The sequence below is a fragment of the Pinus tabuliformis genome, chromosome J (assembly GCF_031772625.1).
Source record: "Pinus tabuliformis cultivar Carrire ecotype Pingquan chromosome J, CPIR1, whole genome shotgun sequence".
Lineage (NCBI taxonomy): Eukaryota > Viridiplantae > Streptophyta > Pinopsida > Pinales > Pinaceae > Pinus > Pinus tabuliformis.
This window is the reverse complement of record NC_142295.1, coordinates 605,517,141-605,661,319: the sequence shown is the minus strand read 5'-3', so window position 1 is coordinate 605,661,319 and position 144,179 is coordinate 605,517,141.

The window sequence follows — 144,179 nt, the reverse complement described above, 5'->3', positions numbered from 1 at the left end:
ACATTCGCGTACCGCAAATTACCTTTTGGTTTAAAGAACGTAGGGGCAACCTTTTAGAGGGCTATGAATTATGCCTTCGATGACATCAAGAACATCATTCAACCATATCTTGACGATCTTCCAGCTCATTCGTGAAAGCGGATTGATCATCCGCAACATTTGAGAGCTATATTTCTACATTGCCGACACTACAAGATACGACTCAATCCACACAAGTGTGTGTTTTGTGTCGGTTCTGGTCGTTTACTTGGCTTCGTGGTTTCTAAGGATGGAATTCAACTCGACCCATGTAAGTTTCAGGCAATCATCGATATGCCTCCACCTTCAAATTTTCTTCAGATTCAGAAACTCCAAGGGAAAGCAAACTTTCTAAGGAGGTTCATTCCAAATTACGCCGAACTTGCTAAAGGTTATACGTGTCTATTGAAAAAGGAAGTACCCTTTAACTGGGATCAGGTTGCACAAGCTTCCTTTGATGCTCTAAACAAATCCCTAATAAAAGCATCATTAATGTATGCTCCTGATTATCAAAAAAAATTTAACCTGTATCTAGTTGTAGTAGATACAACCATCGTAATGGTTTTAGTTCAACAAGAAAATGGAATCGAACATCTGGTCTATTATTTAAGCCGAAACTTAATTGATACGGAAAGCAAGTACTCCTATGTTGAAAAGCTGGATCTTGCAGTTGTTCAAGCAGTACAGAGATTTCAACACTATATCCTCTTTCGCAAAACTACCATTTTGTCAGATTGCAACCCTATGACTTACATTCTGTCACGTCAGTTACTTGGGGGAAAATATTTGAAATGGATAGCTATTTTGCAAGAGTTTGATTTGGAATTCATAAAATCCAAATCAAAGAAATCTCTAGTTTTCACGGAGTTACTATGCGACTTCCCATCATCGTCCAACGATTCAACATCCAAAGCATCAATCGTGGATGAATCTTTGTTTCTGATATCGTTGAGCGATCCGTGGTATGGAGATATAATCATCTATCTCCAAACCCAAACATACAGGCCTAATACCTCTCACTCAGAACAACGACGTACTCGATACCAAGCAAAATACTATATGATCGTCGGTGATACGCTTTACCGTCACGATATCGATACAATTCTGCAAAGGTGCCTCACCCATGAGGAGGTCGAAAAAGTCTTGAATGATTTTCATTCAGGTGTGTGTGGGGGGCATTAATCTGGTTACGCTATGGCACAAAAGATTCTACGAGCTGGTTACTTCTGGCCAACAATGTCCAAAGATGGCATAACCACAGTCAGAAGTTGCCATGCTTGTCAAATCTTCAACTATAAAACCATAATACCACCTGCACCTCTGCATCTAGTAGTTGCTGTTGGGCCATTCGCAAAATGGGGCATAGGTTTTATGACATGTAACCCCACCTAGGCCAGGGGGCATGGGTATATCATAGTCGCAGTTGACTATTTTACGAAATGGACCGAGGCAATGCCTACATTAAACAACAGCAACGAAACGACTACTCTTTTCTTTTTCAATCATGTAGTCTCTAGGTTCGGTGTTCCACAGTCTATAGTCACAGATCATGGATCGCATTTCTGCAATCACATGATGGTCGAATTGACTGCCAAATTAGGATTGTCCCACAACAGTTCTACTCTGTATTATCCACAAGCTAACGGACAGGTTGAGGCCATCAACAAAGTCCTAAAGCGAATGCTGCAAAGGATGATTAGAGTCCACAAACAGAGTTGGTGCCTAATCCTGTACTCAGCCTCTGGGCATACAAAACCTCGGTAAGGAATGTGACCGGGTTTACACCTTTTCAGTTGGTGTATGGCCTGGAAGTTGTATTACCAATTCAGTGTGAGATTTCATCTCTCAAGCTCGCAGTCGACCTTCTCCCCGGAACTTCAGAGGAAGAGGCTCGTTTCTTGGAACTAATCCAATTGGATGAAACCCATCGTGACACCACCTTGGCTAACGAAGCTCATAAGAAATGAGTTAAGGCACAATTTGACAAAAATGTCAAACCCTGTGTCTTCTCAGAAGGTGACCTGGTCTTGCTTTACGATCAAGAATCCGATAAATTGGGAGCAGGTAAGTTCCAATCTTTATGGATGGGTCCCTACATTGTTAAATGAGTGTTAGCAAAAGGAGCCTACGAGCTAGTAGATTACGATGGGATTCCACTAGCGCAACCCCGAAACGGGTTGTACCTTAAGTGTTACTATGCTTGACTAAGTATAGTAATCTCTTTATATGCTTTTGTTACATTTTTGTTTTCATCAAGAGTGATCGTTTTGGTTAGGTAATCCACTTTTGCATTTGTTGCAGATGTCGAACCTATTGGAATCATTTGTTGGATATGCCGACGGAGCTAGTCGTAGTACGCGGAACCTATCTTCTGCGGCTTGGGCCATTTTTGATCCAAGCGGCGAGTTAGTGAGTTTCAGAATGGTATGTATTGGTCGATCAACGAACAACATCGCTGAGTAGAGTGCATTGATAGAACTTCTCTCTGATGCCATCGCATGTGGCATACGTCAACTTATTGTTAGGCTAGACTCACAACTCGTCATCTTATAGCGTACTAGCATCTATTCTGTTCGGAATCCAACTATCTATCGTATGTTCCTAAGGGTCAGGATTTTGGAAAGGCATTCTGATTCTATTCAATTTCAACACATTTCCAGAAACTTAAACACATTAACTGATTCATTAGCAAATTATGTGTTAGATAGACATTTTCATAATTTATAAAAGAAAGCATTTTAATCAACATTTGCATCAGGATCATATAACTTAACCAAAATAAAGCTCTAAAAATCAAAAATATATATATAACTATTTATAGTTTGTCAAAATGTTCTGTGTCCAAGACAAAATCGGTCACATGACCCAAAAACTCAAAAATGAAGGAAAAGCACCCTAGACTAATGGTGTTGGTGATAACAAGTCACCACTTGTGCGATCATACGTAAGAGCTTATTCCATCGACTCGGCACGCCAGTAGTATGGCGCTATAATCTCAGAGGTAACTCGTCGGTCCTCACATCCTAAATACCAAGGGTGAGACCCTCAATCTGATCCTGCAATACTGCAAGGGTCTAGGCTACGTCCAGATCATGAAGGACAACCCTCCCTATAGCCTCTCCTCCTAGAACAACAGCTGCTACACTCGGGCGCACTGCTGGTCGCACTGGTCAAATATCTGCACAAATATATGGGTTTGATTAGTCTTGATAACGTTTAAAAGACACAAGAACATTATGAAAACAATAAACAGAGATATGATCAGATCTTTTTACCTATAACACCCCACTGCTCGCCAGCCAGCAGCACCAAATCTGGGTCACCCCGGAAATCCATCCCAGCATATGGATACTCGGCAAAGACCATTTGTTGACAGTTGAACCACTCAAAGAAAGCATCAGAGAATGAAATCTGCGATTGACCAACATGTCTGGACATAAGATCAACCCATCTCTGCATCCGTGGTTTTGTCGGTGCTGGCACTCTGAGTGAAATGTATTGTGGCTGCATCAGTGGAATCTTCTCCAAGGCGAAAGCAGTCAGAATAGAACCATAACCAAAGTTTTTAGATCTTCCATTCTTCACCTTGGTAAGTTGTTCTTTTATAACCGGAAGTACCGCATCACACCAATTGAATATTGTTATAGACATATTTGGGCACTGCAACCCCAATCACATATGTCCATAAACCAAGGGCTTCTAAACCCCTAAAAGTGTTGTTTCATACCCTAAAGGAACAAGGTCAGCTGATTACATCATTTCCCAGAAGTTCTCCCTAAAAAACTACTCAGAACTGGTCAAAACTGGACCATACAGACTACTCCATGCATAGGGTGCGATGCATCTCAACTATTACACATGGGGGGGTGCGATGCATATTGGAAATCCCTTCTGTAGGGTGTGATGAGCGAGAGCAGACAAATGGCAGAAGCAGTTTGCTAGGTGGAAACCCAAAGAATATTCTAGAAACTGCTCATATAACACTTGCCTCTCTGAATTCGCCTAGGGATGAGTAAGTGATCATGAAATCTCCGAGTGGAACTAAGAACTATCAATGAAATGACACTAATCAAAATCCTAGAAATTGACTCACTCTCCTGTAAACATCTATATATGGATCCCTCATCCTAGAGATCTAGAGGCTGGAATTTGTAATTTGCTAGGAAGTGCTGTTGGTTTCTCTTTGAAGACATTGTTGGGTGATCTTGCTTTGTATGAGGTGAAGAGGGCTTTCATGCTGAGAGGATGATGCTGGATCAGACAGCTTGGTTGTAATCCTCTCTTCTACTACTTCTATCAATAAATCTATTTGAGTTTTCCCCCATATGCTTTTATATCTCTGAATCTTGTATTTGTATATGCATTTATATGGTTAATGTACATCTGATCCTACATTGTTTATGGTTATAGAATCTCTATGCTTTGATGGTATTTTGCTACCTTGACTCTGCAGGTGTTCTTTGAAGCAGGACGAGTGAGAAAGGAGTGGCGAAAGCTCTATCAAGGGAGAGAGGAAACGAGCAAGGAGACTAGCAAAAGATTGAGGTTGGTACTCTTTGCTTCTCTCTCATTTATCTCTCATAAAGGAAAACACAAGTAACTTTAGTTTGTTTGTTTCTAAGATAGCTACTCGTCTTAGTGGGACTACCAGCTCTTAATGGACACTAGTTTTCCCGATAACAAAATGGAGACTTCACTGGGGAGCGAATAGTTTGTTTGTTTTGTTACTGTTTTTGCTTTATAAACCACAGACGGAGCCTAAAGTTAAGCTAGCTAGCCTTCGAACTGCTTTTTCTATGCAACTGCAAAGTAGATCAACGCTGCTTCAGTCAATCTCTAGGTTAGTTTATGAATTGAACATCTAGCTTGCAAACATCCTAAGTGCCCTAGTGGTAGCTCAAATAATCTCATTAGATCAGGCGCTATACTTTGTTTTTACTGAGAATCATTAGCTCAGCCTAAATCCCTGAACTTAGCTACAAACTGTGAGTAAAAACCAAGCTCAGTCTCGTCCCTAGACCATCACACTGTCTCTTCTTGGAAATCTAGATGCATCACACCTCCTGTGTGTTGCAGATGAGATGCATCCCTGTTTCCCTATGTTACAAGTGCGATGATTGACTAAGACTGTTTTTGCCTCCATATTTTGGTTTTTTCTTCATTGTCTTCAGCTTTATTTAGTAGTTTTGTTGTCTATGATCAGTATATCTTTGTTGAAACCATATTCCTTTGCATTATTCAGCCTCCATCAGAAGGAATTGTGAATGTTTTTTATGTATTTTTCATCATTTACAGTTCTCCTTTGCAAATAGTAGCTTAATTGAATTGTCATCCTTTGATTTGAAAGTGTCATAAGTGTCGTTTTCAGTCAAGAAAAAGAGTGTCGCAAAGGATTCCTCTTTTAGATAGTCGATTACACTTTTGCCATTGTATTTGATTTGAATTAATAATATTTCAAGTGTCAAAAGAAATTTTAAATTCGAAATCGTAAAGTGTCGTCTTGGCCTTACTTTCATTTTTTGAAAAGAAAATTATTAATACTATCGCTTTGAAAGAAGGTAGTTCAGATTTATACTTAGTTTTCTTTTTGTCATTCTCACATTAAGGAAACTAAAAAACAATACATGCATGTGCATTTGCATTAAGACTGCATGCTGAAGTTGATATAGGAAAATTGCATCTAGTGTGTTCTCTCTGCTCTATGTTGAAATAATTTCATCTCTCTTTCCTCAGTAGCTAGGATTTTCATTGCAAAAAGAAAGTAAACGACTGCTTATCATCTTAGATTGCATATTTAGGAATTGTATATCTACATCACGCGGTGAACCTTAAGGGAAATTTTTTTAAGAAAGATCAACTGTAAAATAAACCTCAATGAACATAAAAATGCTTTGGAACCTAATGCACAACATTTAGAGATGTATTCCGGCGTCGTAAATCTTGGTAACTATCGCTTTCATCGTAGGTTGGGTGATTCCTCCTCTTTGAGACGACAAGTGCCAGTACGGACTTGTGCTCCCACATATCGTCGAGTATATATTTTGAGACCACAATAGGCTACATCCTTTATCCTTAGGAAGCCGTGTCTACCACCCTATTGATCGCAATGCACTGAACGCAACATTTGGGAAGATTGATTGCCGTACCGTAAAAAGTATTCTACAATTTTGCGATTGGTTTGGTAATCCCTCTGTCTAGATTTCTAGAGAAGTCACTTTTGTTCCTTTTCAGACTCCTAAAAAGAAAAGGTCCATCTGAGCACTTATCACTTCAGGCTCATTAAGAAACAAAGGCGACTAGAGTCATCTTTAGCTTTTTCTCAACTCTTAAAAATTGAAAAAGCAAGTTGTGTCAAAGTGTCATAAAATTTATTTTAAGTGGAATAACATCATTGTTCCCTCGTTGGTCTTTGGGTGGAGAAAATGGACTCTACCAATCAAGGATTTCCCCTTGGGGGAAATCCCAGTCCCTTCTCCTCTTGGGGGGATGTTGGTGCTCCACACATGGCCACATTGTCCCTTCCAGGACCCACAATTGGCCTTCTAGTATGGCTTTTCTCGACCTCTGTCGTTCAAAACACCGCAACTCCTCAAAAATCAAATAAGAAACCAGATGATACTGAAGTTGCCCCCCTACCTTCTACTTCGTTTGTTTCTCCCTCTCCTTCCTCTTCACTTAGTGAAGCTATTAACGCTAAAAACCAAGTAACTAAGAAGAGGAAGAAAGGGAAGGAGAAGAAGAAGAAGAATCCAATAGCAGAAGGGGGCAACCATGCATCGTCTGGCGAAAATCCACACACTACACCTTCCAAACCTAAATCTCCATGTGTCATTTGCAAGGGAGACCACTATCATCAAGATTGTCCCTGCATCCCATGGATCCTGAGGGACTGGTCTCCCCGCTTGCATAATCCGATGTCTTCAACCTTTGACGATCATGTTGAGAGCACACCATCAACTAGTGAAAATGAAGCCAACGGGAAGAAAGGAAGATCTAAATTTCCTTGTAGACTGTGTGAAGGCAAGCATGTCCTCCACCATTGTCCTTTCCTAGACGAAGCTAAAAGAGACTTGGATAACCATCCTGCGTCACCGCAACGACTTCCTCTTGGATACAAGAAACTCTTGCCAAGTCCATCGCTAGTTGAAAATCTGACTGACACATCGTTGTTGTCGGTCAAAGCAACTATCATTGAAGATAAACCCTCTGAGTCTGCACCAGACCAAAGTCAACAGGTCGAGACGGCAATCGACCCAATCTTGTCTTCAGAGGGTACACCTTTAGATGATACTGTCACCAAAGAGAATGAGAACGACACCGTTCAAATTCTTTTCGTAAACACAAAGTCCGATGAACATGGGGGCAATCTACCCATTCCTTTACTGTAGGAATTAAGTTTGTCAGAGGTTTATTCAGCCGTTTATTCGGTCCCACCTCCAAGCAATCTAGTCGTTTCCTTCGATTGGAATATACTAGGCAGACCTCGCCTACCATCTAATGTACCATTCCGAATCATAGTACAATCTTACAAAATGATCATGGTTGGTACTATCATAAATGAAGGGGCTTCTGTGAGTATCCTTTCCTCAACTTCTTAGAAAGTGCTTGGTTCGCCATCGCTCCTGCCTGAGATTCGAAATTTGACAGGCTTCAACAAAGGAACCAGTCGACTGTTAGGGATCCTTCCAAATTTGCCTATAACTTTGAGAAGGAAAAATGTTCATGTAAACGTGAAAGACCTCTAGATTACAATCTACTCCTTGGGCATGACTACATTTATAGCATGGGAGCTATCGTTTCCTCACTCTTCCAAGTGATGTGTTGTCCACATGAAGGCAGAGTGGTCCACCTAGTTGACCAGCTTTCATTCCCTAGTTCAAACACAACTATTAGTCAAATGCCATCCCTAGCTAGTCTTTTTGCACAAGGAATGTCTCATCAATCTCCAGTCCGTCTACCTAATGAGCGCGAGTGATTCTGTGAATGGGACTAAACCCAGGGGGCATGCGCCTAGTCTACTTCGGTAGGAAAAACCCCAGCTATAAGGTAGGTTTCCTCGTAGAATATATGACTAGTTTGACACACACGTTTGTTTAGGAAAGTCAGATCAGTTTAGAATAAGATTCCCTCATCGAAGGTTATGTGATTAGAAGCTGACAAGAATCACCTTTGTCCATTTCGATGGACATCGCCAAGGAAGTGTTTTGTCTGCGACGCGGATGGAACAATCTTGCTAATGTAAGAACTTCCATATGGTGACTTGGAAACTCTACTTTATACCTGGGGGCATGCAAACCTTTTTGCACGCAAGTGAAAAGTGACCATTTATTTTCTTATTTTGTAGCATCTTAACCCTTTAAACTTGTAGGTTGGTTGTTCCTAGCTTGCATAACGAAAGGCTCAAGAGCAAAGTTTCGAATGGGGCAAGCTCCATAAAAAATGAACCTATCGATGATACATCCTTATTATATGACTGGCATGAGCAGTTTTACGCGAAGTTCAAGCTTGTTAAAAAATAAACCTAGCCACGAGTAGTTTTATGCGAAGTTCAAGCTCGTTAAAAGATAAACCTAGCAATGAGCAAGTGTTCCCCCAAAGTTTAATCTCATTAGAAAATGAACCCACCTTCAGTAAATAATCTTTGCGATCGCATAATTATTAGCTTTTGAGCCTTGGTCATGTTCTTACCATCACCTCCACTCTTTTTTAGCCGATCATACGCCTCCATTTGATGTTTACCCTTTTGAGGAACAGCTGCGACGAGTGATTCTATTAGCCACCTTATTTACACTGCCATGATTGAAAAGTTCCAAACCTTACCTGGAACCAGTTGCTATCCAAAAGCATCACTCGTTCCTCAAGAAATGAGTCTCCTTTAAGCTCTTTTCATCTGACTCGTAAAATATGAAAAGATTTCCGAGCAATTGACATCTCCAACTCGTTAAAGTGATCGAAAGTGCCATCCCTCCTCTAGATTTTAATCTTTTTGGACCCGAGGGATTATTACACAAAACGATCGAGCCCTTGTCTTGTTCGGCTCGTTTAAACTATCGAAAAAGTCATCCCTTTCATATTATTTTATACTTTTTCGAACTTAAGGGATTACATTACGAAAAAGGACTACTAGAGTTTCTGTTCCGTCCCTTTTTAGACTCTCTAAAATTGAAAAGGACCGAGTTATCTTTGTCATTAAACTTGTTAAAACAATAGCGACAAACTTGTCCATGCAGACAAGAGCGAGTTTCACTGTAGCTAGGCTCATTAAAATATAGCGACAGGTTTTCCTGAAGGGAAAATTATAGAACAAGCATATGTTATCCTCCTCAAGCTTGACAAAAATAAAGAGGTACTGGTCGACAATGACTGGGGAAAAAGTGAAGAAAACTTGAATAGCTTCATTTGTAGTAGGTCGCTCTTGAACATGACACTTTCACTCTGTCACCATGATTGAGTCGAGTTGGGTTATTTCGTTCATCGGTCATATCACCATTGGTCCGCTTTACCATCCATTTTTTGGGTTAACGCTACCAATCCATTTCAGTGTCACTGCTATGTTCAAGAGAAGTCGCTCAAAGAATTCACCAACCTGACTAACGCCTCATCCGCTGCATTACCTTCACTCTCCATTTTTCATGACCGCCACCCTGAACCTTATATCATCAGATCGTTTTCACCTCCACAAAATCATTTTCTCCATTCCGTGTCGTAGATGTGGGATTCATTAAGGCCCTCCTATGACAGGTCACTTCTTGTCGACATTAGCTCATTATCCAAGAAGTTGAATTAGGAACAACCCTTTCAGTACTTTGAAGCTTGCATGCCTCAATGGCAAGTTTCTCACTTCCGGCGACAGGTTTACATCAATGGCCTTCGACCGAAAGATTTTGCGTGGTGTTCAACATCAACTCATGTATTCACACCACGTGAATTGTACTGCAATACCTTGAGGGTCATTATCATTATCAGTGATTCCTCTCGCACCTGTTAATAGCTTACATCATTGGCTGGTAATCAGGCAATGTCTTTCCATGTTCGACATCAGGACATCTTCTCACATGGATCGACTTGTACTTAGGGCGAAGATTGAACGAGTTTGAAGACCCCGGATCTAGTTTCATCCATCCGGGCTGTGATATATTCAGGAAAATAAAGACATCAAATGTACATCACTGCTGCACAGATAATCATCCAAGCCAAGGTATGATGGCTCTACCAGAATCATCAGTCTGCCACACAGACGATTGTCTGTCTTATGTATATGAAAATGAATTTATAAAGCTGAGCATGGGAATGCTTGCCTAAGCTAGATCATGAAAATATTATGAAGATAATTTATTGTATTGTATCTTATTACAGGTCACCTTCCAGTTCGAAAACCTCAGATCCTCATTATAAAGCATTTCACCTGACATTAAAATATTTACGACCTCATGCTTTAGGGGGAAACTGTTATAGACATATTTGGGCACTGCAACCCCAATCACATATGTCCATAAACCAATGGCTTATAAACCCCTAAAAGTGTTGTTTCATACCCTAAAGGAACAAGGTCAGCTGATTACATCATTTCCCAGAAGTTCTCCCTGAAAAACTACTCAGAATTGGTCAAAACTGGACCATACAAACTGTTCCATGCATAGGGTGCAATGCATCTCAGCTATTACACATGGAGGGTGCAATGCATACTGGAAATCCCTTCTGTAGGGTGCGATGAGTGAGAGCAGACAAATGGCAGAAGCATTTTTCTAGGTGGAAACCCAGAGAATCTTCTAGAAACTGCTCATATGACACTTGCCTCTCTAAATTCGCCCAGGGATGAGTAAGAGATCATGAAATCTCCAAGTCGAATCAAGAACTATCAGTGAAATTACACTAATCAAAATCCCAGAAGCTGACTCACTCTCCTGTAAACACCTATATATGGATCCCTCATCCTAGAGATCTAGAGGCTGGAATTTTGTAATTTGCAAGGAAGTGTTGTTGGTTTCTCTTTGAAGACATTGTTGGGTGATCTTGTTTTGTATGAGGTGAAGAGGGATTTCATTCTGGGAGGATGATGCTGGATCAGACAGCTTGGTTGTAATCCTCTCTACTTCTATCAATAAAGCTATTTGAGTTTTCCTCCATATGCTTGTATATCTTTGAATCTTGTATTTGTATATGCATTTATATGGTTAATGTACATATGATCCTACATTGTTTGTGGTTATATATCTCTATGCTTTGAAGGAATTTTTCTACCTTGACTCTACAGGTGTTCTTTGAAGTGGGACGAGTGAGAAAGGAGTGGCAAAAGCTCTATCAAGGGAGAGAGAAAACAAGCAAGGAGACTAGTGAAAGACTGAGGTTGGTACTCTGTGCTTCTCTCTCATCTATCTCTCATAAAGGAAAACACAAGTAAATTTAGTTTGTTTGTTTCTAAGATAGCTACCCGTCTTAGGGGGACTAGCATCTCTGAATGGACACTAGTTTTTCTTATAACAAATACCTTTGGTTCAAGGCATTCCAGAGCATACTTCATATTGGACCTATTGGGAAAATGAAGAGCCGCACTACCAACCAATCTAGCAAAGGCGAATAAGATAGTCCTCAAGGACCGGTTAGTGACATCTCGAATACTGATCTTGCCATCCCTGCTCGGCTGAGATCCATCTCTACAGAATCGGCAAATATAATCCCTCACGGATTCACCTCCACGGGCGGATCCCGATAGTGAGAGAGGGGCACCACGCCTCGATAAACCTGTCAAGAAGTAGATATCCTCAACTGTCAAAGGGATGGATTTACCTTGAATCTGGAACACTTGGTTGGTAGGATCCCATGCATCGAGAAAATATTGCAACAAATGGATTTGTTGCCTCATGTTGGATATACAGAAGAATTTAAGCAAGCCACAGTTTCGCAATGCAGTCACCGTACCCGGATCATGTAAAGCAACCATGTCCTCTTCTTCATCCTCACGTTCATGCCATGTAACGACCATCTTTATCCGATGAATCTCTAAAAAACAAACAAGAGAAGAATTATGATCCTGATTAAGGCAAAAACAGGCAAAATTTCCATGAAAAACAGTACATAAACTTTCTTTTTTGTGCCCATCGCACCCCAGCGATATACTAGGTGGGATGCATCCTGACTGGCCAATGGCTAGCTCAGTATGCATCGCACCTTTCAATGTATACTAGGTGCGATGGGGAGAGAACGAATTGTTCAAACCCCAGAGGCCCAGAAGAATAGGAAAACATGTGTAGAATCAGAAAAGGAAAGAATGCAATTGAAGAGCTTAGGGTTAGCTCCTACCTGGTCCAAACGACACTGAAAATGGTCCATAGAATCTCCCAGAATCAGCTAGTGAAAATCAAGGGGGAAAACACTTCCAGAGCTCCAAAAATCCCAAATTTGAATGAAATGGTAAAAATGAGAGGTAAAAAATACTTTTATGTTACTATTCACGTAATTCGAGTAAAATATTTGTGTTTAGCTCATTTTTCAAGCATGTATTTACATTTCTAATCAATTTGATGGAGTAATTGAATAGGCAGTACAACCGTCAGAAGAACATAGTGTTAATGGTGAAATCAACATCTCTGACTATCATCACGAGAAGTTTTATGCAAAGTTCAAGCTCGTTAAAAATAAACCTAGCAACGAGCAGTTTTACGTGAAGTTCAAGCTCATTAAAAAATAAACCTAGCAATGAGAAAATGTTCCCCCAGAGTTTAAGCTCATTAAAAAATGAACCCATCTTCGGTAAAAAATCTTTGTGCTCACATAATTATCAGCTTTTGAACCTTGGTCATGTTCTTACCATCACCTCCACTCTTTTTTAGCCGATCATACGCCTCCATTTGATTGTTTACCCTTTTGAGGAACAACTATGATGATTGATTCTATTAGCCATCTTCTTTACACTGTCGTGATTGAAAAGTTCCAAACCTTACCTGGAACTAGTTGCTATCCAAAAACATCACTCATTCCTCAAAAAACGAATCTCCTTTAAGATTTTTTCATCTGACTCATAAAATATGAAAAGATTGCTGAGCAATTGGCCTCTCCAACTCGTTAAAGCAATCGGAAGTGCCGTCCCTCCTCTATATTTTAATCTTTTCGGACCTGAGGGATCATTACACAAAAATATTGAGCGCTTGTCTTGTTCGGCTCGTTAAAACTATCAAAAAGTCATCCCTTTCGTATTGTTTTATACTTTTTCGGACTTAAGATATTATATTACGAAAAAGGACTACTGGAGTTGCCTTTCCGTCTCTTTTTCGACTCTCTAAAATTGAAAAGGACCGAGTTATCTTTGTCGTTAAACTCATTAAAACAATAGTGACAAACTTGTCCATGCAGACAAGAGCGAGTTTCACTATCGCTAGGCTCGTTAAAACATAGTGACAGGTTTTCCCGAAGGGAAAATTATAGAACAAGAATATGTTATCCTCCTCAAGATTGAAAAAAATAAAGAGGTACTGGTCAGCAATGACTGGGGAAAAAAGGGAAGAAAACTTGAATAACTTCATTGGTAGCAGGTCGCTCTTGAACATGACACTTTCACTCCATCACCATGATTGAGTCGGGTTGGGTTATTCCATTCACCGGTCATATCACCATTGGTCCGCCATACCATCCATCTTGGGTTTAACGCTACCAATCCACTTCAGTGTCGCCGATATGTTCAAGAGAAGTCGCTCAGAGAATTCGCCAACCTAGCTAATGCCTCATCTATTGCAATACCTTCACTCTCCATTTTTCATGACCACCACCCTGAACCTTATATCATCAGATCGTTTTCACCTCCAAAATATCATTTTCTTCGTTCCATGTTGTATATGTGGGATTCATTAAGGCCCTCCTACGACGGGTCACTTCTTGTTTACAACAGCTCATTATCCAAGAAGTTGACTTAGGAACAACCCTTTCAGTACTTTGAAGCTTGCATGCCTCAATGGAAAGTTTCTCACTTCCGGCGACAGGTTTACATCAATGGCCTTCGACCGAAAGATTTTGCATGGTGTTCGACATCAACTCATGTATTCACACCACGTGAATTGTACTGCAATACCTTGAGGGTCATCATCATTATCAGTGATTCCTCTCGCGCTTGTTAACAACTTACATCATTGGCTGGTAATCAGGTGATGTCTTTCCATGTTCGACATCAGAACATCTTTTCACATGGATCGACTTGTACTTCAGGCGAAGATTGAACGAGTTTGAAGACCCCAGATCTAGTTTCATCCATCCGGGCTACGATATATTCAGGAAAATAAAGACATCAAATGTACATCATAGTTGCACAGATAATCATCCAAACTAAGGGATGATGGCTCTACCAGAATCATCAGTCTGCCACACAGACGATTCTCTGTCTTATGTACATGAAAATGAATTTATAAAGCTGATCATGGGAATGCTTGCCTCAGCTAGATCATGAAAATATTGTGAAGATAATGTATTGTATTGTATCTTATCACAGGTCACCTTCCAGTTCGAAAAACCTCGGATCCTCATTATAAAGCAGTTCACCCGACATCAGAAGATTTATGCCCTCATGCTTTAGGGGGCAACTGTTATAGACATATTTGGGCACTGTAATCCCAATCACATATGTCCATAAACCAAGGGATTCTAAGCCCCTAAAAGTGTTGTTTCATACCCTAAAGGAACAAGGTCAGTTGATTGCACCATTTCCCAGAATTTCTCCCTTAAAAACTGCTCAGAACTGGACCATACAGACTGCTCCATGCATAGGGTGCGATGCATCTAACCTGTTACACATGGGGCGTGTGATGTATACTGAAAATCCCTTCTGTAGGGTGTGGTGAGCGAGAACAGACAAATGGCAGAAGCAATTTGCGAGGTGGAAACCTAAAGAATCTTCTAGAAACTGCTCACTTGACACTTGCCTCTCTGAATTCACCTAGGGATGAGTAAGAGATCATGAAATCTCCAAGTGGAACCAAGAACTATCAGTGAAATGACACTAATCAAAATCCCAGAAGCTAACTCACTCTCCTACAAACATCTATATATGGATCCCTCATCCTAGAGATCCAAAGGCTGGAATTTTGTAATTTGCAAGGAAGTGTTGTTGGTTTCTCTTTGAAGACATTGTTGGGTGATCTTGCTTTGTATAAGGTGAAGAGGGATTTCATGCTGGGGGGATGATGCTGGATCAGATAGCTTGGTTGTAATCCTCTTTTCTACTACTTTTATCAATAAAGCTATTTGAGTTTTCCTCCATATGTTTGTATATCTTTGAATCTTGTATTTGTATATGAATTTATATGGTTAATGTACATCTGCTCCTACATTGTTTATGGTTATAGATCTCTATGCTTTGATGGTATTTTGCTGCCTTGACTCTACAGGTGTTCTTTGAAGCAGGACAAGTGAGAAAGGAGTGGCGAAAGCTCTATCAAAGGAGAGAGGAAACAAGCAAGGAGACTAGCGAAAGACTGAGGTTGGTACTCTCTGCTTCTCTCTCATCTATCTCTCATAAAGGAAAACACAAGTAACTTTAGTTTGTTTGTTTCTAAGATAGCTACCCGTCTTAGTGGGACTAGCAGCTCTGAATGGACACTAGTTTTCCCGATAACAATGCCTTCTAGGTCTGTTCTAGGTTTGTTCTTCGGTAATGAGGCTGAAGTTAGATATAAATATAGGGTGTTGTTTGGTAGAGGGTGCATGCATGTGTCACCTTTAGTGAACTAGAGTGTTGCTTTTGTAGGTCTTCAGATTAGCCTCCCATTCAGTTAAACATCTAGTTAAGTTCTAAGTTCAATTCAGTTCTAGTTCCTCCCACTACAACCTATCCCTCTTAACATTCATTATCTATTTTTTATTTTTTTTCTTGTCCTGTAAGGATGCACTTCTCCAGAAATGGATCTCTGGCTATCAAGGAGTTATCACTGGCCAAGCCAAGCGTGATATTTAATTTGACCAAGGCTCCAACTTGAGACCCCCTGAAGCACTCTTGATCACAACTTGGCACCACAACAAATTTTTTCCTCATGTCACTTACAGTTGAAGTTTCTAGTCATGTAAACATTCATTTCAACTACAACTCTTATTTGTATCTTGTCTACATATACAAGAGGCCATGTCTTTTTCTTAAATCAGGAAAGCATATTATCAATTTGTAAAGTTTTGAGTAATTATTGACCTCATATATCAAATTAGATAAAGTGAATAGGAGTAATGAGGGTGCACTTGGATAGAAATATAGGCCGCTGTTTGGTAGAGGGTGCATGCATGTGTCACCTTCAGTGAACTAGAGTGTTGCTTTTGTAGGTCTTCAGATTAGCCTCGCATTTAGTTAAACATCTAGTTAAGTTCTAAGTTCAATTCAGTTCTAGTTCCTCCCACTAGTTCTAGTTCTAGTTTATCAGAAATCGCATCATAAGATCCTTGTTAAATAACATGTAAAATATGGACATGTATTCAACCCATTTGATCTAGTTGATAAATTTTCATTACATGGATAACAAGCCTCATTTCCTGTTTCCATTTCTTCTTTTCAATGTTGATCATCCTTTTCTTGTTTAAGAACACATTTAGACTTTAGCATAATAGGAAAGAAATCTATCTATAGCAGGTGGTTTTGGGGTATAGAAAGTGATTGGTCAATGAGTTTACTAAGCATCAACTTTTTTGGTTCTATGTTTTCTTTTCTTCAATTCTTCAAAAATCTTCCTTGCCACATGTAGCTTTTGCCACATTTGCAATAGTTTGAGGCTAGTTGTGCCTTCTTTGTGGTCCTTCATTCTGATAGGTTTCCCCTTGTGTACAACAACCTTCCAATAGGGCCCTTCCACTGCTTCTTGTTCATTTGTTTATGTTATTTTCTTGCTTTTACATTGTTTTGTTTGCTTTCTGATCATATTTCAAGAATTATCTAAACCCCCATTTCCTTTTCTCCTTTCAACTTTTTCTTCACTTTATTTTGCAGGTCTTGTTTATGCTACCATTAGTCTTGATGATGTTTATTGGTGGCCTCATACAAGGTTTTCGGTTCCAACACCCAAAGTTGTATTGCAATAGTTGACCAATAATTAAGAAACTCACCTGAAGCTTTTGATCTATTTTACAACCAACACAAGGACAATAAATCTATGCTTATCTTCCAATTGGGCCATAGTTTGTGTTTCTTATTATAAAATTTCATTAAGCTTTTGTTAAAAATGATTCTCAGAAATAAATTGCCTTGTGAAATTATGGGTAAACAGATTTCAATTGAGTTGATCATCATGTTCCTACATATTTTTTCATGCTGTCTTATGATAAGTGCTATTTTAGCCTTCATGTCACTAGAGAAATGTCCAAGCAACCAAACTTCTGCTGCAATACCTAAGGTGCTACCATTAAAAGTTTGGGCCTTTTCAAGTTATGGTGATTTTCAACTTCCTCTCTATATGTAAATGAGGTGAACCCCATGCTCATCTTTTCTTAATGGATCTTGCATGTACATTTTTGTGCTTACATTGACTCCGGGAAGGATGATAGCTCTTAGTCCAATCTCCACGTTGATGTCGGTGAATATTTTTCCGGCATACTTAGATTTTGCTACGTTTTGTTTGAATCCCTATGATCATTCGTTGTCAAACTCTCATTTTGTCTTAATCCCTTCAATATGTTATGTTACCTATGTGGTTCTTTAGGGTTTCTTTGTCCAAATCCCCATTTAACATGTTCCTCTTTTTTCACTCAACTTTTTATTGTTGCATGTTGCTTCTGTAATTTAAACACGAGATTCTTGATGTGCTCAAGGCATCAAGCGACACCCTGTTTCTCTTCATCTACTGACTAGAGTTGTTCCCTTTATTAATGGGTCTCATCTACCAGTTATTTTTTCTTATCTACCAACTTTAAACTATTAATATAGTCCCATTAGCTTTCTATAGTGTTAGTCTTTAATATTTATCTATCCTTTAACATAAGCATTATGGACCTAAGAGAGAACTCAGAATAATCTAGTCTGGTGTGTTAATTCATAAATCATATAAAAAATGCTAAATTTCGAATGTTAATTTCACAGAGATGCATGGCATTTCTAACCTCATTTATGCTATGTACTATGATATTTGGAGTGGTATCCTATAAACACATTTTTTACATTCAGTAGAGATAGAAATGTATTTGAAACTTTTTCTCTAGGTTTGTTTGTTCAATGTGGATAGGATATCTAAATTATTCAGATATGAATGAGAAACCTTTACCTGGGTAATGGGTCCAAATGTCTCAACGACATTAAAGGCTTTCTTTGTCCAAATCCCCATTCAACATGTTCCTCTCTTTTCACTCAACTTTTTATTGTTGCATGTTGCTTCTGTATTTAAACATGAGATTCTTGATGTGCTAAAGGCACCAAGCGACACCTTGTTTCTCTTCATGTACTGACTAGAGTCATTTTCTTCATTAATTTGTCTCATCTACCATTTTTTTTTAATTTACCAACTTGATACTATTAATATCGTCCCATTAGCTTTCTATATTGTTAGTCTTTATCCATCCCTTAAAATAAGCATTATGGACCTAAGAGAGAATACCCTAGGCTGTGTGTTGATTTTCATGAAACTGAAACTGTAAGAACTGAAACTGTGATTGAAACTGAATCTGTAAGAACTATGAGAAATGAAAATAGAACTATAAGAAAAAAATGTTGTAATTGATATAACTAACCTGGATATAGTGGCCACTATTCTATGATGTTTTGTCTTCAAGGTTGGTGAATAGTTTGAAATCATAACATGCAACTTCAACAGTGGTTGAACTTCTTTTATAGTTTTTGGCACTTGAATTTAATTGGTGGTAAGGATGGACATGGATTGCAATGGCTTCATTTTGAATGTGTGATCTAGATTTAATTTGATGTGATCCAATGGTTGGGAATTTGTTATTTGTTGATCCATGTGCTTTGATTTGTTTTAATGAGAAATAGAATGGGTTGGGTGTCATTTATTGAAGTTATTGGGTTGAGTGTCAATTATTGAACAAAGTGGGTTTAAATTTTATTGGGTTGGGTGTCATTTATTGAACATAGGGGGTCTAAATGTTGAGCAACACAACAATTATCGTTGACATACATTCACTTTTATTATGTGCAGGTATGGATATTTATTTGGGATACAAAGCTTCAGTTCTGAAGAGTGGGGGTTGAAGTGTCTGCTACTTTGTACTTCTGGAATAGACCATTTTGGAAGCATTTATGGTTTTATCTGTTTTCTAGTTGGGTCAATATGGTTTGCACTCTTAAATATTAAGATACTATTTATGGGCAGTTGTGGGCCAAGTCAATGTTTTGGGAAATTTTAGACATAAATTAATACGTATTTGCACTTAATGTATTTATCTTTGTTTAAATATTGGTTACAAAATCCTCAAATTTTGGTGGTTTAGTGGGACCAATATTATATCAATTACTGGTCCCTGCACAATATTATACATCTCTCCCATATATATATATATATATACATATAATTTCGAAATGTTGCATTTTAATTTTAAATTCATAACATATTTAATAACTTAATGCACATTTTTTACACATACTGAAAAGAACACATATAACATGGGAAACACAATAATATTTAATTATAACATATATATATATATAAATACATGACATATTGTTCTCATAAGTGAATGCCACATATTAAAAAGCAAAAAGGAATGCCACTTATGCTATTCATGCATTGGATAATGGGAAATGGTTTATTGGCGTATCAATTATGTGGAGAGACCTCTAGATATGCTTTTGTTAATGGATTCATGTGCTTGGCTTGACTCGTTCCTTTATGTTTCATAAAATTTATAAAATATCAGGTGAGATGGGGTTAAGGTTTATGGTATATTTTTATTTATTAGATTATAGATAGATTTATGGTGGAATATAATTTTTATAATTTTAATTTAATTATTAATAATTATTTGATAAAGAGTAAGATTTGATTTTTTCTAAATATTTGGGAGTATTTTTAATAATATATATAAATTAAAGATTGGATTTATATTTAAAGTAGTTATTTTTTTTTTGTCATTTTAATTAGATTCGTTAATTATAAATAGTCATAGGAACAAGTGCCATATAAAGTAAGTTATAGTTTTTTGGTCATGTGGTATTGACAAATCATAGTATTGACCCATGATATTGTATCAAAATCTATTTAAAAAATAATAATCTCCATAATAAAATAGAAATAAATATCTCTAATTTTATGGATTGAAGCATATTGCCCATTACCAACTATTTATTTTATATAACAAAAGTAATATATATTTGACTTGAAATTACAAAAAAAAAAAAAAAATTATCATTATATTTTATTTTTTTAAAATTAAATATATTTTATAAATAATCCAAACAAATATAGTTATCATCTATTACTCCACTAATAAGTTCTAATAAAAAATGATTTCCACTATATAAAATTGCAACCAAACATCACACAAACTGATCCTCAAATGACATTATAGAATTCGCAATATTTTTTTTAAATAAAATAATTTTCTAATAACTGGTTTAATATAAAATTGAAACGAGCATGACACAAACCTCGGTGAATCTCCGGTGGATGACACAACAAAACAAAATTTCACTAACAATTATTTAATGGTTTCTCTGTTTACCCTCTCCTCTTTCATACTTCACTCCAAGCCTTCACGTCAAATAATATAATATTTAGTGGTATGAGAGAGGCTAACTTACGAGTGAGCTTGATGAAGCTTGAATGATAGCAGAAAGGCGAGCGAGTGGAATCCTAATTCTAATTCGATAAATAATGATGATGAGAACCACGGTCTACAATACCCAATCAACCATTATTTTCTTCTTAAAATGCAATAAACTGAGGAAAACATGGTCGGTTGGTGTTCCACATTACTACCCTCTTCATTTTCGAAGATTCGGTTTCGTTTTATTATTTGTCGGTTGGTTTTGTTGAGCGGAAAAGTGTTTCATAATGGGAAAGATGTTGTCAAATAATATTACATTAAAATAATAATTAAATTTAAAAATGCTAATAAGAAAATAAAATAATAATTAAATTTAAAAAGTTAATAAAAAATTTAATATAAATATTATTAATAAATTTTAATGTCTATTATAAATAACATAATTGTATCAACTTTAATGAGAGAGAAAGTAATTCACGATAAAAAAAATTTAATTTTAAAAATATTACTTTTTATTTTTCAGTGCCAGGGAGAGGTGTAATTCCATTACTAGTCAATATGGAAATTACACGACATCTAAATAATATTGATATCACAATCTACTATGAAGGAGATATCAATTTTCTTCCATGATCAACGTAAAGTAAGTTGACAGATGGTATTTAAAAATTAAATATTAATAACCAAAAAAATCAAAGTGTCAATCATAAATAAAATATTTAATTTTTTATAATAACTAACATAATTTTATATCAATTTTATATATAGATATAAAGAAATTGAACACACAAAAAAAATATTTTACTTTTAACATAATTTTATATGAACTATATAGAAATAAGAAATTGAATGCTAAACAAATTCTTATATTTTTATTTTTGCATTATTAACTAGCCGTAATTCCTCCATATTTCAATGTGTATTTTGAATAAAATATTTGAACATCCCTGTTAACTAATATTTCAATATCAATTTCTAGTTACATATAGAGAGAAAGAAAAAGATATATTTTAATATTCACCATAAATAAAAAATTTCCAATGCTTACCCTATGTAAAATAATTTTATATCAACTTGATAAAAGAAAAAATATGAGAGAGAAACAGATTTTTTATTCTATTGATAAGTGATCCAGGTTATGAGGGAGATGTATAATTCTTTCCATACTTAATATGGAATTGAGATGTAGTATTTTACAATAATATTAATAACAAAAAATTCAATTTGTGTGTATATATACACACAAAGAGAGAGTATACATGATTTTTAATTCCGAATATGAACTCCGTTTAAAGATATTTCAATGTCATATATATATATATATATATATATATATATATATATATATATAATTAAAGTTTTTTTTATAGATGTGTTGTTCAAAATAAAACAAACATGAAATTCTTTTTATGGTGACCAAAGAGTTGACACATGGCATATATATATATAAAATCGAAAAAGATCAAAATTTAAAAATAATTTTTTTTTCCAAATTCTAAATTTAAAAAAAAAATTACACATTAACAAATTTAATCCCTCTCAAAATTCAATAAATCTAAACTTAAAATAAATCTATAATTCATACATAAATTTAAAAAACAAAATCTATTATATATATATAATTCTTCAATAACCTAAAAATGAGTATAAGGACGAGCACTCATTTCATTGTACTCCCCATTTACTTATGAAACGAAAAAGTTTATGATCTTAAAATTTGAATTAAAATTAAAATTTTCCATTTCAAAGGCTTTCCCTCACTTCCTAGGCATGTTGCAGGGACTCATAGCCACTCTTATTTTTCTTAGATTTCACTTCATTTTATTTATTTATATAACTTCGGGTGGACATTGAAGTATTTTATTCATATTTGATATTGAAATATTTTTCTAAAATGCTACATGTCAACTCTACTGAAGGAATTACACATCTCCCCCATCGTTAAATGTAGAAAGTACCTATAGATATGATAACTATTTTTTACTTTCAATTACTTTCCATGAGAAAATATATTTATATTCCATCTAAGGAATATACATGTTTAGGTCTTTGAGGGATTTCTCACATGAGAAGGCTCATAGCCATTACAAGAAATACCCATTATAAACTCAACAAGTATGCAATAATTCTAGCTAAACCCAATTGTTATATATATATATATATATATATATATATATATATATATATATATATATATATATATATATATATATATATATATATATATCTATATATCTATATATATATATATATATATATATATATATATATATTGAGAGAGAGAGAGTGTGTGTGTGTGTGTTTGGATATACAAATACTTTACTTAAGGTGGACATATCAACTCCATGTTGAGAATGGAAGGAATTGCATATATTCTCCATTAGGTTAGAGAAAGTTCCCATTGGTGTGATCATAGTTCCTTTTTCTAGTTAGACCATCACTCTACTCATTCTTACATGGTTTCATTGTCTTGTGAGTTGTAAGCAAGGTTTCATATAAAATGCAGAGGGCGTCTTCACCACTATGTTCTTTTTTCAGCAAACAATATTTTGACATCAGTTTTAGCTTAGATCCAAAAAATTTCAAGTGCCTAACCTTACAACATAGGCCCCTTTTATGTTTACTACATGACAAGGTTGGGGGGGAGGGGGAGGGGAGTAGTTCAAGATATGTTGTGACCATAAGGAAGCCATGAATTATGCCTTAGACCATGGCCATCAAAACATGGTGTATCGGCCTTAGAAAATGGTCATAGTGGACAATGGCCTATCCACCAAGGCTATTAACAACCAACATGGCGTGGTTTGGTTACATGGATCTGCATTGTGTCTTTGGTATGAATATGTGTAGCCTACTTTTTTTTTCAAGAAACATTTACGTGGGAGATGATTTCAACATAGCTTATACTTAGATAGGAGTCACGACTTGACTATAGTGATATTGTGGCCCACTTACGAGTTGAGCTTGATCTAACTTGGCAATGGTTTAGTTTCATTGCATGGAGTTTTGAATGTAGTTGGTAGTCAATTATGGTGATAGGGTTGAGACTTAGGGTTAGGGGAAATTGAAAAATAATCATCCATATATATGGTCTTGGAGTAAGACCTAAAAATTACTTTCATTATATGAGAGATAATATTTCTTGAACATAGTGAAATAAGTTAATGACGAAATACTTAGAGACATTTGGTAAGAGTGGAAGTTTCCCCCCTTACAAACCACTAGAAAGTCACTTCATGTGGTATGATCTTCCTTAAATAATGGAAATGAGTCAACCTACATTCATAGATAATAACCAATAATGGTTGTCCTCACTATTGGTTGACAACATAATTATGATAGGTTTTACCATCTTTAGAAAAAAAAAGAAAAAGAAATTCATATATATTATTCTCTAATTATATAGGTGTATACATATATATTTAATTTACCTTTTTCTTCAGAGGATAGTATTTGGGATTTTAGTTTAGTTTATATTTTTAATCTTACAATTATTCTTCAAATATATTTGAAGTACTAGCTATCTCAATGCTAGTGGACCTACATAGTTGTGTGTTCTCTATTTACCTCTAGGCATGCGACACCACAACCATTCCAAATAGGTGGTATGTCCACACCATATGTACTAAGCCTAGACTACACCTACACTTATTTAGTTCTTTGTCATTTTAAGTCTTATTACACAATATTTCGACACTTAATCATTTGTCCATCCCAAATACAAAGTATGCAAAACAAATATGGAACACAAGTATCTTTTATGTGTGTGGGTGGCCCAACTCGCTGAACACCAAATTAATAGATATAAAGTGTTACAAGCACCCATGGGTGCATCATCCCTCCACACATCATTACAACAATCTATCCATTATTGTTCCAATAAATAGAGTTATGCCAAGAACCCAACATGCACACACACACACACCTAACTCTCCCGAATCGAGTAGTGTACACCAAAACACAAAGATACTATACCTTGACTTCCACCTATTCTCACCAAACCATGTGCTCTACCATGCACCTCACTCATTTGTTTAAGTCATGTGAGTAATTGTTTCTCACTGTTTAGTTTGTACACTTGTTTGTGACATGTGGTAACACTTGGATTCACCATCTCCTCTTGACTTACTATGTAGCTATTTATATGTGTGCTCCCCCTCCCACACAAATGATCATGTCACTTCACTCGGGACATTCCAACCATCATTTCATCATGCATGATCCTTTGGAAACTCAATTTTCATGTGGTATTTCTAGATGACATATCACCTAATGTGAACACCCATCCTTCTACAATTATGGGTTAAGATGACCCCTCACCATGAACACTCACCCATTTGGTTGATAAAACTAAGTTGTGCTAACCCCTTGTCATGTGCTCATACTTGCCTAGCCAACCCAACTGAATTTTGGTTAAATGTGTCGATGTTGTGTGACTCTTGACCAGCCAACATGTGATGGGTGTTTCATGCTCATTTTCATGCATGCCATCCCCAATTTCCCCCAAATCTCATTTATGTGAAATATTCATATCCTATGCACTAACTAAACTCATCCACTTTACCAATCACATGGTCACAACAAATGGAGTGTTGATTCCATGCTAGGGAAAGTCCCTTAGCACACCTACATTCCCAAGATGATTTCCTTACTTGATAGAGGTCTAAAGCACCATTAAATATAGTTAATTTTTCAACATCATGGGTATCATGACAACCCCTATTTCTATCTCATCACAATGTCAGCCATGCTCATAAAGTTGAGGGTCTTACATCCTTCCCCACTCCAAGATATTTCCATCACCATCAAGCTAAATAACTGGGGTATCACCACGGAAACCTATCACCATCTCTCCAAACCTAAGAATTCACTCCATCAAATCTTTTGACATAATCTTGCATCTATACTTCAACTACTTTAGACATGCCTCTGCATATTGATTTCCCCCATGCTTTGGACTAGTTGGGTAGCTAGTTTGCACCTAACTCATGAGAACATACTTCATCATGCCAAAGCGAAGTCTTTTCTATCTATTTTTTAATCTTGTAGACTATTGAACTCTTCATCATGCCAACATGAAGTTTCTCCTCCTCCTAGTCTACTCGAAACTACAACGATGGCTCCCAACTTAAGGAATCAATGATGCATTTCCTTGCATGGAAATGCATCCATTTCCAACCTATCTCAATAAATGTAAGTTGAGAAATATTAATTGAGACTCCAAGCGATCCATAAATGGATATGGATATTCCACTAGACAATTTGTCACAATAGATTTGATAACATTGTATTTAAAAAAAATTGAAATCTACACTATTATGGTTTTTCTCTTTAGATTTCCGGATATTTATATTATTGTTAATTACATATGCATATGAAATAAAATTACGCATAAAATAGATAACAATGAATTAAAAACTCAAAAACTACAATATGGCACAAGATATAACCTAGGAAACCCTTTTAGGAGAAAACCCAGCTAGAAGGTGAGGCCACTCTGCTCTTTCTCTGAATAGAAAATGGCTATGAATACAAAGAAATATGGCTTGGGGCCCGTGGGCTACTACAATGCACAAATATGTGCTCTATCTCCTATCCCTCTTGGCTATTTTTTCTCATCTATGGAACAAATGCAGTCAAAAAGAAATGGAACTCCTTTTCCTCCTAGTGGTCTGGTTATAACACAACCCGATAACCTACTAGTGGTTAGCTTTGACTACCTAAAATATTAACCAGAGCTGCAATATGGACTATTCTAGAGTCTTATTCATCATAATCACATGGCTAGCCCCTTTTCCATGAATAATGGGGCTAAAATGGCATCCTCTCAAACTATAGTGGTGAAAAGAGGAAGGTCAACTTTTGGGTAGCATAACTTTTGCATACATACTCCTATAAACATGATTCTTGCACCATTAGAAAGGTCTCTATGTGTAGAATATGTAAAAGGGGTGTGGAGCAAAAGGAATAAAGTTTTACCCCAAGAAATGTTTTTTTGATGCCTCAAAATGCTCCCATAAGGTTTTAGACCCCAATTTGCCAAACTAGGTCTCATCGGTAAAAATGGTCTTGTGAAATGATTCCTCCACTTTTTCCACTCTAAAAACATAGATATGGGTTAAAAAAAATATAATTATCTAATATAGATCACCATTAAGTGATTATCATATCTGAGTGATTATTTGTTTTCAAATATCACATTATAAGTCGAACATCCTTCAAAAAATAACCCAACTTTGCAAGTCAATCTACTGTCTATTGAACGTCATATATTCCCATGGTTTTCCTATAATAGTTCATAATATATACAAGATTTATTTCCTCCTCTTCTGCCTCATAGTTTCTATCCAAGTAAGGTTGAGTGAAATATTCATATTCTTCTCAACTGCTTCACTCGATCCAATCCTCTCGTGTAGGATGCTAGCTGAATTCCCATGACTTTGTTTCCTTTCTTGTTATTTCATGGTCACAAGTATGAAGTTATTCTTGTATCCTCCCTATGACTATTGATAAACCTTTAAGTGACTCAATCTATTTGCAATATATTTTGTTGATGTCTCTACATCTCTTAACATCTACTTCTCCCGATGAATGGAAACAATGGCTTGAATTCTTTCTTGCTACAAAGTCTTGATTCAAGGACCATTCATCATCCTATGAACCCATCCATACATCCCAATCATAGAATCCATGGCCCTTTTCCATGCTTACTCTTCCTCACCGTCAATACACTTGATGATACAACCTAATCTAGGAACATCAAATGATCTATTGTTATCAATGGAATTTCCTTCACAAGATTGAAGAAATGTTGTCCCAACACCACCACATTGCCATATAATGGGAAAATCATCAAGTACATACTACCAAACCAATCACCTATCTGAATGGATGCTGAGTCAACTACACATGTGGTCAGTTTCACTTTTGAATTCACCATCTTGTACAAACTTTTGTCCATCCACAGAGCACAATGAAGATACTTTAATGTATTCTCATTTATGAAACTATGGGTTCCTTTGATGTCTACCAATGTGTTGATCTTATTCCCCATTACCATCGTATGTTTGAACCAAATATCCAAATCATCCTCACTTTGTAATGAGACCTAATTTTTTCTCCTTCCTTCTTGCATGAAAGTTGAAATTGCACCTATTGTCTCAAGAATCTCCCTTGAAATTGGCTTAGGTGGGAATTCTTCTAGAATGGGTGATGTATCCCTCATTAATGTCTATGGGATCTCCTCATCCAATATCAACAGAGAAAACCTCCCCTTAATGAATAAACCTATATATAATGTGGCATTTAGCATGAATAACATTCTTGTGTTTTTTATTATTTAACTGTGCAAGCTTGTGGGCATTCTACCCCATGTGGAGTAGGATCCAACACAACCATATCCTCCCTTGACTCGACTAGTCTACCCAACCCTAGAAACCTACTTACACAATGATTTTTAGAATACAAATAGCTCATAGGAAACTCACCTTCCTTCACACGATGGTGGGGGTTTCCCATTATAGCAACAACTCCACCTTTATCCTCTTATTCATAATTTAACTATAAACTGTGTGTCCCTTCCAACATGTGCAGACATGAATTGACCCACTGTTCTTAGAAAATATCCAATTTATCAAGTCATTCCCACCCATTTAGAAAAAACTCTGTAAATTTTTATTCTGAGTGCATGCAACACTTGATCTCATCTTCAATTTGGGAAAATTATTCCATGCTGACAATGCATTAGTGAGAACATTCTCTATCTTAGCTTCCTTCACCTCCAACACTTGACAATCATCAATATCGATTAGAAAATTTGTCACACTTTCACTCCATGGTTCCCATAATGTGGTGATATCCGTCATCTAGGTTAGACTTTGATATACTACCTCAAAATCTACTCATCAACTCGCATCATCACATATCATTCCATTCTTCATTGCGTTATTCCCATCGCTCATATTTTATATCAACCTTGGATGATCGAATGAAAAGGAACACTTGTATCACCTATTACACCATCTTATTCAGTGATGTCAATTGGATACCATATATCTCAATATCACTCTTGTTAATCAACTTTTTCATAACTAGTGAAAAAAAAACCTACTTTGATACCATTTACATCTTGCAATATTTAATCTCTTATACCACCTATTATGATGCTAGAGGGACCCCATAGATATGGGTGATTTTTCGACCTATGGGCATTCAACACCATCATTTTTCCAAGTCAATGGTATTCCCACACTAAATGTGTTAAGCCTACACTATGCCTACACTTGCTCCTTTCTTTATTAGATTAAGTCTTATTATACAACAGTTCAACACAATCATTTATCCATGCCAAATACAAAGCACACGAAATAAATATGGAACATAATTAGCTTTCATGTGTGGGTGTCCCAACTAGCCTAATGCCCAAATAATATTTACATAATGTTACAATAACCCCTAGGTTCAACAACCCTCCATAAGGGAAATACAATAATACGAAAATTCGGCACAACCATGCCAATACACCAAGTGATTCCATGACCCCATCATGCACACACACCTAGTCCTCCCAACTTGGGTGGTGCACACCACAAAATTGAGTTACTATACCATGTGTTTCACCCATTCACTTGCGCACTTTGTCATGCACCTCACCCACTTATCCAAGTTATGTTAAACATTCTCTCTCTTTGTTCGATTCACACACTTCTTTGCAATATATAGTAAGAATTATATTTAATTGCATTGTCTTGTCTCGTGACCTCTACTTGCACCTTTCCACGTGGAAAATTCAACCATTTAAATGCATGCACCCCCTCCATGCAAACAATCATGTTATTTTTCTTGGGATGAGCTGAACATTGTTCCATCATGTAAACTTGGTTGGAAACCCAAAATTTCATGTGGTCTATTCCTAGTTGATGTTTTGCCTAATGTGCATAGCCATCCTTTGGTGATTATGATTTTATATGACCCCTCTCCATGTTCTCTCACCTATCTAGCTAACCCAAATGAGTTTTTCCAACCCATTGTTGGGAACTGACACTTGTCTAGTTAACCCCACCAAATTTTGGTGCAGTGTATTGATTTTGTGTGACTCTCCCCAAACTAAAATTAGATGGGTGTTTTGTGCTTGTAATCACGCACATCATCCGCAAATTTTCCCCACATATTATATATGTGATCTATGGGCTTGAATCAATATCCTCTGCACTAATGAAACTTGTCCACTCAACTAATTGTGCCATCACAACTAATGAAATGTCACTTAGTCCACCTCATGCCTTTTTTGTGCAATGCATGCTTGTGAAAGTCCCTTTGCATGCCCACATGCCCAATATGACCTCCTTTCCCAATATAGGTGTGAAGCATCTTGAATCATTTAGTTTTCTCCCCTGTGGGCATTGCAATTATCCCAACTTCCATCTCATTGTGAGGTCGCTTATGCTCATCAAGATAGCAGTCTTACACTCTCTCTCTCTCTCTCTCTCTCTCTCTCTATGCTCATCAAGATAGCAGTCTTACACACTCTCTCTCTCTCTCTCTCTCTCACATGCATGCACACAAACACACATAATTTCACTTGTGTATCTTTATTTACTTCCATCTATGTAATGTCTATATTTTCACTAATATATTTAACAAATATTATGAATCTAAATATTATGGCATGTCAAACTTAACACACATGCTTAAGCTAAATTCCAAGTTAAATCGTAATTTCTCTTCGTAATGACAAAGCAAGGGATGTTGTCTGTAGGTGGTAGCACAATTGGCAAAAATCATGTTGGCAACCCCTTGTGTATCCAAGTAATCAGAAGTTTAACCCCCCTGGACATGTCTCACGATTCGAACTTAAAAAAAAATAAACAAAGCAAGAGATCTAAGTCTTAAAGAAATATAAGAGTAGTAGATTTAGACATTTATACTTCTTCTATTATAGTATTTTTTTCTCTTAAACTTTGTTCTTCTCAAAAAGTCTCTATTATTTAATCTTTGCTCTAATATTGTGTGTAAAGACTAACTTTCCTTAGTGTGATTTATCTATCATTTATTAAGAAGATAGATACATTTAATATACACATATATTCAAATTGCATAACCCTAAGTTTTATATTTTTGCAATTAAATAAATAATTAAAATAGTTATATATAAAATTTCATAAGTTAAATCTTGTAAATTTTATTAATTAAATGGCTTAAAATCATAAGATTCAAGTTCTATATGAATTTCATTAAGTATAAATAATTATAATAAAATTAAACAAAAATGAACTTTCATGAATTTAATCAATTTAATCAAGTTTATAGAATTATGTTAGTAATAAATAAAACTAAAATAATAAGATGATATCTCATACAAGTTTTCTAGTGAGGCATATCTACTTGCATATCTACTTGCAGAAACTAGTGAAAAATAATACCCAACCAAATCCTCGAAATCCCCCAACCTACTTCCATGAAAACCATACCACCCTATCAAATTTTTAAAAAACATGATTTAATCTACCTCTTTCTAATAAGAGACTCTTCTTAAACACACACATTTATGCAAACAATAAACCAATAATGTTACCCTTAGTCTCCCAAACAACTTCTTTTTTCTACCCCACACCTATGAAAGCTTAATGCTAACCATCTCCCCTACTCCCTTTGAAGAGATCTTAGATTTCTCCAATTAATTATCCCTTAGACACAACGATGTCATGCTTTATCCTTAATCTGAAATTAATTCTTAATTTAATCCATTTACATTAACCAAATTGCATCCCTTGTTTCATAGTATTGTTCATGTCTTTTATATGATATACATACTTTACTCTTTCGTATAATTATTTTATTTTTTAATTTATACTATATTTATTACATTCTTTTAATACATGTTTTGCTTTATTTTCCGCATTAATGATGAAAATATAAAATATAATTCATACCAATCATTAACTAGTGCATAACAATTATAGTTAATTTTTTTTAGTGAGGGATTTACATGTATTGCAAGGCGATTATGCAATAATGTTTAATAATGCACACAAATTATGTGAATAACCATTTCCTCCCTCATAGCCTATTTCCCTTCCCTTTCTTGAGTGTTTGAATACTCAATTAATTCTTAATCACTCGTAGCTCTAGTATGCCCCTCTTTTTGCATGAGTGGCCTCACTTGCCATTGCATGTGTCTCTTAGCTGAGAATAGTCTTTATGTCTCATAGGATAGTATATAAACTCATCACATGGGTGATTAAAACAATAATAAAAAAATCAAAAGTTATAATATTTTTTTGAAGTTGACATTTGACATTTATAAGACTCAGTCTTTTCTTATCTAGATGATTTTCTAGGCTCAAGTGGTACACATAAGTCTCATTTATAAAAAGTTTGGTAGGGATACTTTTGTAATATTAATCCATATTTATAAGATATTATGAACATTCCTCTTGTGTATGATCTCCAATAAGGTACTCATATCATTTTATTATCATCTTAACTAGTATCAAAACTCTCATGCTCATAGCACAACACTAATGTATTAGTAACTATTAAGATTTATACAAAAATAATAAACTTCATCTGATATCATTCATTTGATTAGTACACTAGGTTAAATGATTTATAGTTATATTTCTACGCATTCTTATTGATTCAACATCCTATACCCAATTCTCTAATTCTGTAATTACCACTTGTGTAAATGATATTCATAAGTAATCAACTATACATGACAAGTTAGACTTATCAAAGTAAATTGCATGTGTTTTCACAAGATCAACTTGATTCATTAGTCATCATCATAAATGAAAAAATTCATATCATATATAGGGAACCAAACCATAAAAATTCATATATTGTAAGAGTCTAAAAAAATCATAGGGTATCCAAGAGAACACATGTCTGAGCACAAACATACTAATATAGGAAAAACAACATGTTTGAGTACAATACACATCCTGGTCTAGGAAAAAATGGTCACTATAATTGGGGCAAGCTATCAAGAAAGCCAAGATTGATGCATCCACCAATCCTCCAAAATTTTGTGTGTCCTCCTATCAATTGGATGTGGTGTGTTCCTTTAATTGATTCTTACACATAGGTTGGACTTGGATACCTAACTAACTTCTAGTTCATGTATAGTTTGAATATCTTTGGGAGCATAATTATGTAAAGAACTATCCTCACATTTATGCTCACTTTTTTGTACCATTTTATGAACTATTTTTTTTAAGCCATGCCCAAAAATATATCAATAATATATAGAAATATTGCAAAAGTTTGGAGATTAGTACCTAGATGAGTGTTCTACTTGTATAAGGAGCTATGCGGAAACAAGATCTCCTTACACATTTCCATCATGTGTACCCAATAGGTTGGTAATATGAGAGTTTCATATCAAAAATATCTACACAATTTCAATACCCATCTCTTAAAGAATTAAAAGAATGTTTATTCCCCATGTGCTTTGTTCATAGACTAATATGGGGTTGATTGATTCATCATGGGAAAGAATATGCAAGGATAAAATGGAAAGGTACCTTACCAAATGCATGATCCATTAATTTTGTAAAAGATAGGTTTGAGGTCAAAATATCTTTTACCTATTTTCATGAAATAATGAATTTGAAGTGCTAAAGAGACATGCTCTTACATAGGATGAGGTGTATATCAAGTTGTAAATACTATCACAAGAAAAGGAAAAGAATAAATTGGAGGAAGTAGCTAGGGTTACTTTATATTTTTAGATTGGAAGCTTAGGAAAATTACAAAGAAAACTAAGGCTAAGAAAAAGGTAGATACATAGGATAAAACAACATACAAAGAAGAAGTATTAAGGAATAAAGTCGAAAAAAAATAGAAAGTAAAAGCATGGGATAAGAATAAGGTATCTACACAGGGTAAAGCAAAAAAGAAGATAGGTAGCTCCATTGTCTCAAAGGATTGTAAAAGAAAATATTGGAAGCTTATGAAATGTCCAACGTAGAAGTTGAGGCCAAGAAAAAGGTAGATACATAGGCTAAAACATAAATGAGAGAAGAAATATTTAGGGAATATAAGGTAAAGCTAAAGAAGAAGTTGATATAGAGAAGAAAGTAGATGTTGTTGGAAACAATGTTAATACTGAGAGGGGGGTGAATTAGTATTAATGCTAATTTTTAACTTTTTATGCCAATTTTCTTTTCTTATTCAAAATTTGCAACCATCCATATAAAAACAAAAACATATCATGTAGCAGAAATATGAAATCAACATACAAGAACACACCATGAGCATTATACACATGAGACACAAGGTTTTACTTGGAAACCCTTTTAGGAAAAAACCATCAAAGATTGTTGTTGTTATTTATATAAAATAAGATAACCTACTCTATTACATCAATATTTTTTGTGAGTCAACACTCATAGGAAGCACCAACTCCCGATGATTGATTGCTATCACACACTAGTAGGAAGCACCAAGTCCCTCCATTTGTAGACACATGTTTAACTTACCAGAAGCACCATGTGAAGCACCAACTTCACAGATTTTTTGCAAGCATCAACTTGTAGCTCCTTGGATTTATGCAAGCAACAACTTGCAAGAGGCACCAACCCCCAAGCCTTCTCAAGCACCCACTAGAGATGGAAGCACCAACTTCCTGTATGTAGGCTCCAATACACACTAAAATAGGAACTCAATGTTCATTTTTAATGGTAGCCACTCTGTCTGATATCAACTCTGTTCTCTTCATATCCCTTGGCCCACACAACACTTTGTTCTCTCCACTCTTTGTTGCAGATCACTTCTCTTCTCAACAACAATCACTCATCATAGCCTCTTGCTGCACTTTCCTCTGTTCTTCAAAAGAATGCACTTCATATATCTTCCCCTTATACTCCACAAGCTCTCTCGACCTTCTTCACACAACACATGCACCTTCGGCCTTTCTCACAGCAACACTGACTCACTCAGGGTCTCTTTTTTCTACATAGGAACGCTCCAACCTTTCTCTGTAGATCTGGCTTAGTCTGCCTAACACAATAGTGAAACAACCTATAGTTCTCTCCTCATAGTTCACTCATTTACCATGCTACTTTCCCCCCTTTTTTTTCTAAATTTTGCTCCTTTGTTTTCTTCCTCTGTTGCACACTGGTCGATGTTGCCTCTACTATCCTATATCCATACTGCTTGATTGTACCTCAAAATGGCCTTCCATTTTGTTGTTGCATTTGATTAGGTCACTACTTCCTCATTAAACTCGGAGTATGGGCTCCTGAGAATTTCACCATACTGATAATTAATTCTCAGTCCACCTAAACACTTCAACCAGGCACTGTTCTCTTTGTGAACAAATCTCTTGTCCCCAAGGCTCTCCATGCTTATTCATGGCTTCATAGAGCTTGACTATACTTCGACAAAACTTCTCTGTTCTTCATTTAATTTTTAAGACATGCATAGGAAGATCAAAGGTAGATTTCTTTAGCTTAAGGAATGCCCAACACTCTTCCCTGCAAAATCGTGGTCCTTTCTTATCTTGACAAAATGATCTCTATAGTCATCATTACTTCTGCGACCAACTCTCCCACACTCGTTTATTCAGATTCCAACCCATCCATCTCCATACGCTCTATTTTGTATTAGAGGTCCACTCATCATAACTTTTATTAAAATGATGTTACGAGGTAATGAGGTTACGAGCTCCTTTCGCTTGGCTCTTTCCAGTTTTTCCTCCACGGGACTGGGTGTTGTAACTAGTGGCCTAACTTTCAGGTGCTAAGGCCTTATGTTCCTTCTAGGGACTAATCTTCCTTTGTATTTTATCTTCCACCCTTGGTTCTTTTGGGTTTCCTTGACCAAGTCCCAACACTTCGGAGTTCCTGCATATCAGAGCTTTCTCAAAATTCAATTAGTGTGGTCTCGGGAATCTCTAACCTTTGAAATGTATACCACGTGGCATCTTCACAACAATTTAGGTTCTAAGGTATTCCTTGTGCCATTGGTTCTATCAGTTTCCTTGTGAACACATGCCAATTACCATCAGAGCTCCTTTCATCATAACGTTTTTCAAAAACATTTATAAAGGAGTTATGATGTTTCCTTCGAAATACTCCATAACACTTGGGTGTTAAGTCTCACTCTACACCCTTGGTTCTCTAGGCTTCATGACCAAGTGTAAATAATATCGAAGCCCCTGGCATCATAACTTCTACTAATTTTGATTACAATGGAGTTACGAAAACTCTGACCTTCGAAATTATGACCTACTAGATGACATCATGCTGTTGTCATCATCTCCACGTGGTGCCTCCATACTGGTGACATGTGTCACTTGGATTTTCCTCATTAGGCCACCCGATTTTGTTGAGTTTGGTTGCCACATGTCCTCTGTATAGGCACATTATGATGACGTCATCTGCCACTATCAGCTCCTTAGGACCACTTAATTGCCACCATGTGTCCTATCGGAGGAGAGAGAAAAGGGTTCCTTGGTCCTTTGGTTTTGCGATGAATTTGTTCGTTAATTTCCTGCAACTCGCAACCTTGATGCCTCTAAAGAATTCAAATCATAAGGACTTATGAAACTCCGAGGTTCCAAAATCCTGATATACCAGGGTTCCAAGTGTTCCTTCTTACTTCCAATATTCAACCTTTTTGATGTCCTGATATGCTTTCGATCTTCTGAAACTAGGTCCCAATGTTCTACGGTCCCGAGATTCTAAACCTACGAGGTTATGACGGTATGAATGCTCCTTGATATTATTCCTGCTCTGATTTTAGCTGCTCCAAGGTCCGACATCCCAAAGTTTCGTGTTTCGATATTTCGACCTTCCAAAATTAGCCTACTTTTGATATTCCATTTCTGATATCGTGTTCCGAAATTCAGCCTTCCTTGGACTTTAAGATCCTAACTTTGGTAGTCAATAATTTTTGATCTAGGAGGGTTTTTTTGGATTTCCACATATTGTTGGAAATCTATTTTAGAGAACTAACCAACTATCCTAATTCCGAGAGTATCTGAGCTAGTCTCTTAAGGCAGAATATCCTCCAAATTTTGGGACTCCTAACCATCGTATTCATCATTTTATGGCTACTCCCATAAGCCTACTACTATGATGATTGTCTATAGGGCACTTCATAAACCATGGGACTCCCCTTGAGCTTGAAACATGAAGCACATCAAACTAGCCCAATTACCATCACAGCTAGGCTAGGGAACATCAAAGCCAACATCTGCTTCCACAAACATCCATGCTATCTTGTTGACATCAATTCCAACACTCTTGCCAACTGTTAGACAATGCTAACTACCTAATACATCTCCAAACATGATTGTTGACATCAACGAAAACATACTTCCAGCCACTAGCCATCCAAATAATCTAAACTATCCAAGAAGCTCCTCCTTTGGCATTGATGGAAACACCTCAACCTTATCACCATTTTTATGGCCAATCCTCATTTTGCTTCCACACTTCTCCTAGCATGAGACACCAATGGATTTCTCTCCTCTGCATGGGACATCACATCTTCTCCAATACCTCTTCCCCCCTTTGACATCAATGGCAAAGGGATACAGTCAACCTCTTTCTTCCCCATGAAATCATTGAAGTTGTAGTTGCTGCTCTATAAACTGGACATATGTAATATGCACCCTCTAAAAAAATATTGCCTCTGATTTCAATGGCTCCAGTTCTAAATCCCTTAGGCTGCTAGCTACATACTCTCTAGCCAATGCATCTTTTGTATTAGTTAAAATGAATAATGATACCAATTAACCTACTCATGGTATTTCTACTGCTGAAAATACCAATTAGTGATGCATTCTAGCTTGTTGCTCATTGTTGTCGTTGCTTCATCCTCTATGCTCACTTCTCCTAAGCTTCTCAATCACTTATTCTCCTGAGATCATAACTCAAAATATGGACCATTGCTTAACAAATACCAAATGTACTAAGAAATAGATAGAAATTGGAAAATGAACTAGGAAAAATCTAATACTTCCTCTTAGAAATAAATGCTCATTTAGATACAAGGTTACTCCATATGAGCCCAAGCTATCAACTTTCATTTGCTCATCAATCTTCCTTTCTGAGGCTAACAATTGTTTCCTTCCATAACTATCAAAGCAACTCCCCCTGGGCCAATGCTCTATAATCTCCTACAACTTCTTCCTTGCTTCTACATGGGGACTGAACACGTGGACCTGATTTGACTATGAGCTTCCTGTCATTCCACACTTCTGCTGCATCTTATCTTTTTCTTTCCATAGCATAAGATATTGTTGTGTAAACCCCTGAAACCAAACTGGTTGCACTCTCTTCTTCTCTTGCAATGATTATATATTCAAAATAAACATTTTTATCACTATAATCATCAAGGGGACTCAACCATACCTATAACAATCTAATGCACCTCTCTGGACCTTTTCCTTCTAGCTTCCAGAATCTAACTCATTCGGCCTTCCTTGAGGCCATTCTCTTCATTTACAAAAGAGAAATATAGAATCTACTCCCCCTGAGCAGATCATACTCCTTCTTCTTCCATACCTTCATTGGCCGAGTCTTGATAGAAGAATTACCATATATTTTCTTCTTTTCCCATGTTTGGGCCTTTTCTTGACTACGCAATGCTAGAGGAATTTTTCCCTTCAACCCCTATTTCTTCACCCAAGTCTTCTTACTACCTTTTCACCTTATAATTGGGTCTACTACAATATTAGGAGGATCATTCTTTTGATTTCTTCCTCCTCTTTTAAACTTGATCTTTTGACACAGAGAATTGAAGACACTCCTGTATTTCTCAACTCCATTGTTTCTTCTTGTCTGCAAATCCCGAGCTGCTAAATTTCATGCATACACTGTAAAGCATGCCATTTGATCTCATATCTGTAACTTGCTCTCTTGTGCCCAATATTTTCACAACTGAATAATTTGATTTGGCTTAAGGATGGGATATATGAGTTACTATTCTTGACAACACTCTTTTAAAAACTCCTATCACTACCAAAATGCCTTATCCTAACCTCTTTACACATTCTTTGGTTGTTGCTACCCAAAACCTCTCATTTTCTTGCATGCCATATAAATATCATGACTTTATGTTCAAAATTATTGCAAGAAAAAAAATATCCATAAAAGAGATTTTCAGAACTAAAGGTACCTCTTCTGTGAGGGATTTGTCCTTGAGGATGAAAGGACCTATGCATGTTCTTCATGTGCCTTCCATGACTGTATGGAATGCTACCTTTCATTCTTTCTTGTAACTGCCTAGATCTCTTTTGCTGCTCCTTATCCTTCTACTGTTGCCTTTTCTTATTTTGTTGTTGTTTCTTTCCTTGTTGCTGTTGCTATCCAATAACCTCCTTTCCTCTGTTGTTGTTATAACCTCAAGCTTCCTTTACCTAGGCAGTTGAACCTTCAGCCTTCATAATATTGGAGCTTGGTATTTCTTTGAAACCCAAACCAACCTTGATGAGATGGGATATTTTCTTGCCAAGCATATCATCCAAGACTTTCTTTCTCTTCTTAAGCTTCTGATATTGAGACAACTATTTATTTGACTTTTCTAAGTCATGTCTCAATGAGACTATCTTAACTTGTAGTCTCTTACAGTAAGCTTCCTTCTCACTCAGTTGATTGGAAAACATGCCACTCAACATGCTAACCTATTCTTGTTTAGCATTAAGATTTTCTAATGTTTTTCTCAAATTTTCATTCTAAATCTCATAATTTTCAGTTTCTCCTCTTGCTTGAGATTTTCCTCTGATAGGTCCTTAAACTCCTTTAGAGCAGAGATCAACTTCTTTCAAAATTAGATCATTTCATTCAGATCCTTATCTTCACTATCAAAGGTGCTAGATGAGTCATCACAGAGATCTAAACCCATATCTATGTCCATGGAGTCTTCCATTTGTTTAAGGGGTATCCCTTTTTCATCATTGCTAGGAGTACTCTTATTTTCTCCCACGAATGAGCACACTCGGGATCTCTCTCCTTCCCCTGAGTTACTTTCATTTGCTACTGCTACAAATGTAGGTCCCTCTTCACAACAAATAGATCTATGAATATAGTTATCTTCAAAAGAAGAAAATGTACATATAGTGGCTAAATGTCCTATCTCTTTACAATTATCACAAAGCAATAGTTTACCTTCAGAGTCACATGACCTCTCATCCAAGTCTTCTTCTTCACCATCCTTGGAGTGAAGATTAGTAATCTACTCACAGGAAGAAATATCTTCAATACTTTTAGCATCTTTCCTTTTATACACCTTCTCCATTTTATTCCTCCTCTTCTTATCTCCAACAACTACATGTTCTAGTTCACTGCTTGAGCAGCAGGGTTCCTCAGCCTCTTCTTGAGCTACATGCCTATCTCCTTCATACAAACATTGCAGCTTATCCAACATTTCCCTTGTTGTCTTGTGATGCCTTACTTTCTCAGCATCTGGCTTAGATAACCCTTTCATGATAATATCCTTGGCTTATATATTGAACTCATTCATCTCTCCATTCATCACATACAACCAAATGTCTTAATTGACTACCATTAAATAGGCCCCCATTCTTATCTTCCAGAGCTCATAGTGTTATAGACATTTTTGGGCATTGCAACCCCAATCATAAATGTCCATAAACCAAGGGCTCCTAAGTCCCTAAAGGCGTTGTTCCAACCCCTAAAAGAACAAGGTCAACTAATTATAACATCTCCCAGAAGTTCTCCATGAAAAACTACTCAGAACTGGTCAAAACTGAACCATTTCACCTGCTCCATGGTCAAAGTGCGTTGCATCCCACCTGAATACACACAGTAGGTGCGATGCATGTTGAAAAACCATTCTATGGGGTGCGATGGGCGAGAGTGGACAAATGGCAGGGTCAATCCGCAAGGTGGAGGAGCATGGAATCTTCCAGAAACTTCTCCTGTGACACTTGCCTCTCTGCATTCGACCAGGGATGAGTAAGAGATCATCAATCTCCAAGTGGAATCAAGAACTATCAGAGAGAGGAAACTAATCAAATCTCAAAAGCTGACTCATTCCCCTTGCAAACATCTATATATGGATCCCTCATCCCAGAGATCCAGAGGCTGGAATTTTGTATCTTGTAAGGAAGCGTTGTTGGTTTCTTCGTGCAATATCATAGTGTTGGGTGATCTAAGCTTTTCATGAGGTGAAGAAGGGCTTTCTTGCTGAGAGGATGATGCTGGGTCAGAACAATTGGTTGTAATCCTCTTTGCTCTTTCTTGATTATCAATAAAGCTATTCAATTTTTCCTCCACATTATTGTATGATTGATGTTATATGCATTTGTGTGGTCAATATATATCTGGTCCTATATTGTTTATGATAATAGATCTATGTTCTCAGATAGTGTTATGCTGCTTTGATTCTACAGGTTCTCTTTGAAGCTGGGTAGACGAGGAAGCGAGTGGCGAAGACCTATCAGAAGGGAGAGGAATCGAGCAAGGAACCAAGCGCAAGACGGAGGTTGGTCTCCTTATTCCCCTCTTATCTATTTCTCATAAAGGAAAACAAAAGTAGTTTTTAGTTTGTTTGTTTCTAAGGTAGCTACCAGCCTTAGTGGGACTAGTAGCTCTGCATAGACACTAGTTTTCCCGATAACAAAATGGCGACTCCACTGGGAGCGAATAGATTGTTTGTTTATCTACATTTGTTTACTTTATAAACTTACAGACGGAGCCTGAAGTCAAGCCAGCTAGCCTTCGAACTGCATTCACTATGCAAGTGCAAAGTAGATCAATGCTGCTTCAGTCTATCTCCAGGTTTTGTTTATGAATTAAACAATTGATTTACAAGCTCTCTAATTGCCCTTGTGGTGGCTTTAGTAACCTCCTTAAATCTACCCCTGTGATTGATTTACTGATTACCACTTACTCGGCCTAAAGCCTTGAACTGAGCTGCAAACTGTGACCCGGAACCCAGCTAAAGTCTCGTCCCTGGTCCATCACACTGTGTCTTCTTTGAAACCTGAATGCATCGCACTTCTCGAGTGTAGTAGGTGCGTTGCATTTCAGTTTCCTTGTGCTACAGGTGCGTTGATCAAACCTCTTCTGCTCTTAGATTTTAGCTTCTGTGTTCATACTTTTCCGCTCTATTCAGGAGTTTTGCTACCTGTAGTCAGTACACCTCTGTTGAAACCCCCTTCCTTGCCGTTATTCCACCTCCATTGTGCAAAGAACTGTAAATGTTTTTATGTATTTTTTAGTCATTTTCAGTTCTCCTTTACAAAGAAGTAGTGTAATCGTATTGTCGTTTCTTGACTTGAAAGTGTCGCAAGTGTCATTTTCAATCGTAGAAGTGAATCCAATTGTTATTGATAGTCGATTACACTATTAATCTTGTATTTGATTTGAATTAGTATTTTTTCAAGTGTCGAAAGCAAGTTTTCAATTCTGAATAGCAAAGTGTCGTCGTTGTCCTCATTTTGTTTTGAAAAGAAGGTTGTTAGTAATTGTCGCTTTGAAAAATAATTCAGATTTGCACTTAGCTTTCTTTTTATCATTCACACATTAAGAAGGATGAAAACAAATACATGCATGTGCATTTGCATTTAGAATATTTGTTGGTTTGATTTAGGAAAAGTGCATATAGTGTGTGCTCTCTGCTCTTTGTTGAAAGAAAATCATCTCTCTTTCCTTAGTAGCTAGGATTTTCATTGCAAAAAGAAGATTAAACGACTATTTATCATCTTAGATTGCATTTTAGGAATTGTACATCTACATCACATGGCGAACCTGAAAGGAAAATTTCTTAAGCAAGATCAACTATAAAATAAATTTAATGAATCTAAAAACGCTTTGGAACCTAACGCACAACATCTAGAAGTCTAGGCTAGAGACGTATTCCGGCGTCGTAAAACCTGGTAACTGTTTTTTTCACCGTTGGTTGGGTGATTCCTCCACTTTGAGATGACAAGTGCCAGTACGGACTTGTGCTCCCATGTACCGTCGAGTATATTTTGGAAGACCACAATAGGCTTTATCCTTTATCCATAGGAAGCTGTGTCTGCCGCCCTATCGATCGCAATGCACTGAACACAACATTTGGGAAGATTGACTGCCGTACTGTAAAAAGTATTCTGCAGTTTTGCGATTGGTTTGGTAATCCCTCTATCTAGATTTCCAGAGTAGTCCCTTTCGTTCCTTTTTAGACTCCTTAACGGAAAAGGTCCATCTGAGCACTTGTCACTTCAGGCTCATTAAAAATCGAAGGCGACTAGGGTCATCTTTTGTTTTTTCTTGACTCTTAAAATTTGAAAAAACAACTTGTGTCAAAGTGTCTAAAATTTATTTTAAACGGAATAAACATCACCTTTCCTACATTGGTCTTAGGTTGAGAAAAATGGAGTCCACCAACCAAGGAGTTCCCCTTGTAGGAAATCCTAGTCCCTTCTCCTCTTGGGGAGATGTTGGTGCACCCCATATGGCCACATTGTCTCTCCCAGGATTAACAATCGGCTTGCCCGTATGGCTCTTCTCAACTTCTGTCGTTCAGAAAACCGTGATTCCTGAACAATCAAGTCAGAAACTAAATGATACCAGAGTTACCCCCCAGCCCTCTACTTCGTCCAATTCTTCCTCTCCTCCTTCCTCTTCGCTTGATGAAGCTGGTAAAGCCCAAAATCAAGTAACTGAGAAGAAGAAGGAGAAGAAGAAGAAAGAGAAGAAGAAGAAGGAGCCAAAGGCGAAAAGGGGCAACCAAGCATCGTCTAGCGAAAATCCACACACTACACCAACCAGGCCTAAATCGCCATGTGTCATTTGCAAAGGATACCACTATCATCGAGATTGTCCTTGTATCCCTCGAATCTTAAGGGACTGGTCTCCTCGTTTGTACAATCCGGTGTCATCAACCTCTGACGATCATGTTGAGCATACACCGTCAACTAGTGAAAGTGAAGCCCCTGGACAAACAGGAAAATATAAATTTCCTTGTAAATTATGTGAAGGCGATCACACCGTCCACCGTTGTCCCTTCTTAGACGAAGCTAAAAGAGTTTTGGACGACCGTCTAGTTTCACCGTTACGGCTTCCTCCTGGATATAAGAAACTCTTGCCGAGTCCGTCACTAGTTGAATATCCGGCTGACATGCTCTTGTGGTCGGCCGAAGCACCTATCATTGAAGATAAACCATCTGAATCCACACCAGACGAAAGTCAAAAGGTCGAGGCGGTAGTTGACCCGGTCTTGCCTTCAGAGGATCAATCTTCAGATGATACAGTCACTGAAGAGAACAAGAACGACACCGTTCAAATTCTCTTCGTAAGCACAGACTCCGATGAACATGAGGGCAGTTTACCCGTTCCTTTACCATAGGAAGGAAGTTCGTCAGAGTCATATCCGGCCGTCTATTTGGTCCCACCTCCAAGCAACCTGGTTGTTTCCTTTGACTAGAATCTACTAGGCAGACCCCGTTTACCGGCTAGTGTACCATTCCAAATCATTGCTCAAATATATAGAATGGTCATGGCCAGTACCATCATAGATGAAGGGGATTCTGTGAGTATCCTTTCCTCAACTGCTTGGGAAGCGCTTGGTTCACCATCGCTTTTGCCTAAGATGAGAAATCTAACAGGCTTTGACAAAGGAACCAGTCGACCGTTAGGGATCCTTCCCGATGTGCCGATAACGTTGAGAAGGAAAACCATTCACATGAACGTAATGGTAGTCCAAGGACCCCTGGATTATAATCTACTCCTTGGACGGGACTATATTTATTTCATGGGAGCCGTCGTCTCCTCACTCTTTAGAGTAATGTGTTTTCCGCACGAAGGAAGAGTGGTCAAGCTCGTAGACGAGCTTTCATTTCCCGGTTCACACAAAACAAATAGTCATATACCAACCCTGAATGGTCGTTTCACGCAAGGAATGTCTCATCAATCCCCAGTCCGTCCTCCTGATGGGTGTGAGTGATTCAGAGGACATGACTGAAACCCAAGGGGCATGCACCCTGGTCTACTTCAGCAGGAAAACCTTGGGTATAGGGTAGGTTTCGTGGAGGATATATGACTAGTATGACACACCCGTCCGTTTAGGAAAATGGGATTAGGCTGGAATAAGATTCCCTCGTCAAAGTTATGTGAGTGGAGGTGTCTGCGCCACTCACCTTTGTCTATTTTGGTAGACATCGTCGAGGAAGTGTTTTGTTTGTGACACAGATGGAACAATATTTGGTAACCTGGAAATTTTTCACTATACCTGGGGGCATGCAAGCGAAGAACGATCATTTATTTTTTAAATTTATAGGTCCTCTAACCCTTTAAACTCGTAGGATTGGTTGTTTCCTAACTTGCATAAAGAAAGGATCTGGAGCAAAGCTTTGTAAGGTGCAAGCTCCATAAAAATGGCATCTTAGATGAGACATCCTTATTATACGACTGGATCGAGCAGTTTTAATGTGGAATTCAAGCTCGTTAAAAAATAAACATAAGCAATGAGAAAATGTTCCTCCAGAGTTTAAGCTCATTAAAAAATGAACGAATTTCCGGTAAATAACCATCGTGAATGTATTATCATCATCCTTTGAAGCCTTGGTCATGTTCTCATCATCACCTCCACTCTGTATTGGCCTGTCATTCACCTCCACTTGATTGTTTACCCCTTTTGAGGAACAGCTGCGAAGAGTGATCCTGTTAGCCATCCTTGTGACACTGCCATGATTGGAAAATTCCAAACCTTACCTGGAATTAGCTGCTACCCGAATCTATCACTCGTTCCTCAAAAAACGAGTCTCCTTTAAGCTCTTTTCAACTGACTCGTAAAATATGAAAAGATTGCCAAGCCATTGGCCTCTCCAGCTCATTAAAGTGACCGGAAGTGCTATCCCTCCTTTAGATTTTAATCTTTTTGGACCTGAGGGATTATTACACAAAAAGATCGAGCGCTTGTTTTGTTCGGCTCGTTAAAATTACCGAAAATTCATCCCTTTTGTATTATTTTATACTTTTTCGGACTTAAGGGATTAGATGACGAAAAAGGATTTTTGGAGTTTCCTTTACGTCCCTTTTCGGACTCTCTAAAATTGAAAAGGACCGAGTTATATTTGTCATTAAACTCGTTAAAACCAAGTAGCGTCAAACTTGTCCATAACAGACAAGAACGAGTTTCACTATCGCTAGGCTCATTAAAACATAGCGATGGGTTTGCCCGAAGGGCAAATTATAGAACAAGCATATGTTATCCTCCTCAAGCTTGAAAAAAATAAAGAGGTACTGGTCAGCAATGACTGGGGAAAAATTGGGAAGAAAACTTGAAGAAACTTTGTTGGTAGCAAGTCGCTCTTGAACGTGACACTTTCACTCCGCATCCGAGTCGGGTTGGGTTGTTCCAATCACTGGTCACATCGCCATGGTTCCGTCACACCATCCATATTTGGGGTTAATGCTACTGATCCATCATGTTAGTTTCGTCGATATGTTCAAGAGAAGTCGCTCAGAGAATTCACCTGTGTCTCACCCACTGCAATACATTTACACTCCATTCTTTCATGACCGCCACCCTGAACCTTATATCACCAGATCGTTTTCACCTCCATTAAAATCATTTGCTCTGTTCCGTGTCATTGATGTGGGATTCACTAAGGCCCTCCTATGACGGATCGCTTCTTGTCAACATCAGCTCATTATCCAAGAAGTTGGTTTAGGAACAACCCTTTCAATACTTTGAAGCTTGCATGCCTCAATGGCAAGTTTCTCACTTCCGGCGACAGGTTTACATCAATGGCCTTCGACTGAAAGATTTTGCGTGGTGTTCGACGCCAAGTCCATTATTCACACCACGTAAATTGTACTGTAGTACCTTGAGGGTATCATCATTATCGGTGATCCCTCTCGTGCATGTTAACAGCTTACATCATTGGCTGGTAATCAGGCGATGTCTTTCCATGTTCGACTCCAGAACATCTCTCACATGGATCGACTTGTACTTTGAGTGAAGATAGAACGAGATTGAAGACCCTGGATCTAGTTTCATACATCTGGGCTACAATATATATTTAGGAAAATAAAGACATCAAATGTACATCACTGCTGCACAGATAATCATCCAATCTAAGGGATGATGGCTCTACCAGAATCATCAGTCTACACTCAGACGATTGTCTGTCTCATGTACATGAAAATGAATTTATAAAGTTGAGCATGGGAACGATCGCCTCAGCTAGATCATGAGAATATTATGAAGATAATGTATTGTATTGTATCTTATTACAGGTCGCCTTCCAGCTTGAAAAAACTTCGGATCCTCATGATAAAGCATTTCACCCAACATCAAAAGATTAACGATCTCATGCTTTACGGGGCAACTGTTATAGGCATTTTTGGGCACTGCAACCCCAATCATAAATGTCCATAAACCAAGGGCTCCTAAGTCCCTAAAGGTGTTGTTCCAACCCCTAAAAGAACAAGGTCAACTGATTACAACATCTCCCAGAAGTTCTCCATGAAAAACTAATCAGAACTGGTCAAAACTGAACCATTTCACCTACTCCATGGTCAAAGTGCATTGCATCCCACATGAATACACACAGTAGGTGTGATGCATGTTGAAAAACCATTCTATGGGGTGCGATGGGCGAGAGTGGACAAATGGTAGGGTCAATCCGCAAGGTGGAGGAGCATGGAATCTTCCAGAAACTTCTCCTGTGACACTTGCCTCTCTGCATTCGACCAGGGATGAGTAAGAGATCATCAATCTCCAAGTGGAATCAAGAACTATCAGAGAGAGGACACTAATCAAATCTCAAACGCTGACTCATTCCCCTTGCAAACATCTATATATGGATCCCTCATCCCAGAGATCCAGAGGCTGGAATTTTGTATCTTGTAAGGAAGTGTTGTTGGTTTCTTCGTGCAATATCATAGTGTTGGGTGATCTAAGCTTTTCATGAGGTGAAGTAGGGCTTTCTTGCTGAGAGGATGATGCTGGGTCAGAACAATTGGTTGTAATCCTCTTTCCTCTTTCTTAATTATCAATAAAGCTATTCAAGTTTTCCTCCACATTATTGTAGGATTGATATTATATGCATTTGTGTGGTCAATATATATCTGGTCCTATATTGTTTATGATAATAGATCTATGTTCTCGGATAGTGTTATGCTGCTTTGATTCTACAGGTGCTCTTTGAAGCTGGGTAGACGAGGAAGCATGTGGTGAAGACCTATCAGAAGGGAGAGGAATCGAGCAAGGAACCAAGAGCAAGACGGAGATTGGTCTCCTTATTCCCCTCTTATCTATTTCTCATAAAGGAAAACAAAAGTAGTTTTAGTTTGTTTGTTTCTAAGGTAGCTACCAGCCTTAGTGGGACTAGCAGCTCTGCATAGACACTAGTTTTCCTGATAACACATAGTCTAATCCATTTTAAAATGGAACTCCTTCTTTTCTTAGCCAAACTTGATTAGCCATTATTTCCCTTTGATCTACCTTCTAGCGATTAAGCTATTCCTGAAGGAACCTGACTTTGATACCAATTGTTGGAAACAATGTTAATACTAAGAGAGGTGTGAATCAATATTAACACTAATTTTTATTTTTTTATCCCAATTTGATTTTCTTATTCAAACTTAGAAACCATCCATATAACAAACAAAAACATATCATGTGGAAGCAATATGAAATCAACATACAAGCACACACCATGAGAATTATACACGAGACATAAGGTTTAACGTGGAAACCCTTTCAAGAAAAAAACCATCAAAGCTTGTTGTTGTTATTGATGTAAGAAAAGAGCAGTGACTCTATTACATCAATATTTTTTGGGAGCCACCACTCACACCAAATCCCTTTGATTTTTTTTTAGCACCCGCTAACATGAATCACTAACTCCTTCCATTTGTAGACACCTATTCAACTTACGAGAAGCACCATGTGAAGCACCAAATTCATGTATTTGTTTCAAGCACCAACTTGCATCTCCTTGGATTTATGCAAGCACCAACTTGCAAGAGGCACCAACCCCCAAGCCTTCTCAAGAACCCACTAGAGATGGCAGCACCAACTTCCTATATGAAGGCTCCAACCCACACTCAAATAGGAACTCATTGTTCACTATTACTGGAAGCCACTCTACCCAATATCAATTTTATTCTCTTCACATCCCTTGGCCCATGCAACATCTGTTCTCTGCACTCTCTACTATAGCTCACTACTCTTCTTAACAACAATCACTTATCACATGCTCTCGCTACAATCTATCTTTTTTTCTTTAACAACATGCACTTAATCTCTCTGTCCCTTCTACTCCACGCGCTCTCTCGGCCTTCTTCACACAACACATACACCTTCGGCCTTTCTCACACTAGAACTGACTCTCTTGGGGTAATTTTTCTCTGCATAGGAACTCTCCAACCTTTCTTTAAAACTGGCTCACTTGGCCTCACACAATAGCGCACCATCCGATAGAGATCTCCTCACAACTCACTCATATACCATGCTGCTTTTGACCCCTTTTTTTTGCACAACTGTGCTCCCTTTTTTTTGCACAACTGTGCTCCCTTTTTTTATTCCTCTATTGCACATTGGTTGATGTAGCCTCTATTATCTTGGTCCACACTACCTGAGTGTAACTCGACGTGGATCTACATTTTTTTGTTGCGTTTGACTAGGCTAGTTCTCCCTCATTAAAATCAGAGTATAGGGTCTTAAGAGTTTCTCCATACTAATAATTCATTCTTAGTCCACCTGCACACTTCAACCAAGAACTATCCTCTTTATGAACAAATCTCTTGTCACCGAAGCTCTCCATGCTTATTCATGGCTTTACATAGCTTGAATGTACTTTAGCATGAATTCTCTATTCTTCATTTAATTTCTGAGACGTGCACAGGAAGATCAGAGGTAGCTTCCTTCAGCTTAAGGAAAGTCCAACACTCTTCCTTGCAAAATTGTGGTCCTTTCTTATATTGACCAAATGATCTCTGCAGTCGCCACTACTTCTATGACCAACTCTCCCACACTTGTTTATTTAGCTTCCCACTCATCCATTCACATACACTCAGTGTTGTATTGAAGCTCCAATCATCATAACTTTTATTATAATTATGTTACGAGGTCGTGAGGTTTTGAGCTCCTTTTGCTTGGCTCTTTCCTACTTTTCCTCCATGGGACCGGGTGGTTTAACCAGTGCCTTAGTTTTTAGGTGTTAAGACCTTCTGTCCCTATTGGGGGCCAATATCCCTTTGTATTTTCTCTTCCACACTTGGTTCGTTTGGGTTTCCTTGACCAAGCCCCAACACTTCGTAGCTCTTGCATATCAGACCTTTCTCATATTTCCATTATAGGGGTCCCTAAAATCTCTAAAATCCGAAATGTATCCCACATGGAATATTAAGAACACTTTAGGTTCTAAGGTCTTTCATGTACCCTTGGTTCTATCAGCTTCCTCATTACCACATGCCAATTACCATTGATGCTCCTTTCATCATAACATTTTTCAAAAACATTTATAAAGGAGTTTCGACGTTTCCTTCCAAAAAATAGTCCATAGCACTTGGGTCTTATGTATCACTCTACACCCTTGGTTATCTGGGCTTCAAGACCAAGTGCAAATAATATCAGAGCCCATGGTATCAGAACTTCTACCAAATCTAATTACAATGGAGTTATGAGAACTCTGAGCTCCGAAATTCTGACCTGTTGGATGACATCATGCTCTCATGATCATCTCCATGTGGCGCCTCCATAGTGGTGACAAGTGTCACTTGGATTTGCCCCATTAGGCGACTCGATTTTTTCCAAATATGACTACCATGTGTCCTTCATATAGGCACATTATAGCGATGTCATCTGCCACTGTCAGCTCTTCAGGACCAGTCAATTGTCTCTATGTGTCTTATCGAAGGAGAGAGAAAAGGGTCCCTAAGTCCTTTAGTTTTGTGATGAATTTCTTTGTTAATTCCCTGCACCTCACAACCTCGATGCTTCTAAAGAATTAAAATCATAAGGACTAATGAAACTTAGAGGTTCTGAAATCCCGATATACCAGGGTTCGAAGTGTTCGTCCCTGCTTTCGATATTTGACCTTTCCAATGTCTTGATATGCTTCCAATATTTTAAAACTAGGTCTTGATGCTCTATGGTCTCGAGGTTCTAAATCTCCAAGGTTTTGATGGTCTACTTTCTCCCTGATATTTTGTTTGCTCTGACCTCGGCTGCTTTAAGGTATGACATCTCGAAGTTCTGGGTTCCAATATTTCAACCTTTCGAAATTAGCCTCCTTTCGATATTTCCTTTTGTTGGCATTATTGTCATTGATGGAAAAGGAGAAACAAGATCAGTGAGGTATGCAGGAGAAACAACAAGGCAAAGAAGGAAAAAGTGAATTGAAGAGGCATCAAAGAAGAAAATATGTGATGGAAAAGGAGCAGCAAAGAGGTAGCAAAGTAAGGAGCATCAAGCAACAAAATAAGACAAAGGAGAAGGAAGAAGCAAAATATGAGATGCAAAGGAGTAGGAGCAAGGAACATAGGAGTAGCAAGGAAAAAGTGCATCATAAGACCAAAAAATGCATAGGAAAATCAAAAGACTAGCAAAGACAAAGAAGAAGTAGCATGTCAAAGGAGTAGCAAATTAGCAGCAAGGAAAATATACAGCAAGGCAAGGAGCAACAAGTAGCAAAAGAAGGCAAGGTATATAGGAGCAAGGATAAAGAAGCAGTAGATACATTGATGGTTTGATAGAACATTGATTCTCATGTTGATGACATGTTCATGAATTGATGCGTGGATAATGTTGCAAAAATTGTTTGATGAAGAATTTATGGTGACACTAATTTGTTGTGAAGCTGAATTGTTGTGGTGCTAAGGCAAGACTCCAAGGCAAAGGAAAAGATTGTTGTGATGCATTAATGATAAATATTTGTATTTGATGTTGGCATTAGGTTGATGCATTTAATGATTGCATGTGGCTGAAATTAATATTGCATGGATTATTATTTTTGTGTTCTAATATTCAAGATATGAAGAGTTTGGAAATGAATGAATGGAAGGAAAAGAGTCAAGCCTATTCACTTCATATTTCTATGTGGGATACAAATATCCAACAAAATATCTTTAAAAAAGATATGATTTTGGAAGGCATTGAAGACGTTAAAGAATGGAAGAATGTGAGAGAGTTGATTGAACTATTATGCATTAGTTACCTAGCACTTATGAAGCTGATGTGAAGTATATTTGAAGGGAAGAAGGTGTAGGAATGAAGATGGAGATATGCAGAATTTATGACCAGGTAAACCAGCACATTTTTATTTCGTGTTTGCATCGGGGGATGGTAGTATCCTTTCAAATTGAGGCTTGATAAATATCTAGTTGGAGCTGGTTGAGATAGGAGCCTCATGTGGGTTGTAGCCTATAGAAAAAATATGGGAGTTGGAGCTTCCCTTCATGTTGCAGCTTGCAGAAAATTAAGGTAGAATACTCCTGTAGGTTGGGGCATACAGAAAATCATATGTAATAAGGGGTAGGAGCTTGCCTTTGCATCACAAGAATAATAAAATCCTGGTTTTCTCCCTTTATGGGTTTCCACATATATTTGGTGTCAATATGTGTTGTTATTATGTGTTTATGTGATGGTTTGGTTTGCTTATTACTTGTTGTTCACATATTCAAACATGTTGGTCATTATTTGTTAAGTTGGTCATGTAATGTTTCAATTAACGAGTTTTAAGAAAAGAATATTAATGTCAATGAGTATGCTAAACTGATTCACCCCCCCCTCTCAGTTTAGTCAAGTTTTAATCAACTGGTATCAGAGCAGGTTCTTAGGTGTAATCTTAACAACTTGAAGGTAGACTTGGTTAAGTCATGGACCATCAAAGTGTGCCTATGCTTAGTACATCAAACTTTCATGAATGGAGAGATAAGGTTAAAAACGAACTGATAGCTTATGGATCTCATGTATGGAATCTTGTATGTGAAAGTTACTATAAAGACTCTCCCTTTGTGCAAGAAACACAGTGGAATGATAAGGAAAAATGTGTTATATATAAAAATCTTCATAATAAGGATCTTGATACAATAATAAACCTAAATTTTGCAAAATAAATTTTGGAAAGATTGGAGCTCATGCATGAAGGAAAGATTAGTAGCAACAGTGCAAAAAATGAAAAGAGAAAGAGGAAGAAGAAAAGTACCTATCAAAAGGAAGGTGTTCAGATAAATGAAACCTCTACCTGTGTGACTGTACCTAACTCTAATATGAACATCAAGTTAGGCTTGACTTAAAATTGGAAAGAATAGATAGATTGAAGAATGAGAGTAGAGATTATAAGAAATTGTTTCAAATATGCGATGAAAGAGAACATAAATTCAAGGAGGAAATTATTAGCCTAAGGACACATATTGAAGAGGCAAGGAGAGTGGAAGAGGTGATGAGAAATTGATTGAAGGAGAGAGGCCTTTAGTGTGAAATATTAGAGGATGATATTGTTTCAGTTAGAAGTGAATTTTATGAAAAGAGAAAATTGTGTAAAGAGCTAGAAGTGAAGATATTCTCCAAGAAGAATTCAAAAGAAAGGTGTAGTAGATCAAATGAAGCCCTGGAAATTTCAATAAGAGAAGAAGATAGCAACAACGATATTGGTAAGGAAACAAAAAAAGGCATGCAACATAATCAAAATGAAGAGAACGATGTGAAGAAAGGATTCTTTACAAAAATGTCAATTGCACGTGAAAATGAGTTAAACAAGTTCGGAAGATCTCAAAGGAGATTCTTTGCTCCTGGGAAAAACATCACATGTTTTTCTTGCCATGAACATGGACATGGGGCAACAGATTGTATGTTATGCAAACGGCTCACAAAATAGAAGAAAAGATAGATCAATTCCTTCAAATCAGTATCTTCGAGGGGGCAACCTCCTTTACATTACACAAATGAATAATTCTTGGATGATACAAATGAGTAAAACTCCTTTTTATATATAGGAGTCTAAGGGGTCACAATATAATCCAAGCCAACATAGCAATAATAATATAAGGACACAACAATAACAATAGTGGGTTTCTATGGGGCACACTAATAACAATATGGGGACAATAGGGGCACAATAATAACAATAAGGGCTACAATGACAATAGTAATGGGGGAATCACTAGTAGTATAGGGACCTAACATGCCCCTCTCCTTCAAAAAAGTATTATCCTCAACTCTTGAGTAGTTCTAGATGCTTCTATATAAAATTATCATCCTCCCATGTGGAATCTTCAGCGGGTAAGTTCTTCCAAATGATGAGATACTCAGAAATTGATCGATTTCGTGGCTGTCGAGTTCCTGTTTCTGTGACTGCTTCAGGTTCCAATATGATTTTCCTTCCTCGTCATGTTCTAGAAATATTATTTGAACTTGGATCTTGTCACAAATAACCTCCTTTAAACATGAAACATGGAAAAATGGGTGCACTTGGGAAGTTGCAGGAAGCTCCAATTTGTATGCCATATTACAATTTTTTTGCAACACCTTGTATGAACAATAATACTTTGGTGATAATTTATTATCCTTCTTAGCTTGCTTGAGGGACATTTGTTTATATGGTTGTAGCTGTAGGAATACCCAGTCACCTACATCAAAACTTATTTCACTGCGATGTTGATCTGCCTATTGTTTCATTCTATTTTGCATCAACGTGAGGTTATCCTTTAAGAGTTGGAGAACTTGTTGTTGATGCTCGATGTGATTATTCATTGCTTGAACCTTATAATTTTCTATTAAATATTATGTGATGGATGGTGGATGATATCGATAAAGTGCCATAAATGGCGTCATTTTTGCAACAGTATGGAAGGAAGTGTTATACCACCATTAAGCTAGAGGCAACCATTTGATCCATTGTGTCTGTTTATCAAAGACAAAACAATGAATACCCTTCCAAACATTTGTTTACTATCTCAGTTTTCCCATCAGATTGAGGATGATAAGATGAGCTATGAGCTAACTCAGTACCAAGATAAGAAAATAAATCTATCCAAAAATTTCTAGTGAAAATGGGATCTCTATCGCTTACAATAATCTTTGGGTTTCCATGTAGCCTTTGAATTATTTCCATAAATGCAGTAGAAACTATACTAGATTTAAATCAATGAGATAAAGCACAAAAGTGTGCATACTTGGTAAGTTTGTCAACTACCACCATGATGACACTCTTTCCTTATGACTTGGGTAAACCTGTGATAAAATCCATTGAAACCTTCTCCCAACGTTGGCTTGGAATGGATAAAGGTTGTAATAGACCTGGGGTCTTAATTGTTTCAACTTTATTTTGTTGGTAAACCAAACATTCCACCACAAACTTTTGAATATCCAATTTAAGGCCATCCCAAAAAAATTCCTTCTTAACCCTATGGTAAGTTTTTAAAAATCCCGAGTGCCCTCCTAAGGGAAAAGTGTGTAATTCCATATGATTATTTTGTTTGACTTGGGAATACTTACGTAGGTATAAGTGATCTTTGTACCATAACGAATCATTTTTCCAGCTAAATGTATCAGATGTATTGGGATCTTGTTGTAACTTTTGAATGAGTGCCCACACTTCTTCATCATTCTTCCATTCATCCCTTGCTTCATTTATCCAATCTGGTTGGATAATATAAATGACGCAAAGAGATGCTTCCACATCCTGATCCTTTCTTGAGAGTGCATCTGCCACAACATTTTTCTTCCCTTTTTTGTATATGATTTCAAAGTCATAACCCAACATCTTTGTGACCCATTTTTTCTACTCTTCTGAAGATAATATTTGTTCTAAAAAGTATTTAAGACTATCATGATCCATTTTTAACTTGAAGTGTCTTCCCATTAGGTAGGGTCGCCATTTCTTAAGTGCATGTAGTATTGCCAACATTTCCTTCTCATAAATAGCTTTGTGTAAATACTTTACTTTGATTGGACGACTTTTAAAATCAATGGGTCTTGCTTCTTACATTAAAACAACACCAATTCCATTTCCTGAAGCATCACATTCCACAATAAAGGTTTTTGTGAAGTCTTGCATAGCTAAGACTGGTGCTTGGAACATTTCCTCTTTAAGATGTTCAAAGGACTTTGTTGCTTCTAGAGTCTATGAAAATGCATCTTTCTTCAATAATGTTGTTAGAGATGCTTCCCTTCTCCCATAATTCTTAACAAATTTGCAATAATACCCTCTCAACCCGAGAAATCCTCGTAGATTATTTATGGATGTGGGGATTTTCCATTCCTTAATGGCTTTAATTTTCTAGGGTATACCTTAACACCTTCATGAGATACAATATGATCCAGATATTTCATCTCTTGTACTCCAAAGAAACATTTGGAGCTTTTTGCATATAATTGTTTCTCCTCCAATAGTTTGAACACCCTGTCAACATGTTGAACATGATCCTTCCAAGACTTGTTGTAGATTAGTATATCATCAAAAAATACTAACACAATTTTTCTAAGGAAGGGTTTAAAAATGGAAGTCATCAAACCTTGAAATGTAGAAGGTGCATTGGTAAGGCCAAAATGCATGACCAAAAATTCATAAAAGCCCTCATGAGTTCTAAATGGTGTTTTTGGAATGTATTCAGTCTTCATTCTAATTTGATGATATCTTGAATGAAGATCCAACTTGGTGAAGTAAATTGATCCATGCAATTCATCCAATAATTCATCAATGACAGGATTGGGAAATTTATCTTTAATAGTGATCTTGTTAAGCTCCTTATAATTTGGAAACATGTGCCATGATCCATCCTTCTTGTGCACCAATCCTACTGGAGCAGAGAAATAAATTTAACTAGGTTGAATTATACCAGCCTCTAGCATTTTTGTAACCATACATTCAATTTCACTCTTTTGGGAATAGGGATATTTGTAAGGCCTAATGCTTGGAGGAACACTTCCTGGAATCAAATGAATAGCATGATCATGATCACGAATAGGTGGGAGGCCTTTGGGAGTCTCAAATACCTTGGAATGATTGTCCAAGACTTTTTGGATATCTCAAGAAATAGATGATTTCGATGTGCGAATCTCTAGCAAACATAATTGTGAAATTACGCCTCGTTGTTCTTTCTTTAAAAGCTTTGTCATTCCGTTAGAGCTAATTATCTTTCTTGGTTTCCCTGCAATACCCCTTAATTCAAGTTCCTTTCCTTTGGAACAAAATTTCATGAAAATTTATTGAAAATTAAAAGCTATTGTACCCAAGGATTGTAGCCATTAGACTCCTATTACAACATCAAGACCACCCATTGGAATGGAAATCATTAGGCTATTCAATACATATTCTCCCATTGATAGCTTGATATTATGTCACTTTCTAGAGAAATTTATGGTTCCTCTACTTGCAACCATCACTTGACACTTTGGTGTTGGATATAGGAAATAATTAAATTCCTTGGATATCTTATAATGAATACAATTATGGGTACCGCCCGAATAAATCAACACTATTACCTTTTTCAGTTAGGAAATTATATATTACAGAGAAATGGAACACATAAAATATATTGTAGAAATATAAACATAGAAAACACATAAAACAAGAGAGACACAAATATATGTGGTTCACCCAATTTGGGCTACGTCCACAGAGAAACAACCAGTCTTTCCTTTTATATTATCCAAAAAAATTAAGAGATACAAGGTACAATAGATCCATTGTAATTCCTTCTTCGCTCTCATTCTCCTCTCTCTTCCTCACTCAGAATATAGATCTACATAGATGCAATACAATTTCCTCATATATAGCGAGGGGTTTCCTTCTAGGGAAAAAAACCCTAAATTAAACATAACTTCTACCGTCAGATCTCTGCCTAATGAACAACCCAGGTTGACTACGAAATTACAACATTTTACAAGGAAATTTTACATCTATTTTTAGCTTCGGTGGCACTGCCCCCAATCCCTCGCTAGGGGGACTCCCAAAGATCGTAGCCACCCCCTTGCAGCATACATTCTACGGGTGGCGTTTCTGCCATATTACGATCTGGGGTCCAATGTGGTGATACCTCTAAGTAAAGAAGATAATTAGGCTCCACACCCAACAATCTCCCACTTGGATACTAATTATAGTAACTCCACTGCTGGTTCATTTGCTAGAAAATGACTCCACTTTGGACACAGGTGTTTCTCATCTTCTTCATAATACTTGAAGACTAATTGAAATTGAGCAGAATCTCAGTTTCTCCCTAGTTACAACTTTTGTTAACATATCGGCATGATTCTAGTTAGTGTGTATCTTTTCCATCTTCAAATGTCCATCTTCCAATGCTGACTGTATGAAATGGTACTTGAGATATATATGTTTAGTCTTGGAATGAAATGTAGAGTTTTTTGCAAGATGTATGGCAATCTAGTTGTCATTGTATAACCTTCCCAACTCCCGCTCCTTACCCAATTCATCTAGAAGCCTTTGTAACCAAATCATTTCTTTACTAGCCTCTGTAGCAACAACATACTCTGCTTTCGTTGTTTAGAGTGCAACAACACTTTGCAGTTTTGAGACCCAACTGACAGTTGTTCCACCTACAGTAAACACATACCCTGTGGTTGTCCTCCTGTTATCTTTATCAACCACCATATCTGCATCAATATATCCCTGTACAACAATGTTTGTACCACCAAATCATAATGCTTGATTTGTGATTCCTCTCAAATACCTGAGAATCCACTTCACTGCCATCTAATTTTTTTTCTTGGATTGTTCATGTACTTGCTTACAACTCCCATTGCATGTGCAATATCAGGCCTTGTGCAGACCATTGCATACATTAAGCTTCCAACTGTTGATGCATATGGAACTTTAGACATATAATCCATTTCTTCCTTAGTCTTGAGACACATTTCCTTACTTAGTTTGAAATGGCTAGCCAAAGGTATACGAACTGGTTTTGCATTTTGCATATTAAACCTTTTCAACACCTTTTATATGTACTCATTATGAGACAATGTTAATTTGTGATTCTTCCTGTCTCTAGTTATTCTCATACCAAGGATTTGTTTTGCAGCACCCAAATCCTTCATTGCAAATGAGTTTTCTAATTCTATTTTGAGCACATTTATTTCATGCATGTTAGAACCTGCAACAAGCATGTCATCTACATACAATAACAATATAATAAAGTTGCCCTCATTTTTCCTTTTGAGATAAACACAATGATCATAGTGACATCTAGTATAACCTTGTTCAGACATAAACCTATCAAATTTTAGGTACCACTACCTTGGAGCCTGTTTTAAGCCATCCAAGCTCTTCTTCAACCTGCACACTGGTTTATCCTTCCCTTTTACCTCATATCCTTGTGGCTGCTACATATATATCTCTTCCTCCAAATCCCCATGGAGAAAGGTTTTCTTTACATTTAACTATTCAAGATGCAAATCTTCAGTTGCTACTAGACTTAAAATAGTTCTGATTGAAGTCATTTTAACAACAGGAGAAAATATATGATCAAATTCTATACCCTTTTTTTGTGCAAACCCCTTCACCACAAGTCTGGCTTTATACCTTTTTCTACCTCCATCTTCTTCCATCAATTTGTAAACCCATTTATTTTGCAATGTCTTTTTACCTGCAAGCAACCTGACTAAGTCCCAAGTCTGGTTATGTGCTAAGGAGTCCATCTCTTCTTTCATGGTTTGCTCCCACTTCTTCTTGGTTTCTATCTGCACTGCTTCTTCATAACATTCTGGTTCACCAGAATTAGTCAAGAATACATAATATAATGAAGGAGAGTATCATTCAGGGGGTCTACTTATCCTAGTAGATCTTCTAACACCACTTTCAGGTGCTTGTTGTTGTTCTTGTTTTTCTCGCTGTTGATCATTATGATTTTTAGGCACCTTCACTTTTTCTGTAATCTTATCGAGCACCGTCTATTCTCTGTTTTATTTTTCTTGCTTCTTTTCCTGCATTTGGTCCTTATACAAAACCTTTTCATTGAATATTAAATCTTCGCTCATGATTTTGTGTTTTTCATAATCATAAAAACGATAACCAAAATCATTAACACCATATCCAATAAAGGTAAATTTCTTTGATTTTGCCTCAAGATTTGTTCTATTTTCTTTATTAATGTGGACAAAGGCTTCACAACCAAAAGTCTTTAAAAATGAGTACTTTACCTTTTACCCTGTCCATGCCTCCTCTGGAATACCACCATCCAAGGAACATGAAGGCCCTCAGTTTATTAGATAAACAAAAACATCTACAACATCTGCCCAAAATTGTAAAGGAAATCATGCATGCAATCTCATGCACCTTGCACGATCCATGATTGTCCTGTTCATCCTTTTTGACACACCATTTTCTTGTGGTGTTCCTGGAACTGTCTTCTCTATGCGAATTCCATTCTCTGAACAATACCTATCAAACTCTTTGCTGCAATATTCACCTCAATTGTCTAATCTGAGACACTTAAACCTTTTTCCTATCTCATTTTCAACCAAAGCTTTCCATTTCTTGAAAGTATCAAATACATCAGATTTATTTCGAATACAATAAATCCAGGTTTTTCTAGTTGCATCATCAATACAAGTAACATAATAACGAGAGCCATAGAGAGATGATACCTAAACATGTCCCCATACATTTGTATGCACACACTCTAATTTTTCGCTCTTCTTTTCTTTCCCAACTTTGAGGAATCAGACTCTCTTCTATTTTCCATAAATGCAGTTCTCACAGAATTAAAAATCAACATGCTTCAAACCGGGAAACAAATTTCTTGAGTGAAGAATCTGCATCCCCTTCTCACTCATGTGCTCAAGCCTATGATGCCACAATGTCGTATATTCTCCTATAGAGGTTAAAGAATTAACAAAATTAGAAATACCATTGCATAAATAAAATGTACCAACCTTTTCTCCTTTTTCTATTACTAGGGCTCCTTTAGTGACCTTCCAGGTTTTATCTGTAAAAGTAGTTACACAACCTTCACCTCTCAACTGCCCTGTTGAAATTATATTTTTCTTCAGATATGGAACATGCCTTACCTCCTTCAATAGCCATTTATTTCCATTCTATTGTTTTATGAAAACTGTACCCATTCCAATGATTTTACAGGGTTTATCATCACCCAATCGAACCTGTCCAAAATCTCCTTGAACATAATCATGAAAATGTTTCCTATTAGCTGTGGCATGGAATGAGGCCCCTAAATCTACCACCTAGGCATCAATAATATTTTCTAATGAAATAATTAAAGCATCTTGCAACACATCACCTGTCACATTCGCTTCATGATTATTTTCTTGCTACGTGTCTCCTTATTTTCCCTTCCGAGACTTGTTGTATTTCTTCAAGTGTCCTTTATTCCTACATTTCCAACACACTATCCCCGATATGGACTTGGATCTGCCTTTCCTTGACTTACTGTGATATCCTGGGCTCTTTCCCTTTTCCATTTTTCTTCCCCTAGTCTCTCCAGTCAAAGCATTACTTGATATCTCACCAGAGCTTTTCCGTCGCATTTCCTCGCTAAGGATTGCACCGACAACATCATCAAACTTTAAAGTACTAGATCTAGAGACAAGCGATAACTAAACCAATCCAACTTTATGGCAATGAGCACAGAAATAACAAAGCCCTAACTTCATCATCAAAAGTTACCCCTACATAACTTAATCACTTAGAATACAGATCTACATAGACGCAATACAATTCCCTAATATATAGTGAGGGGTTGCCTTCTAGGGAAAAAAACCCTAAATTAAACATAACTTCTACCATCAGATCTCCGCCTAATGAACGGCCTAGATAGACTACGAAATTACAACATTTTACAAGGCAATTTTACAACTATTTTTAGTTTCGGGGGTGCTGCCCCCGATCCCTGCTAGGGGGGCCGGGGGCTCTAAAGAATCGTCATCACCCCCCAAGATCTGAAATTTTAGCTTCTGAAATGTCACAGAAAAAAAAAAATAAATAAATAAATAAATAAATAAATTATGGCAAACATTCCACAGTGGATTGCTTGGAGCAGCGAAACCCTAGAATCCAAGCTCTGATACCAAATGTTATGCAACCAGCTCACAAAATAGAAGAAAAGATAGATCAACGCCTTCAAAATAGCCTCTTCGAGGGAGAAAACTCATTTACATTATAGAAATGAACAATTCTTGGATGATGCAATTGACTAAAACTCCTTTCTATATATAGGAGTCTAAGGGGTCACAATATAATCCAAGCCGACATAACAATAATAATATAAGGGCACAACAATAACAATAGTGGGCTTCTATGGGGCATACTAATAACAATATGGGGATAATATGGGCACAATAATAATAATAAGGGCTACAATGACAATAGTAATGGGGGAATCACTAGTATTTTAGGGACCTAAAATTGTAAGAACAAACAAACCAAGAATAATTAGCAAAATACGTAGTAAATGAGAAGGTTCCCTCAAGAAATCAAAAAGAGAAGACATTCATTCTCTAGGTACACTAATAATTTTCATGGTTTTTGTTATCTATGCAATGAATATGGACATAAAGTTTTTGAATGTAAAATTTTTGCAAATAAGAGCACAAGAAGACACACACCATTTACACCATGTCTTGGTCAAATAAGGTACTATTTATGTAGCAACCTTGCACACGAAGCTAATGACTGCAGGCCGCCATATGCGCTAAAGAACTCTAGAAAGATGATGAAAGGCAATCAAAGCAGACCAAACTCTAAATTAAAAGAAAATAAAGATAGTAGAAGGAATCCTACTAAATTATGGAAAAGAAAATAGGAGCGACATGAAAAAATGAAGCCAACATGACCTCAGGGGGAGCTGAAAAACAAATTGCAGAAGACTTAGAGTTTGGGCAGGTTGCTTCAAACATTTGCAAATTCTATTGAAACTGATACATTTACTGATGATGTTGCAAACTCTATTTGTTTGGTTAGAGAAGAACTAGTTCAAGAGTGGAACGGCAGCCATGTTCATCTGAGTTCACCATACTCAAGGAAAAGATTCTAAAAGAAAATTATATCTAAAATGCCTTCAAAGGAGAGTTGTATTGGGATGAAAATAACCATTCAATATCTTCACCTAATGAACGGCCTAGATTGACTATGAAATTACAACATTTTACAAGGTAATTTTACATCTATTTTTAGCTTCTGGGGTGTTGCCCCCGATCCTCACTGGGGGGGGGGGCTCTAAAGAATCGTCATCATCCCCCTAGACCCCCTATTTCGGATGTAATTCGGGAGCCTATAAAAATCCTAACTTCCATAGATCATATCTCCGAAAATGTAGCGAGACAAGATCTGAAATTTGGACCCAAGGATCATTGTCATTTAAGCTCAAATGGGTTTCATTTTTAGCTTCTGAAATATCACAGAAGAAGAATTATGGAAAACATTCCACAGTGGTCTGTTTGGAACAGCGAAACCCTAGAATCCAAGCTCTGATACCAAATGTTATGCAATCAGCTCAGAAAATAGAAGAAAATATAGATCAATGCCTTCAAAATCAACCTCTTCGAGGGGGAAACCTCATTTACATTACAGAAATGAACAATTCTTGGATGATGCAATTGACTAAACCTCCTTTCTATATATAGGAGTCTAAGGGGTCACAATATAATCCAAGCCGACATAACAATAATAATATAAGACACAACAATAACAATAGTGGGCTTCTATGGGGCATACTAATAACAATATGGGGACAATATGGGGACAATAAGAACAATAAGGGCTACAATGAAAATAGTAATGGGGGAATCACTAGTATTTTAGGGACCTAAAATTGTAAGAACAAACAAACCAAGAATAATCAGCAAAATATGTAGTAAATGAGAAGGCTCCCTCAAGAAATCAAACAGAGAAGACATTCATTCTCTAGGTACACAAATAATTTTCATGGTTATTGTTATCTATGCAATGAATATGGACATAAAGTTGTTGAATGTAATTTTTTTGCAAATAAGAGCACAAGAAGACACACACCATTTACACCATGTCTTGGTCAAATAAGGTACTATTTATGTAGCAACCTTGGACAGAAAGCGAATGACTGCAGGCTGTTGAAAAATGGCAACAAGAAATTGCTAAAAATAGAAGTGCTAAAAATAACACTGCTAAAAGTAGCAGTTTGGGCATCAGTGTTGGATTGGGCAATAGGGAATGAAAAATGTAAGTGCTAAAAATAGAAGTTCTATTTTTAGCAGTTCAATTTGGATTCCTATTTTTAGACAGTCCCTGGTCTAAAATAGGAAGTAAAGTTCGAATTTGATCTTACGAGCAGTTTGAATATTAATTAATTAATTCTCCATGAGTTAATTAGTTAAATAAAATCAAACTTGAAGTCTTTGTGAGAACATGCAATAATTTCTCCACTGATTGGGGAATGTGTCCTTGATTTTCTCCACTGATTGAGGAATTAAGGATGAGATCTATATTGAGAGGATTAGTTGACTTAGTTTAACCTAGTCAAGTTCAGTTAGATTAATTTAACAAGTTGTTAAATTAATGAGATATAGTTTGTTGATGCTTGCATGCATGTGACAACTATTATTTTCAGATAACTGAGTATTCCCTCATGGATAACTGATGCATGTCAGTTCAGACAGAGACCCAGTTGAGATCAGAGAAGGGACAGTGTACTATCAGTTGGATGAATATTTTTCCTATAAAGGAAGCTCATCCATGATGAGGATTTATCTCCTTCAGGTTTGTGCAGTTATTTCAGAGGTCAGTGTTGTGTGTGAGGTGAGAATCACATAGGTTGCAGCTGGAGGACCCAGGAAAAACTGTGCATAGAAATAAGAGGCTTGGAGGGTAGAGGAGAAGGTTTTTGAGAAGCCTTTGACTGTCTATGAGCAACAGAGGGATTGTACTGAGTGCTGGATAGATTCTGAGCTAAGGCTTTGTGTAATCCAGACATATTTTCACTTGTATGATAATACAAAGATGGGGTTTTAGGCTGGTGCTTTCTCAAGGTAAATTTTTCTGTGTTATGTGTGATTGATTCCTTCTTATCAGTTATATGCGTTCTTATTGATGTTGCTCATGGTTGATTAAGCTTCCGCTAAATTGTTTGTAGAAGTAGATCAAGTGTTTTTCTTTAGTACATTGCATTACCAGGTGATCTACAGGTGGGAAATTTCTACATGGTATCAGAGCTAGTTGATGTGTAGAAAAATTCTACAAAATTCTACATGGTATTACATCTAGTTGATTTCTAGAAAAATTCTACAAAATTATACACTGGCCACAATATGCCCTAAAGAACTCCAGAAAGATGATGAAATCCAATCAAACTAGACCAAACTCTAAATTAAAAGGAAATAAAGATAGTAGAAGGAATCCTACTAAAGTATGGAAAAGAAAAAACGAGCAACATGACAAAATGAAGCCAACATGACCTCAGGGGGAGCTAAAAAAAATTGCAGAAGACTTAGAGTTTGGGTAGGTTTCTTATGACATTTGCAAACTCTATTGAAACTGATAAATTTACTGATGATGTTGCAAATTCTATCTGTTTGGTTAGAGAAGAACTAGTTCAAGAGTGGAATGGCAGCCATGTTCATTTGAGTTCACCATACTCAAGGCAAAGAATCTGAAAGAAAGTTACATCTAAAATGACATCAAAGGAGTGTTGTATTGCGATGAAAATAACCATTCAATATCCCTACTGGGGGGTGGGGGGCTCTAAAGAATCGTCATCACCCCCCCTGGAACCCCTCGGTGGCACACATAAATGGGTGGCTTTGCTGCCACATTATGAAATGGGGTCCAATGTGGCAATACCTCTGAATAAAGAATATAATCAGGCTCCACACCCAACATGTTATTCTTGATATGTCCTTCTATCTTGATAGTTTGAGGAGTGGTAATTCTAGCCAATGAATTACAAGATATGGTCGAATTCATTTCTTGTTCCTCTAATGTTTGTTCCTGGTGTATATGCTCTTGTTTTGATGTTTCTTGTTCCTTTTATTTCTCCTCTTCACAATCCATGTAAAATAATTTCTTCTCAGCACACGTATGACCTTTAGTGTATTTGCTATCACAACTGTAACAAAGCCCTTTTGCTCTTTTTTCTTCTAATTTTTGTGGTGTCAACCTTGTAGGTTGTGGAAGGCTAGGGGCAACAACACTTCCATATTTATAGTTGTGAGTGGTAGGCTTCCTAGTTTCCATAATTTTACTTTCCATTTTTCTTGCCAACCTAAATGCCTTCTCCAATGAATTAGGTTCCTAAAGACGAATCTCATGTTGGATGTTATCCTTTAAGGTTCCTATGAACAGATCAATCCTATGCTCCTCTGGAATATCTTTTACCCTTACATTCACTTTTTGGATGTCCTCAATGTGCTCCATCATTGAACCCTTTTGTTTGAGATTTATCAATTGGCTAAAAAAGGTGTTTCTTTTTGTATCCTCATAATATGTTATCATTTCTTCTGTAAAAATTTCCCTAGATACAATTTTTTTACGAGAGAAAATCCATTGATACCATACAAACTGATTTGGTTCCAAATATAAAGTTGCAATGCATAACTTTTGTGTGTTTTTCACATTATGGAGATCGAAATATTTCTCCATCTGTAGTATCCATGTTACGGGATCCTTGCCATCAAATTTTCTCATATCGATCTTTGGAACATGGTGGGTCTTCAATCGAATGTTAGAGTCTATGAAATCATGACTAACATTTATTTTGTTCTCATCATGAGTTTACTTTACTAACCTTTCACCATTAGTAAACATTTCTTGTAGCAACTTTGTCAAATATATCTTCAAATCTTCCATTTTGCCTTTCATCGTAGCTTCCACTTCATTCATCTTAGATTCCACACCTTTCTTTAAAACATCCCTCTTAGGTTCCACGCCTTTCTTTAAACCATCCATATTAGCTTCCACGTTGTTCATATTAGCTTCCATGCCTTTCTTTAAACCATCCATCGTATCTTTAACACCATCCATCTTAGCTTCCCTTCCATTCTTTAAACCATCCATCTTAGCTTTTGTTACTTTTTGTGAGAGTGAATTTTGTTGCACTTGGTCTTGTAATTTTGATATATCATGTTTCGTTTCTTCCTCTTCTTCATGAGTCATGCTAGATATTTTAGGTTCCTTACTAGGTGTCTCCATTTTCTTTCTTCGGAGCATCAATTAATGATAATTATACTTCACTATGCCCTTTGAATTCATTCAAACTAATTTTTAAACCAAACTTCTGCAAAATTTTTAAAAAAATACACACATTTTTTCACTTTGTAGGATCTCAATATTGAATCTAATGTATCTATGAAATTTCGGATCTCCAAGGTCTAGAATTTCATACTGTGGTAGCATTTTGAGTCCTTTATCCAACACCACCAGTCTAATCGAAATTGGATTCTCCAAGAAAGAGTTATGCCCAATCTCCCAAGATCACATGATTATACACTTTTTCAGTAGAGAAAATTTGTACGAAGTGCCACATGTCACAGTTTCAACCTTCGGACATGACAATTATGCACAAGAAAATACAAATCGTCCTATTTCTATAACTTCCCATGCAATTTCAAACTGATACTCAGATAGAAATTTATGGCGATTTTTCCCAAGATAACCTGTTTGGGATGTAATCCGGGGGCCTGTAAAAATCCTAAATGTCGTGGATCATATCTCCAAAAATATAGTGAGACAAGATCTAAAATTTGGACCCAAGGATCATTGTGATTTCAGTGCAGATGGGTTTTGTTTTTAGCTTCTAAAATGTTGCAGAAAAATTATGGAAAACATTCCACGTTGGTCTGTTTGGAGCAGCGAAACCCTAGAATCCAAGCTCTGATACCAAATGTTATGCAACCAGCTCACAAAATAGAAGAAAAGATAGATCAACGCCTTCAAAATAGCCTCTTCGAGGGGGAAACCTCATTTACATTACAGAAATGAACAATTCTTGGATGATGCAATTGACTAAACCTCCTGTCTATATAGGAGTCTAAGGGGTCACAATATAATCCAAGCCGACATAACAATAATAATATAAGGGCTACAATGACAATAGTAATGGGGTAATCACTAGTATTTTAGGGACCTAACATTGTAAGAACAAACAAACCAAGAATAATCAACAAAATATGTAGTAAATGAGAAGGATCCCTCAAGAAATCAAACAGAGAAGACATTCATTCTCTAGGTACGCAAATAATTTTCACGGTTATTGTTATCTATGCAAAGAATATGGACATAAAGTTGTTGAATGTAAAATTTTTGTAAATAAGAGCACAAGAAGACACACACCATTTACAGCATGCCTTGGTCAAATAAGGTACTATTTATGTAGCAACCTTGGACACCAAGCCAATGACTGCAGGCCGTCATATGCCCTAAAGAACTCCAGAAAGATGATGAAATCCAAACAAAGCAGACCAAACTCTAAGTTAAAAGGAAATAAAGATAGTAGAAAAAATCCTACTAAAGTATGGGAAACAAAAAAAGGAGCAACATGACATAATGAAGCCAACATGACCTCAGGGGGAGCTGATTTTTTTTTTTACAGAAGACTTAGAGTTTGGGAAAGTTGCTCTAGACATTTGCAAATTCTATTGAAACTGATATATTTACTGATGATGTTTCAAACTATATTTATTTGGTTAGAGAAGAACTAGTTCAAGAGTGGAATGGCAGCCATGTTCATCTGAGTTCACCATACTCAATGCAAAGAATCTGAAAGAAAATTCCATCTAAAATTCCATCAAAGGAGTGTTGTATTGCGATGAAAATAACCATTCAATATCTTTGCCTAATGAACAGCCTAGAGTGACTACGAAATTACAACATTTTACAAGGCAGATTTACATCTATTCTTAGCTTCGAGGGAGCTGCCCCTGATCCCCATTAGAGGGAGGGGGGCTCTAAAGAATCGTCATCGCCCCCCCTGGACCCCCCTTGGCAGCGCACATAAATGTGCGACTTTGCTGCCACATTATGAAATGGGGTCTAATGCGATGATACCTCTAAATAAATAATATAATCAGGCTTCACACCCAACATGTTTTTCTTGATATGTCCTTCTATCTTGATAGTTTGAGGAGTGTTAATTCTAGCCAATGAATTACAAGATATGGTCTTCTTTCTCTAATTTTTGTTCCTGGTGTATATTCTCTTGTTTTGATGTTTCTTGTTCCTTTTTTTCCTCCTCTTCAGAATCTATGTAAAATAATTTCTAGTCAGCATACTTATGACCTTTAGTGTATTTGCTATCACAACTGTAACAAAGACCTTTTGCTCCTTTTTATTCTAATTTTTGTGGTGTCAACCTTGTATGTTGTGGAAGGTAGGGGAAACAACACTTCCATCTTTATAGTTGTGAGTGGTAGGCTTCCTGGTTTCCATAATTTTACTTTCCATTTTTCTTCCCAACCTAAATGCCTTTTCCAATGAATTAGGTTCCCAGAGACGAATCTCATGTTGGATGTTATCCTTTAAGGTCCCTATGAACACATCAATCCTATGCTCCTCTAGAATATCTTTTACCCTTATATTCACTTTTTGGAAGTCCTTAATGTGCTCCATCATTGAACGCTTTTGTTTGAGATTTATCAATTGGCTAAAAAAGGTGTTTCTTTTTGTATCCTCATAATGTGCTATCATTTCTTCTGTAAAAATTGCCCAACTGACAATTTTTTTATGAGAGAAAAGCCATCGATACCATACAAACTGATTTGGTTCCAAACATAAAGTTACAATGTGTACCTTTTGTGTGTTTTGCACATTATGGAGATCTAAATATTTCTCCATCTATAGTATCCATGTTGTGGGATCCTTGCCATCAAACTTCCTCATATCGATCTTTGGAATTGGTGGGTCTTCAATCCAACGTTATAGTCTATGAAATCATGACTAACATTTATTTTGTTCTCATCATGAGTTTACTTTACTACCCTTTCACCATTAGTAAACATTTTTTGTAGAAACTTTGTCAAATCTATCTTCAAATTTTCCATTTTGCCTTCCATCATAGCTTCCACGTCATTCATCTTAACTTTCACGCCTTTCTTTAAACCATCCATCTTAGCTTCCACGCCTTTCTTTAAACCATCCATATTAGCTTCCATGTCAATCATATTAGCTTCCATGTCTTTCTTTAAAACATCCATATTATCTTCCACACCATCCATCTTAGCTTCCATTCATTTATTTAAACCATCCATCTTATCTTCCACACCATCCATCTTAGCTTCCATGCCTTCCTTTAAACCATCCATCTTAGCTTCCATGCCTTTCTTTAAACCATCCATATTAGCTTCCACGTCATTCATATTTGCTTCCATGCCTTCTTTAAACCATTCATCTTATCATCCACACCATGCATCTTAGCTTCCATTTCTTTCTTTAAACCATCTATCTTAGCTTCTATTACTTTTTGTAAGAGTGAATTTGGTTGCACTTGGTCTCATAATTTTGATATATCTTGTTGCATTTCTTCCTCTTCTTCATGAGTCATGCTAGATATTTCAGGTTCCTTACTAGGTGTTTCCATTTACTTTCTTCAGGGCATTAATTAATGATAATTATGCTTCACTATGCCCTTTGAATTCATTCAAACTAATTTTTGAACCCAAACTTCTGCAATTTTTTAAAAAACTACACAAATTTTTTCACTTTGTAGGAGCTCAATATTGAATTTGATGTATCTTTGAAATTTTGGATCTCCAAGGTCTGAAATTTCAAGTTGTGGTAGCCTTTCGAGTCCTCTTTGCAATGTCACAAGTCTGATCGAAATTGGATTCTCCAAGAAAGAATTATGCCCAATCTCCCAAGATCACCTGATTATACACATTTTCAGTATAGCAACTTTGTGCGAAGTGCCACATGTCACTGTTTCAACCTTCGGACCTGAAAGCTATGCACAAGAAACTACATGCCATCCTCTCTCTATAACTTCTTATGAAATATCAATCTAATACTTAGAGAGAATGTTATGGCAATTTTCCCAAGATCACCTGTTTGGGATGTAATTCGGGAGCTTGCAAAAATCCTAACTTCTGTAGATCATATCTCCGAAAATATAGCGAGACAAGATCTAAAATTTGGACCCAATGATCACCTTGATTTCAGCTCAAATGGGTTCTATTTTTAGCTTCTAAAATGTCGCAGAATTTTTTTTGGAAAACATTCCACGGTGGACTGTTTCGAGCAGCGAAACCCTAGAATCCAAGCTCTGGTACCAAATGTTATGCAACCAGCTCACAAAATAGAAGAAAAGATAGATCAACGCATTCAAAATCAGCCTCTTCGAGGGGGAAACCTCATTTACATTACAGAAATGAACAATTCTTGGATGATGCAATTGACTAAACCTCCTTTCTATATATAGGAGTCTAAGCGGTCATAATATAATCCAAGCTGACATAACAATAATAATATAAGGGCACAACAATAACAATAGTGGGCTTCTATGGGGCATACTAATAACAATATGGGGACAATATGGGCACAATAATAACAATAAGGGCTACAATGACAATAGTAATGGCAGAATCACTAGTATTTTAGGGAGCTAAAATTGTAAGAACAAACAAACCAAGAATAATCAGCAAAATATCTAGTAAATGAGAAGGTCCCTCAAGAAATCAAATAGCGAAGACATTCATTCACTAGGTACACAAATAATTTTCATGGTTATTATTATCTATGCAATGAATATGGACATAAAGTTGTTGAATGTAAAATTTTTGTAAATAAGAGCACAAGAAGACACACACCATTTACACCATGCCTTGGTCAAATAAGATACTATTTATGTAGCAGCCTTGGACAAGAAGCCAATGACTACAGGTCGCCATATGAGCTAAAGAGCTCCAGAAAGATGATGAAATCCAATCAAAGCAGACCAAACTCTAAATTAAAAGGAAATAAAGATAGTAGAAGGAATCCTACTAAAGTATGGAAAATTAAAAAGGAGCAACATGACAAAATGAAGCCAACATGACCTCAGGGGGAGCTGAAAAAAAAATTGCAGAAGACTTAGAGTTTGGGCAGGTTGCTCTAGACACTTGAAAATTCTATTGAAACTGATACATTTACTGATGATGTTGCAAACTCTATTTGTTTGGTTAGAGAAGAACTAGTTCAAGAGTGGAATGGCAGCCATGTTCATCTGAGTTCACCATACTCAAGGCAAAGAATCTGAAAGAAATTATATCTAAAATGCCATCAAAGGAGTGTTGTATTGCGATGAAAATAACCATTCAATATCTCCACCTAATGAACGGACGAGATTGACTACGAAATTACAACATTTTACTAGGCAATTTTACATCTATTTTTAGCTTCGGGGGCGCTACCCCCAATCCTCGCTTGGGGGGGGCGGGGGTGTGGAGGGGCTAAAGAACCATCATCTCCCCCTTGGACCCCCATGGTGGTGCACATAAACGGGCGGCTTTTACGCCACATTACGAAATGGGGTCCAATGCGGTGATACCTTTGAATAAAGAATATAATTAGGCTCCACACCCAACATGTTCTTCTTGATATGTCCTTCTATCTTGATAGTCCGAGGAGTGGTAATTCCAGCCAATGAATTACAAGATATGGTCGGATTCATTTCTTCTTTCTCTAGTGTTTGTTCCTGGTGTATATGCTCTTGTTTTTATGTTTCTTGTTCCTTTTCTTCCTCCTCTTCACAATCTATGTAAAATAATTTCTTCTCAGCACACTTATGACCTTTAGTGTATTTGCTATCACAACTGTAACAAAGCCCTTTTGCTCTTTTTTCTTCTAATTTTTGCGGTGTCAACCTTGTAGGTTGTGGAAGGCTATGGCCAATAACACTTCCATCTTTATAGTTGTGAGCGGTAGGCTTCCTGGTTTCCATAATTTTACTTTCCATTTTTCTTGCCAACCTAAATGCCTTCTCCAATGAATCAGGTCCCCAAAGATTAACCTCATGATGGATGTTATCCTCTAAGGTCCCTATGAACACATCAATCCTATGCTCCTCTAGAATATATTTTACCCTTATATTCACTTTTTGGAAGTCCTCAATGTGCTCCATCATTGAACCCTTTTGTTTGAGATTTATCAATTGGCTAAAAAAGGAGTTCTTTTTGTATCCTCATAATGTGCTATCATTTCTTCTGTAAAAATTGCCCAAGTGACAATTTTTTTATGATAGAAAAGCCATCGATACCATACAAACTGATTTGGTTCCAAATATAAAGTTGGAACGCATACCTTTTGTGTGTTTTGCACATTATGGAGATCAAAATATTTCTCCATTTGTAGTATCCATGTTGCGGGATCCTTGCCATCAAAATTCCTCATATCAATCTTTGGGACATGGTGGGTCTTCAATCCAACGTTAGAGTCTATGAAATCATGACTAACATTTGTTTTGTTCCCATCATGAGTTTACTTTACTACCCTTTCACCATTAGTAAACATTTCTTGTAGCAAATTTTTCAAATGTATCTTCGAATCTTCCATTTTTCCTTCCAGCGTAGCTTCCATGTCATTTATCTTAGCTTCCACGCCTTTCTTTAAACCATCCATCTTAGGTTCCATGCCTTTCTTTAAACCACCCATATTAGCTTCCACGTCATTCATATTAGCTTCCATGCATTCCTTTAAACCATCCATCTTATCTTCCACACCATCCATCTTAGCTTCCATTCCTTTCTTTAAACCATCCATCTTAGCGTCTGTTACTTTTTGTGAGAGTGAATTTTGTTGCACTTGGTCTTGTAATTTTGATATATCATGTTGCATTTCTTCCTCTTCTTCATGAGTCATGCTAGATATTTCAGGTTCCTTACTAGGTGTTTCCGTTTTCTTTCTTTGGGGCATCAATTAATGATAATTATGCTTCACTATGCCTTTTGAATTCATTCAAACTAATTTTTCAAACCAAACTTCTGCAAAATTTTTAAAAAACTGCACACACTTTTCACTTTGTAGGAGCTCAATATTGCATCTGATGTATCTTTGAAATTTCGGATCTCCAAGGCCTAAAATTTCAAACTGTGGTAGCCTTCTGAATCCTATTTCCAACACCACCAGTTTGATCAAAATTGAATTCTCCAAGAAATAGTTATGCACAATCTCCCATGATCACCTGATTATACACTTTTTCAGTAGAGAAAATTTGTACGAAGTGCCACATGTCATTGTTTCAACCTTCGGAGCTGAAAATTATGCACAAGAAACTACAGGTTGTCCTTTTTCTATAAATTCTTATTCAATTTCAATCTGATACTCAGAGAGAAATTTATGTTGATTTTCCCAAGATCACCTATTTGGGATGCAATTCGGGAAACTAAAATAATCCTAACTTATATAGATCATATCTCCGAAAATGTAGTGGGACAAGATCTGAAATTTGGATCCAAGGATCATTGTGATTTCGGCTCAAATGGGTTTTGTTTTTAGCTTCTTAAATGGCGTAGAAAGAAATTTATGGTAAACATTCGACGGTGGACTGTTTGGAGCAGCAAAACCCTAGAATCCAAGCTCTGATACCAAATGTTATGCAACCAGTGGACAAAATAGAAGAAAAGATAGATCAACACCTTCAAAATCAGCTTCTTTGAGGGGGAAACCTCATTTACATTACAAAAATGAACAGTTCTTGGATGTTGCAATTGACTAAACCTCCTTTCTATATATAGGAGTCTAAGGGGTCACAATATAATCCAAGTCGACATAACAATAATAATATAAGGGCACTACAATAACAATAGTGGGCTTCTATGGGGCATACTTATAACAATATGGGGACAATAGGGGCATAATAATAACAATAAGGGCTACAATAACAATAGTAATGGGAGAATCACTAGTATTTTAGGGACCTAACATTGTAAGAACAAACAAACCAAGAATAATCAGAAAAATATGCAGGAAATGAGAAGGCTCCCTCAAGAAATAAAACAGAGAAGACATTCATTCTCTAGGTACACAAATAATTTTCATGGTTATTGTTATCTATGCAATGAATATGGAAATAAAGTTGTTCAATGTAATTTTTTTTAAATAAGAGCACAAGAAGACACACACCATTTACACCATGCCTTGGTCAAATAAGGTACTATTTATGTAGAAACCTTGGACACGAAGCCAATGACTGCAAGCCACCATATGCACAAAAGAACTCCAGAAAGATGATGAAATCCAATCAAAGCAGATCAAACACTAAATTAGAAGGAGATAAAAATAGTATAAGGAATCCTACTAAAGTATGGAAAAGAAAAAATGAGCGACATGGCAAAATGAAGCCAACATGACCTTAGGGGGAGCTGAAAAAAAAATTGCAGAAGACTTAGAGTTTGGACAGGTTGCTCTAGACATTTGCAAATTCTATTGAAACTGATATATTTACTGATGATGTTCCAAACTCTATTTGTTTGGTTAGAGAAGAACTAGTTCAAGAGTGGAATGGCAGCCATGTTCATCTGAGTTCACCATACTCAATGCAAAGAATCTGAAAGAAAATTATATCTAAAATGCCATCAAAGGAGTGTTGTATTGCGATGAAAATAACCGTTCAATATCTCCGCCTAATGAATGGCCTATATTGACTATGAAATTACAACATTTTACAAGGCAATTTTACATCTATTTTTAGCTTTGGGGGTCATCAGCCCCCCTTGACCCCCTTGGCAGTGCACATAAACGGGCAGCGAACGAAATGGGGTCCAATGCGGCGATACCTCTAAATAAAGAATATAATCAGGCTCCACACCCTACATGTTCTTCTTGATATGTTCTTCTATCTTGATAGTTTGAGGAGTGGTAATTCTAGCCAATGAATTACAAGATATGGTCGGATTCGTTTCTTCTTTCTCTAATGTTTGTTCCTAGTGTATATGCTCTTATTTCGACGTTTCTTGTTTCTTTTCTTCCTCCTCTTCGTAATCTATCTAAAATAATTTCTTCTCAGCACGCTTATGACCTTTAGTGTATTTGCTATCACAAATGTAACAAAGCCCATTTTTCTCTTTTTTCTTCTAATTTTTGTGGTGTCAACCTTGTAGGTTGTGGAAGGCTAGGGGCAGCAACAATTCCATCTTTATAGTTGTGAGTGGTAGGCTTCCTAGTTTCCATAATTTTACTTTCTATTTTTCTTGCCAACCTAAATGCTTTCTCCAATGAATCAGGTTCCCAAAGACGAACCTCATGTTGGATCTTATCCTTTAAGGTCCCTATGAACACATCAATCCTATGCTCCTCTAGAATATCTTTTACTCTTATATTCACTTTTTGGAAGTCCTCAATGTGCTCCATCATTGAACCCTTTTATTTGATATTTATAAATTGTCTAAAAAAGGTGTTTCTTTTTGTATCCTCATAGTGTGCTATGTTTTCTTCTGTAAAAATTGCCCAACTGACAATTTTTTTATGAGAGAAAAGCCATCGATACTATACAAACTGATCTGGTTCCAAATATAAAGTTGCAATGCATACCTTTTATGTGTTTTGCACATTTTTGAGATCAAAATATTTCTCCATCTGTAGTATCCATGTTATGGCATCCTTGCTATCAAACTTCCTCATATCGATATTTGGAACATGGTGGGTCTTCAATCCAACCTTGGAGTCTATGAAATCATGACTAACACTTATTTTGTTCTCATCATGACTTTATTTTACTTCCCATTCACCATTAGTAAACATTTATTGTAGAAACTTTTTCAAATCTATCTTCAAATCTTCCATATTGCCTTCCATCATAGCTTCCACGTCATTCATCTTAGCTTCCACAATTTTCTTTAAACAATCCATCTTAGCTTCCACACCTTTCTTTAAACCATCCATATTAGCTTCCACATCATTCATATTAGCTTCCATGCCTTTCTTTAAACCATCCATCTTACCTTCCATACCATCCATCTTAGCTTCCATCCCTTTCCTTAAACCATCCATCTTAGCTTCTATTACCTTTTGTGAGAGTGAATTTTTTTGCACTTGGTCTCGTAATTTTGATATATCATGTTGCATTTCTTCCTCTTCTTCGTGAGTCATGCTAGATATTTTAGGTTCCTTACTGTGCGTTTCCATTTTCTTTCTTGGGGGTATCAATTAATGATAATTATGCTTCACTATGCCCTTTGAATTCATTCAAACTAATTTTTCAAACCAAACTTCTGCAAATTTTTTAAAAAACTACACACATTTTTTCACTTTTTAGGAGCTCAATATTGAATTTGATGTATCTCTGAAATTTCGGATCAACAAGGTCTAAAATTTTAAACTGTGGTAGCCTTCTAAGTCCTCTTTCCAATTCCACCAGTTTGATCGAAATTGGATTCTCCAAGAAAGAGTTATGCCCAATCTCCCAAGATCGCTGGATTATACACCTTTTCAGTAGAGGAAATTTTTACAAAGTGCCAAATGTCACTGTTTCAACCTTCGGACCTAAAAATTATGCACAAGAAACTACAAGCCATCCTCTTTCTATAAATTGTTATGAAATTTCAATCTGATACTCAGAGAGAAAGTTATGGTGAATTTCCCAAGATCACCTGTTTGGGATGTAATTCGGGAGCCTACAAAAATCCTAACTTCCGTAGATCATATCTCCGAAAATATAGCGAGACAAGATTTGAAATTTGGACCCAAGGATCATCTTGATTTCGGCTCAAATGAGTTGTTTTGTTAGCTTCTAAAATGTCGCAGAATTTTTTTTTGGAAAACATTCCACGGTGGACTGTTTGGAGCAACGAAACCCTAGAATCCAAGGTCTGATACCAAATGTTATGCAACCAACTCACAAAATAGAAGAAAAGATAGATCAACACCTTCAAAATCAGCTTATTCAAGGGGAAACCTCATTTACATTATAGAAATGAACAATTATTGGATGAAGCAATTGACTAAACCTCCTTTCTATATATAGGAGTCTAAGGGGTCACAATATAGTCCAAGATGACATAACAATAATAATATAAGGGCACAACAATAACAATAGTGGGCTTCTATGGGGCATACTAATAACAATATGGGGACAATAGGGGCACAATAATAACAAAAAGGGCTACAATGACAATATTAATGGGGGAATAACTAGTATTTTAGGGACCTAACATTGTAAGAACAAACAAACCTAGAATGATCAACAAAATATGCAGTAAGTGAGAAGGCTTCCTCAAGAAATCAAATAGAGAAGACATTCATTCTCTAGGTACACAAATAATTTTCATGGCTATTGTTATCTATGCAATGAATATGGACATAAAGTTGTTGAATGTAAAATTTTTGTAAATAAGAGCACAAGAAGACACACACCATTTACACCATGTCTTGGTCAAATAAGGTACTATTTATGTAGCAACCTTGGACATGAACCCAATGACTGCAAGCCGCCATATGCCCTAAAGAACTCCAGAAAGACGATGAAAGCCAATCAAAGCAGACCAAACTCTAAATTAAAAGGAAATCAAGATAGTAGAAGGAATCCTACTAAGTATGGAAAACAAAAAAGGAGTGGCATGACAAAATGAAGCCAACATGACCTCATGGGGAGCTGAAAAAAATTGCCGAAGACTTAGAGTTTGTGCAGGTTGCTCTAGACATTTGCAAATTCTATTGAAACTTATACATTTACTGACGACGTTGCAAACTCTATTTGTTTGGTTAGAGAAGAAATAGTTCAAGAGTGGAATGGTAGCCATGTTTATCTGAGTTCACCATACTCAAGGAAAAGAATCTGAAAGAAAATTAAATCTAAAATGCCATCAAAGAAGTGTTGTATTGCGGTGAAAATAACCATTCAATATCTCCGCCTAATGAATGACCTAGATTGACTATGAAATTAAAGCATTTTACAAGGCAATTTTACATCTATTTTTAGCTTTGGGGGTGCTGCCCCTGATCCCTATTGGGGTGGCTCTAAAAAATCGTCATCGCCCCCACTGGAACCCCTTGGCGGCACACATAAACAAGAAGCTTTGCCACCACATTACTAAATGGGGTCCAATGTGGTGATACCTCTGAATAAAGAATATAATCAGGCTCCACACCCAACATGTTCTTCTTGATATGTCCTTCTATCTTGATAGTTTGAGAAGTGGTAATTCCAACCAATGAATTACAAGATATGGTCGGATTCATTTCTTCTTTCTCTAATGTTTGTTCCTGGTGTATATGCTCTTGTTTTGATGTTTCTTATTCCTTTTCTTCTTTCTCTTCACAATCTATGTAAAATAATTTATTCTCAACACACTTATGACCTTTAGTCTATTGCTATCACAACTGTAACAAAGCCATTTTACTCTTTTTCCTTCTAATTTTTGTGGTGTCAATATTGTAGGTTGTGGAAGGCTAGGGGAAATAACACTTCCATCTTTATAGTTGTGAGTGGTAGGCTTCCTGGTTTCCATAATTTTACTTTCCATTTTTCTTGCCAACCTAAATGCCTTCTCCAATGAATCATGTTCCCAAAGACGAATCTCATGTTGGATGTTATCCTTTAAGGTCCCTATGAACACATCAATTCTATGCTCCTCTGGAATATCTTTTACCCTTATATTCACTTTTTGGAAGTCCTCAATGTGCTCCATCATTGAACCCTTTTGTTTGAGATTTATCAATTGGCTAAAAAAGGTGTTTCTTTTTGTATCCTCATAATGTGCTATCATTTCTTCTGTAAAAATTTCCCAACTGACAATTTTTTTATGAGAGCAAAGCCATCGATACCATACAAACTGATTTGGTTCCAAATATAAAGTTGCAATGAGTACCTTTTGTGTGTTTTGCATATTATGGAGATTGAAATATTTCTCCATTTCTAGTATCCAAGTTACGGGATCCTTGCCATCAAACTTTTTCATATCGATCTTTGGAACATGGTGGGTCTTCAATCCAACGTTAGAGTCTACGAAATCATGACTAACATTTATTTTGTTCTCATGATGAGTTTACTTTACTACCCTTTCACCATTAGTAAACATTTCTTGTAGCAACTTTGTCAAATATATCTTCAAATATTTCATTTTGCCTTCCTTCATAGCTTCCACGTCATTCATCTTAGCTTCCACGCCTTTCTTTAAACCATCCATCTTAGCTTTCACGCCTTTCTTTAAACCATCCATATTAGCTTCCACGTCATTCATATTAGCTTTTGTGCCTTTCTTTAAACCATCCATCTTAGCTTCTATTCCTTTCTTTAAACCACCCATCTTTGCTTTTGTTACTTTTTGTGAGAGTGAATTTTGTTGCACTTGGTCTCATAAATTTGATACATTGTGTTGAGTATCTTCCTCTTCTTCATGAGTCATGCTAGATATTTCAAGTTCTTTACTAGGTGTTTCAATTTTCTTTTTTTGGGGCATCAACTAATGATAATTATGGTTCACTATGTCCTTTGAATTCATTCAAACTAAATTTTCAATCCAAACTTCTGCAAATTTTTTAAAAAACTACACACATTCTTTCACTTTGTAGGAGCTCAATATTGAATTTGATGCATCTCTGAAATTTCAGATCTCCAACGTTTGAAATTTCAAAATGTGGTAGCCCTCTGAGTCCTCTTTCCAACGCCACCAGTCTGATTGAAATTGGATTCTCCAAGAAAGAGTTATGCCCAATCTCCCAAGATCACCTGATTATACACTTTTTAAGTAGAGAAAATTTGTACGAAGTGCCACATGTCACTCTTTCAACCTTCGGACCTATAAATTATGCACAGGAAACTATAGGCCATCCTATTTCTATAATGTCTTATGCAATTTTAGTCTGATACTTAGAGAAAAAGTTATGGCGATTTTCCCAAGATCACCTGTTTGGGATGTAATTCGGGAGCCTGCAAAAATCCTTATTTTTGTAAATCATATCGCCAAAAATATAGTGTGACAAGATTTGAAATTTGGACCCAAGGATCATCGTGATTTCAGCTCAAATGGGTGTTTTTTTAGCTTTTGAAATGTCGCAAAAAAAAATTATGGCAAACATTTCATGGTGGACTGTTTGGAGGAGCAAAACCCTAGAATCCAAGCTCTGATACCAAATGTTATGCAACCAGCTCACAAAATAGAAGAAAAGATATATTAATGCCTCAAAATCAGCCTCTTCGAGGGGGAAACGTCTTTTACATTACAGAAATGAACAATTCTTGGATGATGCAATTGACTAAACCTCCTTTCTATATATAGGAGTCTAAGGGGTCACAATATGATCCAAGCTGACTTAACAATAATAATACAAGGGCACAACAATAACTATAGTGGGCTTATATGGGGCATACTGATAACAATATGGGGACAATAGGGGTACAACAATAACAATAAGGGCTACAATGACAATACTAATGGGGAAATCACTAGTATTTTAGGGACCCAACATTGTAAGAACAAACAAACCAAGAATAATCAGCAAAATATGTGGTAAATGAGAAGGCTCCCTCAAGAAATCAAACAGAGAAGACATTTATTCTCTAGGTACACAAATAATTTTCATGGATATTGTTATCTATGCAATGAATATGGACATAAAGTCATTGAATGTAAAATTTTTGTAAATAAAAGCATAAGAAGACACACACCATTTACACCATGGCTTGGTCAAATAAGGTACTATTTATGTAGCAACCTTGGACATGACATCGATGACTACAGGCCACCATATGCCCTAAAGAACTCCATAAAGATGATGAAAGCCAATCAAAGTAGACAAAACTCTAAATTAAAAGGAATTAAAGATAGGAGAAGGAATCCTACTAAAGTATGGAAAAGAAAAAATGAGTGACATGACAAAATGAAGCCAACATGACCTCAGCGGGAGCTGAAAAAAAATGCAAAAGACTTAGAGTTTGGGTAGGTTGCTCCAGACATTTGCAAATTCTATTGAAACTGATACATTTACTGATGATGTTGCAAACTCTATTTGTTTGGTTAGAGAAGAACTAGTTCAAGAGTGGAATGGCAGCCATGTTCATCTGAGTTCACCATACTCAAGGAAAAGAACCTGAAAGAAAAATATATCGAAATTGCCATCAAAGAAGTGTTGTATTGTGATGAAAATAACCATTCAATATGGTCTGATAGAGATCAAAGAAAAAAAAATAGCTAAACCATCATTATCATTGATCAGGATGGTGTTCTGAAACTTCATCCATGAGAGACAAAAAAAAATGGACAATGAGATCATTAATGTTTGAGAGGGCATATTAATAGCATAAAAAGAAATAAATTTGAAGAACAAAACTCCAACTAGCACAATCATTTAAAGAATGAGAAAGAGACATAAAGCATTAGAATCAACAAGAGGAATGGGAAAAAAATGGCTCCACAAGCTCTTGTTATTTCAGATGTCCTTTTGTAAATAACCTTTAGTTTATCCTTGTGCCTTCTCTGTAAAACAAAGAGAGTAAAAGCTAATGAACATTTTTTTTACTTGGTTGAATGCATTTTTGTTCAATGGGGAGCTCTGAATGCGTTGATAACATTCAGATTATGCGTTACAAATATTGGACATGTCTACAAAAGCAACAAATATTTTGGGAATGCTATAATATTGGCAGCAATGATGCATTGGTGGTTGGGTTAATTCAATGGAAGTAAGCGCTACACAGTTCAAAGGAGTGGCAATATTCAACATAGCTAATTGAATAGACAGAGGCACAGTTCGAAGGAGTGGCAACATTCGACATAGCTAATTGAATAGACAGAAAGGACATTCATAAGAGGCAGTTGTGGCATTAACACAACGGCACCAATACCGACAGACATGTGGCACGAATGTTAATCTTAGACGAGGCATTACATTAGTGTTATTGAAGTGACCGAGTTGCAGTGGAATAATTTGAGGGATTAACACCAAAAATAGTTTTTGGATACAATGCTACTTTGTGGAATGTTAATTAGGATGTCAGAGGTATGGTGAACTAGGAGTATGTTATGGTAGTTGGTCGAAGCAGACTGAGTCAGGATATCTCATTGTGAAGAATATGTTTGCATATTACTAGTTGAGAAGGATCATTATTCCAAACAATGTTCAATGTTCTAAGAAGGAAGACATTGTATCTTTTCATTTATCTCATCAGAAATTAGATGGACAAAATATGGCACGTGGACTGGTTGCATTATGTTGGAAATAATTACGCCTCGACACCGCCTCACCGAACACTGCCTCCCCATCACCGCCATGACCTGCTCAGGTTTGAAAGGGAACCACCGCCATGACCTTTCAACTCCTAATGGGTGTCACCGCCATAACCCTTTCGAATTGAAGGGGCAATAACCGACTCAATTTTTGTATAAATGTAAATGAGTGATAGAAGCATGATGCAGAGTTAGGAAGCACAGTCCGAATTGTAACGCAGTTGTAGCTGCATAGTTTGCTGTTTGACTCGTATAAATTCATGTTTGGTTTTTATGGTTTATTTCAATAGCCATAGTTGTGTTTTCATTGTTTGCTCTGTATCTTTTCAATTGGTATTAGAAAATTGTGTGTTCTTCCAATTCTTTCAATTGGTATCAGAGCTAGAAGTAGTTGAAGTCACCGCTGCCTGGTGTCCAGTTCTTTCATCTCGTATCAAACCCAGACTAGCAGAGAATCATTGAAGGAACCATTTGCATATCAAAGCCAGACTAGCATAGAATTGTTGAAGGAACCATTTGCATTTGCAGAGAGAGATGGTGATTTCTATGTGAACAACCACCACCCACACGAAGTTCGCAGCCAGTCCTTATTGTTGAGAGAAGATTGCATGAAGATAAAGCCGCCCTACTCAGTCGCAGTAGAGTTGTAGTGAATTCGTGGTATGGTGCACTGTGCTGTAAGTTTGTTTGCTACCGTAACCAGAGGGAGATACCGCAACCCTCACGGCCAGTTGTTTTGAGTGTCCTTGGTCAAGAAAGTATTATTCAGTAAGGTGTCGTAGCCACCGCCGTGAACCTATAGAGTTATAGACATATGGTGACAGAAGCAACTTTATTGTTTGGAGTCGGTTTTTTGTGAGCTGCAGCCTGGATGGTGTTGCTGGCCAATCCAGAGTGCAGAAGTGTCATGTAAAGCCGAGAACCAGCCATGAAGCATGTGAAAAACATCTGAAAGCGTGAAAAACATCTTAGAGCGTGAAGTAGAGTAGCCATCGTAGCATGGCGAGTTGCAGCCTGTTCGTGGAATAGTGCAGAGAAAGTTTCAAATTCCATGCAGTACTAGTCCCAATCAACATGGTGAATGATCTCCCTTGCATGGATTTCCATCTTTTCTATACAAGTCGCCCTGAGATTTAACAGTCACAGTTACAGTGAACAACCCTCGGCTAGTTTGAGAAGTGGCTCGTTTCGAAAGAGAGGAGTCAAAGCCTCATTTCAAAAAGAAGAAGAGGTTTCTTCATAGTCTTTTCGAAGGAGCACGAGAAATCCAAGGCAACAAATACCAACGCAAAGTTAAAAATTGTGTAAGTTTATTCGTGGACAAAGTTAAAGAGTTTAAAGATTTTAATTGGATGGAATTTTTTTTTATAATGCTTTATGTATTTGAAAGGGATACATTTAACCATAAAGTCATAAATCAAAAAGGGATTTAAACAAAAGGTTTTTATATGAGGTTAAAGCCCATGACACACATATACTTATTGGTAGACATATTTGGTCTTTCGATAAAAGTTTTTCAAAATTGTTTTGTTTTAAAAGGAAAGCACTTGCATGAAGTTGAAGGAAGTTGAAGTATGTGGGCAAGCTTCAAAAGATTTGAAAAATATTTATTTGAAAGGTTTCTTAGTGTTTAAGTCAATTATCATTGGAGTTTTGGATTAAAAGTTTTGGAAAAAGAAAAGGTTTATTAAATGGTGTATTTGAAGAAAGTTTTGTGCTTTATAAAAATGTATTAGTTTTCAAAATATTTTGGTGTTTTGTCAAGCATGACACTGTTTATGAAGATTGTGCCTTATGGGGGTGCATATTAAACATCATATTTTTTCAGGAGCTATATGGAAGATATATTCATGCAATCACGAAAGCAGCTATAAGACAAAGGAAAGGAAATGTTCATGGGTGGCAAAGCACGATCGAAGAAGATTAAGAAAATGAATTGAAAAGAAAAGGAAAAGATCGTTGCCATGTTTAGAGAAGTTCAGGCGGAAGTCGAAGAACTGAGAAGTCTAGTCGAAGACAAAGAAGAAATCGAAGGTGATTGGTGTAGCTTTGATATGATATCACCACCTATTTTTACTGGTAAATATTTGATTTATGGGTTATTAGAATGCTAACCTTTCTTCGAGCTAGAGACTTAATTGCACATTGGTCTAATAACACATATGATGAAGTATGTGATAATTTAGCATTAAATTTTATAAAACAAGGATTGAATGAGAAGTTTTTGTGCAAGGTAGCAGAAGCTACAAATTTCAAGGAAGCATCGAAGATCCTCGAAGCAGAATTTGGTGCAAGCGGGAGTAATCAAGTCGAACACAATAGTGTTGTTTAACTTGTTGTAGTAGTGCTTGAAGATGAGAATGAAGATGGATCTGTAGTAGTGAATCTAGAGAGAGATGAAGGATTTTGTGAATCTCACTTGAAAGTAGATCACAATGTTGATGATGTGTTATCAGCAGATTTTAGCATAGATGATGTTGCCAATGGAGAAGCATCTGGTTTAGTGGATCAAACAATTGAAATTTATGATGTTAAATTTGATGAAGAACAATTAACTCTTGACGAGTGGTTGTAAATGATGCAACATAAACATTATTTGGTGAGAGAAACCCACTTGTGTCTTAAAAGCAAGTGGAAGAAAACCTATTTGCAGAAGTAAAGGTGGAGACTCAGATACATCCACAAAGTTAAAGAAGTAAGAAGAGGAGAAAGCTCGCAGTCCAGAATGAACAAAAGCAATACGGTTCTCAAAATGTTTTTTTATATAAACTTAAAAATGATTTTGTGTGTGCAACAAAAGCATGAAGAAGAATTAAAGTTACTTGAAGCATGGTTTGAAAAACTGTGTGTTGATGATGACTGCATAGAAATTGTAGCTATGAATATTGAAAACAACATAGATGACATTGAAAATGAAAATGAAATTTTTATGTATTGGAGCCGCGAAGAGATAAAATTATATTATGAACTTATGTTGCAGCAAATTGATAATCAGAAGATTGATGATGTAGAGAAAGCTATAGAGATGACATGTGGCAGCAGTCCACATACAAACAAATTTTTGAAGACATAGAAGACATCCATGGACACCCTGAAATGATTTTCTATGTTTTGGTAGAGCTGCAACAACAAATGAAGAAACTGAAATTTGGAACCCATGCCAAAAAGACAAAGATGAAGCAATTCAAAGGATACAAGATCTGGAAGAAAAGGAAAAAGAAATTCAGCACAAGAGTTGATGTCAAATTTTTTGAATCATAGACAAAGATGAAGCAGTTCAGAGAATACAAGATCTAGAAGAAAAGGAAAAAGAAATTCAGCACAAGAGTTGATGTCAAAGTTTTTGAATCATTGTAAGCCTAGCTGAGACTTAGACCAGCAGGCATGTTTAAGTTTTGTTAAGTCATGGTTAAGTTGTCAGTCGTAATTAAGGGGAGTGTTGGAAATAATTACGCCTCGACACCACCTCACCGACTCCCCATCACTGCCATGACCTGCTCAGGTTTGAAAGGGCACCACCGCCATGACCTTTCAACTCCTAATGGGCGTCACCACCATAACCCTTTCGAATTGAAGGGGCAATAACCGACTCAATTTTTGTATAAATGTAAATGAGTGATAGAAGCAAGATGCAGAGTCCAGACGCACAGTCCAAGTACTGGTATGCAGCTGTAGCTGCTGGTTTACTGTTTCAATGTTATGAGTAGTTGTTGTTAGCAACCGAAGTTGCGTCTTTGAGTTATGTATGCTGTGTTATACTCTTATCAATCTTTCAATTAGTATCAGAGTGTTGTGTGCTCTGCACATTCTTTCACATTAGTCTTTCATACAATGGAGATCATTTCAAAAAGAGAACCCTAGACATCCACTTCGTCTACACATGCACATTAGCATACATTAAGAATCGATTGCCTTGGTATATAGTGGCAAGGTTCACATTTATATAAATTGGCAGTGTTCATTATTATGCAACGTTTGTTTTTGTGCAATTTTTGTTACAATGACCATTTGAATATATTATAGAGGTGTCATAACATAAATATATTAAAATTCCAGTCGAGATCAAAGACCATGGAGATGGCCTTGGATATTAGTTTTTTGAGTTGAGAAGAATAATAAATAAATCAGTTGCTTGCTAAATAAGCTTACGATGGATCGTAATAAGGCCTCTGATAGTTCTCTTAATCCCTCTGGTGCAATTTATTTCCACATCAACACATTACGTCTGTTATGGTTCAACTTCCCATCAAAGCATATGAAGTGGTGAAAAAAAATAATTCTACATACGACTGTGGAATATTATATATTATTCATGAATGGAACAGGTTGTTCATTTAATACGTTGGAGAGAGTGTTTCATTGTTTTAAATATGCCAATGCTAAAGAAATTATTAGACTATGTTGAGACGAGTTAAAGAAGCTTAGGACTCTAAAAAGGGGCCTGCTTCTTGACAGAGGGAATAATGTTATCCAAAAACTTTCAGATGCGTTGTCTACTTCAGAAACTTCTCAAGAATTGAGAGAGGGTTTAGCTCAACAGGCTATGCAACTTTGTGCTAGCCAACTGGTGAAAGGATTTGAATCAAAACATGGAGAATTTGGATTAGTTCCAAAATTTCCTAGACCAGTAAAAATCCAGGTGATGTTATGCCGACATAAATGATTGGACCAAGCTGGAAATGGGACCCCAACCAGCAAGACTTTGGAGATGGATTTATTCAACTTACGATGCATGGTTCAAGGAGGGATGCATGATCACATAGGAGGGGGTTTCTTAGGTACCGTGTAGATGAATACTAGCATGCTCCACATTTTGAGAAAATGTTGTATGACCAAGGCCAGATTGTTAATGTATATTTGGATACATTTATTATCTGGAAAGATACCATGTACTCGTTTGTTTCGATATGATAGACAGGTATGTTGGAATATATTCTGCAGAAGATGCTGATAGTGCAGAATTCAACATGCACCAAGGAAAATAGAAGGAGCCTTTTATGTTTGAGGTTGAAGAAGTTCTTGGCAATGAGAATGTAAATTTTTTTATAAACCATTATTATGTAAAACCTGGTGGGAATTCTGATCTTTCTAGAATGAGTGATCCTGACAATGAATTTGAAGGCAAAATGTAGTGATAGAATGCGAAAGGATTCCAGAAATGACATCAAAGTTGGGTTTAGCACTTCTTGAAGAGACCTTATCATCCTCGTCGGCATCTAGATGATAAGGTCATTTTTGCGTGGAATGGACTACGCGATTATTATAGGAGTCGTCTAAAGAGGCGGAGGAATTGCCGCCAAAAAGGGCCGGAATCCAGGCAAAAAAATTTCAAAAAATCTTATAGAAGCAGTGCTTGAATTGTGTTTTTGATGGTGGAAATAGATTCAGCACCATCAAAAACATCCAGGACACCTAAAATTTTGAAGTTTAACAAGAGTCACACGGAGGTCATGCTAGAGTCACCATTGCCATTACACCAAAACCCGCACGTGTTAGTAAACACAGACATCGCTAGATTTAAGCACATACGGGAAGCCATCATTAACAGGGAGCCAACAATCGCCCCCCAACGCGAGCCAAGCGTGTTTCGAACTCGAGACCTCTGGCTCTAATACCACTTGTTAGAGTCACGATTGCCGTTACATCAAAACCCGCAGGTGTAGTAAACAAACACTAACCCGAAGGTGTAGTAAACAAACACATTGCTAGATTTAAGCACATGCCACGAAACACATGAGAAATGTTAACCTTCTACACTGCCATTAATGAAAAGCCAACACCTCAAATATTATGATGATTGTTGATATGGCTAGAAAAATTATACAACACAAAAGAACGTCAACCTTTCTTCGTCTTATATATTGGAATATCCCTGGACAATGGAGTTTACTATAACAACGCTCACAAATGCTAGAAGCTCATTCCTCGTCATCAAATTTAAAGATATCTAGTGAATCACTCACTTAATAGACGTGTTATATTTAAAGGAGTTTAGAAATCAAACTGGCCAACACCACACAATTAGAACACTGATTGATGTAGGCTCTTATACATCAACATTTGGGCACAACTATGGACTAGCGTATGGTACCAGCTGGAAATAAACATTTTTAGGTCTCTGGACTGCATCTCTTTAGCTTGTGCAAAGGGAAAGAGATCTTGTTGAGGGCCCTGTTCCCCACCTTGACTCACGGTTATGCATTTTACTTTCCGTTACGCCATTGGTGGTTGTTTCTGTTACTGAGGAGAGGAGCCTTCAAGATACAGATGATAATTCACTGGGAAATACTGGAAACACAGACAATCATGACCAACAAAAGAAATTGTGAGGGCAAGTATATGGTGTGTTACAACGATTCATACACTGGAGAGCATTTATTATGAAACTGCATCATGACGGAGATGTTTATGCCAGAAGAAAAATACTTCAACTTGAGAAGCTAAAAATGACTTAACTCAAACAACACAAGGAGTTTGTGTGATATTGGGATTTGCACAGACTCATGTGCTGGTCATCTTTGGTTGACTCTGTCGAAATATTGTTGCTGGCTTGGAAACAGGTGCTGCAACTTTGTATATCAGTTTACAGGAAATGGCATGGGCAACGCTCAGATCTGAAATGAGGCCAGGTAGAGTAAATATTTTATAATTCTTGTGAACATGCCATCAATAAATTTCTGCGTTCAGCTCACATTAATACCTCTGTTAGGTGTTCGAATCTTCTTGTACGCACGAAACAACAGATTGGCCACCATTTGTGTTGGGGCAATTCAAATTTTGTAGGGAAATCCTCATGTACGCACGTTTGCGTAATTTCAATTTTGCAATTCAATCGTCTTGTATGCATGAAAGAACAGATTGGAAGCCATTTGTGTTGGTGACAATGCAGTTGTTGTATTACTAAAAAAAAAAAAAAACAGAAAATTTTGTGGAGGGCATTTGCACCCACAGTGAATAGCGATGAACGTTTTATATCTCATCCCATCTCTTACTTGTGAGCCTGACCACAATCAATGCAGATTCTATTGGGATAATGGATGGCTTCCTTGACAAGTAATTTTTTACAAAACATTCATGATGATATATATGCCATACTCAGTACAGTCACGTTAATGTTTCAGCTTATGGGTAGAGATTATATATTACTCGTGGTGATTTGATGTTGATCGTTGGGTGAACATACATTGATTGTGCATATATAATGATGAGTGCTTTTTTAAAGATGTTGTCGACGTGTTCGAAATTGCAAACTAATTTAGTTCTTGGAAGCATGCAATGACTTCATATTATTCCACAATGTGTAGGACGACATTTCGTTGTGGAAATGTTTTCTAATCTCTCTATCGTTTTTATCTTGGCATATTAACCGTATTTTACTAATATCAGAGATGCCCCCAAGGTCGATAGTTCACAGGGAAAACGATTGAAAAAATTAAATGAGAAGTAGTACGAGAAGGTTTTAATTCATTCCCCTAAAAACCAAAATATTTTGATGCAAGCCATTTTTCTTCTTCGTCCATGCATCATGTTTCCACTCTAGGGATGCTCTTATATATGGCACCTTTTCAATAGAGTGGAGCCAGTTTAGCGGACGATAAGAAGAATTCAAAGGTTACTTACTGCTGGGTACATTTTATCCCACATTCCAGTGTGTTGTGTATTCAATACTATATCTTTTACAATGAAGGTTAGCCCTTTGGATACTTTGGACTGGAGCGTTGCCGGGTTACATTAGAAAAGGATTTAGATTTATATATATAGTGAGTAAACTCGCCATCAAGGCCATATTCAATGGACCACGAAAGTATTGAATTAAACAAGCCTCTATGAACCAAAGGAGCATCAATGAGTCTGTAGTGCAGTGAACAATCCTTTGTTGACTTCAATTTTGATAGTTACCCAATCTGATGGTGAGGGACCTGAGAGAGGAATTTGTCTCTCTTGTTAGCCAAATAGTATCATTTAGACGTGCAATCAGCCTAAACTCAACTTGCGTAGAGGTTGACATTCCAAACTATATGATTTCTGAATTCAAAGAGAAGATGAACTTACCCTTTAACCATGCATAAGAGTCTGTACACCACCTTGCCATTGATGTCAAAGGGGGAGGTAAGCAGAGGTAAAGAATATACTTCTCAGAACTAAAGGGGAGGGTCATGTTGTCATCAATCTCAAAAGGGGAGATTGTTGGCATTATTGTCATTGACGGTAAAGGAGCAACAAGAGTAGTGAGGTATGTAGGAGAAGCAGCAAGGCAAAAGTGCAGTGAAGAGGCAACAAAAAAGCATTGATGTGATGGAAAAGGAGCAGCAAATAGGTAGCAAAGCAAGGAGCATCAAGCATCAAAAGAAAAAAAAGGAGCAGGAAGTAGCAAAAGATGAGATGCACAAGAGTAGGAGCAAGGAACATAGGTGCAGCACAAGACCAACAAAGGCATAGGAAAAGCACAAGACTAGCAATGACAAAGAAGCACTAGCATGGAAAAGGAGCAGAAAATTACCAGCAAGGAAAGGAGAAACAAGAAACAAAAGAAGGCAAGGTATGCAAGAGCAAGGACAAAGGAGCAGTGGATACATTGATGCTCATGTTGATGGCATGTTCATGAATTGATATTTGGATAATGTTGCAGAAATTGTTTGATGAAGAGTTTGTAGTGACACTAATTTGTTGTTAAGCTGAATTGTTGTGATGCAAAGGCAAAACTCCAAGGCAAAGGAAAAGATTTTTGTGATGCATTAATGATAAAAATTGGTATTTGATGTTGGCATTAGGTTGATGCATTTAATGATTGCATGTGGTTGAAACTAATATTGGATTGATTATTTATTTTTGTGTTCTAATATTCAAGATGTTATCACCTGGATTGAACCTTAGGCTGAAGGAAGGCAATGCCAGGGTGACCACAAACCATGCTTAGCCAAGTAGCTAGCCCTACTAGGCCAGGGGAGGGCTCTCTCCGTAAGGATCTTAGCCAAGATGACTGGATCAAGAAAATGATATTAGGCTAGGTATAGTAGCACAAGGTTTGATTTGATTTTGAATGGTTTTGCTAGATGAGGAGGAGGAGCCAAATAGTTAGGGCAGGGAAATTAGGTCAAAATTGCAGGGCTTCCGGGGCAAGGTAGGCACAAGGGTCATCACTGTAGGGTTTGATGAGTGAGGTGATTCAAGATAGGTGAGGAGCTAGAAAGAGCATGCAAGTAAACATGGATTCTTCCTAAACTGAAGAAAAAATAGACTGTGAATATTTTCCCAAAACAGAGCATAAATATTATGGGTTCTGCCTATCAACTTGAAAAATCCACTTAAAGGGTATGAAATGATGAAATGGAGTCAACAATACATTTTAACACATGAAAACATAAGAAAAACTGAACTGAACATCATACCACATGGATCCCAAAGAAATAGTTGTAACTTTTCATTAATCTCCTGTTGAGTCCAACCCTTTACAATGAGAAAGAAAAAGAAGATATAGGCATTGATTCAACCTCCTCCCATCCTCAGGGGTCGAATTCCTAATATGAGGAACTAATCCATTAAAAACTGAACAAGAAACTGGAATATAGGCAACCTAACATCTTGCCTCTAAAAGTGAGGAAATTGATTCATTTGTCCTTAGATAACTTTTAATCTAATGAATTTACCTTCTAGTACTTATTATCCCTCCTATTTACATTCCTAGTCACCAATTACATCTTTAAATCACCATCCATGAGAGGAAACCCAAAATTACAGTCAAGGCACAGTGAAGTGGAAACCCAACACAATTTTTGTCCTATGTGCAACGCCCAAGATCTATGTCCAGTGTGTTTTGCAGGGCCATTTTGGAGGTCTTCCCGGCATCCAAATTGAGCTCATGATAGCTCATTGGAAATTTCTTCAAGTCTAATTTCCATAACATCTGAAATTTTTTCATTTGGAGTTCATTGGACCCCTCAAAAACTAGTTCTCCCAAGACTACTTCTGTGTGTCTAATAGAGGGCAAAAAGGTCATTTTTTGGGTGTTTTTTGACCTTTTGATTGACCAGTTCTGCTCTAAAAGATTAGAAAATGCACACGGTGCATGTACTCATCATTGTGAAATAAAAAATTCTGACCTTCTATAGCTAGACCAAAAATAAGTTCAGGATGATCATCCTCAACATTTACCATATCAGACAAAGGATCAATTTGTAGTATTCTAGACACATAGTGTTTGTAATGGCTATTCTTAACAAGCTCAGTCAAAGAAATGGACACTTTCAATTTAGCAATTCCACTTTCTAAATTAAAAGATGAGACTTTTTCTACCCCTTTGACACCGATGTCCCTCTTATTTGTTTTCTCTTTCGTTGCACTATCCTTTTGCTGATTGCCTTTCTCTTTTGTAGCTTTACTTGTTGATGGCTAATTTACCTTCCTAGAATTCTCATCGGCAAGCTCCTTTCCCTTTTACTAATTGTTTGAGGGATCATTCTTCGATTGAACATCCTTCCTCTTCTGAATAGGATTGACCGGTACATATCTTCTCCTCAAAGGATATTGTCTCTGCTGTGCTCTCAAAGCATTCATGTAACCACGCTGATAATCATCAGATTCAACCTCCAACATGACATCATTTGCCAAGATGTAGTCCTCATACTTTAGAGTGTCGAAACTTTCTGCATACTCCTCATCTTCGGCAAGAAATATATGCATACCATCAGCAGTGAAAAAGTGATTTGTTTTAATTACTGGATCTTCCTCCTCTTCTTCTTCCATTCCTTGAACATAATTCAGCTGTAAGGGAGTTCTGATCTGTTGTTGTTGCGCTGGTTGTTTTGGTGCTTTTTCCTCTCTTTGCTTGATTCAAAATTGGGGCTGCTACTACCCTCTAAAGTTTGGGTTTTGGATTTTTGGTTCAGGTCTATCTATGATGGACAACCGATCAACCATCCTTTCCATTGTTCGAATCAATGTATCCATTTTTACATCTGAAGTAGATGCTTCTTCCTTCATGGTCACTCTTTTCTCTGATCTCATTCTTTCTCTTTTGGCCAGCAAGTTCACTTCTACACTCACAGAATTCTTTTGCATGTCTTCTAGAGTTGTATGATCATGTTCACGCAACTGATATGCCATATCGACATCAAATCCATTTGGAAACTTAAGCAAATCCAATCCCTCTGGCGGTTTGATATTGGCGGGGATAACATTGTACACTGCATTAAATCTCACATAATAGTCTTTCACACTCTTGCCAACATTTCTTTTGATGTTCTCATATTCAGACAAAATCTGAAGGGGATTCTTCTTCACCTCCCACCGATCTAGAAACTACCTTTGAAGGACGGGTAGGGTAGTGATAGAAGCTGCTGGTAGGGCTTTGAACCATTTCTGAACTTCTCCTCCAAACTTTTGTACAAACAACCTCATCATCACATCTTTAATTTCAACTTCATGGAGGTCAAAGAAATCATTTATCTTGTCTATGTGCTATTGAGCTGTAATGGTTTGGGTGCCATTAAAGAAAGGTATTTTAGTTTGATAATCAGGGGGCATGGCACCAAGATTTTGAGGAAAAAAAAGGGGTGCATATCGGGTAGCCATAATTGGAGGTGGGAGAGGTGGTGGATTTAAAACAAGGATTGGGATATTCGATATACTTAAAGGGGAATTAACGATAACTTGAGTGGTGTGAACAATCTGTGAAGAAGAAGGTAGGGGGTGAGAGATAGTTTGAGTGGTAGTAGATGCAAAGGAGATATTTATAAAATTCAAAGATGCCCTATGAGTCTTATTTTTCACCCAAGTGTTTAAGTTTGAAGAGAGGTTCTGCAAATGATCAAGAGTATGAATAAGTTGTGACCCTGATTTGTTGTGTGAAAACAAGTCTTCAACAGGGTTATAAAGAGGTATAGAAGAATCAACATTTATCTGATCAATCCAACTTAAAGATTTACTATGAAATAAACTCTGCTCAAAATTGATGTCAAACTCAATGTCTTGCAGAGTGTCTAACCTTCCTGGGAGTGAATTAACTCTAGGAATGAAACCCTCACTTGATTGTTCTCCAGCTAAACTAGATTTCTCTGCAACTTTCTTAGATTTTCGCCCAATTTTATGAGGATCACTAACAATCGTTGGAGGGTTCGGATCCAGATTGGATTTGGTGTACCTTCGGGAAGCCAGTATGTCTAATTTGGAAATTTTATATATTGCTTTACAACTTTTCAATTCAGCCTATTAAATTCTAAAACTCATCATCCACAAGCTTAAGAATTCAATTGAAACATCTTACTCGGGTGGTTAACTTATGATCTTTTGTTCCCCAGTATGGTTGCCACTATGTTATCACTTGGGTTGAACCTCAGGCTGAAGGAAGGCAATGCCAAGGTAGCCACAAACCACACTTAGCCAAGTAGCTAGCCCTACTAGGCCAGGAGAGGGCTCTCTCCTTAAGGATCTCAGCCAAGATGACTGGATCAAGAAAATGATATTAGGCTAGGTATAGTAACACAAGGTTTGATTTTATTTTTGAAGGGTTTTGCTGGATCAGGAGGAGCCAAATAGTTAGGGCAAGGAAATTAGGTCAAATTTGCATGGGTTCGATGGGGCAAGGTAGGCACAAGGGTCAACACTTTAGGGTTTGATGGGTGAGGTGATTAAAGACAGGTGAGGATCTAGAAAGAGCATGCAAGAAAACATGGATTCTTCCTAAACTAAAGAAAACATAGAGTGTGAATATTTTCCCAAAACAGAGCATAAATATTATGGGTTCTGCCTATCAACTTGAAAACATTCACTTAAAGAGTATGAAATGATGAAATGGAGTCAACAATACATTTAACACATGAAAACATAAGAAAAAACTATGCTGAACATCATACCACGTGGATCCCAAAGAAATAGCTGCAACTTTTCATTAATCTCTTGCTAAAACTGATACAAAATGATGTCTACTCAAAGCATAAGCATCCTGCTGAGTCCAACCCTTTACAATGAGAAAGAAGAAGAAGATATAGACATTGATTCAACCTCCTCCCATCCTCAGGGGTCGAATTCCTAATATGAGGAACTAATCCATCAAAAACTGAACAAGAAACTGGAATCTAGGCAACCTAACAACTTGCCTCTAAAAGTGAGGAAACTGATTCATTTGTCCTCAAGATAACTTTTAATCTAATGAATCTACCTTCTAGTACTTATTATCCATCCTATTTACATGCCTAGTCACCATTTACATCAGTAAAACACCATCCATGAGAGGAAACCCAAAATTATAGTCAAGGCACAGTGAAGTGGAAACCCAACACAATTTTTGTCCTATGTGCAGCGCCCAAGCTCTATGCGCAACGCTTTTTGCAGGACCATTTTGGAGGTCTTCCCAGTGTCCAAATTGAGCTCATGATAGCTCATTAGAAAGCTCTTCAAGTATAATTTCTAGAACATCTTGAATGTTTTCATTTGGAGTTCATTTGACCCCTCAAAAACTGATTCTCCCAAGACTACTTCTGTGTGTCCAAAAGAGGGCAGAAAGGTCATTTTTTGGGTGTTTTTTGACCTTTTGGTTGACCATTTCTGCTCTAAAAGCTTAGCAAATGCACAAGGTGCATGTACTCATCATTGTGAATCCAAAAATTCTGACCATTTCCTCATTGGATGCCCCTAGGAAAAGTGCAGCGCCAATGGTGCTCCGCATAGAGCCAAAATTTTTGTGTCAAAAATTGCCAAATTCTTCAAAAGGAAACAATTCTTCAAAACTTGCTCAAAATTTGTGGAAAAAACCAGCATTAAGTATCTTGGTTAGCCAAGGAAACTTCAGCAAGCAACCTAAGCCTATAATCCTCCTTTTTTCCTTTGAGTTCTTGTTTTAGCCTTGTTTTCATTTGCTTGACCCTTACGTTGCAAATCTTATTCCAGGTCTTGTAATGGTGAGCCAAATGCCTAATGATTCGATTGTCCCTGTTGGCCTTTTGTATTAGTTTCTCCAGATGCAAATTGACTTTGTCAAGCCAAGTTTCTCTATCCTCCTCAATTTCCTTCTCAATTCTTTGCTTTGCAATCAAGGTAATTGGTGTTTCTTCCCCTTAAATTACTGATTTCACCTTGTCAATTTGTCTCTTTGCTTTGAGAAGTTCTAGCTCTATGAGGACTTGTTTTTCACTTAGCTGCTTATTCTCTTGCTCAAGGTATGAAATGACATACTTAGCTCTCACCAAGTTGTGCATCAGTGCTTGGATCTGTGCATCTTTTCCCCTTATGGTTATGCTTTCATTTGTTGCCTCAGCTTGAGCCTCCATGTCAATTGTCTCAATGTCATGATGGATGTGTGGTTGTTCTGGTTCATCATCTTCCATAAAATTAAATTCCCTTTCCTCCTCATCATTAAGGCTTTCCTCCAACATATTTTCCTTCCCTTTATGCAGCTGCTGCACCTATTGTACCTGTTGTGTCGGTGAATAAGGCAAAACCCCTTCCACATTTTGTGGAGCAAGCATTTCCTTATGGGATGATGAAGAAGGCAAGGCCCCTTCTACATCAAGTGGAGTAAACACTTTCCTATCCACTGCAAACAACTTTCTAGCCCCTCTCTGATATGTCTTGTAGGCTTCTGGCTCCTCAATAGCTTTAGTCTCTTTAACCTTCTCATATTTCTCTACTTTGGCATTGCTAGAAGGCCTTTCTGCTTCTTGAGGCACTAGTGGAGGAATCTGAGGACCATTGAAGATGTCATTGGCAATAAATGTATCCTAGGAGATATTGAGGAGGTTGAGATGATGTAGTACAATCATCTTAATCAGGGAATAGTGATAGATACTACTCATCTGCTGGGGGTAAGGCTTTTTTTGCACAATGTAGGCCATCTTCTCAATGTTCCTGAATAAGAAATACGGGATGTTCAACATTTTCACTCTTGTGAAATGCATAAGAAGCCTAATGTGATAGGTGTACAATCTAGAAAATCTGCCCTCACATGTAAAATACTTCATAATGATCCTCATCATAGGGGAAAACTTGTCTTCAAGGAACCTGAAAGGAAAGGTCCTCTTCTTTTCATTTCTATACCTGGATTTGATGTATGGTTCATAGTAGTGCTCATCCAAATCTTGTGCCTTATACCATTTCCCCCCCACATTTGGAATTGTAGCATCAGCACTGATGGTGGATGAAACTGTAAATGTCACCCTGACAAGAGTCACCTTATTCTCACGGAGATTGGCTACAAAAATCCTGGTCAAATCAGGATGATTTTGAACTCTTTCCACCTACTCACAAAACTCATAACACCCTAGATGCCTGAAACAAGAGGCAGTCATATGAGAAGCCTGTAACTCTCTGATGTTTGATGGTTCCTCTCTGATGATTCTGCCTCCCTTATGTGGTTTTCTCTGATGTTGAGGTTCATCTCCCAAGCTTTCATTGCCACTATTTTCCTCCTCCTCATAATCTCTATCCTCTTTGTCCATGTTTGTTGAATTTTGAAGCTTTGTAACCCTAGAGAAGGTAATCAAGGAGTGAGTTATGGTGAACAGGGATAGGGGAAGGGGAGATGAGCTTATGTGGTGTAGGATGGAATATATATGATATGAGAGTGAGAAGGAGGGTATTTTTCTTTAGTAGGGACTATTTAGTAAATAAGGTTTTAGGATTTTGTTTTGAGGATTAGGGTATAAGGGATAAGTGGAGGAATGTGTTTGAGGGAATTGTAGGAATTTACAGGGTAAGTTCCTCAGACAGAACACCAAAAGACACCGCTCACAACCAGATCGCAGATCAATACACCAGTATTTTGACATGGTTAAAACCCTCAAAGAGGGAAACAGTCCACGGCCTGAGCCAACGCGGCCACTTCAGGCAATTTATTAATAAAAGAATGAAAATTTACATAAGCTTCTCTCATGCACGGATTACCCTACAAATGACCCTCCATGCGCTTTAAATAGAAATCATGGACCAATCGGGTGTCAAGCCACGGATCAAGTGTCGGTAATACCGAGGAGAGAATGAACCGTCAGATCACTACATATCGTGACCGTCGGATTGTAAGTTACAAAATGTACAACGGTAAAGAAACACACTTTACCTAACTCTATACCTATCTCTATACTAGACCAAGTTGTACTTAACTATTTCCTATGTGTCGGAATATCGTAACATCCCCCCTTAAGAACAACTTAGGATAGGATTGAAGGATTTACAAATATGACACAATAGGAGAAGGAAGGAGGCACTAGAGCCTATCCCCCCTTAGTGACAACTTCCTGAACTCCAACCATAAATCGAAGTTTAGTGAACTTCGCCTCTGTGAGAGCCTTTGTGAAGATATCTGCAACTTGATCATTTGTTGAACAATATTGCACTTCAAGAACGTGGTCGTGAATGATCTTTCTGATGAAATGCATGTGAAGTTCAATGTGTTTGTTGCGCTGATGTTGGATTGGATCTTTGCATAGCTGAATGGCACTTTGATTATCACACCAAAGTGTAGTCGGATGCTGCTGCTCAAAGCCAAACTCTGACAGGATCTGATGAAGCCACAAGGCTTCCTTACTAGCCTCTACGGCACCACGATACTCTGCTTCTGTTGATGAAAGAGAAATGGAACCTTGTTTCTTGCAAGCCCATGTAATAGGTCCTGAACCAAGAGTGAACACATAACTGGCAGTAGACTTCTGATCATCAGGGTCACCAGCCCAATCGGAATCAGTGAAACCAACCAATAGAGGAGATGCTTCGGCACTGTAATGAATCCCAAACTGAACTGTACCTCGAACATAATGAAGTATTCTTTTAGCTGCTTTCCAATGACTTTCACGGGGGTTTTGCATGAACCGAGCAACAAGGCCAACAACAAAGGAAAGGTCAGGATGAGTATGGGTTAGATACAAAAGTTTTCCTACAAGTTGAGGTATAAGGTAGCATCAACTTCAGGAGAAGTACAAGTGACTAAAAGTTTGACTCCAGACTGAAAGGGAGAAGGGGCTGGCTTACAGTCTTCCATGTGAAAGTGGCGTAGAATATCACATGCATACTTGGACTGAGAAAGGGAAATACCTTCCTTGGATTGCAAGACTTGAATACCGAGAAAATAATGTAAGTGTCCTAAGTCTGTCATTTCAAACTTCCTTTTAAGGCTAGACTTCACATGGTTGATAAGGTTGGGATCACTACCAGTCTAGATAAGATCATCAACATAAAGAACAAGAATGATAAGGGACTTGACCACTTTCTTGGTGTAGACAGTATTCTCAGAATGACACCTAGAAAAGCCAGATTCTAAAAGAAAGCTATCCATTTTGGCATACCAAGCTCAAGGAGCTTGCTTGAGACCATAAAGGGATTTCTTAAGTCGACATACAAGGTTGGAGTCTGTTTTTATGAAGCCAATGGGTTGTTCCATGTAGATTTCTTCATGCAAGTCCCCATGCAAGAAGGCAGATTTAACATCCATCTGTGAACGAGGCAGCAAGGGAAAGAACAAGGCGGATAGAGTTCATTTTGGCAATAGGGGAGAAGGTTTCAGTGTAGTCAATGCCTTCAACCTGTGAAAAACCTTTAGCAACAAGACGAGCTTTATGTTTATCAACTTTCCCATCTGGTCCATACTTGGTTCTGTAAACCCATTTGCATCTAACAAGTTTTCGTCCCTTTGGTAGAGGAACAAGATCCCATGTATCATTTGCCAATAATGAATGATATTCTTCATTCATAGCTGCTTCCCAATCTGGATGGCCTGAAGCTTCTGCAAAAGTGTCAGGATCATAATTTACTGGAGCTTGAGCCAATAAAGAAGAGGCTCTCTCAAACTGAGAACGTGTGCGTCGTTGATCTGTAGGATCACCGGCAAGATCACTTGCTGCATCTCGAGTAGCACAAACCCATTTTGGAAGCTGAGGAGCTGAAGGAGGATCCTGAGATGGTGGGGGAGGATTGTCATCCTCACTTTCATCATCTGAAGAAGAAATGTTTTCAAAAGTAGAAGAGATAGGGAGAGGTGGCACATTCGCCGGACTAGGCTCGCAGGCCGATATATTTTCATCAAATTTTACATCTCTTCTAATGACAACATTTTTGGACTTAAATGGAATAAGTCTATAGCCTTTGACATCTTCAGAATATCCAACAAAAGTACATTTTTCACTCTTAGGTTCTAAAGCTTTATGCTTTTCATCTGGAATATGGGCCCACACTTCACTTCCAAAAACACAAAAGTGACTTACATCTGGTTTGATTGAGCTCCATGCTTCTTCTGGAGTGATATTCTTTAAAGCCTTAGTAGGAGTGTGATTTATTATGTAATTTGCACAGTTAATTGCTTCTGCCCAAAAACTAAGACCAAGTCCTTTAGATTGTAGCATACAATTAGCCATTTCCTTTAAGGTGCGATTCTTCCCTTCAGCTACACCATTTTGTTGTGGAGTATATGGAACAGTATGTTGCATTTGAATTTCATTCTCAGTGCAAAAGTTGATGAATGTGTTTTTAACATATTCTCCGCCATTATCAGATCTTAGCTTAAGAATTTGATGTCTAGATTGTTTTTCAACAAAGGCTTTGAAGGCCAAAAATGTGTTAAATACTTCACTCTTGAGTTTTAAGAAGTATACCCAAGTGCATCTGGAGAAATCATCAATGAAAGTTAAGAAATACTTGCAGCCAGAGAATGAAGCAACAGGAAGTGGACTACATAAATCACTATGCACAAGCCGTAAAGGGGCTGAGGCGTGCCAAGAGGCACGTTTTTCAAAACTGTCTCGATGATGTTTTCCGAGTACACATCCGGAACAAACACTATCTCTGCAAGATACCATAGGAAGACCTGTCACCATATTTTCTTTACATAGATGCTGAAGGGAGCGATAGTTTAAGTGACCAAATCGCTCATGCCAAAGTTTGCTCACTTCATCGTTATGAGCAACAAATACTGAGGGAAGATTTGATGACCCAAAGTTGTGAAACTTATACAACCTTGTAGGATCATCAGCAATTCCAGTAGCCAAAATATGTTTAAGATCTTTTAAGTCCTTGATTACAACATCATGAAGTGAAAATTCAACGATTTTACCTTCACCTGAATGAGTTATTTGATATACAGATAGAAGGTTGCAGGATAAGGTTGGAACACATAATACATCATTAAACTGACCATTGTCTAGATGAATAGTTCCAGTCCCTACAACACTAAGAGATCTATCATCACCAACATATATATTTTTGGTGTTACAATCATTTAAAGAAGAAAACATGGCTTTTTTTTGGCCATGTGATAAGAAGCTCCAGAATCAATGAGCCACTCATGAGAATGAGAAGAAGAAGATACATTTAATGCATAGCCAGACCGAGATGCTTGACAACCACATGCAGAAAGTGCCATTCCTGAAGATGAAGTTGAAGTTGAAGATTGCCCCAAATGGATGTTATGCTTCTTCATTGTTGCTTCCAAGGCTTCCATCTTCTTAAAGCATTTTGATTCTAAGTGGCCATCTCGATTACAAAAATTGCAATGTCTATCAGTCTTCTTCCCTTTGTTTTTATTTGTCTTATCATTTTGTTGAAATGATTTTTCATTTTGGGGCTGAAATTGCTTAGGACCCTTGTTTGGTTTAGGACCATTCTTTTTAGGATATGACTTCTTAGGATTCTTTGAATTTGGTTGCTGCTGGGCGGCTAATGCTTTCTTGGAAGAGTTTCCAAGATTAAGAAGACCAAGGTTAAGAGTTTTTCTTGTTCTCTTATTAAAGAATCACAAAAAGAGTCAAAGGAAGGGGACTTGTAGTCTGTTCCTTGAGAAATGAAGGCTTCTCTTGTAGAATGGAAGGTGGAAACAAAAACAGAGTAGGCTAGTCCCAACTTAGTAAGAATGGAATAGATAAGGTTACTATCTTCTTTCTTAACTTTAACACCTTCCAAGAGATATCTAAGGGTCTTGAACTTGGACAAGAAATCTTCAATGCAAGAAAAATTATTTGGGTCCAATGTGAGCAACTCATTTTCAAGTTGATGGGCTCTAAGTTCATTTTTAATCCCAAAAACTTTATTGATTTGTTTCATTGCTTCATCAGGAGTATCAAGTTCTGCAATATGGAATCTAAGATCTGGAGAAATAGACATCCCTATCAATCCTCGTGCTTGATCTTGCCTATTTTCCCATTTAGCAGCCTTATCTTCATCCTTCGGTTTCTTTTCTTGGCCTGAGGCTATTCTGTAGAGACCTTTACTTCTAAGTAAATCCTCAATGTAGGACAACCATTGGAAGTAGTTGGTGCTGTCAAGGGTAACTTGGTATTGACTTTCCATTTCAATGGAAACTGAAGCTAAAGATGCTGAAACTAAGTGATCCAATGGATATATCTCGAAAAATTAGGCTGGTTTAAAAAAAACGGCTCTGAAAACGGCTTCCGGATGAAGAAGTTATGGCTTTTTGAAAAAAAGTTGTTGAAGTTGCCAACGAAGTGCGGAAATGAAAAAGTCCGCCTCCACAAAATGGAGATTTGAACCCAAGACCTCTACTCTCTTAAAATAGCTTTGAACCAATTGAGCTATACAAAAAATTTGAGAGAGAGAGAGAGAGGGGGGGGGGGGGGGGTGCTTTGGGTTGCGTGCTTGCTTTGAGAAAGCTCTTTTTCCCTACAAAACAAAAAACACAAAACCCAACACGGACATGCAAAGAAAACGAACCTTACGGCTCGAAGTTAGCTTTAGCCGAAAAACTAAATATTTTCAAAAATGAACCTTGCGGCTCAAAGTTAGCTTTAGCTGAAAACTAAATATTTTTCTCAATGTTTCTGATTTTCCGAGATCACACTAAGGCGTAGGGAAAAGAGCATACGCATGAGAAAAATCCTTCCTTTCTGTTTCTGATTTGCCCAGATCGCACAGAGTCGCAGGGCAAAGAGCATACGCAGAAATGAAAGGTATAAATCTGGTAATAAAAAAGGCTAAATAAACCGAAACCGAAATAAACAGAGAGAAAATAACTGTAAACTGCAAGTAAACACTGTATACCTCCAGATCTTAAAAATGACACAACTAGGGCTACCAGAAACCTTTTCGCGTGAAACGAAAGGGATTCCTCACTGGAACAGATGCTCCCAACACAACAGAGCAGTCCTCTCGGCTCGAAAGCAGTCAGAAACAGCAGATCTAGGAAACGACAGTCGAATGCAATTCTACCGGCTTCAGATTTGGATCACCAACAGACGCGGCCCTCAAACAGCTCTGATACCATGTAGGAATTTACAGGGTAAGTTCCTCAGACAGAACACCAAAGGAAACCGCTCACAACCAGATCGCAGATCAATACACCAGTATTTTGACGTGGTTAAAACCCTCAAAGAGGGAAACAATCCACGGCCTGAGCCAACGCGGCCACTTCAGGCAATTTATTAATAAAAGAATGAAAATTTACATAAGCTTCTCTCGTGCACGGATTACCCTATAAATGACCCTCCATGCGCTTTAAATAGAAATCATGGACCAATCGGGTGTCAAGCCATGGATCAAGTGTCGGTAATACCGAGGAGAGAATGAATCGTCAGATCACTACATATCGTGACCGTCGGATTGTAAGTTACAAAATGTACAATGGTAAAGAAACACACTTTACCTAACTCTATACCTAACTCTATACTAGACCAAGTTGTACTTAACTATTTCCTATGTGTCGAAATATCCTAACAGGAATTAGGGTATAAGGAATAGGTGGAGGGATGTGTTTGAGGGAATTAGGGTATAGGGAATAGGTGGAGGGATTTATTTGAGGGAATTAGGGTATAAGGGGTAGGTGGAGGGATTTATAGGCAATCTAGGGTTTGAAATTTGAAATAGAAAACCAACTTCAAAATGATGAACTGAATGCCGGGAGGATAGCTCAAGGATTGAACTTACTTGTTTAGAAGTCCTAGATGGCAAAAAACATGATTTGGATGGTTGATAGGGTGTTTTGGTGCTTGCTGGTCCTATGCGCATCGCCCTCAATGGGTGCACAACGCTCCAGCTCTATGCACAACGCCATGCAAAATTGCAATGGCAAAACTACCCTATGCGCAATGCTCCATCCCTATGCGTAGCGCTCTAGCCTCTGTGCGCAATGCTCCATCCCTATGTGCAGCGCTCCATCTCCTATGCGCAGCGCCTCCTGCTCTATGTGCAACACCTCCTTTTTTGCTTAGCCACCAATTGGCCTCAATTCCCCTCTCTCCTTCAATGCTCTTCTTTCTCTTTGTCAAATGAAAGTGATGAATTTGGAAAAGGAATTTGACATCTTATATAGAGGTTGATTTTGATTTTTCTTTAGAAAAACCCACTTTCTAATGTTTTGGAACTTTTTCTTTGTCTTCAAATCTCTGTTTAATGTTTTTCCTTCTTTGTCTCTTTTTAGGTGGATGGATGCTTTGATTGACTTGATTTCTTCAATGGTTTCATTTTCTTGTAGCAAGGAGAAATGTTTGGGGTAGCTGGGAACACTTATTACATAAAATGAATTGAATTACATCAAAAAAAAAAAATATAAATCAACTAATGTCTCTGTACAATAACCATGACTTACTAGTAATCACTCTTTGTTTATTGGTCATCCTCATACTTTTGCTGCCCTTTATTTACACTTGAAACCATGCTTTTGACCTTGGAAATGAACCCTAAGACCTAATGGAAAGACAACTATCTTGACACTAAAAATAACATATTTGAAACCACAACTGAATACAACATGGAGATGGGTCAGCAAATGTACCTCATGAGGGAAGATTTTGATTTTCTGAGAAGAAGACAACCATCAGTGGACCATTTTGACATGACCTAATGGAATGATCCAAAAATTCAGTATGAGACACCTAAAATGAAAATGTAAAGAGCAGATTTGATCCCTGATGGAAGTATGCATATACTAACACTAACACAAGATATGAAAATTTTAGAAACGAATGAGTGGAGGCAAAGAGTCAAGCCTATTCACTTCATATTCTTATGTGGGATACAAACAATCAACAAACTATCTTTATAAAAGATGTGATTTTGGAAGGAATTGAAGAGGTTAGAGAATAGAAGAATGTGAAAGAGTTGATTGAACTATTATGAATTAGTTACCTGGCACTTATGAAGCTGATGTGAAGCAGATTTGAAGGGAAGAAGATGCAGAAATGAAGATGGAGATATGTATAATTTATGACCAGGTAAACCAACACATTGTTATTTCGTGTTTACATAAGAGGATGGTAGTTTCCTTTCAAGTTGAGGCTTGATAAATATCCAGTTGGAGTTGGTTGAGGAGCCTAGTTGAGGTAGGAGGCTCCTGTCGGTTGTAGCCTATAAAAAACATATGGGAGTTGGAGCTTCCCTGCATGTTGCAACTTCCAGAAAATTGAGGTAGCAGCCTCCTATAGGTTGGGGCCTACATAAAACTAGATGTAATAAGGCGTAGGAGGTTTCCTTTGCATCACAAAAATAATAAAATCATGGTTTTCCATATATATTTGGTGTCAATATATTATGTTATTATGTGTTCATGTGGTGGTTTGGCTTGCTTATTACTTTCTATTAACATATTCAATATGTTGGTCATTATTTGTTAAGATTCCCATGTAATGTTTCAATTAATGAGTTTTAAGAAAAGAATATTAATGTCCATGAGTATGCCAAACTGATTCGTCCCCCCACCTCTCTCAGCTTAGTCAATTTTTCATCATCTTTCTGATATCATGTTCTGAAATTCAGCCTTCCTTGGACTTTAAGATCCTAACTTTGGTAGTCAATAGCTTTTGATCCATTAGGCCATTTCTGTACTTCAATATACCATTAGAAATATCTTTCAGAGAACTAACCAACTATCCTAATTCCAAGAGTATCTGAGCTAATATCTTAAGGCATAATCTCCTCCAAATTCTGGGATTCCCAACAATCGTAGTCATCATTTTATGGCTACTCCAATAAGCCTGCTACTATGATGATTCTCTACAGAGCACTGCAACAACCATGGGACTCCCCTTGAGCTTGACACATCAAGAACATCAAACTAGCCCAATTATGATCACAACTAGGCTAGGGAACATCAAAGCCAACATATGCTGCTACAAACATCCATGCTATCTGGTTGACATGAATTCCAACACTCTTGCCAATTGTTAGACAATTCCAATTTCCCAACACATCTCCTAACATGATGTTGACATCAATTCCAACATACTTGCAGCCACTAGCCATTAAGACAATGCCAACTTTCCAACAAATGCATGGAATGCACAAAATAAAATGATAATGTATATTTAGAGGATCAAATGCTTGTAAATGAGAAATTTTAAGAAAGAAAGCTCAAGTTGAGGCATCAATATAAAAAAAGATAAACAAGAATAAGAGTTGAAAATTTGAAGTTAAAAAGAGAAGGAAAGAGGAAATAGAGAGTAAACAAGGAGGGAAGGATAAATACATTGAAAAAACAATAAGGATAGACCTAATGGAAGAAGCATTTACTAGCCAAATATTTACTAGAATGATTAACCTAGGAATTGATATTGTAGGAGAAATTCCATTATCTACACCCATGAAGGAAGTAGCTAATTTAGATATGTTTACTTTTGGTGGAAAGAAGATGCAAATTGTGAGGCAGATTCACAAGAGAAGAAAGATAAATGTTGATCAATGACTTTTCATCACCACTGAGTCACAAAGGCTTCACTCAATGAACCTATAACATAACACGTTCCTTCATGGCATACTAAACAATACCCTTAAATTGACTACATATTGGAAAATAACTTTAAAAATAACATTATTTAACCCCCCACCAATACTAATCCAATACACCTTCCCAATTTAAAAGACCCCTACTTTCACTAGATGTTGTAGGTATCAATTTTTCATTAGCATTTTTTATACCCCTTTATATATTTTCATTAAATTTGAGCTCCATCATTTATACCTGCCAGTATAAAGACCCTTTACCCCCTATTATATGATCATGTCATTTTTTCCTCAATATATATCCCCCAATATGAATTCAATTTAGGCTTACATTAGCTTCTCAACAAGACTTGCATTTGTTGAGGCTGCTATTAACAAGGAAATAAATGTCTACAAGTGATTGAAGAAGTATGAAGAAAATCTAAAATTGTTGAAGAATCAAGTATATTATTGCAACTATAATCATATGATGTTTACAGTTCAATTATTATTTTGGAATTCAAACCGAATAGGATAAATTACAAAGAGAATTATACTTGATAGTTTAACCCCTACAAGGGTAAAGTTGAGAGATATCTGTTGGCCAAAATTACATATCAGTTTGGAAGATAACTTATGAGAAATAACAACTATAGTATGATTCTATCAGAAGATGAAAACTCTACCTTGGGGACATTCGTCTAGAAATCCCCTCATTTAACTAGAATAATATGTTTGGAATTGACTATAGCCTCATATATTCGAGGGATTTTTCCTATAGTTCAATAAAAAAAATTCAACATAAGTTGGAAAATTGTTCCATGATGTGGCAAGTAACAAAGAAACTTGTAGAAAACTACCACTTCCCTTCATTTGGTCCAAAATGCAGTTTTTTTTCTCCTCAAGAGGATGTTCTAAATGATTTTGAGGATGAAATTCAAAATAAAATACAATACATTTTCTCACCTCTAAGAATTAACAGGCATAAATGAAAACTTACATTAAATATCAAATCAATGATATTACATTAATTAAGACCTAGTTGCCAAAATTGGATAAATTTCAAAAATGAATAGATCAAAGTGGATATTCTTCAAGGATCCTTTCAATATCATTGTTTTCCTTGAGAATATTTTTAGGCATAGAAAGCTTATATTGAAAAATAGAAAATAAAAGGAGAAAGGATCCATTAGCCAAGTAGAGGATATCGATAGCTAGGGAGATGAAGTTTTTCAACACTACTTTTGTATAAGTAAAGTAAATGCTAAAGATGATATGGTTTTTTCTCCACACCATTTTATATTGATTGAGATGAAAAAATGGGAAATTATTTAAAAAATGTTTTTGGGTTTGTTATTGTATGAGACTAACCCTTTACTTTCTCATATTGAAATGTTTATAAGAATGTTAGCTTATGTTGTATACTTTTCTTGCGCATTTTAAATTTATTCTTACTATTGTTTTTCCAATAGCTTCTAGGCCATGAATGTGATACCATAATTACTAATTCAAATACAAGCTTACCTTATTTCATTACTAATTATTTAGATATTCTATTATTACTAGATAGTAAACTATTTTATGTTTTAATAGTAGATATAATTGTTGGTTTCATATTCATTCTTTTCTTTCACAATCATATCTAAATGTTTTAATCTTCGGATTGTATTATAATTTAGTATTAGAATTGCATTTATATATTATAATTTAGTAACTCAATACAAAATTTGGTCGTGCTAGATGGGGCATTGAATATGAGGAGTTTACTATCTCATACATAGATATGGCTAATTTGACCTTAGATTTTAGGTGAGCTCCATAGTTTGATGACATAAATTTGTTTTATTCAACATTACTAGAGATTAAGATCCCACATGGAAATCAATTCCCTTTAAAAACTTTCTTTATTTTTTTGGTTAGGGAAAAATTATATCGAATATTGTTTATCATTACATTACTAGATCTAGGTCCCAAGGTTGATCTTGTGATGATTGTTTCAAGTCCTCTTCTACATTTTTTCTAGGAATAAGTTTCTAAACTATTGTGACACTAGAAATATGAGCTACTAAATAACAAAAAAACACATATTTTTTCATTCTTATGCTTTGAGTTCTACTCATTTCCTAATTGGTTATCTTGGGTTAAACAATTATTTATTTTCATCCTTGTATATTTTCTATATAACTTTGTAATTTTATAGGCTTATGTGATATTCTTCTTATATTTATTTGTTTTTCAACCTTGGATGAGTGATTTTCACTATGAATCAAACATTACAAATTTTAATGGATTCAACTACCCTCTCTTATATATTTTGTTAGAAGTAAATTTCCTATCTATGTCATTTCCATACAAATATCAATATTTTGGTCCAGTAATACAAGTTTGATACTATTATTCAAAAAAAGGGGTCTTGATTAAGTTCATGGTTCATGCTCAATAATTAGTTAAAATCCCATTTTACTAAGAAAAAATTGATTTATGTTTACCTCATGTTAGCACATTTAGTCCTTCTTGGGAGCTATTTTCCCTACTACAACACCCTCCAAATTTTGGCCTATATTCAAATTCTCTTGTTTATCATGTGAACTATATTTTTGAGTTATTAGAGTGATATAATACTTGTTCTCAAAGTTTTAAAGTCCCTTTCTAAAGGAATCCAATGTGTTGTCTTTTGGTAGGGGTCGTGTCACTCTTTGTGAAAGGTGGTTTTGGCACATGTTTTTGAGGCAACTCCAGTGCATTCTCTAGCATGAGTGGATCCTATCTATCATAGGTATATGCATTGGACACATTCCCAAGGTATTATAAACTTTCTCTTTGCAGTCAAAACTTATGTCGTAAAGATATATCTTAAGTGTCGCACTTGGAGGTAAGTGTCAATGTGTTGTCGTTTCAATAAATAGATGTTGATTTTGGGTACTGAGTATATTATTGTCACATGGTTGATATTTTATGAGTGTGTGATCATGTTCAAGACTAGTTATATGGTTTTTCCCTCACCTTCTTGTCTCACTGACCTCACACTTAGTATTTTTTGGAGTTTTCACTATCTTCGTAATTTGCTGAGTTAATGAACAACCCTTCAGTGTCTAGCAATTGCACATTGTGCATTCAAAATACACAATGATGATGCCTCTACCTCCTAGAAATATACATTGTGCAATCCTAGAGGACATTCTCCCTCAACTGCACATTTAGCAACTGCAATGATCATTCACTCAGTCTTGTTGATTGTACTTGCACATTGCACAATTCTAATCAACCTTGCCTTGCCTTATGCATTGTGAAATCATAGTGGAGAGTGGAGCCACTTCTAGACCCTTGTATTTCTTAACTACCTAATCCCTTTAGCCTCTCCCTTATCCATTTCACACTGCGTAGTCACAGTGCCCAATCATGCCTCCTTGCCTCCTAAAATTTCCCACTGTGCAATCCTTGGGCTACCTCTCCCTCAGTCACTGCACACTATGAAATCACAATGCCTAGTCCCTCACTCCTTACCTCCTGCTCCTGTGTACTATACCCAAGAAGGCCTCTCTCCTCAATCTTGCACACTATCCCATCACATTTAGCATGTTGCATGAGAAATAAAGTAGTCTAGCTGATTCCGGGACTGATATCATCTTGTCATGAGTGGAATTCATTTGTAGGTGTTATTATATGAACATGATAGGATGATGCTCAAGGAGTACATCAAGGAGATGCTACAAAGACACTTATGGAGGCGAGACACAAATAGATCATCAAACAAAGAGATAAAGGGACACTAGACTATGACAGATGGATACAGATCAAGATGGCATTGAAGACTCCAATACTATAACTATCCCCTTTGGAGGTTGAAGATCAAGTAGAATTAATACCTATAATGAAGATGTGAATACATAGAAAAACCCAAAAGATCTTGGCATTGATACATTACAATGGAGTCTTATGTCAATGTTTGCAAGTCATGGAATCTCAAAGTGTTACCACAAAATTCATTTGTTGTTAATGTATTTTGCCGCAAATGGTGGAATGTAATATTGTATTTAAAAAAAAATGAGAAAATTGTAAAATGTGTGGAATCCCAAGGGTCACACATGGAATGTGAGAAGTCACTATAAAGTCTTAGAGTCATGTAGAATATCAAAGGACACATAGAAGTTCGAAAAGTTACATGGAATCTCAAGAGTCACGAGGGAGGTCAAGATTCACAAGGGAGGTGGAGAGTCACCTCATTTATTATATATACACCCTCATAGCTCAATAAAAATACTTTTCACCTTGGCTTCTCAAGCTAGGCATAGGAGAGAAGATCATCCTTTTGAGGAGCAAGTGGTGGCTTAACATTCCACTATTGGAGCTAGTGTTGTATCATTGTAATGGTGTATCTTGGGACTTTCACTTAATGATTTGAAGCTCTTGGAGCCAACACACTTTCATGCATATATCATGAATGTTGTAAGAATATTCTTTCATTTTTTAAAGTGTATGCTTATGTCTACACATACTAATTAAAATAAACTATTTCGTTGGATTTAGTATGCATATTTGAATTGTGTGTCTCTTGTTTTCACGATCGTTGTTTCTTTGTGAAATGTTTCACAAGATAATTAATGATTCTTTTGGATATATTCATGTGTCCTTATTAGGATAGTACTATTACTTTTCTCTTAAAGACTCACTTTCTCTCCCTTTTTGTGAAAGAACCTTTATACATTCTTTAATTTAATACTTCGCAAGTCTAACATACTTCCTCATCTCAAAAGTATATGCATCATCTCTTATGTTGTTTATTGCAGACAAGGCAAATCATTAACAATATGGCATCCATGCCTATTTCTCGGATGGGGCTCCTACTCCAAACAATGTGAGATATAATTGGAACTTCATATCAGAGATACCCCCTATATGTTCATGGTTTCTAGCACTATCAACATTCTGGTGCTAGAAGGAGGGAAACCTCTTGTTAAAGGTTGAAATTATTCGAGTCCAACTCAAACTCATATGTCTGAGAAAGGAGATTCATCTCACAAAGTTCCAGAGCAAGCTTATGAAGTAACTTACGAGAAACTCTAGAGAATTCAACCTATCACTCATCAGTTTTCTAGAGCTCTTGGACTACTTCCTGTTACATCCATTCTTCCTCATAAGCAATCAAAGAAAGGAACAACCCATTGTGGTGTGTTGGTATCTTTGGTGGAATGTTTGGTTACCGCAACCCTTGAATATTTAGCTAACACATTTGAGGAATATATTCATCAAGGGTACCTTCCACCACATATTGGAGATAATCTGGAGGGATGCGAGGAGGAATTTCACTTTTCTGATGACGAACAACTGAGAGATAATGGACAGTCAAACAATAACAAAAATATAAATAGTGAAGGAGAAGAGTCTTCAGAATCATAGAGTGAAGAGGAGTAGGAGAATGAAAAGATGGTTGATGACCAATTAAATCGAATGGCCCAAGGGCCTCTTTCTCTTCTGGGAAACCTACATCACTTACCAAAGCACCTAAAGAAGCTTCTCACAATGTATGATCCAGACAAGAAATTGAAGGTTGAAGATCACATTGATGAATTCTACTTACATATAAGGATGTTAGAGGTATGTTTTGATGATGTTTCTTATATATTATTTTTGTACACTCTTGAGGGTAGAAAATTAGTTTGGTACCATAGCCTTCCACCAAATTCAATCCATAATTGGAGGGAGTTTAAATAATTATTATTAGAAAAATTTGTTGATGATAAAACTCTTGCTATGTTACTTAAAGAACTTGGAAATATTAATATGGGGGATAAATAAAAGGTTAAGGATTTTAATCAAAGATTCACACATATTTTGAATAAATTCCCCATTGATGTGCAACCTCATGATTCAATCACCTAGGATTATTATATTAATACATTTCCCACTAACATTTCCATTTTTTTAAAATGAGTTGCGAAGGAAACTTTGGCTCTTAACTTTGTGGAAGAAATTTCTGTTGAGAAGGACTTAAGGTCCATTGGAGTCATCATTGATCAAGAATATTCAAAGGACTACAATGACACTGGAAAAATTCCCAAGCCTCTTCTACTAAGACTAAAGAGAAAGATCCTTTTGACATGGAAATCTTGACTAAGTCCTTGAAGTTGTTAAATAGCGAAGTATCTAAACTCAAAATGAAGACAAGTGAGGCTTCTACCAATAATAAGTCCTTTAAGCCATACCTTAAGAAGAACATCAATCAACTAAGCAAGTATTCACAAATCTCTAATGTTGTATTTAACATTGAAAAATTGGGCATGGGCAATTATTGCAATTTTCATCAAGAAGCACATTTTGAAAAAACATGCCCGTAATGGAAACATAGCGTGAATATTTTGGTTGCCAATTTCACAGAAAGTTTTTCAACAGAAGAGCATTCGGAGAAAACACAAGATATTGGTGAACCAACCTTGATAGAGGAAAATACAAGTGTTGGTGATTCAATTTTCATATTTCATCTTATTTTGAATAACGATCGATAAGGTGCTAGTGAGCCCTCCAGTGACTGAAGCTCCTCTTCAAAAGCCAACTACAAAATATAATTTGAGGAGAAAAGGATCAATGCCTGAGAAAGATGTGAGGAAGAAATTGTTAACAAAAAATCTACCTCCTAGTAATCTTGTTCAGATCACCGATACCAAGTCTAGAAGCAATCAACCTCAGACGAATGCTCCCGGGAATAATAAGAACAAGTTTGTCACTCCTGAGGTATCGAAAAAAGTTATAACACCTACCACATTAGCACACTCTACCAAAGATGAAGACATTGATTAAAACGTTATTGTAGACATGAAGAAATCTTGAGAAAATAGATCTATCAATGAGCTAGCAAAGTTGGTAGGCCAACATCAGTCGATCATCCATGAATTTTCATCTTAGCTTCCATTAGGTAAGACAATTTATGCTTCCCAAGCCTCATTTGGTAAGTCTCCCACTATTCTCGAATTGGTAGTTAATGTTGCTAATGTGAATTATATATTCACTTGCATCCCTTTTATTTTGACTTCTGAAATTTTCAATTATAATGTCCATAATTTCCTTGTTGATTCTGGTGTGTCTGTGAATGTTCTGACTTTATATATTGCAAATAAAATCAATGTTAAATGGGAAAATATTGACGTCATAATCATACAATTAGATACATCTCTAGTGCAGGATATTGGTAAACTAAACAATGTTACAATTCACTTATAGTTTGATCATAAAGTTCGCCGATGTATCGATGTTGTTATTGTGGACATTCTAGAAGCTTATGGATTTCTTTTAAGTAGAGATTGGTATAGCAAGTTGCAAGGATACTTTGCTACTAACTGATTGCATTTGTGGCTTCCTTATAAGGGAAAGAATAACCATATTCAAGTGAAAGTGAACCTTTTATGAAGCATACCATTGTGAAAGTTAACACATAATAATCTGATTATCGTTTTGCAAGTAATATTTGGAAATTGTTTCTTAGAAGTTTATCATGGATGTTATCTTGTGCAACCATCCCTTGTACCACCAAATACATATTTGGAACTCCTTTCTTGCAATCAAAGTAGCACAAATGACTTTTCTAATATAGATGTAGATAGTACTAGTGTAGATACTAACCCGGTTTCTACTAATGTTTGGACTTTTTATTTTGATGGTTCAAAAGCACAGGAGGTTTCTGGAGCATATTTAATTCTCATTAACCCTCGTAATAACAAGTATCTAATTTCATTGTGATTGGAGTTGGAGTGCATGAATAACACTGTGGAATACAAATCTCTTATACTTGGACAAAAGTAATCCATAGACTTCAAAGTGGAAGTGTTAAAGGTAATAGGTGACTCAGATTTTGTTACATGGCAAGCACATAATACTATTCATTGCATGTCACCTAATCTTAAAAACTATGAGTAAGAGTTGTGACATCTTATTTCTTTCTTTTAAGAATTTAATATTAATTTTGTTCCTAAGATTCACAATGTAGCTGCATACATATTAGCTAATGTTGCTGCTAGGTTATCACCACTTAGAGATGGTTTTACTACTGAGATCATTTATAAGTCATCCATACATGACAATGGCACTAATTTTCGTGTGTTCAATGATGACCAAAAGATATTGGATTTTATGGCTAATTTTGACGTGTTTAAAGATGTGGCAATACATGAAGATGAGCATGAAAGTGATTTGTAGGAATAAACTCAAGCACTTAAGGGAAACCCATGCATAAGGGTGTGGTATCTTTAGAGAAGATTTATGACCTCAAAAACTGCATTAAGGGACCAATCAATGCAAAGACCCACAATTCCACATTGTTGCATGAACAAGTTAACTTTGGCACCAAGGAAGATCCAAAGTATGTGAACCTTAGTACATGTTGTTCATCCCAAGAATGAAAATGCTTTTTTCCATATTTTCAAAAAGTATCGAGATGTGTTCACATGGAAATATGATCATTTGAAAACCTATGATACACAAATTATCCAACACATAATACCTGTAAAGGAAGGGGTATAACAATTTTAGAAAAAGTTAAGAAACATTAATCCTACAATGGAACCCATGATTCAGAAAGAACTAAGGAAGTTACTAGATGCTTGGATCATCTTTAATGTTTTTCATTCTAGCTAGGTTTCTAATTTGGTCCCTGTCAGAAATAATTATGGGGAGATAAGTTTATGTGTTGATTTTCACACCCTGAACTGAGTTTCAGATAAAGATAATTATCCCATGCCATCTATGGAGCATATACACTAGGATATATCTGGGTCAGAGATGCTCTCTCTTTTAGATTAATTTTCTAGATACAACCAAGTTCTAGTAGCAGAACCTGAAAAATTAAATATAACATTCAGAACTACATGGGGTACATTCACATTTTGGTGGATTCCTTTCAGACTTATAAAAGCTGGTATTACCTTATGGACATCATGTTATGTGGACTGATCGGATAGAGTGTGGTCATTTACTTGGATGATGCTATGGTGTTTTCAAAGAAAATATCTGATCACTTTTGTCAACTAAGGAAAAAATTTTAGTAGTGTAAAAAATATGGTATATCTTTAATCCAAAGAAGAGCATCTTCGATGTGTCCGAGGGAAACCCCTTAGGAAACATTATATCTAAGAGTGGAATTAAAGTAGACCCGAAGCAATTCAAGACTATTGCTAAGATTCCCGTTCGAGTGAAAAAAAAATCCATGCAATCCTTCTAATGGAAAATTAATTTTCTTTGGAAGTTTATCTTTGATTACACACAAATTATTAAGCCTTTGCAAGAGATGATTAAGAAGGATGTGATATGCAAATGGGACCAGAGGGAGAAATATGTTGTTGTAATCTAGAGAAAAACATACATTGTTACCAGTAGACATACATCAAGCAATCATATGACAAGCATAAATAAAGATAAGAGGGACACAACAATGGAGAACCCACAAACAAACACAACTATATTATTTCTTATTAGTCGAATTGGAACTAATACATTGGTCTAACTATCCAACCAGACACTACTCTGAAATTAGTTATCAGTTACTACAATATGTATTTGTCAACTTAACTTAGGCTAGTTGGCTAGGCTGACTGAGCCCCTCCAACATCTCCCCCACTCTCAAAGCCTTCTTTGTTTCGAAGAAGGGGATATTTTTCTAGGTCCTTATAATACTAGTGTATTTCCCTTATTTTTATTGTTAGTGTAGCCCCTATTGTTATTGTTGTTCTCTTACATTATTATTGTTATGTAGGGTCTGGTTATATTGTGACCCCTTAGGCTCCTATATATACAAAGGAGGTCTTATCATTTGGATCATTCAAGAACTGTTCATTTATGTGATTTAAAGGAGGTTCCCCCCTCGGAGAGGCTGTTTCTCAGTTCGTTGATCTATATTTTCTTATATTTTGTGAGATGGTTTCATAACATAGTTGAATTGATATAAAAGACAAAATGCAAATTAACAGTGCAAAAAGGCTATACAATAGATGTCACTGGCTCCTTAAGATCAAAATTATTAATACAAAACAAATTACAATAAGAATAATTTAAGGTAAGACAACTGGAATATCATTAGCGACTGCTTCTATTGCTGTGGTCGAAGCCCCTTGGGATGGATCTATCAACTGATTGACTTCCTGGTTGAATTCAAATTTGTTGGATTGTTGTTCCAATGTTGCAACATATGTTGAAACACTTGGTACAAAGAACTAGTGGGTAGGCTGTGGTGGTTGCAGTGATGCAGAACAAGTTAGCGATGGTGGAGGCATGTTCATAAATGAATTATGATAAATCACTAGAGAAAATATCTGCATATTCTCATCGAAAATAGACCATTCACATACTGCCAATCTAAATTTAGCACTAGATTATTGAAGGTCTGAAGGTACTAAATTTTTTCTTCCACGGGTGTGTCTTATACTAGCCTTTGGCTAAAAGGTTTTGTCATTTCAATAATCAAGGCTTGATTAAGTACTCCCTACAGATGTTTAGACACATTACTAGTTTCGTGTTGTGATTTATTTCCTTCCTTTAGCCACTGATGCTCTTGTCACAACAACTGCACATAAAAAGTTTTCATTCCTATTCTAAAGTGTTTTTAAGTGATTGTTATGCTTTGGAGTCTACAGTTGGTCAGTTACAAACAATTTTCTAATGAGCATACCTAGAGCCTCGATCTTAGAATGATTAGATGCCAAATAGATAGGCCAGTTATTCGATGTGGTCATAAGGGCAGCTCCCCTATTGAGTGTGTGCTCCAAATATTGTTTGGAAGCCAGAAATTCATCATGAGCCTTTTGAAGAATCTCTGTAAACTTCATATTTCCGACAAATGGAGGTAAAGCCTTCAAGTATTCTACCTGTGCAGTGAGCTGTTCATTCTGGTAGATTAACTGTCACACCAACTATTGTATGGTAATATGATGATCATCAACTTTGGCTTGGGAGGGAATTTTAAGTTTTTCTACTACCTGGTTTTGACATGCCAACAAAATCTCCCTTTCTTGTTCCTGTTGACTTTGAATATTGTTGGTGTCCTCCTGTCTCTTCCACAACCTCTTCTTAGAAGCTTTAATAAATTGTTCCAAAACCTAAAAAAATTATGTCACTGGTCAGTTTTATGTTAGCATACTTGCTAGAGATATCACTGTGCTCCTTTTTATCCTTGAATCTCGACATGGTTGTTGAATTCGGTTTTATAGAAGTCATGCTGGTCAAAATAGGGTTGGTCATTGATGGATTGTTCATAACTGGTGGGTTGGTTACTTGTACTTCAATCATTCTTTCTTGGTGATGGTTAGTCGACACCTCAGTCTTTTGTGAATTACGATCTTTGATGGTTTAATTAGAGTGAGTGCACTCGAATGAATTATCTTGCGAGTTCACTTTAGAATTATCTTATTGGGTCAACAGGTTTTGGTATGACTAGTTTTGTTCCAATTGAGTCTGCTTCAATTTATTTTTCTTCGACTTCTTCTATTTCGATTGAGTTTGGTCAGACTATTTTTTCTACGACTGATTCTTCTCATTTACAATGCATGTCAGAGGGTTGACAGGTGTATCATCAATTATATCAATTATATTTATCAGTATATGTGTTGGTGGCCTATTTAGTTTGATCTGAAGTACCATTATGAATGTTTCCATTTTTCCTAGTGGAAGAAGTCCCATTCTATTTACGAGAAGAAGTGTTATTCTGCTCATGGCATCACTTTTATGAGTATGTGAAAGATCTCATCTATTTTTGTTGAAGATTATCTACCAAGATGTCTTTGGCACTTTCCATTAAATTCTTTATTTTTGCATGAATTGATGGGGTTTTGGGCTTCTGCATCTTCTTGATTACTTTTTCCTCGATTTTCATTTGTTGAATAAATTTGTCCAATTGTTTCTGCTACTTAGGATCTTTCAAACAGATTTAATTAAGTACATTCTTCCATTAGGTCGATTTAGACATGGTCGGTGAGGTCTTCAGGTTATGGGATTCTTTTTGGGAAGACCTTTGAGATGTTTAAGGTAAAGGAACTAAGAATTCAATTTTGAAAGGTTGTAGGTACAAAGTCTCTTCTACCTCTTCCTCTAATTCCACATCAGCCAAAGGGGTAATGGTATCATGATATAGGTCAAAAACTGGGGGGGAATCATGCAGTTGGTATTAGATTGTCGGTGGAGTTTGTTAAATATTTGGTTGAATGAAGGTTGGTATGGGAGTTCGGGGGCTCGACTTCTGTAGAATTAGTATACCATTGGTGTAGTCTAAACACAACTAAATATGGGAAAAAGGGGGTAAGGCTCGACGGACATGTTGATGAACTCTCCATTTGTTGGAGATATTCTTAATGTTTAATAACCAATTTCTAAAGAGTTCATTAAGGCCTAGGGACTGAGGTTTTCCTGACCAACTGTGTGAAAATTTTATTAAAATTGTTCATAGTAGGCTTATCCTTCTTTCTAAAGTCTGCCTCCTCGACTAGTGGGCTAGACTTCATGGCTAACCATATTAACAAAGAGGGGAAGCGAATGGCTTTACTCAAACTTTGGAAATCCTGAAAATTGGATTTAATGAGGTCAGATACATGCTCCACCCATGTAACATACCTGACCCCTGATTTCACATTCAAGGAATGAAGCAATAGAAATAATTATATATTATTATTAGTTATTTATTTATTTTTATTATTTTATTATTTTATTATTTTATTATTTTTGTTTCTGCTTATGGACCCCAAAAGACCTTAAATCTACAATTCAAATTTATCCCTCCAAAATCCCTATCTTTCGGCTAGTGCACCACAACTCCGAGACCCTCACAATGCCTTAACTCTCAACCTGAGACAACCCCCCAGAATCCGATTGTCTGATTGACATGTCACAAATCTAGGACCCAAGACCTCTCGCTCTGTCAGGTAAGCCCCCCAAAATTAGACCTTATGATATTACTTTTTGCAATAGCTACAGGCTTTCGGTACTTCGGGGTGCCACGTGATCTTCCATGTTGCATCCACCAATGTCCTAGTGGGATCCCCAATCGCGACACATGTATTTGACTACTTCTGAGTTAACGACCCAAGTGACAGGGAAGTTATCTGCCAACCAATGTGTTGTCAACTAATGATCCCCAATTCCTAGGATTCACCAGGACATTCAACCATTCACGTTTACAGGATTCCAACTTCTGGGGTCTGACCATTTCCTAGGTGACATCATGCTAACATCATCCACACCACGTGTCGACCTGTGAGAGGTCCACATGTCACCCATATGTGGCTCTTTTGGGTACCCAAAGATTCCCAAAATACTTGCCCAATGTACCCTAAGACGTCATGTAGATGTCATCTCTACCTGATGATGCATCATCATATGCCTGGTTGAATTAGGAGAGTGAAGGATTCCTCAAAGACTAGATTTGTGCTTGGTTTTACTTAGTAAACGTGATCCTTTGAAATAAAATTATTTAAGAATCATTAGCACAACGCTATGGAGTTTCGACCTTTCAGGCTCCCAGGATGGCCACCTTTGGCATCTTCCTTGCCTGATGGATCCGGGTGATGGAAGAAGGCTCCATTGTCATCCATCGACAGAGCCCCGATGCCCCTTGTTGTTGAGTCCCAAACTCATATTGAAATGAACTTCCAAGCTCTAGGCTCTACGGTCTTTTTTCCCCATCATTCTAAGGAATCACGTGAAGGGAATATGGTTCCACCAATTAGATGTCTCCCTTGACTAGGGTTTTAACCCTCCAAAGGATAATATTAGCCAAACTTTTCCTATAAGTTCTGGGATTCACTCCTTTACACTGCATCAAGGGCCTTCCTCCTCACTTCCATCGTGAATCGGTCAAGGTATCCTGACTCTACATTGCAAAGTGTCTTAGATGGAGAGTTCTGCAACCTCCCCCACTACAAGCTCTATTGCCACACAGGCTCCTTCGAGCTAGTCTTGCCAACTATGGCTCTTTCTCAAGAGTCTGGTAGACTACTAGATGTGCTTCACGATTTCGTAATTATGCCCTTTGTTTCTTAAGGTGATCTACGACATTATCCCTCATGAGCTTGAGTGATAGATTCTCTAATGAGTTCTTGACCCACGGATATTCCCTTCCCACAGGGAGGGAATGTAACCCAGGGTAGCATAGGCGCTTCTACATGGTCTACCTACCACGGGGTTGGCGTAGAGTCCCTAGAGGTTCCTACCTCTCCTACCACACGTCAATGATACCAGACCTTGTGCAAAGTCTGCAAGCAACTCCATGGTGCTACAGGAAGCCTTGAGGTGTCTTGATAGCCAACCTAAGATGCCAACAACAAGTATCCAACTTGCTGAGGATGCAAGCTTGAAGGAAATTTAGGAAAAGTTGGCAACTCTACTGGTCCTAGGGAGAGCTCCCCTTGGAATAAATACATTACTGGTCATGCAACATAGAAACTTGTAACTTGACAATAAATGACATATAAGTGAATACATACCCTACTATGTCGAGGGTCATCCATGTAATATTCATATTAATAAAAGGGGTCTCAGAACCCACTATTTTTCAAGTGTTAATCCAAGATTTCATAGCTTGACATTGATATGTAACGAGTTCTGCCTCTTTCTTAATAAGTTGTTTATGTGCTACTTCCACACTATTAAACATATGTCTAGATCCATGCTCAACATAACATTGTGGCTTAATCTTTATTACCATGCAGTTTGATATGCCTCTTATGCATCAAATGTTCTGTTTATCATTAGCAATCATTAAAAACATTTTTTCTTTCATACACACACATGCATCTATATTTTCCGCACACACACACACACACACACATATATATCCATATCAATAACAAATTCGTACAAAGATGTGCAACATATGCAAGCATAATCAACACAATGCACATCTAAAATCCAGAACCATCATCTACAATACAACAACATGATGCAATAGAATATAAACCACATAAAAATATACTTATATTTGAAATTGCAAGGAATATGAGTCCATGTCAAGGACTCTCCACCCAACCATAAACAACTATAGCCACACTTACATGTAGTCATCACCCCCCATCCAGATTCCAGATTCTAGGGGGATTTCTTGCTTCTATGATTAGCACACCACTCCTGCTGATTTAGGAACTCAAAAGGACTTCCTTCCTCAACCTCACTAGTTGAAAATTTTTTGCTTCGCTAACACTGGGAGTCCAGAGGCACCCAACCTCACCCCTGAGTGCACACATAATGATTCATCCCCTTCTAGGGTGTCCATAATCCATTATACCATCCAGGTGGTAACCACAAGTCTTCATTCTAGTATTCCTATACTACTATTCCAGGATGGTCTATTCCAAAGCTATTACAGGGCTTCAGAGTCTACTATCTCAACCCACATCCTCTAGGGGACCCAAGTTGTTATAGGGCTCTAGAAATTCCATCCCAACCCACAACATCCAGGGACCCAAGCTATTACGGGATTCCACAGACCTATGTCTCAACTGATAGTCTCTAGGGCCCAAGCTGTTATAGGGCTCCAGGGATTCTATGTCAACCCATAGCCTTCAAAAACCCTGAGCAATTATAGGGCTCCAAACACTAGAAACTCAACCCACAACCTTTAGGGATCAAGAACCAAACCCCTTCTCTTCTCTTCAGGGTTGTCTGTTGGAAGCTCATGCCAAATAATCCTCTAATCACCACTCTTCTTCTATATCTATATCTTCTTCTCTCTTGCCCTTGTGTCTCCTCTCCTTCCAAATCTCTCCTTGATATTGTGTCTCCCCCTTTTCGTGGCCTCTACCTTGGCCACCATTACAGCTTCTTCTTTCCTGGTCTGCAGTGCATAGTCCCTCCATAAATTTCTTGTCCTTTTTTTGCTTCTTATGGTTGCTTCTCAAGAAATATGGCCTTGCATACTTACTATTGCATCTCATTTAATTTTAAGGGTTCCTTCATCAATTCATTCACCAAACAACCTTCAATGGTTGTTCTGCATTTCATGTTTCACCTTTGCACAAGAAACCATAACGTCCCAAAAAAGTGACCTCCTCCTGAGCTCTAGAATTTGTGTCCCCTGAATCAATCCCCTTTTTTATTTGAAATGTTGTAAAATATTTACAATATATTTACAATGCATCTTATACGAGACTTTGGGTGTGGTTGTCACAACCCAATTGTATCCCTTACCATATTTTTCTATTTCGCCAATGGCTTCGAGCATTTTCAGTTTTACATTTGATGCTTGACCAACAGTTGTGAGGCATAATGAAACTATTGTACATTCCCATCTTACCAACGAGTTCTAGAACTGGATGATGACTAATCCTCGTGAATTATTCCTTCATGCTTTGCCATCAAAATTTGTCATCGACATATTAGCATCAGTCGTGGTCAAAACTTATGGTAACCCTCTATTCAGATGAATAGTGTTGTCAGAGATGGATTGTGGGTGTGCAAGCCAAATATTTCTTTTGTGAGATCTTCCAACTAAGTATTTAACATCCTCCTCCTCCTTCATCTCCTATACGTTCACCACTAATGGAGTGTCGAGAATATCGTGATCTCGTGCTTTCTACAACACTTCCGACTCGGAATTCCACTGGTCGTCTGGTTTAGCCCATATGAGGAAATAATGGAAATGTTTTTTCGAGGAAGCCCGATTGATCATTGAGTTTTATAGAGATGGAATTAATTGTCCCATCATTTTTGCTTGGTTGAGCCCCCTCAAAATGTGTCCTCGATTTATGATTTTCACCCTCGGACGTCACTCGAAGCATGCATGCCATTTTCTTTCCACCTTCTTCATGGGGTGGTAAATAATTGTGGAGCGATTTGAAATTATTTATGATGCATGTCTGATAGTGACGGGACATACAAATTATGTGACATGGGAGGATAAAACAGGTACACTCGATTACTATGATTTATAAATATGAATTTTTTCCTTTTATGTGATATGCTATTAGAGTCGCATACCGAAGATTTGTTAGTGAATGGTTTTCTAGAACTACCTTCCAATAGATGGCCAATTCTCTTACCTTGGGTCTCTATTCTGTCAAATCGTGCTTTATAAATTTGTTCCATGAGGTGGTTCTTTCTCGATTTAGGTCAAATTCTTTCTTTGTGTTTTGTCCCTCAGTCATCTCTAGATTGATTTCGATCGATATTTTATTTTATATTAGAATATTATGGAGGTTGAGCGCTCATTCCATATCTCTATTGAGTCTGCCTACTTAATTTATTCTTTTGTTTATTTTACTGAGTCTCCAACTATTATGTCGATTATTTTTAACACTAATTTATAACTACTTTTAAAATAACTTACTTATTTTCAGTTAACAAATAAAGAAGATTTAATAGTTTAATAATTTTAATAACTTAATTTAAAACTTTTACAAATAATCTATTAGCTTGTCACTAAGTAGTCCTAAGGTTAACCTATGGTTAATGTTACTAAGAAACATATTTTTTAAGGCGGGCACAATTAATAAGTGGCTTGAAAAGGTTCCCTCGTAGTGTTTTCAGTTGAAAACCTCCCGAAGGACGAATATTATGAAAAAGGGTCATAACCATGAAATTTAAAGTTTCTTTGGCTTGCATTTTACTCAACTATCATACAGTAAAACTGAGTTTTTGACATGGAAATTCTTAGCTTGTAGGTTCCTGTCATGCCATACTTTTTGTTGTTCTTTACTAATTTGTTGATGATAGAGAGCATAGAGTCAATCTTCCTCTAGCTGATGTAATTTTCAAAGTCATTTTGTTTGTAGTTTTGTATCATATTTTAATATAGATGATACACTCCATGCAATTTCCAAACAATGAAATGGTATGATTGTTTCCCAACCATAAACAAGTTTGAATGGCGTCAAGCCTCTCAACTGCTTGTATTCTGTACGATATGCCCATAAAATTGGATAAAACCTTGTCATCCTAGTCATCCTTGTCTATATTGCATATCTTTTTTATTACTTTATGTATAGTTTTATGGAATGATTCAACAACATTGTTTTCTTGTGGGCAGGGAAAATTTGAAGGATGAAATTTTTTCTTAAAGTTTAGAAACATTGGCGAATCTTACTAGTCCCCTACTTGCAAATTATAAATTTTTTTTTGATATATTTGTAAAAAGATGCAAATTTATAATAGTTTTATATTTAGGCTTTATATAATTTTGACAATTTTTAAGGTAAAATAATTTTATAGTTTAAATTTGGGCAAATTATCTTTAGAAAAAAATAGAAATTGGCGAATATTTTTTTGGAAAAAACATCGAAAATTAGCCCACTTACGAATATTAGCCTCTAAAATTTTCCATGATTGTAGGTGATACATGGTAGTCTTGCAATGTTTGATCATCAAGTTCTTCGTTAATACTAGAACTGTACCATTAAAGAAATGTGTTCCTCTATCACTGATAAGAATCATAGGCCAACAAAATCGTGTTATTATATTTTTGTATATGAATGTCTTTGCTAATTCTTTAGTACACAACTTGATTGGCTCCTGCTTCTACCCATTTCATTAGGTATTCAACTATTGTTATTATATATTTCACTCCTGTTCATTTGGCTCTTTTGGGAAATGGGTCAATGAAGTCGATCACCCAAATCTTAAAAGGTATTGATGGGAAAGTTGAATTTAGTGGAATTTGATGATTTGGTAGTGGTCATCCAAGTCTTTGGAATATGTAACATTTCTGTACATGCTGTTAGCAGTTGTGAAATAACATAGGACACCATAATCCAACTTGTAATATCTTTCATGCAGTCGTTTCTGCTTGAAAGTGAGCTTTGACTCCCCCTTTGTGTGATTAATTAATGATTCCTTCTCATTTGTGTTCTAAGACGCATCTTCAAAGTACTTTGTCAATTCTAAGTTTATATAACTGTCCATTTAACAATGTAAATACTTCTTTTTTGATTGCAAGTGTTTTTTTTGGTTTTGTTTTTTGTTTTTTGTTTTTGTTTTTGTTTTTTTTGTTTTTGTTTTGTTTTTTTTTTGTTTTTGTTTTGTTTTTTGTTTGTTTTTTTGTTTTTTATTTTTTGTTTGTTTTTGTTTTCAGATAGTCCTTCAGGTGTCTTACTAGTGTGTAGAAATTTTTCAATTTTAGAAAGTTCCAAAAGGACTGCTTCAACTCTAAATAAATGTGTGTCGGGAAGATTTTCATCAGTGTTAGTCAGCTCCTCTTGAAATTCCTGTCAGGACAAGTGGTTGGGACCAAAATTGATTTTACCTAGTCAAACAATGACTTGAGTAGTTTATTTCAGCTTTGTTGAGTTTTCGACTAGCATATGTATTTGGATGGTCTATCGATTCATCGTCTTGTTGTGGTAGAACTGCTACAATTGCTACAGTGGATGCATCAACATGTACATGGAATTTTTTTGTCCACTCGGGAAACTTAAGGATTAGAGACTTGATTAATTTCTTTTTTAATAGTCGGAATGACTCATTGCATTTGTTGGACTCTATAAATGGTACATCTTTCTTCAAAAGCTCGTCTATAGGGAATGTAATGTCAGAGTAATGCCTTATGAATTTCCTATAATATCTAGTGTGACCCAAAAATATTTTAATTTGTTTTTTATTGACAAATGGCTTTAGATCCAATATTACCTTGATTTATGCCATATCTACTTTAATCCCATATTTCAAGACCACATGGCCCAACAATATTCCAATTAGATAGAAAATATGCACTTTTTTATATTTAGTGATAAACGTATCTGTCAACATCTTTAAAGAATTAGCCTTAACCATTGTATGTCATCCTTTAGTAGTGTGTAGACTATACAATCATCAAAATATACTACTGATGTTTTATAAATATATTATTGGAAAGCTTTGACGACAATTCTTAAGAATACTACTGGTGCATTTTTCAACTTGAAAGGAATTACCATATAGTAAAAAGAACCAAATTCAATAACAAATATCATTTTTTCTATCTATGAATGAGTAACGTTCATGTCCCGTGACTTCATTGATAATTTTATCAGCAAATGGGATCATAAATGGATTAGTAACTATTAATTTGTTTAGCTTATGGTAGTCGACACAAATACACAATCTGGCTAGGTTATTCTTTTTAGGCTAGACGACCATGGTTCCTGCCCATTCTGATGTTTTTATTGGGTATATGATGCCAATCACAAGAATCCCCTCTATTTCTTTTCGAATGATAGGTTTATACTTGTGAAATATCTTATATGGTCTCTTCTTTATTGGCTTTTCTCTCGAAATGAGAATAAATTTTCATTTTTCCTATTTCCTTGACCAGTCCCTTCAAATATTTGTAATCATGAGTGAATACTTCCTGATATTCTTTAAGCAGGTCGATGAATTCCACAATTTTCTTATTCGACTAGTAGTCACCAAGTCAGTGAATATTTGGTTGGTCATCATTTGATATGTTGAGTTCACATTTTTTAATTTATGCGTCCATTCAGTCAGGTGCTTTTGATCCATCAAGTTGTTGTTCCCTGACTTTTATTTCTTGATAAGCTGAAGGAAAGTCCAATTTTTCTGGTTTCTCAACTTCTTGTTTATCGACTTTGTATACTGATTGTATTCTTTTGTGATTCTTGGGATGATTTTTCTTTAAGCAAAAGATTTGACCATCGATAAGTGTTTCTTATATTTCTATGTGACTAATCATTTTATGATTTGGAGTAGATGCCACGAAATTGCATCAACTGGTAATTTTTTATGGTCGACTGGTTTTTCTTTGATGAATTCTATGATTTTCTGTACTGCATCATAACTCTGGCTCCTCTAATTTGAACTCAATATTTGATTAAATCTTCTCTTAGTTCTTTCCATTGTAGTGATTGACCTCTTGTTTCTTCTATTTTGCAAAATTTATTTGGCAAGTCGTTTAGGGTGTTTGGGAACATATGTGACCAAACTCAATCATCTCTATAACCAATTCATCTCCATTCCGACTTGGAGTTTTGGATGTGCATAATAGGGTCTTTTATGGCACTAAAAAAGTGTATCTTTTCTTTTTCAAATATGTTTTTCCCTTCAAAATGGTCGATGAAGTGTGTTATTGTAGTTGTCCATGTTTGAAGATGAGATGAATGGGTGTCCCACCATCTTTCTTCTTGACCTATGAAAGTTTGAACTACACTGTGCATTCTTCCTTGTTCACCAATAATGTTTTTTAATTGTTCTATATGATTAATAGGTTAATAGGTGACACTCTTTCTTTGAATCGAACGGTGTTGCTAGAGTTGGGGGTTAAATCTATATGAAGAAGATATGGTGTCCCTTGATTTTTTTTTTTCTTTTTTTCTTTTATGATAGGTATTTCTTTAATTGAGTAACATGATTGAATATTTAACATTAGGATGGATTCTATTGAACAACATTATTTAGCTTTAGATTCATAATTCTCCACTTTCCATTCATATGGCTCTGTGTTGGAGTTCTATCTAATGGAAAGTGGTGATCCTGTCAAAATTTTTCCAAAATAGTTTCATTCAGTGCTATCATGGCCCTCCTGCAATATCTGGTAAATTATTCTCATTTTAGTTTCTTCGTCACATGCTTCAACCCAAGGTTTCCTTTCCCTGGGATCTAGAGGAATGATGAATTTCTTGCTGTTACTTTTAAGCATGCTTCTATATTTCTCCAAAGACACTGTTTCTTTCATTCTATCTCCCCAAGGTCAGCCAACTAATGTAGAGTATGCACGTATTCCATTGACTAGGTCGATGACTTCAAAATTGACCATCATTAAAATTCCCATGATTGAATTTTTCACTTTTGTTAATGTTATGATGTGTTTGATAGATCTTTTGTTGACAAGTTTAAGATAATTGGTTGTCTTGTGCAAATTTGTTTAACCCATATTAATCCATGTTTTGTGTGGAAGGATATTTTCTTGTGAACTGAAATCGACAAAAACTTGTTTGAACATGTACCCATTTATTTCTAAATTGACTTGAGGGTTGTGATCTTCCATTTGTTTCCCGTAAGAGATTTTTCGAACATTATTAAAATTTTCTTTGTTTTCATTGCAGTTTTTCAGCATGTTTAGGAGTTCTACCAATCGACAAATGAAGTGCTCCTCTTTTAAAAGTTTTGGGATTTTTTCTAGAATGAGATATTTAGACAATATTTATTCATCAATATCCTTTATAAATATCTCCAATGCTCGTGAAATCATGTCATGTTTCTCTTGCATATATGGATATGTGTTCGTATTTTATATCGACCGAATGACTTATCAGTTTTGATTACTATTGTCTTTCACAACACCTTACCTTATACCTACATGGATATTTTTGGAATTTAGGATTTATTGTTTCAAAACTATTGAATTAAATTAATAGTTCTCTTATTTAGAACTTTTTCAATTATCTTAGGGGAATCCTCTAAGGAGTGATCACCCAATCCACACATGGTATAGAAGCACAAATTAGTCTTATCCTTCAAAGGGAAGCTTGCAGCTACCTGTCCATATTTGTAGTAGGTATAGCAGTAGAATCTACCTTGACCTGGACCCCAACCATGACCTATGCCATTATAACCTCCCAAATGGCCACCATAACCTCTTCAACAAACCCCTCATCCTCCAAATGGATCTGAGGCCTGTGTATGATACATGACAATAATTTGATTTATTCTTTCTATTGAGCCGACATTGTTATGTGGAATGCACATCTTCTTCATAGATAACATACCATTTCGGTTTGGAATTTTGAAGACTATATTGGCAGTATTTGGTTGAGTGATTTGAGGTGACTTGGCAGGAATCACAATATAGATTAGATTGCATCAAATGTCCTGATAGAAATAATCTCCATATTTACAATTATCTTTAGTGTGTCCCTCCATGTAACAATTGGTACACCATAAGTTTTTCTTTTATAATGTCAATGCTAGCAAATAATTATGTAGTTGTTTGAGCTTGTCTTCAATTTTGTTGTCAGTAGATGAGATAATCAACTGGCGTTCCTCATCTTGCTTGATTTGTTGTGCTAATTTAAATGCTTCCACTATAAGGAAAATACCTTCTAGCAAAGGTTATAATATAGGTTTTGTGTTAAAAATTTGTCAAAAATTATCAAAAAAACATACGCTAAAACATCTGTTTTTGGTAGTGGATGTTTTAGTGGAGCTTATAACCAAAATTAATTACAAGTAAAAAAATTTGGGTGGCTGAAGGTATTAGCAAATTTTTTTAAGTAGTGCACTTCTTGGACAAATAACACCGATGTGCTACATATATAAAAGCATCGGGGTTGCATACATAAATAAAATCACCGAGGTGTTGAATGCAAAGAACACTAGTGCATGAAATGTATACTGCCCCGGTGCATATATATGATCAAAATACCCCTCGACATTCTTTTCTGGAAAGGCACCGAGGTAGGAAAAAAATATTGCAGACCCGATGCTTTTATTAAACTCACAGCTTCGATGTGTATAGTTTGTATAAAAGCACCGATGTGCTAATGATATAAATGTGTTAGTTGTTAATTTCCATAATTCACCGAGGGAAAAAATAATATTATATAGCAGTGGGACGTTAGATTTATGAAAGCACTCGTGCTTTAAGAATTACAATGCACTGGGGCGTTAATTGCAAAAAATACCAGTGCTTGAAGAATTAAATGCCTCGATGTTGTGGTTTTCATAAAAGGCACTGACTATGCAAAAAAATATCATAATGGTGCTTTTAGATAACATAATGCACCAATGCATGTTTATGTTATGGATGCATTAGTTTTTTGTATGAAAATTTCTCTTTTTTAAAAACATCGACCTGTGATAGTGAAATTATTGTGGTTTTTCTAAATATGTTATTCATCGAAAAATCAACATATATCTTATACCAATATTCATATAAATTAGATTTTGATTAGTGCATTTGTATATGATTTTTGGATTAATTTGTTATATTTTCATATTTTGCATCTCTTCGTTCATATATTTAATCATCCATATATTCAATCAGTGGCATAACCTTTCATAGTGACAGTGGATAACATAATAGATTAAATTAAAATGTATTTATTATATATCAATAAGAGGTTCTTTTTCATATAAAATGGGATTGTTGTTGGTAACCCCTTTTCTTTTAATTAGGATACTATGTTCATTACATTAAACAAAATGTCTGATTTTCATAGATCATTATTTCAAAAAGATAAGAACTTGCATTGATATCCAAACATATCATCATTCTTGCTGGAATTTTTGTTAGTGCTCGAGATATTTCCATGACTTGGGTCATTTGGACAATTTTTTTGTTGATTGCATTGATTGTTTTCATCTCCATGATCTTGTTCCATCTGCAAACATAAAAATAAAGTGTAATGAGTGTATCTAAACTGTCGAGAACAATGAAAATTGAAATAAATAATATACATCAATGTAAATTGAATAGAAATGTACCATAGCAAGAAGTGACTCATAAACTATACACATGGTTTCTAAACCAAGACTCATGCTTTGTTGCAACAACTCTTCTGTTGGTGTAGTTCCATACTTTGTTTCTTGCAAGTTTAATACCCCATTATAAATCATTTATTTAATATAAATGATTTTCTTCTTCTATTAATTATAAACTCAAAGAAGTAAATCAATGTAGATACTTACAAATTCCACAATTAATTTTTGATATGATAACATATATTCACAACCCATATTTAATCCAATTCCTATCAATTCTTCTAATGACTCTTCTTTGTATGTTAGCGCCTATTTGAATACATTAAAATATTGTTGTTGCAAAACAACTTAAAATATATAAAAATGAAACCTTTGGTTATTATAAGGAAATATCAACAATTACTCACAACCTTTACTATCAACCCTTTTCTTCCTCGTCATCCTGTTTTATGTGCTGAATGAGTTCCATTTTTTTCCTTTCTGCAAGAAAATACTTGAAAAATAATATTTAATGCTAAATTATTTGTTTATATGTACAAAGTTATTCATGATTACATACATTTGAAGCACATTGTTGTTGAGATGGCTTCTCCTGTCATGCAATTATGTCCATTTGTTTGACCATCTCTTTATACACTTTTTTGGGCATTCCTACTGGCATGCTTCACATATCAAATCGTTGATCTTTTGGGATTTTCATAATATTCTTGAAAAAATAATAAACTATTTTTATATTGATATATGAAAACTAAATATAGAAAAATTGATATTAATAAATGAATGGTTTGTATTAATATATACATATAATCCATATAATTCTAGAAAATCACTTTGATTAGGAATATTACCTTTTGAATGATTCTTTTTTGTTGTTCTATGTTTTTTCTATTCCAAGTCTAGTTTGTCTCATTAGCAATGCTTTGGAAACACTTCCTATAGGTTAGATATAATTTGGTTCTTGAAATCATTGGAATGATTTTTGTATTATAAGTGGAAAATATGTCTATACATTCATTCCACTATATCCCCCATAGTTTTGTAAAAAAAAAAAATCCTATTTTCATTAACCTCCAACACCACTCCATATGAGCTAAGGATCAATTCATCATCATTTACATGTTTTGTAATTTTTCTTTTCCTAGAACGACATTGATACTTTAATTCGTTGTTTCTCCTTGTAGAACATTAAACATATATGAATTAATAAATTGTTTGAAACATTTTATCTGATATTATTAAGTATATTATTAATGAAAATTCAAAAAAAAAAACTCATATTGAATAGTATTTTTTCATTCACCTAATTCATCTCCCTTCTCCAATTTTTCTCTTAGGTTTTCATGTTTTTCTGCACTTAGATTAGAAATAATATTATCAGCCTTCTTCATTTTATGGCTCTGCATGACATACACTAACCAATACATATTAGTTAAACTTACATATAGTTCAAACATATTAATTTTGTAAATAATTTACAAAGAACTTGCCTTCTCTGCTTTTTTGGATGTGCTATCATTGTGTTGATCACTATTTTTGTTACTTGACAACTTAGACATTTTTTTTATCAATATACAACCTATACCATTCAATGCGAAATCCATTAAATATATTTATACATAAATCAAATAATTTTCAGCCAAAAAGAGCTATGGTAACCGGTGGGGTTATTTCAATAAACACCCTAGTGCATTTAATATACTAAATGCACTAAGAATTTAATTGTTCAACACCAACAACAAAAAATTAGTTTTTTAAAATAATTTCAAATTATGACCATGTTATTTTGCATAGGCGCACCGGTGCGTTATATTACATCAGGTGCACCGATAAACATGATGGACAAGGATGATAGGATTTGGTGCGATATGTAACGATAGAAGCACCACCAACACTAGTGTGTTATATTACACATAGTGCACTGTGAAACATATGTCATTTAAAAAAAATAGACTGGGCTGAAATGGTTTGGATCTAATTCAACAAGTGATCCCCCTACTTTACATGTTAAGCACCCTATATATAGTAAGTACACAAACTGATTAAATCTAAAATGCTTAAAATGAAAAACGCTAATTGTTAAGTGGTAGAGGGAGTTAAACCCTAAGGTGAAATTTTGCAGTCAAATAAGTAAGAAGAAACAAGGGTTTAAGGTAAGTATTGTTTTTTTTTTTTTTTCAATTAAATCTAAACAAGAACATAGATCATAAAAAAATTTACTAATAAAATAAATAGTAGATTTTTTTATTATGCATGATTTTGATTTATTTATTTTTATGAATTTTGAATAAATCTAATATAAATTGTAAAAAAATTTAACAATAAAATTTAAAATTTTTGTTATGCATGGTTTTGAGTGAATCACCATACCTTTCAAATTTTGATGTTTCTGCGGTTCTAAAATATTCTGCTACTTTGTAGCGCTCATAGTACGTGTCTCTTTCAAATTATCTCTCTTTTAATTAAACCCTAACAAAAATTGCAATTTTTTTATTAGTAAAATCAACAATAAAATTTAAAATTTTTACTATACAGGGTTTTGAGTGAATCACCATATCTTTCAACTTCTGATCTTCTAGATAGTTCATTTGCTGCATGATGCTCCCGATATGTCTCTCTTGTAAATCACTCCCTTGATTTTTTGGGTAAAATAATAAAATAGTGAATAACGTTTTACTATTTAAAAGACTTTATGAAATTAGATTTCGAAAAATCAATTGTTGCTCATTTTTAAACTAAAGAAAAAAAAAACTCATGCTTTTACTTTTGCTTAATCCGAACGTCATTGTATTCAATAGTAAATCACATAGATATGTTTACATGGAAACTGCACCGAAATTGGCAGGGCACTAAATTATCTAAACGTACCGACATGATGGATTTGTTTTCTCCAAATCCCGAAACAATGTGGCTAATATTTTAACGCAATGATGCAGTTTGTATATAAAATAATTGATGGTGCAATTTTTATAAGAGCATTGACATGGTAGAATTCATTTTTATTTTTCGAAATCTCGGAAACGGGTGCGGATCAGTGCTATTTTTATTTAAGTGCATCGGTGTTGTTTTGTACAAAAGCATCAATATGATAGAATATTTTTTTTTTTTCAAAATGATAGAAAATGGTGCAGCTATTCTTTGAATGCACTGATGTGATTATTATTTTAACACCCCAGTGTGATCATTATTGAAACGTATCAGTGTGGTTAGTCCTGATAAGAGCACCAATAGGGTTTTAAATCTATCTGAAATTTTATTTTCACATAAAATGATATATTCATCTCAAATTATCCTTTAGGATGTATCCACATGAGTTATAGTAGTTCATAGTATACATTTTTTTCTTAAAGTCGCCTTATTCTTGAAAAATGGTTTGGAAACTATATCGAAATTTAGATTGTGGTTATATGGTTCTTGAGATTAATTTTAGATATGTACAAAATTTGTATTTCTAATTTTTCTCAAATGTAGGGAGAAAATCTCATAATATCAAATGGCCAATTCTTCAAATTCCAACTCATTCCATATTCTTGATCAAATTCCTTCGTTAAGTTCTCCCTTTCCATCTCCCGTAAGTTTAGATTTTATTTATATTTGATTATCTAATTGATTTTTTTTTTATTCAATGTCAATTTGAATAAAAATGTATCCAAATTTGTAGGATCCTTATTCAGAATCGAGTTCAGATGCAAAAAATATTCATCCATTTCAAAAATGTCAGAAGATCTTATCAAGAGTAGCATATTGCAAGTAGTTGGTAGATGAAAATGGACAACCACTTCACCCTACCAATTGGAACGTGGCATCTTCCAGTCGCAATCTTAGAGAAACGATGATAATAATTGTTTGGTATAATGTAATTTCAACAAACCAATTGCATTGACATTCTTACTAATATCATTGGCGTACTAGTGTTCAATATTTTTTTAAATTAGGATTCTAGTGACGATGAGCGACCCACTTACCATCTTCTGGTGCACCACACTACAACATCAAATCAAGAGAAGTTTGCGTTAAGAGAAATAATTAGAGGAAGCATACAAAGAATGGTTGAATCAACCAGTTATTCAGTTCCCACTACATCCAGATTCACCAATTAGGAATGAATACAACAATAGTAGTTCTTCATCACAAGTTGGAAATGGAGGCAATCAAATAGAGGTTAGTATGGATGATTACTTATGGGATACAAATTCCATGGAGGCAATGTTGTTATATGCATTACATGATGACCCAGGGGATGATGCTCATATCACTGATGCCTTATTCGAAAGCTTGAAATATGCTTCCAACACCCCTACCTTTGGACCTGGATGCAAGTCAAATTCTACTCATCTAGGGACAATGATGTTACTGTACAACTTGAAAGAAAAGTTTGTCATGTCGAATGCATGTTTCTTGACAATACGCATGTTTCTTGACAATATTGAGATGATTGACATGCATGATTGATCAAGTTCCTTAAATTTTGTCTCGCAATCAACATTAAAAATTGTCGATTTTATGAATGTTAAATGTTGACATTGTATAATTATATTGCCCACCAACTACAATTTATTCAGTCATAAGGTTCTTCTGAATGATAATGTTTTTCCAGGTAGCTGCAAAGAGGCAAAGTAGATGTTGAAAATGTTGGGTGTTGAGTACATATCATAGCATGCATGTCTGAATGATTGTATTCTATATAGACGAGAATATGTAGACAAAGTGATATGTTTGAAATGTGGGCATGATAGGTATCCTAAATAAAAGAAATGGGTAAATCACATGGTCCTCCTCATAAGATATTGACGCACCTTCCTATAATCCCAAGGATTAAAATTCTCTTTCCTTGCAAAGAATTAGCTATGTTGCAGGGATGGAATGCCTCACGTAGAAATGATTTGGGAGTTATGCGAATCCCAATAGATTCAATAGCCATGAAGCATATAGAGGATAAATGGCCTAAAATATTCAAGGATGAAGTATGAATTCTACGACTCAACATAGTCATGGATGGTGTTAACCTATATTCCCTTCCAAAACACCAACTATTTTTGTTTTCTTGTAGTAGCGATCAATAAAAATATCCCTCCATGGTTTTTCGTGAAGAATGGACATCTTATGTTGGCTCCCATAGTCATTTGCAGAAGACAAGTGAAGAATGTGGATGTCTACTTACAACCATTGGTAGATGAATTGAAGTAATTATGGGAAGGGATACATGTGTACAATGTATCAAGACCCATCGCAATGGAGAGGAGTTTTACATTGTATGGCATATGTGCTTACACCATACATGATTTTCCAATCTTAGGAGTTTTTTCTCATAAATTACATTTTTATTGATTTGTTTATATACATAACAATATTGTTTCACATATTAAGTTAATTCGTTGCAATTGTTCTGATCTTCATGATTGCTAATGTGCCCTCTATACAATAATTTTGTAGGTTTTGTAATAAAAGGGTATCATGGATATAAATGTTGTGGACCTTCTCTGAAGTCTAGGTGGTCTGACCACCTACGAGAGGCAGTGTATGACTGTTCTAGGGTATTCCTCCCAAAATAACACCCTTATGAAAGAGAAACATCCACTTTCAATGGTAAACCAAAGAGAAACTAAAGGCCTGCAATAATGACACCAACTGAATGTCTTAGAGTGTAACCAACCCTTCCCACATCTACCCAATTTCACAAGCCTGCCAAGGGTAAACATGAGACAAAGAGTAACTATTACATGAACCAACCTCCAAGCTCTAGTTGAGGAAGTGGGGCCTACAAACTGACCACAACTAACAACTCACAACATACCTCAGGGCTACAAGACACTTAGGGGCCAAAGGACCACCCCAGGTGATCAAACACCCTCAGAGCTACAAGACACTTAGGGGAGAAAGGACCACCCCAGGTGATCAAACACCCTCAGAGCTACAAGACACTTAGGGGAGAAAGGACCACCCCAGGTGATCAAACCCTGAGCTGTGGATATTTTTCACTAACCTAGACTCCCAACCTCATGCATGACAAGGCATCGATGCGGTTATGGGCCTCCAACTGCATGCACAACATTACCTCCAAGTGGTTGTTACCCAAATTTCCCAATTCAAAGGGTGTGGTCCTAAGATCTGAGCCACAATTCCAAGCCAGCCTCAAGACCATAACCTAGAACTGCCCGAGACTTTCTAGAATCATTATTGACATGACAATAAGGCTAAACATTCAATATCGAGTCAAAAAATTGACCTAGACTGCCTCGAACACACTAGACATTTCTTCAAACACATGGAAAACATGTAAGCTGCAGCTCATGAATGCATATGTGATCATAATATTCTGAGATTCATTTGAGAATCACCAAGAAGGCCCTATTACCTCTCCACATATTTGAAATAACACTTATTATTCCATACATTAATCAATCAATCAATAACTAAACCATTCATGATAAGAGATATAAATAACATACATCATGTAACCAACAATAACCAATATAGAAACAATGGAAACTCATCCATAATATCACCAACATAATCCCTACAAATATACATGAATCACAATAAAATAATGACTCTTATTAGTATTTCAACATACCAACCAAGTCAAGGACTTCCATGTACCATCTGACCATAGATTGGGATGAACCAAATGTCTCTTTCAAATAATCACCCACATGCCATATTCCAGGCATGAATGTAGTATCTCATGGAATAAACCAACAAAAAACAAAACTAGGGCTTCTAGAGGCCAAAATACCTCAACCCTCAACCATAGTGATTCTACCTCCATAATCGGACATCACTAACACCAACTAGATCGATCTCTACCCAAGTTGTCCAAGGCTCCAGGAACTAGTAACTCAACCAAAAACATTGCAGGGCTCAAGAATATTTTTCCAACCTGACTCTAGGGACTATTAATTCAGTCCATGAAGGGCTCCAAAGCGTGTATCATAATATAGGCTCATGGACTAGTAATTCAATCCAAGTTGTTAGAGGTCTTCTAGAGAATTTGTTCAAACCCGCGTCCATTAGGAATTATGAGAACCAAGTAGAAAACAATCAAGTGGAAAAACCCACAACACCATATCTATCCAGGAAATGTCAAGGCAAGGCTAAAGCCACTATTAATCTAGGAAATCCTCCATGCCAATAAAAACACATGACCAAATAATCACATGCACATACCATGCATCCATAAAACAACAAGGAAATCACACATGAAAATTATTATCTGCAAAGAAATCCAGTTGTAGTTGTTGATCCACTTGCTCCCTTGTGCTTTCCTACTTTCCTTTACCTTCTTTCTCCAAATCCAACGTATGCTAAAGTGCTCCAAGAGTGCTCCAAGAATACTCTAAGTGTGCAAGTGTTATGAAACTAGCTTACAAAAAGATAGAAAAGATAGATGAACGCCTTAGAAATAAGCCTCTTTGAGGGGGCAACCTCCTTTACATTACGCAAATGAACAATTCTTCGATGATACAAATGACAAGACCTCCTTTCTATATATAGGAGTCTAAGGGATCATAATATAATCAGAGTCGACATAACAATAATAATGTAAGGGCACAATAATAACAATAGTGGGCTTCTATGGGGCACAATAATAACAATATGGGGACTACATGGGCACAACAATATAATAAAGGGGTTCCACTAATAACAATAAGGGTTTACATGAAAACAGTGGGTTGAAGATGGAGCTGGTTAGGGTTTCAAAACCTGGGCAGAGGGCGGAACCGCGCACAGGCCTCGGTTAGGTAGAAGGGTCAGAAGCTCTGCACAGCTGCCGACGGGGGGGACTCTCTTTATGCTTCGTCAACTGGCAGGTGGAGGTATTTTAAGCCTTGGTTTAAGCTCTTGTGTTGAATAATCTTTTTACTGTTACTCCCCTCCGCCTGTCTTCCGTCTACAACACCAAGCTCCCGTGAAGGCTACCTACTTTGACTGTCGGTGGCATTGGAACGGCTCGAACCATGGTTAACCCCGCCGAATTCTTAGCCCTGGACCCAGATGTAGAAGACCTCCTTTCCATGTGGGGGAAGGATATCACGGAGCAGAACGTCGAACATTACTTTGGTCCCTTCGAACTGCCAAACCTGGAGGCGGTATCACAGGTGGAAAACCTTAAGTTTTTGTCTCATGCTAAGGACACGGGTCACGGAGCTCACATTGATGGTTCAGTGGTTGTCCCTAAACAAGCCGCGAAAGCAGTTGAGCCGAGGGAAGCAAATGTGGAAGGTCTATCCAATGACCTAAAGGGCAAATCTCCGATCAATCGATTTACAGCCTCTAAGGGTTTAGAAGACATTACCCATTTAGGGTTTTCGGCAGGCACTGAACATTCTCGGGCTCCAGGCATTTTCTCATCACTGACGAGGGTTACTCTTCCACGAGAACCCCAAAACCAAATAGGTTTTTCAGCTAGTGATCCCGGGGTGACTACAGTAGGGGGACAGGCAGGCACTGATGTTTTGGAGAATGATTTCTTCCCTCCTGGGAATGGCGAATCGGGGCTACTGGGTCAGTGCCCGTCTCAGCTGGAGACAGAACCACTATTGGGTAATGCTCAGATAACACCTAAACGGAATGATGGACGAGAAGGCATAAGGTCGCCGGAGGAAGAATTTAGGTACAAAGGAGCGAAACGAAAGCCGCAAAGACCCATTGGATCTCAGGCGATTACGGGAAATTTGGTTCTTGGGATGGAGGTGTCCATGATAGAAGCCCTAGCTGTGGCGGACTGTACCTTGGTTGGCAGGGCTAGAGGTAAGAAATTCACCTCTGATTTTCTTCAAGATTGGGGTGAGAAATGCTTTGTAATAGATAGACCTCTACAGTTTGAAGCTCTAGTCTTGGCAAAAGGATGGTTTAAGTTTAGATTCGAAGATAGAGAATCGGCAGATTGGGTCCTTCAGCGGAATTGGCACATAGGGAACATTCCAGTTCTGCTAAAGAAATGGACCCCTTTATTTGATGCAATTAAGGAGAGAACGGACGAATTCCCAGTTTGGGTGCGTGCTCCGGGCTTACCATCTTTCCTCTGGACAGAGGAAGTTTTCAAGACTATTGGTAACAGGTTGGGGGTTTTTCTGGAAGCAGACATGACTTTCATGACAACGAAAAACAGGGCAATAGCACGCATACTTGTCAAGCTCAACCCGAGTGGAGGCTTGGCACAGAAGATAAACTTACAATTCGATGACTATGTATACGAGCAGATACTAGATTACGAATACCTACCATTTAGATGCCATCGGTGCCATGAGTATGGGCACATGGCGAAAGATTGCCCACAGATGAGAAGAAGAAGACATTTTCGAAGGACTACAACTTATAGAGAGAATGCACAAGCAGAGGTTCAGATGACGATGGAGCACGATATGCCGGAGACACAAGAAACACAGAATTTGGAGACAGAGGAGACTGTAAAGGATCCAGCGGACGAAGGAGAACAAACTCAGGAGGATGCTGAGGCAAATGTCATGCACACGGAGGTAGCTGTGGAGGAAATCGACAAAGAAGTGGATGCTGTGGAAGGGATCGTCGAGAAAGAAACTGCAAATCAAGCCCTAATCGACGAACCGGAAAAGGGTATGTCTTCAGGGACCCCTATTTCATCCCTTACTCCTCCTGAACATAACTCTGTAAATGTAAATTTTGCATCCTCATCATCTCAAGAGCAAGATAATATTAATGTTGATAAAATGGATCATATAATGTCATGTCCGAATGTGGAATCCATAGCTGAAGCTTTACCGTCCCTGGATATAAATTGTGAAGACAAATGGCCCCCCCTCTCCCTCACTGTATCCCGGCCTCCTTGCCCTTACAACCTGAGATCTTTGGGAGGGAACCATGAGGGTCAGGGGTCTTTAGGTGGTTTGGGACCGATCCATGCTCAAAACAGTTCCAAAAATAAACGAGGAAGGAAATCAGATATGTCCAAAGCAAAACTAAAAGCAAAATTGGATGTTGCAGATGGAAAACAACATTCGATCCCGGGGGTTCTTAGAGCAGCTCACCCCCCTGAGGGAGTTATAAAATGATCTTGTCATCCTGGAATTGTAGAGGTTTGGCCAGCAAACCTAAAAAACTGGCCTTGAAAGAATGGATTTCTAACTCCAACCTAGATGTTATTTTTCTGCAAGAAACCCTGGGGAAGGCTTCTGAGATTGAACTTATGCTTAAATCCCTTCTTCCTGGGTGGGTTTTCATTGCTGTGGATGCCTCTGGCCATTCGGGGGGCATTGCAATTGGTTACAAAGAAGGGCGGGTAAAAGTCACCAATCACTGGGGGATGAAAAATGTTTTGGGCATGGAGATCATCTCCCCAGACTTCTCCTTTCCCATTACCATAGTAAATATTTACGGGCCATGTCAGGGCAGGGAATCTTTCTGGGAAGAATTGATGACAAAAACTATTATGAAATCACAATTGATGATTTTGGGAGGTGATCTAAATTTTTCCTTGGGTCGAGCTGAAGCTTGGGGGCCATCTGCGAGAGAAGATCCCCTTACTGATTTTTTCTACAACCTGGTCACGGAGAAGAATTTAATTGACCCCTCCCCGATTAAGCTGAAGCCTACTTGGAGGAATCGTAGGACAGGAGAAGGCAGGATTGCCAAAAGGATAGATCGCTTTCTGTTAACAGAGTCATTATCTTTTAAAGCTCCTCTGGTCAGACAATGGGTGGAGGAAATTGGGAATTCGGATCACTTCCCAATTTTCTTAGACATTTCTATTCCTCCTCACAAACCTCCGGCCCCATTTAAGTTCAATCCTGCATGGCTCCAAGATCCCACTTTTGGCAATCTGTTTAAAGAATCTTGGATTCACCCTGAACTTAACGAAGGAGAGGATAAATGTTTTTTGTTCATGGAGAATTTAAAAAGACTGAAGAAAGCTACAATTTCCTGGGCAAAGGACAGAAAATTAAAACAAAATGAGGAGATGATCAGTATAAGGGAGGAGCTGAAACAGCTGGAGAGTATGGAGTCAGATGGATACTCCTCACAAGTATCAAAGGATAGAATCCTTCAGTTGGAAAAACAGCAAAACAAAATTCTTTTGGAAAGGGAAGAAGAGTGGAGGATCAAGAGTAGGGCGATTTGGCTAAAATCTGGAGATGAGAACACTAGGTTCTTCCACAATTTTGCAAAAGGAAGGAAATCTTCAAATACTATCTGGCATCTAAAAGATGAAGAAGGGAGAGAAGTCAGATCTTTTCCAGAGCTTTCTGGCCTGGGAAAAAGACACTTTCAAAATATTTTTGCAGATCCGGGTGAGGCTACTATAGCAGAAGTCTTCAGAACTGTACAAAGTTTTCCTAGATTCGTTGAGGAAGATGAAGCAGAAGACCTTACAATTCCGGTCACTAAGGAGGAGATTGAAACAGCTATGAAGTCTATGGGCAAAGACAAAAGCCCAGGCCCTGATGGCTGGACTATAGAACTGTTTCTCCATTTCTTTGATCAAATTGGAGCAGAGATAACTGAAGTAGTTGAAGAGTCTAGGCTGAAAGGAGTTGTCTATAGACCTTTTAACTCAACATTTATTGCCCTTATTCCCAAGAAGGATGAGCCGGAAAGCTTTGAAGATTTTAGACCAATTTCTTTGTGTAACTGCATTTACAAGATTATTTCAAAGGTTATAGCTATCAGAATTGCACCAATACTGTCAAGAAATATATCTATGGAACAATTTGGGTTCCTGGATGGAAGACAGATACATGAAGCTATAGGAGTAGCACAGGAGGTTATCCATAGTATCAAAATGAAGAAAAAGAAGGGAGCTGTTCTTAAAATTGACCTTTCCAAAGCATATGATAGGATCAGTTGGCTATATCTAAGGATGCTTCTAACTCATGTGGGCTTCAGCTATCCTTTCGTCAGCTGGATTATGGGGTGCATCACAAATGTTAGCTTTGCTGTATTGATCAATGGAGCAGCCTCCTCTTTCTTTAACAGCCAGAGAGGCCTCAGGCAAGGGTGTCCATTATCCCCTCTCCTGTTCCTCCTTGTGGCAGAAGGGCTCAGTAGACTGATTCACAAAGCCAGAAGGGAGGAAAAGGTAAAAGGTATCGAGGTAGCAATCAATCTCTACATCACTCACCTTCTTTTTGTTGATGATATCTTGATTTTCACCAATGGTAATGGTAGTGAATTAAAGGAGTTTAAATGTATCTTTGATCTATTTCTAAAAGCCACTGGAATGCAGATTAATTCTGGGAAATCACAAGCTTGTATGGCAGATTTTGAAAGAAGGGGAAGAAATCAAATGGCTGAACTATTTCCTTTCCCTAGTCAACCCCTGGAAGTTCCCTTCAAGTATCTGGGCTTTTGGCTAAAGCCTGCTGCTTATAAAAAAGATGACTGGAACTGGCTCATAGCAAAGATAGAATCCAGAATATCACACTGGAGCTTTAGATGGCTGTCCAGAGCTGGTAGGTTGACCCTTATAAAATCTGTACTACTAGCCATCCCAGTTTATTGGGCTGCTCTAACCTGGATCCCCAAAGGTGTAA